Genomic DNA, 140,377 nt, shown 5'->3' on the forward strand with positions numbered 1-140,377 from the left:
ATCCCGCCACCGGTGTCTCCACCTCAACAAGCAGATAATTAGAGGTTTTACATTAAAGTTTGGCCTATATATTTATTCCTTTCATTTGTTATACTGATCTTGATATAAAAATAGAGAGCTGACCAACACGTTTTGCTGAATGATGTCACATACAAAGCAATGAAAAATACACAAGTGGAAAAGTTACAGATCCAACATTTGAAAGCATGCTAATAAAGCAAATGAATCAATATAAAAGTCGTAAGCTATACAAAGAGTGTAAACATGGCTTAAGCCTGATGAAATAAAACAAAAATATATACATTATAGTAAACAGAGAGAGAGACTATGCCTTGATATCACTGAGCGCTCTTTTTACTGGAGGAGAATAAAGTTAACATACAGTATTTCTCTCTGCTTTTCCCGTTCTCAGATCAAAACACTTCAGCCATTGTCTCCTCGCGGGATGGTTGTCTGCGTGTCCGCTGTGGTTGTAGTTTGTGTGGATGTGGTGGTTGGTTGTGTAGCTGGAGGAGGAAACAGGCCAGGAAACAGTTCCCACAAAGGGATGGAAGTCCATGGAGGAAGTGGCTGGGGCTGGATCACCTGGAGGAGGACGAAGTAAATTTAATAAAGCCTTTTTAGGAATGTGAAATAATTAATTTTCTATTCAAACTTTAGATGATAAAGAATAGGTTTACGTTAATGCTTACCTCCTTAGACTCACTGCTACTACTGCTGCCTGAGTCACTACTAGAATCACAGTTCTGCATCAAAACATCGAATCAAATGATTATTTTGTAAGTATAAGCTCTTAGTCAGAAAAATGCCTTGAAAAAAGGAAAAATAAAGTCTGTATTAATTATAGTGTACTTACAGCTACAGGAGAGCAGATCAAGAGGAACATCGTCAGCAGAAAAAACTTCATCCTGCACTTTCAACTGAAATTCAAATCTCTCAGTCGTCAGAGCTGAATGCGTTCCACAGTGGAGAACGGATGGAAACAGCTTACTTATAAATAACATTCACTGCGTTCACACTGGTCCCTTAAGAAAACTCCATTAGCTCTTAAATATTACAGGGCCTGTGTGTGCACACTCTCACACTTTAAAGGTGTGTGACTTCATTTCAGATGTGGTCAGTCTCATTGGCAACCTCCGGAGACAAAACCTCAAAATGCGTAAACGCGATTTCATTACCTGACTAGACAGACTATTTGTAACATTAAGGGCACATATCCTGTTTAATAATCCTGAAAGACTTAAAGTATGTTCTGACACATGCTGAGCTAAGTCAACCACTAAGCCCACTTTATACAGCTGATCACACACTTCCAGAGACACACACCTGACAGTGGATTACAGTTATATTTCAAAAAAGAGTGTCAAAGTTGAGGAGGACTGACGGGTTGTTGGAGTGTCTGAACTTGTGAAAAGGTTGCCAAGAGCTATGTTTGCCCCTGCGCAACAATCATCGCCCCATTCTTTCCCAAAACTGTAATCATCTTGTTTGCTCAAGGTGGACCTGTTTTATTTACTTTATAGCACTCGTTCAACTTTACAACCTGTTGCAATTTTTACACTGCAAACTTAACAGAGACTATGAACAGTCATAAAAGTGTTTATTTCTCAACGATGTGCAACAGGATGACAATGAATGTGAAACTTTGATAGATTAAAGCTGAAAAAGTACAGGAAATTCAGTGTGTTAAAAAAAATAATGTAAAAATGAATGTGAACGATATCCTATTGCTTGTAATTTCATTCTATTGCAGGTGAACGTTTTTAACATTTGATATTTTAATCAGGCAATAAGAGAAAATAACCTATTGTCCACAAAAAAAAACAAAAAACCCATTAAAATGCATCGTCCACTTTAGGAATACGGAGGATGACCACCCACTACTGCACATATATCCAGAGTGTGGATTTATGTCAGTGGCTCTAACACAGAAACGTCACAATAGCTGTTGGCATCCTTCTGGGGCTCCATTGAGAGTATACCAGTATGTTGACACACAAGATGCTGCTGTGGCATAAGGCAGCAGCTCTTTGGCTGACAGGTTAGTGCTGAAGAGGGTCATCCACACAGCTCAGAAAATCACAAACACATTTTCGCCTGCCCTGAATGACATCTACACCCACTACTGTCCGTGGAAGACATCCTCCATCCTCAAGGACTCATTTCACCCTGCATACCTGTTTGACCCCTGCCTTTAGGAAAGCGCTTCAGAGGCATCAAAGTCATACAAACAGGGTTAAGACCAAAGCCAACACCACACTAAACAATGCATGACAGAACAGTGCACCAAAGGAAAAATAGACACTTTGTGTACCATACTCTGAACTCCAAGTGCAATAACATGTTTTAATATGTATTATATAATTCCAGTATCCCATTTTTTAAAGTGCTACCTCATGCTGTAGTTTAAGTTGCTACTGTGTTGGACGTTTTGAATTGTGTGGATGTTTGAGTATGTGTGCCTGTGTGGAGGATTTTAATTAGTAAATGGACTTGAGCTTGAATAGCACTTTTCTAATCTTCTGACTAGAAGCGCTTTTAAACTGCAGGTCACACCTAATCCATTGACACACTGATGGCAGAGGCGACAATGAAAAGTGACCATCACAAGTAACTAATCCCACACAATCATACGCTGCCAACAAGGCAGAGGGAGCTGCTTTCGTACTTTCTGAACTTTTTTCACGTACAGGTGAATAGGCCTGTCTAGTAATTTATTATTCAATTCAATAACATAACCGAAATAATTCAATTGGAAATCACATTGTAATTATTGTTCTTGTTTCTTTTTTGTTGTTTTTTATAGTTAGTAACACCAGGTTCAATCAAACAGCACTATAAATTACCAATACAACATTTACATCCACAATAAGAGGTTTTTCGCAACTTTAGGGATGTTCTTTGGTGAGAAAAGTCTCAGAGATACTTCATCATATAACAGAGCAGTTTGCCTTCAGGGACAAAAGTGATGTGTATCATGAAAAAATCTGACATTTACCTGGAGACAAGCTGCTCATAAAAAAAGCATCTCAGTTTTATGTAGGTTTCACACATGCTACACGTTAAACTTTGCAGATGTTACGATATGTCTGACGTGATCATAAAACTGGGAATGTTGTTGTTTACAATCATGGTACGCAGCCAAGCTGTAAACTGACTGAGCTAGAATTTAAATTATTGTAAAAACACCAAAGGTTTGTCGATGTTTGTTATATCCAGTATATCTTTACTAAAACAGTGAAAATAAAAATTATGGGTTTTAAATTAATCCCATATGTAATGTTGAGGCACGATAATGTCCTTGTGGGGAACCCTAACTTATCAAAGGACACAAATCTCAACATAACACCAGACACAGCTGCTGTCAGAGAGCAGAGGAGCAATGTAGCATCAGAAAAGACATCATCCATTATCGATTGAAAATCTGAAATAAAATGTGGTTTTAAAATGCAGTGCATATATTGAAGAAATCCAAGAGATAAATAATATAGCATGTCTTAACCTGATAATTGTTATGGAGGTTTTATACATTTCTGATAATTGATGTTCCTGATGAAAAAATAAAAATAAAAACACTGACACTTACAGTAAAGGTTATACTGAGAAATTGCACATCTGTGATAGATGTTTATTTCCTGCAGAATGGTTGCGATAGAAATTCTCATCTTTGAGCCTTGGTGGGGTGCAGTTGCCTTTAGTGGATACATGGTGGCAGTGTTGTTTTCCTCATGCAGCTACGATGATCAGACTGATCACTCTGCAGAGTTTCAAAATGACAGAACATTACATAGAGGGTAAATTAAATATTTATATGAACATATGGTAATGTAAACTTACATGGCAGTAAAGTGTAGGTTTCTCCCATTTTGTATGTTAGACTGTATTTTTTAGGACAAAGTAACATCTTGTGTTAACAGTCTACTGAAGTGTTTGTAAAGTGTTTTTTTGTTTTTTTTTACTTCTGTTGCATTCTTCCCTTAAGCTCTGTTTTAATGTTTTTTTAATCTCTGTAAAGCACTGTGAATTGCCTTGTGTCTGAACAGCGCTATATAAATAAACTTGCCTAAAGCTCCTGTATGTTTACATAATTTTTGAAATTTTGTCAAAATAGTCAAAAAAATTGTGTCGCTTTTTCTGAACTAAACAAGAATTTGTTTGTTTATTATCTTACCTTGGGGCCTCAATCAAGCTCAACAGCAAACTGTCTGTTTCCTAGTTTTGTCTTCAGTGTTTTCTGTTTTATTTTTTCTAATTCCTTATCCTTGTGCTTCTCTGTTTTCCAGTCGAGTGGTTATTGCCACATTCTTGAGTTCTCTGTGTCTTCAGTGTTTCACGTTTTATTTTGGAGTTGTCCTCAGTGTTTCCTTCACTCCTCTTTGTGTTTCCCTTCAGTTTGATTTCCCTTATTGTCTTCACCTGTGTTTGATTACCCCAGATCTATGAGTGTTCCTTCCATCTCGTTGTCAGTTCATAGTCATTTTTTCCTCATGTTAGCTGTCTTCTTTCCAGGTGATAATTTTTAGTTAGGCTTTTTGAAAAGTCTTCAGTTTTTTCTTGAACGTGACACCAACACGTGCTCTTTGGGGAGGGTGTGAGGGAGTGATAAAAACAGTTGATGTGATTTTCACTTAAAGGTCCTTTGTTGAATTTGATTAAAATGCTCACATTGAAATATCAAAATTAATTACATTGACTAAAACAACGTTATATGTATTTAGTTTTGTACTCACATTAATTTAGGTATTTCCAAAAGAATTACTCCCACATTTCCTCACCAACCTCAACGTCATCTTTTCATATGGATTTGATTGAGATCTCTGTCAACGGAATCTACGTACTTTGCCTTTAAGTGAATAGACTTCTCTTGAGTATAGTACTCAAACAAAAAGTTATCCAATGTATTCTGTTGTGTTCATGGCTATTTGTACATTTAAAAAAGTGTGTCAGACCATTGCGTTTCAGCTCAACGTAGTCTTCATCAGGGTGTAAAGGTCATGGAAGTACGTCGTTAGAGTGACTTGAATCAACCGGAACATATTTAAACAATAGTGTTAAACAAAAGCACAGAATATGTGAAATTGTCCCTTGGAAGGGATTTAAATAAACAAAAAAATGTTTTGAAGGAAAATATGTATCCAATAAAAGAATGGAAGCAGTTACACAATGTGAACAATGATTGAAGAGAAGGATTTACAGGTGAGGTAACACATGCACTGTTGAAATGAGTCTCATGTGGCTCTCCAGTACTTTGAAAGGTGACAGGTCTAGGTGTATGTGACTCATTCAGTTTTAGAAAGGTTGTCTCTGACCATAATCCAGGCATCAATTTCCAAACCACCACAAGCTATTGTGAAAATCAGTTAATAACAAAAGACAGGATTGCTTGATTATTAAATCATTGAGACAGCTAAACGCCTTCTATTGTCCGTCAAGGAAATCTGGCATTACTGATGTGAAGCAGTGACAGCATCAGGCCAACTTTCAGAAATGTCACTCATTAGTTCAGAGAATTTATGATGCCAGTTTGAAAAAGAACATGTTGATAGATTAAAATATGTTACAGTTATAAAGAGAAACGTCACTCTTCTGTTAATGTTTGCAGTGTCTGAGGTGAAAGTGGTGTGTCCAATCTCTTTGCTGATATGTGCCTTTAATATGTAAGTATATTGTTCACAAACAAACAAGAAAAACATAAACATTCATTATCAAGCTAACAGCAGAACAGTTCCTTGGACATTTACAGTAACTGTTACTCATGTGAGTTAAATGTCGAATTGTAGAAAATAGAGAATTGGCACTCACCTCATCAGAGTCATGTTCAGAGGTCGACTCTGACCGAACAACACGACTATGCTCTGTTTAGAGAACAGAAGTGATAACATATTTTTGTTGCCATGGGGTCTAACAAGAATTTGCCAATGAGATTTTTGCATTGGATTTTGGATCATTGCAGGAAACAAGCACTGTGGCAAACAAGTTTCTGATGCGTAGACATGTTGTTCAACAGGATCATTTTACAAATGAACACCATTTATATGAAGTCTGATGTGTTAGTTCAGCCGAGACAAGCAAAAAGCTAACATTATGCTACATGCAAACTACACCACGGTCAGATGATTATGATGTCACAACCGTGATGCTCTATCGACCTATTCAGCAGTTTTGATGAGCTAGCAAAATCATAGATTAATAAGGTGTTTGTTAAACTACTATTTGTAAAAGCACTGAAAAACATGACTCGAGGCTGTAAGGGCAGACTACTGAGAGAGTTCCAGGACATTATGATTGTGTTTAATTTCCAGTGTTAGAGGTGAGTTTGAAAAGTTAGAATCAATTCAGCTCTCGTTAAGTTTAATTTAACTACAATATACAGTGGGGGTATTACCTTAAGTATTTTATCTCCTCTAAAAAAACGCCAACATCTCTTAAGCTTGTGTTAACCACAAACCTTATTTGAGGCCTCTAACCACATACCCATTCAAATGACCCATTGACTTTCAGAGGTTAGACACCATGGTGCTTAAATGCTAACTCACTTCCACTTTTAGAATTAATTCCGGCACCAATTAGATCACATTAGATAGCATTGACCTTTTCTTGATCTTCATTTTAACGTGTAATAATTTATGTGAAATATGAAGAGATCTCAGATAGAAAATAAGACAACGTTAAATCTATCTAACGACAGGTTTGCTTTCCTTGTGACGTTTGAAAGAATATTGCAATGACTGGCTCAGACATTATGGCAGTGGGTAAGAAACTAGGAGATATTTTTCCTTAAAGATGTCAAAGAAATGAATAAAACAAACACAGGCAGTTTTGCATATTTGATGTTTATTTGGCAGAAAGCATAGAGTTGAAGTGATTTTGGTGCATAGTTATGATTCATTTAAGTTGTTAAAAACAAGAATGTTTGTCATGACAAAGTCATAACAAAAGCAGAAATCAGTGTGACTCGAATCTGGATTTTATTTGCTGCTGATCTCTGGTTTTGATCCAGGGCTTCAAATTGTAGCAGAAGATGCTGTATTTGTAGTTGATGTTGGCTGTTATCCTAGTTGTGGAAACAATTGCTGAATCAAAGCTAGTAGTTGTTGAACTGACAGGGTGGTAGTGGCACCTGCAGCTGTGGTGGTGGTGGCGGCTGTGGTGGTGGTGGTGGTGGCGGTAGTAGCTGTGGTGGTAGTCTTCGATAAGAACAGAAACATTCATTGTCAAACTAACATTCCAACAGTTTCTGGAGAATTTACATTAAATGATGTCATTGAAGTGAGTGAAATGTTGAACTGTAGAGGAGAGAAATACTCACTTCATCCGAGTTAGAGTTAGAGCCAGAAGTAGACTCAGACCGAGCAATACGTCTCCGCTCCGTGTCCTGAATAAAATCCAAAAGGTTAAGATTTTATACAGTATCAAAGGAAAAATACATTTCACAGATATTCATATTGAGAATGAAATGACTTACAGGAAGAGCCAGAGCGAGGCTCAGGAGGCATCCCAGGACAAGTGCTAACTTCAGCATGGTTACAGTGATCACACCTGTTGAAAAAGGTAAAGAAAGAAAATGTGTTTGTTGTGTTTTTTATCTGATCAGCAAAATTTTCCCAAAGTCACCCAGAAAATAGAGGAGCAGATATGGTTAAATAATTACCTTCAAGTCTTCACAACTTCAGCAGACTGAGTCAGAGATGTTTGGAGGAGGTTGTTGTAGTGTTACTCTGAATGTGGAGCTTTCCTTATATACAGTTACAGCTGGAGAGGTTGTCCTGTCATTAGGAAATAGAATTGAGTTGCAATTATTAGGAAATGTCTACCTCCACATAAGGTTAGGAAACAGGTACTTACCTTTCACAGAGCCACACCTGGGCGAATGATTTGTAGAGATAATCTATTGATGCTCACTGGGTCTTTGTGAAATGTTAAACCTCTGTAGTACCAGCCCTTTTAATCATGCTCTCTTTGTAGTCCCTGTAATTCAATTTTAAAATCACTATATCCTATCTGTATCAAGACAAAACGCCCTCCGGTTATCCATAAGCAAGTAGGTGCTGTGATGTTGGCTAAATGTCTGAAATATGATTGTTTACATGTTTTATGTCATAATCCTAAAGACAGCATCATTCCACTATGATCTTCTGTCAGTCTGAGCCTAAGACCTCTCCTCACCTCAGTTCTTCTTACCTGCTGTATCAGAACTCATGGTGGAGATTGTCTTCCAGTGTGTTCACATGCAATTAGACAAATTGACTTCATTGTGTCAGTCCAACTATAACTGAACAATTAAAAGACATGGAAACATGTCAGTCTAACTGAAATGTACTAAGTAATTATTAAAAGTACCCTCGCTTGATCTTTTCCTGTACATTTGTCAGTTGCATTTTCTGATGAAAAACCTCCTTCATTTCAGTGGAAAATGGAAAAGACGTTTCTGCAGCGTGCTGTAACCCATTAACTCACCCAGCTGGTGGCAGGGGTAGCAGGTGGAGCATAAGTAAGTATTTTATTAAACCAATCGTTCGTAAACAATTGATCTCATTTTCTTGGTTGCAAGTTCTCAAATATATTGACAGTTTCTCATTTGAAAAGTAATATACAGCAACAACCATACCTTTGGGTATGAATTGAGACTTTTTATGAGTTTATTCTTGCATCGTTTAGATTCAGTGCACACAGTTTATGCATTGTAAAATTAACTAATTTCCGTTGTACTAATCTTTTTTTTTTTTTTTTTTTTGGAGTTACATGAGTTATTTTTTTGAAAGTTACATTTTTTGTTAGGGGAGTGAACATCTTGGTCTGACCAAAAGCCGTGGCCAAGGGCATGCAGCCCAAGATCTGTAGTGTCTTTTCCTGTAGAAATGTGCTCTGTAGATGTGCGTATCTATATTGTCATCATCAATACTTGTATTGTGTGGTCACAAGAAATCATATGTTGCCTAGTACAGTATGTCTTAATAAAACTTCACCCTTAGTGAAGACAGTGTGTACAGCACATTACAAACTGTTAGCATAATCCGCTGTGGTAAAGAAATGTAATCTGTGCCTGTGTGCACGTAATGAGCTGAGAGCCCTAAGAGCTTCAGCCTGTAGAGTCACAGGCCAAGATAACAGCAGCTCAGCCTGTAGAGTCACAGGCCAAGATAACAGCAGCTCAGCCTGTAGAGTCACAGGCCAAGATAACAGCAGCTCAGCCTGTAGAGTCACAGGCCAAGATAACAGCAGCTCAGCCTGTAGAGTCACAGGCCAAGATAACAGCAGCTCAGCCTGTAGAGTCACAGGCCAAGATAACAGCAGCTCAGCCTGTAGAGTCACAGGCCAAGATAACAGCAGCTCAGCCTGTAAAGTACCAGCTCTGTAAACATGAGCAGCAAGTGCATAAGATGACAGCTAGGCTGAAAGCACAAAAAAGACCCCGAGTAGGAAAGTGCAGACCGAGATAAGATAAGACTGTGATGAACAAAAATTTGAATCTGATGATAGACTGGATTGAGTTCAAAATGGGCATTAACAGTCACCGTAGGAAAAAAACTGAGCCAAATAGGTTCTAATAAAATAATGTCTTTGATCACCATTAACAATCATGCCAACCATTGAGATAAAGCAAAAAAGGCGTAGAAAAGTTTTTCTTCACGCCTCAATCAAAGGGTTTGAATATCAATGTTTTTGATGTTTGCGTCAGTTCCTTCAGTTGAGGGGCTCACTGCTTTTAGATTCTGTAAAAATGAAATAAAGCTTTCATGGTCACAGACTTTGCTGTCTTCTGGTTCTTTGAGGAACACTCTGCAAATGTTGAAGACTCTGATTCTACCTAGATGACAACTCAGAATTAGAGCAACAAAATGTTATTTTTATCCCAGCTTAAGCTACTTCTGGCCCAAACCTGAGTACAAGTCTCTACCAATTTGACACCACAGATCTTATGATGAAGCCATTTCATTGGAGCTGATCATGTGCTTTGATGTCATGGGGGCAGTTTAGGTTTGGTTGTTTTACCCTTGTTAGCAGTTAAGTTCCCCATTGTTTTAGGTAGGGTTTTTTTTTTTTTATTGGAGATATATAAGATTTTTTTTTTTAAATGTTTATTTGAAAAGGAATTGGGATTATTTACATAAATATGACACCTGGTTTTCTTACCACTACCAGAAGTTTGCAGAGACATCTTCATCTGAATGTTGTAGTTTGTTTTTCTGTACAAAAGAAACACACCAGGTATTTGTTAGATTGTTTGATGCTTTTTAACAGTACGTTGCTTTATGTTAAAGCACTGTACCAAAGCTTAAAAAAAATAGAAACATCAGCTCATCAATCATCCATTGCCAAAAGCTGCCATTGGCCAAAGACACATAGAACTGTCATAAATATGTTGGCATAATTTCCAGTTAATTTGTGCTGTTTAGACAGTGCGTAGGAGTTTGCTTAATCCCTTTAAGCAAACTCCTACGCACTGTACTTCACCCATTTGCATGAAGCTTTGTATCATTAGAAACATGATAGTAGTGTTGAATGGTCATGAATCCAACCCTCATTTTGACCTGAGACGAGTAAAATATGTTTTTCCATGCCTTGAAGTTTTCTTCATGTGATGCAATATGACGCTTTTTGCATCACATGAAGAAAACTTTCCAGCAAAGAAAAACACGTTTTTCTCATCTCAGGGCAAAATGAGGGCTGGATTCACGACCATTCAACACTGCTACCATGTTTCTAGTGATACACAGCTTCATGTAAATGGGTGAAGTATCCCTTTAACTGTTCAAGTAATTAGAAAACAGATTTCTTTCTAGGGTACCTTTAGACTTATGCTTTATTGTGTTGGTATCAATAGCTATCGATGAATGGAACTTAAAAGTCTAGTATTGTGAAAACGTTGATGATAAAAGCAAATACTCAAATAAATGTGTGACAGTCATGAAGGGATTTTAGTTCAAGATTTAGTTGTGCCCCTGTGCAGTTTGTAATCAATGAAATATCTGCCTTTAGTTATTACGTCAGTGGTGCTAGTTAATATATTTCCAGTCTGCTCTCCAGGTGTAAACATGTATAAAAATATATAAAATATTGCACACACAAGTACAGGGTCAATAATTTGACCTTGACTACGAAGAATTCAGCACTTTTTTTTCTTTTTGTAAACTGTATTAGGGCACCTTGGTGAGCATCTACCTTTACTTGATCTATATTTTAACATCTGATAATTTTATGGGGAATATCAAGAGATCTCAGATCGAGCATGAGACTTTAAATCTATTTAATGACAGGTTTGCTGTCCTTGTTATCTTTGAAAGAATATTAAAATGACTGGCTCAGACATATGGCAGTGTTAAGAAACTAGAAGCTGTGTTTCTTTTCCACCAAGGCTTTTTTAAAAGTGTCAAAGAAATGAATAAAACAAACAAAGTTGTAACTGTCAGTTTTGCACATTTGAAGTTTATTTGGCAGAAAGCATATAGTTGAAGTGATATTGATCCTAGTTGTGATCAATATTAGTGTTTAAAAACAACAATATGTGTCATGACAAATTCAGAAACAAAGCAAAAATCTGTGTCACTCAAATCTGGATTTTATTTGCTGTTGATCTCTGGTTTTGATCCAGGGCTTCAAATTGTAGCAGAATAGGCTGCATTTGTAGTTGATGTTGGCTGTTATCCTAGTAGTTGCTGAATCAAAGCTAGTAGTAGTTGTTGTTGAGCTGACAGGGTGGTAGTGGCACCAGCAGCTGTGGTGGTGGTGGCACCTGCAGCTGTGGTGGTGGTGGCGGCTGTGGTGGTGGTGGTGGTGGTAGCTGTGGTGGTAGTCTTCGATAAGAACAGAAACATTCATTGTCAAACTAACGTTCCAACAGTTTCTGGAGAATTTATTTAAATGTCATTAAAATGAGTGAAATTTTGAACTGTAGAGGAGAGAGATACTCACTTCATCCGAGTCAGAGTTAGAGTTAGAGCCAGAAGTAGACTCAGACCGAGCAATACGTCTCCGCTCCGTGTCCTGAATAAAATCCAAAAGGTTAAGATTGTATACAGTATCAATGAAAAAATACATTTCACAGATATTCATATTGAGAATGAAATGACTTACAGGAAGAGCCAGAGCTAGGCTCAGGAGGCATCCCAGAACAAGTGCTAACTTCAGCATGGTTACAGTGATCACACCTGTTGAATGGGAAATAAAGGATGTTTTTTATCTGATCAGCAAAGGCAAATTTCCCAAAGTCACCCAAAAAATAGAGAGGCAATATGGTTGAATAATTACCTTCAAGTCTTCACAACTTCAGCAGACTGAGTCAGAGATGTTTGGAGGAGGTTGTTGTAGTGTTGATATGAATGTGGAGCTTTCCTTATATACAGGTAGAGGAGAGGTTGTCCTCTCATTAGCAAATAGCATTGCTGGGAAAGGTAATGATTAGGAAACTTCTCATCTCCACATTCTAAGCTTAGGAAACACGTGTTTGCCTGTCACAGAGCCACACCTGGGCAAATTTTTGCTGCGCTAATGTACCGATGTCCACTTGGGTTTTGCGACATTTTAAACCTCTGTAGTCTCAGCCCATTTTAGTCATACACTCTTAATCTTTGTAATTCACATTTAAACCCCTTTCATCCCATCTGCATCAAGACAATAATGCACTCTGATAATCCATTAGGGAAGGAGGTGCTTGTGAGAAAAAGTCAGATTGTATTAAACTCTGCTGTGCAACAGTATGAAGCCACCATTAGATTTGCTCATCATGCCCTTCCTTATGGAAAGTACCTGATTGACAACAATCCCAAGCCCACTTCTGATGCATTGAAATCATGTGTAGAGAGGATAAACGTCCAGTTAAACACTGATGGTAATGGACTGGTCCTCACAGAGTCCAGACCTGAATGTAAAAGAAGCATTATAAGATTATATATGAAATTCTGCCTAAAACTGAAGAACTCAGAGAATAGCTGAAGACAACTAGTGTTATCAGAAGATTTCTTCGGAAAATGTCAAGACAACTTCTCCAAACAGTTCAAGCTGTGCTGCTAAAATACTGTGGTTTGCCTGTATGATGCGATACACTTTATTGTCTTGTTGGGGAAATTTGTCTTGGACTGAAACTCTGTAGAAGCCCCTTTAAATAATTGTTTTGCTTTTGTATTGCTTCAGTTTAGGGTTCAGATGTCTTTTATTGTTGGTTGTATTGAAGACAGGTCTATTAAAACTTAGCTAACATCACAAAATTAGTGTTGGTGTCAGACTTTTGTATAGAACTATATATTTGGATATAACATTTTAAAGACATCCTTGTTCAGCAGATTTAAAGACCTCTGCAAGGTTTGTGCCTGTCAGACAAGTAAACCTCTGCTTTTCAATTAAGCCATCCTATTCCTATCTACTGCATCACAAATCGTGATGCACAGGCTCTCAATCTCCACACATTGAATCAGTCATAGAATCTTTGTTCAACATGTCACATGTTGACTATTGGTAAAACTGAGGTTTCAGTTCTTTGACCACACACTCACTCTTCTTTCACACGCTGTGATATGGATGTGGAGCTGTCACTGTCTCAAGATAGTGACTATCAGATGTCTGGGTTTGGAAGAATAATTGGACGAAGTACCGTAAATTCCGGACTATAAGCCGCTACTTTTTTCTCACACTTCGAGCACTGCGGCTTCTACTCCGGTGCGGCTAATGCATGGATTTTTTATGGGGGACAATGAGCTTCAGCCGTAAAAACATTTGACTTCGTCACGTCGGATCTTAATATCAGTCATTTTGCGCTTCATTCACGCACCCTCATCATGGAAAACACACGGAGAAATACATATGATGCAGCTTTCAAGTTAAAGGCGATCGACCTGGCTGTCAAAGAAGCTAACAGAGCTGCTGCACGTTAAGATGACACTGACAGCGACAACAGAGACTGAGGAAGTGAGTAATGAAGTCATTCTGAGGCAGTGAATGGATGGACTTTTTCTTGTGAAATATATTACGGTCATCTTTTTCATCAGCCGTGTTACAGACACCGTCGGCTAGGCTTCGTATTGTAACGGTTCATGTTGTAAAATCAGTAGTTGATAATGTGTTCATAATTCCGATTATGTGGAGAGTCAGTGAATGCACCAGCGAGGACGTGTTGAGCAGTGTTGAGTGGCTGTATGAGAGAACGCTGGGGGAGAGAGTTGGATTGTTATGGCAAGTTATGTGTTGCTCTCGGCTGTAAACGGCGTGGTCACGGCCGACAGTGATCGGGTTATTAAAAGTTATTATTTGAACGCTCTCGTCGTCCTTTAACGTCCGTACGGACGCTACAGTATTTGCGGCTACTATATGCGGCTTATATATGTACAAATACATTTATTTACTTATTTTTAGCCGGTGCGGCTTATATCCAGGTGCGCTCAATAGTACGGAATTTACGGTATATAAAGACTCTTCAGGATCGAGTGGCCAACAAGGCTAACAGAATGATCAGCCATGGATGCTGACATATTAAAGATATTTTTCATTGTATTTTAGAATGATACATATGCCATTAGCATGTAAGTACACTGAACTTTAAATGAGTTTGACAATATCAGACTTACAGGATGAAACAGAGCAAGGCTCAGGAGACTTAACTATTGAACTGTTTGCTTGAAAAACAAGAGAAATAACATTTGTTCTGTTTCACATTTCATGAGTGTGGTGCCTGATTTATGTCAAAACTGTGGCTATACCTTTAGTTATCAACACCAATTCATAACATATGTCTCTGGAGACGCTTTACAAAAGAGAAGGTCAAATACCTTAATCTTTGTTATATTACAAAAGAAACATGGGATAGGGGGAGATGGGATGCAGGAAGTATTTCTCCTTTGTATTCCTCACGTTCCTGTTGTTCACTTTTTTTTTCTTGATGTATAACCCTAAGATGTTATATTTTTGTCTTTGTTGATGTCTAGTACATCAAAGCTGGAAGGGCGAGATTATGATATATTTGGAAAAAAAACACATTACATTTATATTCTGACATAATGCCCACATTTTAAAAAGGCAAAGTTACTGTTTTCTGTTCATGATACAGGTGTCAGCATACCTCCGTTTCAATTTACACTTGAACAGTAAAAGACATTAAACTTGTATGTGGTAGCTCAAATAATCATTTATGGCTTATTTATGTAATGAAGAAACTCAAAAATCAATGAAAAAACAGCATCACAGAAAAAAAGAATGTGCAGCTAACCGCTGCCACCAACAGTTGTACCACTTTTGCAAAGTATGTAATGTACCGTTTGCAACAGTATGCTGGTTTAAGTATCTCCAAATAATTTTGAGCTACCTGCACAATCTACACTAATCAGCTCCTAAACTGGACTGGGATTTTGTACTTTTAAAAACAGAGTGGTTAATATCATGAAACCATGTCATTGTGGGCTGCAACAGCATAAGAAACAGTGTTGAGAATAGTAAAAGACTAAGTGAATTCCATCAATCTGAATATTAATGCTACTGTTCACACTTTTAAAGCTTCATTTATTTTGTCATACAAATGTAGAACTAAAAAGATGAATAAAAAAACTTTATTTTGCAGATACCAAGACGGTTCGAGGGATTTTCTCCATATTTTTAATTAAACTTGAATGATAAGCGTTAAAAGAGACAACTAAGTATGGCAAACTGACACAAAACAAAGTGTGTGTTAACAAATCAGCATCACTCATTACTGTTTTTTATTCTCTATTGATCTCTGAATTAATTTAATATTATGATAAGTAGTAGCAGAGGCTACATTAGTAGTTGTTGGCTGTTATCTTAGGGAGTTTGCAACAATGATATAAGTTGGTCAGTAGACGGGGTGGTGTTGGCTGCGTTGGCGGTGGTAGTGGTGGTGGCTGCGGTGGTAGTGGTGGTGGTGGTGGCTGCGGTGGTGGTGGCCTGCAAGAAAATCAGAAACATTTATTGTAAAACCAACAGTGGATTTATTTCAAGAAATTAATTATAACTGCCGCTCACATGAGTGAAAAAATGTAGCTATACATATGTAGAGGATATAGAGCACTCACTTCATTAGAGTTAGAGCCAGAGTTAGAGCCAGAGTTAGAGCCAGAAGAAGAGTCAGAGCTAGACCGAGCAATACGTCTCCGCTCCTTGTCCTGCACAAAAGCCACATGTTTAAAATGTGATATTTTTTACATTGTATTTGACTAAAGTTGTCATGGCACGATCATTATAATACAATATATCAAACGACTCACAGGACCAGCCAGAGCGAGGCTCATAAGGCATCCAAGGACAAATGCTACCTTCAGCATGGTTACAGTGATCACACCTGTTAAATGGTGAGTATTTATCTGATCAGCAAAGTCATCAATTGCGAAACATTACACAAAAAACAAAAGGTTCATGTTATTACCTTCAAGTATTCACAACTTCAACAGAGTCTTCCAGATGGTTGGAGGAGAAGTTTTAGTGTGGCTCTGAATATGGAGTTTTTCTTTTAAACAGATACGGGAGAGGGCGTTATCACATTAACAAATAGCATTGTTGGGAAATGATTACGGTATATTTCATTTATCTGTTTTAAGATGATGAAAAAGCTAGGTAAGATTATAATCAGAGACACACATGGACATGTTGATGTGTACTTATTATTTCACAATTAATATCACAGAAAATCATTAGTCACTGGATTTGGTGTTTTTGTTCATTTGAGCATTTGGATTTCTTGGGTCGCACTGATTATTACTTTGGGTGTGTGTGTGGGGGGGGGGGGGGGGGGGGGCGCTTGTGTGTGTCAAAATGCATGTGTTTAATTACTTTTTAAAAAGTCACATTTGGTGTTGGGCACCCACCAGCATGAACATAAATCGGTGTCTATGTGACCGAAACAGAAACCCGAGCCCCACCTGAGCCCACGTCAAGTGATAAAGATTAAGACCAAACCAGGTCCTTTCGGGTTCGCCAAAGATCTTCAGCTCCAGGAAAGGCCCCCAGCTCCCTAGGCCTAATTTTGCTTTTAAATACCATTTCAAACAGTAGTCTGTGGTCTAAATGAAACATCTCTGCTTTGGTCAAAATACAAAATGAATCAAGCACCAGAATAGGTTTCTGACCCTGTAGAAACCTGCTCTCAGAACGCTCCGTTTTGGTGTGTGTGTCTCTTTAAATGCGATAAGATCCCTTCAGTTTTTCTAATAGACATCACTCCTCTGTTGCATGTATGTTGTAAGACTTAAGCAGATCACAAACAAAGGACTGGATGGATTTATTTTAACTTTTGTGGGTCAATAGACACTCAGGTTACCCAAATACCTGTTTAAATGTTTAAACATTGTCAACGTGTTCATTTTTACTGTGGGATTCTTTTATCGTCTGTTCACATTTGTGCAGAAAGGTACAACCTCAGACTCTTTGAGGGCCATAAAAAACCCTGTGACTGTGAGTCATCTCGGACCACATTCGGCTTTGAAGTCAGATAGAGGCGGTGTACTTTGACTAGCTTACTGCTTTAAATTCTTGGATTTAGTTGGGTTATCACAGATTTGTGGATTTATGAGTTTAATGACATCTGGGAAGGCTTCATTCATTCATTGTAAATTTTCTTTTCTCACTCTTTTAATTTGCGTTTCTATTTTGTAAGAACAATGCACCAAACAAGTATTGCTTCTATTTATTTTATCATGCATTAAGAAGCACCTTGGACCTTGACACAGTCTGGAGATAGGAAAATTTATTTTTGATACCTGATAGTACCAAACCTACCTGATGGAAAAACTATGCTCCTATCGGTAGTTAAAGTTAATTTTACGTCTTATTTCGTGTTTTTCAGGTGTTGACTAATGTTACACTAGACTTCTTTGGACAGACAGGGAAATACAACTGCTGCAGCTTAATTGTGGCTCAGTTGGTAGAGTCGTCGCCCCTCAATCGGAGGGTTGAGGGTTCGATCCCCAGCTCCTGCGAGCAACATGTCCGATGTGTCCTTGGGCAAGACACTTAACCCCAAATTGCTCCCCCTGCTGCGTCTGGGGCGTATGAATGTGGCATGAATGTATAGGTACTGGATGGGCCACATATCCAGCCCATCAGTGTGAATGGGTGTGAATGGGTAGGTTTGATGGGTAGGTGTAAAAGCGCTTTGAGTAATCGGAAGACTAGAAAAGCGCTATACAAGCTCAAGTCCATTTACCATTTAATTAAAAAATGGGAATCATTATAGTTTAGAAAGAACTTCTGGAGTAGAAATTGTTTATTCATATATTGCCGCAGGATGAAGCTCTGGTAAAATTCCTGGCTGCTACAGAAGTCCACACAGAAACAGCTGCTACATTGCTGATGACGCTCATTTAAAGACTTTTATATTCTTTAGTAGGTGTGAAGCACCTGATCTACCATCAAATGACTTCATTCTGTTTAATGAAGAGCATGCAGCCAACTTTTATTTACACTGTGTTGGTTTGATGTTCATTATGACTGGAAGTGATATTTGAGAATAATTTAGATCCACACAAACAAAGGAAAGTTCAAAGATGAACTCTTAAGGCCCTGAGACACCAAGATGGCCGACGGTAGGACAGCCAGCGAGCGGTCTGCACTCTAGTTTTGCGGTGTGTCCGGCTCCGTCACTACCCGGTGACGTGAGGTGACACCAGACGGACTTCGCTGCCACGAGTTCATTGTTGTTAGCTTGGTGTGTCAGGGCTTTTAAACTGAGCCGTGCTGATTGTAGAACATTTGGTTAAAGTTGAAGAGCTCCTGACAATGAAGGTGTTCAGTATGAATGTTTTGATTAAATTATTGAAAGTTAGCTAATTAAATAATGGTATTCTTAAAAGAAGATAATAGTACAAAATATTTTGTGCTATTGGTTTTTTAAAGGATTAAACAATGTGGTTACTCAGATAGACACAGGTGATTGGTGATGTGATTATTTCTTTGACAGACATATTTCTGCATCAACAAAGCTAAAACATTATTCTGTATATAAATGACAAAAATATAAAAACACACGGTTCGCTTTTGACAGGTTTATTCAGAAGAAAGACCTTTGATTCACATGTTTAACTTGAATGGAATGATCGTTGTTAAGGTGCAAATGACAAACTGAAATGAAACTAAACTGAATTTAAAAATAGATGCAATTTAGTACAGACTGCATTCAGTTGTTGATCATATGTTAAAGTTTGAAGGTTTAGCCAACAGGGGCCATGGTGGTGTTCATTGGAGCTGTAGTTGCTGCAGTGGTAGTAGTTGCTGCAGTTGTAGTAGTTTGCTGGAGCAATAAAAGAATGAGCTGCAACAACTGTTGTTGAGTCAGCCCAGTTGTGGCGGTGGTGGTGGCGGTGGTGGTGGTAGAAGCCTGGGTAATGAAGCCCACAGCAAAGTTACAAACATTTAGATAGTCTCATGTAGAGCAGAACAGATTCTTTAGAACTGAACAGTTACTGACTTTCAAATGTGATGAATACCTAATTGTGGAAGGTAGAAAGGGCACTCACCTCATCAGAGTCAGAGTCAGATTCTGAGCTAGATCTAGCAACACGCCTGTGTGCCAAGTCCTGGGACAAATTCAACAAGTTCCAAGTTAGATGTTTCCTGAATGTTTCCATTTCAACACAAGTTTTCTATAAATATACGAAAAACTTGTTTTTATATATATTTATATATTTTACACAATGAGGTTGTCACACTTACAGGATGAGTCAGAGCGAGGCTCAGGAGGCATCCAAGAAGAAACACTACCTTCAGCATGGCTACAGTGATTCTAACACCTGAAAAAAAAAAATAAAGACTTGCTCAAAATTCCCCCTCACCCCCACTACCACTCCGAAACGAGCAGCAAACTCACATTTTAAGGACACAGAAAACACTGAAACAAAACAATTCTGATAGTTACCTTGCAATAGTCACAGGTTCAGCAGACTGTCTGGATGATGATCGAAGAGGTTGTTGTGGTGTTGCTCTGAATGTGGAGCTTTCTTTTATACAGCTACAGCTTCTGTCGTCTCAGAAGCAAACAGCACGATTGGGAAATTATTAGGAAATCTTCCACCTCCTTTTAAGGGTGAGGCTGTAGTTATTGAGACAAAAACCCATCTTGACCAAATTATGAAGCAATTTGTGAACAGCTTCGATCGGAAACAACAAAGCATAGTGTTTTGGAAGGATATCAACTTTATTGAAGTTTGAATACAATGTTTCTAATTGTGATTATTTGCAGTCATTGTCTTTATTCATCTGTTAGTATTGGCAAATCAGAAAACAGATGACAAACATGGGAATATCTGGTTTTATGATTACACATCAAGCGACTTAGTGGCTTTAGCAGATTGCAGGCAACACCCAATTAAGCTTGCATTTACATCCGTTTGCCCGGTCTAGTTTTGCCTTTAATACCATGTACTGTATGTCTAGTCCCTTTCCTGAAAAGGTCTTAAGCGGTTTCACAATGCTGTATTAAAGTATAAGTTATTGTTGCATCATTGCTGTTGTTAAGAAAAGGGATTAGAGCAAACAATGTGTGAAGTAATTGCTGTTTCACAAATTATTAAGCTTGACCGATTCTTGTCATTTTGTGAAATCAGTGGTGTGTCTCAATATCAGATAGTTGTTATAAGTATCGATCAGGCACACACTACAAACACAGCTCAGCAGCTGAGTGAAGGTGCGTAGATGTTTTACAGTACATGACTCCCTATTTGAAATGGTTTAAACCAAATATTTATTGGGGTTCATTTTAAAGTTTCATCAATCGTGATAATGACATTTTCCCCTCCAGAATCGTCAGAAACAATGCAGCTCTTGTGTTTAGCCACTTTACTTTTGTCAGCAGTCACTGCTCAGGTAAGGATATTTTCTTCCTATGGTAAAATGTTTGTTAAAAAATAAAAACAAAACAACGACTCATGATCGATCGAATTTTTGAAAACTATATTTTTGCTGTTTTTGATTGTTCAGCCAGATTTCTTTGCTCCTGAGCAGGATGAAGGGTTTCCTCCTACAGATGAATTTGAGGTATGAAGGAATAGACACACAAGTCTGATGCTGTATTTGTCCTCTTTTGGTTCAGTTTTCTTTCTCCAAAGTTGTCCTTGAATTTCCTTTTACATGAGCAGGTGGTGACTGGAGTCCCTGAAGACGGCAAATGGACAAGTGGAGACTTGCCTGAATCCGCTGCAGTAAGGGTACATAGAATTACTACTACAGTTAGTTATTGATTATCATAACATGATATTTACTGATAATGATTGAGTCTTATCATCTGACACTGAGTGTTTTTGGTAGTTACATTCTTTTTTAATGAGGGGCAAAGGGCAGTTACAATCAGTTCGTATTTACTAGTTAGCAAATTTGCTATTTGCCTTTTAGTAAGCTAGTCTTGTTAGTGCAGAAATGTATGCTTAAAATAAAAACATGCCTTTTCTTTAAGTTCTCTTAACTGTTCCATTAATTTCAACAATTTTGATGAATAGAAAATGATAAATTGCAACTATTTAAATATCTTGTTGTCAGTGAGTTATCTGACAATAAGTAGAGAGATTACCTGTGTCATTTCAACATGTTCACACAATACTACTCCCTCTAAAACATTCGCATTTACAAATATATAATGTACTTGCAAATAACTTACACAAAAGGGTGTTAAGAAGCTAGAACACCTTTTTCCACTGCTCCCACTTCCTATTTAGTGTTTTGAAAATGTCACACATAATACACATACATATAATACTAACCACGTTTCAAGAAATGAGACAATCCTTAATGTCTTAGCTCACCGAACATTTTCCTACCGATGTAAGTGCTATAGTTTCACATTTCCATCAAAACAGTATGATGTTAGTTTTGTTCATTATGGCCATTTAAAGGGTTTAAAAAAAAGAGGAAATTAGGGCGTATTTTAAGGTATGGTCATCAGCAAACAATCACAGCAGCGTTTATCTTCTTAAACACACATTTTTCCCAAATTTTCAGTCTTTAACATTTGTTTCAGCTCGCAATAATAGATACTGGACATTAAGGCCTGCAACAACATATCCACTCTTAAATACACTACCACCTCATATTTTATGGGACAGTCTTTTCATGTACAGAGAACTAATCCCGTGCTTCTCACAGGCTTCTTTCCCACATGGCAGGCCTGGAGGCTTTCAGGGTCTGTTCGGCAGGCTTTTCCGTCAAACGGTAAGTTAACTATAATAAAAGAGACTAGAGCTGCACTCATGATGTAAGTGCAGTAAACTGTCTGTGTGTTATATCTGCATTGAACTAATGAAGGAGGGGGGACTTACCCTGTTAGTTCCAAAAGCATAGCTTGTACATTTTTTTTATTATATTTTTTTTCGTGTAATTGTTTGATGGTTGATTTTCATTTATGTACAACAAGTCAACATTTTAAATATGACACTTTTGTTATTTTATCATGTCTGATATCTGCTCTTTAAATGTTTCACATAAAGTAAAATAACAAAAAATTCTACTTTCTTCTTTAGGAGTGGGTTACTGTGTTCAAGGTAGGCGCTCTTACACTTCACATTTTATATATAAAACACTTAACATTTACGAGTTATTTTAATACATCTTTAATTACTTTCAGGCTGACAATGTGACATTTCAGGTAAGATCATGGATGATGGATGGAAGATGTTTTTAAAAAGCTTATGTTCGGCAAAACAAAGCACTGACTTTTAAAATGTGTCTTTCATCCACAGACTAACTCCACTGTGGACCTGCAGGAGGTTAACAATACGATTTAATTGATTCAATCTTTATAATGAATCAGATTCAATATGACAAATTACACCTGCTCATAAAATGAATGGATCCCACTGATCCTCTGTGTGAAACTGTTGCAGGGGGAGAACATATTCTTCGGGAAGAAGGTAGGTGATGGAAATTTAACATTAAACACTCCACATGTTGTAGTTGGTTTAATCTTTATAAAGAAGAACTCCAATTAATGCAGCATTTAATTCAATGGATTGGTAAACCCCGATCAGTATCACAAGAAAACAAATCAGAATACTGGGTGGGAAGGCTAGCTATCATAAGGCATTGTCATAGAGTGAAAAACAAAGTGCAGACTAAATGAAAGAATTTGAAACAACAAAAAAGGCAAAACATAAGCTTATGCTTTGAAGTCCAACAAAAAAAAGGACAAAAACTAATTTCAGAATGTGATGAGGATCAATACACGAGACACAAACATGGATAGGAAGAGAAGAAACCCAAATACTGCATTCATGTTCTCCTATGATGGTCCCAGTTTCCGAGTTTGGAAGCCGTTCTTTCTACTTCAGTGTATACCTGCTTTGAATTCACTCCCCGTGTGAGTGTTGTAACAACAACAAAGGTGGATGCTACCAAGAAGATGTGTGAAATCGTTACAAGTTCTGTTTCAGCAAAAAAGTTTATATGCAATACGTGAATTAATGAAAACATTTTGCCCACCATATAATGATATATATGACGTCAAGTTTGCAAGTCAGGCAGCTACAGGAAATCTTTTCTGAGTTTCTGACTTGTGTTTCCGACTTTAGCAGACGTTTAAGTGCATTTTCCATCTCAGAAACGTGTTTTTTCCATTGTGTCCGTCACTGTATGAAGACAGGGTTTATACGGGGTGCAATCAAACACAGTTGTGACAGACAAGACAGGAGTGATACTAATGAGTCCACAAAGGGAGGGAAACACACAAAGGAAGGAAGTGACACGATCAAAGACACGGGACAAGAACTACAAAATAAAACGGGAAACGCTGCAGAACAAAAGTGAACTCAAGAATAGGAATGGAAAACACAAATAGTCAAAAACATTTAGAATTTCACTATCCTATGTGGCGATGACAACACAAAGTCAAAGTGTATTCACACAGTTAATTTGCACGGTTGTTTCTTTGACAGGCGGGAAGAGGCAGACCTCTGTTGAAATTGGTAAATTCTTTACTGTCTGTGAAACTTCACTTTCACTCCAAAATGTTTATTTCTAAGTGTTTTCTACTCTTGCTTCAGGTGTGGTGTTTACAGATATTCTTTGATTGATTTTATTCTAAGAGTATGTTATAATTTCTGTTTGTTTTCCTTTTTTCTTTCTCACCTAAATTGAAGCAATTTGTGAAGCTTGTCTACCACGCCACAGAGCCGGTAATCTTCTCGCTCACTGCAGGATAAAGACAATGTCTGTTGAGTGTATTATATTTCACAAAGTGCCTCTTGAATAATAAAGTCTTTTTCTTTTCCATTGAAAGAGCAAAGTCTCGGTTGAGTATGGCGTTCTGAAGCCTGTAAGTACAGACAGATTGTAAATGTGTTTTGTGAGATCTGTAACATGTTAGATTATTGCTCTCTGTAAGTTCTCTTATAAAACATTTACTCAAGTCTTTGTATTTTTACATTGCCTATTGGTTCTCGAGTTAATAGGCCAGTCATAGCGCTTTCTTCATTTTTGGGAAATATATGCATATATGAACTTTTTTTAGAATCAGTTTAATAAAATGTTGATTTAGCACTTGAGTGGCATTTCCAAGACTTTACTTGTCTTTAATTTAATCTCCTTTCTTATTTTCCAATAGAAAGAGAGGGAAGGAAAGTAGGAAAATCAAATATAAGTTGATGAACAACTTTCAAAGGTGAGCAGGCTAATGGTGTCATGCATTGTGATGACATAAATAACACTTTTCTGACTTCTGTTGCTGACAGCCTTTTCTCATTTCACATTCTTTCAGGAAGAAACCAACATGTCTGAGTTTGATCAACAAATGAATCAATGACGATGTGGTAGAATTTTGGAAATCCTGAATGTGTAGCACAATAAAATCTTTCAACAAATAACTTTGTCAAATGTGTTTATTTGACATGATGAGAACAAAGCCAGTCAATTTCAGTGCAACATGAAAAATAACTAAGCACAAACAAATCAAATCAGGCAGAATATATGATATGGGATATATCAGAACATTTAGCAAAACAATGAGCAAGAAATATCTGTCAGCTTGAAACCCTTTGCTTGTTATTGCAGAGATGACTTCAGGGCTCAAACAGGAAGGGGAAGTTGGAGTGACCCTGAAGAGAACCAGAAAAAGAATTCAGGTGACGGAATCATTTAAAAGACACCTTCCCCACTTAAAGCACATTATTAATGTTACATGACTGAATGAAGGCCAGTTTGAGAGTCACTGAACAAAGTCATACATCGTCGATTCCAGGTCCAGATGTGTCACCACGAGGATCAGGAGGAACTGTAGTCGACTCCTTCTGTGTCCCCATTGGCCACGTCTGATGAAGTCAGAAAGTTACATGAAACACAAGTATTAGACATTAATGATGCACACTTTTCTTCTTGCTTGTTTTAACAGCAAGGCAGCTTTATTTGTAAAACACACCTCATACACTGAGCCTATTCAAAGTCTTTTGCAGACAACTAACCAGATAAACGGATAAAAACAGCAACTTAAAAAGACCAAAATGCAGTATTGAAAAAAAGCAAGAGAATAATATTTGAGTTCATTGCGATAGCTATAGTTTGTAGTCAAAAATAAATAAAAGTGATGTTGAACTGGTGAACTACTCACTTTTTCTGTTTGTACCTTCGGCTGGGAAGCCTGCTAAAAATGGGGAGAAGGAAAATGTAATTTAAAATAATTTAGTTATAAGTTTATGTTTATAGTATTTAAGTAGTTTTCACTGAATACTGATGTTTTAAAATCTGTTATAAATCCCTTAAAATTCAACACCTTTTATAACACAGAGAACCATAGACAAAATATGAAATCAAGATTAGGTCAAAAAACAACTATATCCATTTAAAACAAAAGAAAAATCCCATATGTACATCATCGAGAAAAACAAACACATTCTACTCTTTCTAACTAAAAGTGAATTCATTATTAAAGTATTCATGTGTCAAGTTTTCATATGAAAGTACAGATATTTTGGTTCCTATCTAACTGTTAAATGTGGCTGACATTATTTACCATAATCCAGACAGACCCTGCTGTCAATATGGCCGACAGACACTACATCACAGCTGCTGCACATGACTCAATATCTGCAGCTATGTTATTATCATTAAACCCGGTCTTTAGTCTGCTGCATCAGTCCAAACCTTATTCTAAAATGGTAAAGAAATTTGTGATTTCCAACTATATTCAGCCAGCCTATTATTTTTATAAGGAATTAAAATTAATAATATCTTTAATCCATAACCACACACAATCACAATTGGGGTTTTTTTTTAAAATTATAAAGTACATTTACATGTACAAGGAACCAAAATAAGGCTAAACTGACCCTTTCTATATTTGCCGTTTGTGCCATCCTTCATGTCTTACCTGCAGAGGGAGCTGTGGTCTGTGTGTAGTTCTCTCCAGGGTTGGCTGAGCGTTGTTGGGCTGTTGCACTGCAGTGTTCCTCATCTGGGGATAGCCGTAAGGATTCAAAAAGTACGGGAATCCCTTTTGATGATAGAGGGGTTTTTTTAATTAGCAATGGGCATCTGAATAAAAACAGCAAGTTTTTAGGACAGGCCAATATGTTTTACTTCTTATATACCTGCTGTCTGGGGTACTGAGGAAATCCATAAGATGGGTACTGGAAAGATGGAAACATCTAAAAGAAATTGAAAAACGTTATAAAACTCTGTGAATGTGAAGCAGCAGCTAAAGTGCAAACACAAAGCTACACTGTCACTGTATCTCCAAGCTGCTACTTGTTTTTACCTGAACAGGGTTTTGGGCCTGCTGGGGGAGGATAGGAGCGTTGGGGTCCTGTGGGACTAAGCCCTGCTCTTGCTGTCCATTAGGCATGAGCACAGGTGTAAACTGGTTGCCCTGAGAGGGGAGGAACAGCTGTGGCCCCTGGGGACCGAAGGGACTGCCCATTTGAGGATTCAGGTTCAGCACTTGTGGATTGAGCAGCACCTCGGGCTGCTGCTGCAGAACAAACTGTGGCAATATTGAACCCTGGAGAGAAAGGGTGGAGTTAGTGTAACATGTTGGGTTTCTTAATCTGAAAAAGAAAAGTGTTTAATGGAGGTGAAAATAAATATTTACTACCTGTGTTTGTCCAAGAGCTGCTAGAGTCAATCCATTCAGCCTAAGAATCTAGACACAAAACATTGGCATGAAAAATTAGGAGGATTGTTCCTACTTTACAAGGGATATTAACTTAAAAAAATAAATGTATTTACTGAATTTACCTCATTGCTGTTGCTAGCAATAATTCCAATCTGCACCTGTTAATGTAAGCGTTACAGATTTAGATTCTCAGTTCTCGTTCAGAAGATGTGAGAAGTATAACAAGACAGAGATGGAGCTTACTGGGAGAGCAAAGCTTGTCCTGAATAAACAGACCAACAGAAGGGCAGTCTGGGGCTTCATGGTGTCCACAGTCTGTCAAGAAATATAAGACATGTTCGAAATACTTCTCAGATAAACATACTTTCACTACATAAATCCTATGATACATTTTGTTGTGACAGAAGTCAAACTCTCACTAACAATGCAGAGTGGTCTCACCCTTTCTCTGGTCCTGCTTGCAGATTGTGAGTGCCTGCTTCCACACTTCGTCCTTGTCCCTTTTAAATTCTCCCCACCGGCCCTGCCAGACAACGTGCGGTCGATGTGGCGAACATTTCTCATGGCAACAGACTCAGACTCTTACAACACTGTACAGGTAAGTATGTAATTACATGTAAGTCATGTCTCTAAACACAGTGACACGGTCTTCGTCAGGTTGTTAACAAACCTCTGAAGAAACTGAATTTAAAGTTGTAATTACTTAATGATTTCATAGATTGTTTTGGGCCTTTTAGAGGCTATAATTCATTAACTATTTATTCGATGGACTTGTGCAGATAAGAGTCTACTGATATTTTGTCTAAGATAAAGCTTATGTGCTGTTGAAGAGTTTAAAGGGTGTAATTAAGGCTGATGGATTTCTGGTTTGTCATGAGAAAAAAACATAGAAAAGCAAGAGCCTGCAGGTTTATCATCAGACATTTGTCAGAAGTTTGTTCATGATATGCTGACTGATGTTGGTATATAATTGGTATATCATTGGGCATTTGAAGGTGACTGAGCTGGTTTTCATGTTGTGGGTACGCAGAAAAAAAAACTGCCAGTTGGGTGTTTTATATTTCTATTGCTGAGAGGACTTTATAAGAGAATACATTTCAATGCAGGACTATTATCCCTTCATCGGGCAAGTGACTATTTTTGGTAATTTCTGTACATATTACATATGGCCACCACTGATCTTGCTATTGTGGCATTTGAATTAAATATGGAAACTTTATCAATTGTTTTTCTCAGTGAAATTACAATTTTTTGAAAACTGCTTTAACAGAAATAAATTTCTGTCATGTCCCCCAATAACACTCTGAGGTTGAATGTTTGAATTTCAAAGTATTTTAATAAGTGCCCTATGAAGGGTTAACATAGTCAACTCCTGATTGATTTAGATTTGTCGTCTTTCAGCATCGTTTTAAATTACTAAAACCTAAAGTGTCTCCACCAGGTCTTTCGCATAAGATCATCTGACTTGCTGAAGCATTAAAAGCAGAAGTTTGACTTACAAAAAGCTCCATGTGGAGTTTTTAGCTGGTAATAAAACAGACTGAAATGAATACTTATACCTCTACTGTATATAACCAACAAACGTAAGATCATCAGAGAGCAGACAGAATATTTAGTCATTTCATTTGCCGGTCACCCCTGCCTGGGTAAAAGCCGTTTTAACCCTTAAAGCAAACACCCTCCTGTCTCTAAAAATATTTTAGTTAAAATCTACAATTGTAATTTTAGATATCCATAGCGTCACTTCTTGAGGGAAACTTTCACTGTCACTTGTGCCATTCATGTTTATTGGGTTTTAATTCTAGGTATGTACAAGTTCAGTTCTGAATGAACGATCAAGATATACAGCCGAGGGTCTTCGTGGGGAAGACTCCCATTTTAGATGCCTACAATCCTAGTGTCACTAGTTATAATTATAATTTAGTATTAATATTCAGAATTACATTACAGATATTATTCACATGCTTAATTTTAAATAATATGAAAGTAATTTTTTAATGCAGTAAAAAGCTCCTTGCTTGTAGATATCTGAAATTAGACTTTGTCCCAGCAATAATTCTGTCGCAGAATTTCTTATCATTCTGGATTTGGAGAAGTGTGTTGTAGATATTTGAAATAAACAGCCCAATGCATATGAATAACATGCAGTAAGTGATGTAATTATCTTTAGGAAGTATGATGTATGCTGTGACTATCTGTAAAGATAATCCTTGATAGAAAGAATGTCATTGTGGATATGTGAATTGTTCATAGGATAAGCATAGCTTTGATGCAGAAACAAAAATCTGGACACCCTGACCCTCGCAGAAGTGATACTGTATGTGTTGTTGGGGGGTCGTCCATTTAAAGCAACATAAAAAATGAAATATGCATCTGCATCAAGGTGATCCATTACAATGTCGATTTCAAAATTCAGGGATTAATCCAGCTGGATTAAGTGATCATTTGTAGCATAAACTGTGAAGTACATTTCTGTGTAACTTTAGTCTTAATTAATTATTAAAAGAATGAGACCCTGATTTCTAACCTTTTAAGTATTTTGCTTAAGCTGTAGTCAGTTAAACTCAGATTAGATACTCTTATTTTGAGTTTTGTTCAAATGTAAAGGATTTTATTTTTCTTGATGCCTCTCCCTCAGTTTTCTTTATAAAACACTCTGGTTTCATGTTCTGGTATTTTAAACTCATGTCCTTTAGATGGCAGCAGAGATCCACTGTGTTTTGTTGGTTTGGCTACAATGATCTCATTCATAAAATCAGATGATTACACAAAACGTGATTTAAAGCATGTTGTATTTGTTACCATGTGCAGTACATTCATCATTGTTGTGTAATCAGAGTTATTTATTTCAGAGTTATTTATAACACAAAAAACAGTAATGACAAAACCATTTCAGTTTTATTATTATTTAAGTGAAGTTCGCAAGTTTAATTAAAAACTGTCCTCTATAATGTCGTCTTCATGATGCCCTTTTTTGTTGCAGGGAGTTGGTTTTGCTGTTTTAGTGGGAGCTGGAATCTGAAATGAAAAGGGAACAATGAGTGAATGAACCAGACTGCACTCACATGTATCAGATACTTTGATGTTGTTTGTCATTTTAGCCTCTAAAATGTGATTCCTCATCCACAACGATCTTACCTGAGTATCCACTGTGGTCTCAAAGGGGTGTGCTTGATTCAAAATCTGACGCTGGAAAGTCAAATGACAACAATTAACCTGGACAGTCTTTGAGTATAGCTAATTTAGTAACAAGTCTCACCTTGAATCTTCTGAATGGATCAGGCTGCCGCTGCTGCTGTATGACACCTCCTGTAACCCCCTAAACAAAAACATCAACAAAGAAAGTATTCTGGATCAGCATCTACAATCAGCATGATTCCTGTTATACAACTTAATTGTGGACTAATAATCAGCTTAAGTGTTGTGAGATACCATCAGAGGCTGCTGCAAAGGATTCATTGGTGGTGTTTGAGGGATTCCCATGAATGGAAACTGCAGACGTATAAAAGGGCAGAAATCTTTAGTGGAGCTATAAAACCAGAAAATCAGATAAATGACATCACAACTGATGTGTGTAACTTACCGTATTGACTGCAGGACCAGTGTACACGTTAGAAACAGGAGCAGGAACAGCATAAGCAGGAACACCTGGAACAAACTTGTAGAGAGACAGAGAGAGTTTGTCATTTCACATTTGCTCATTGAAGTTAGGCCTGACAATATATGTTATATTGTTTGTATCAAAGATTAGATACATTTTTTACGATAGAGTTGTATAAAAGCAATCCAAGTGGGACTCACTAAACTCTCAATGAAGTTATTCAAAGTATTTTTCTTTCTGTCAATGATGAGGACATTAGAAGATTTAAAGTCACATCACAGAAGAGTGAAACCTTCTGGTGTTGTTGACACAGTATTGCAATGTATATTTTGTTGATTATCTGCACTCTTTTTCTTCACAATGTTACCCTTCAACACAAATCTATTTTTGATATATTTAGGAGAAAATCTAAACATAAAAGAACAAATACAAAGAAAAACTTTGTATTGGGATAAACTCTTGGCAGCTGAGTACTAACCTTTTTAAGAGTACATACATTGATGCTAAGTGATGTTTTCTTAATAGTTTGGTCCAAAAAAAAAAGAACTGAGGTATGAAAGATGAGGTCTGACAGACTGACCTGAACAAACTGTGGCTGCTGGACCAAACCTGTCCCACCGACAGCTACCACAGAGGGGTTCAGGCCCCCAGCCATCCTTATAGGTATCACTCCATTTGCCATTCCTCCATTCAAACCTGCAGTTATAGCTGCCAGCCTCCTGTGTGACTGTGTGAAGGAGGAAGACAGTATTTGTTTTTAACCATCAATCATTTGAAATGCATAATTGCATAAATCCCACTTAAATTATTTTAGTTAGTGTGTCTTACCTTGTCTGCATTGACCTGCAATAAGTAAAAAGATCAGAGGTTACATGATGATAGATAGATAGATAGATAGATAGATAGATAGATAGATAGATAGATAGATAGATAGATAGATAGATAGATAGATAGATAGATAGATAGATAGATAGATAGATAGATAGATAGATAGATAGATAGATAGATAGATAGATAGATAGATAGATAGATAGATAGATAGATAGATAGATAGATAGATAGATAGATGATACTCACAAAGCAGAAGGTTGATGTAAACATTACTAGGAGGAGAAGCTTCATTGTGCAAACCTTCAAAGTTGAAAATAGACACAATTGCCTCCTCAGAGTTCAAAGAAGGACTGTCGTTGCTTTCTGAACTTAAAACACTTTTATCAGTACCTTTTGTCATTATGAACCAATTAGAGAGGAGCGCACTGGTTTGTTCATGAATTATATTTGTCACCTGTGTGTCATGTGATATGACATCTTCTTTTACTACAAGATGTAAAGAAATGCAACTCAGCCAGATGCGTGACCCCATATGACCGGTGGACATTGTTCTCCATTACAGCAGAGTGACCACAGACAATAACAGAGTGACTCTGGGTCTCTGAGAGGATTTGTGAACTCTTCTGGAAACTTTGGCCAAAGAAACCTGCGTGAACCATGTCAAATGTTGTGGGCTTTAGTCAAAGGAGGCAAACATGTTCCATCATAATTAAGTGATTTCGTGGAGATCACATGTGCATGCTTAAATTGAGTTGAACATGAACCTTGCAAAAAGTTCCTTGTGTACGACACTGTTTTGCAACTCCAAGAAAAACATTAAAGTGAGAAAGATTTTTGTTTGTTTTATGTCTAGAAGTGTAAATTTCAGGTTTCCTGCTGCTGAAAATTAAAATACTAACATCTGCCATGTCTGAGTGCTTAACTATAATTTGCAATGAGTTTAAATTGGTCCAAAGCAGACTTTGAAATTACACCAGCCTTGAAATAACTGCCTTTGAACCTAGTGATGACCAAAACATGTCAGACATCCTTTTCATAATTATGTAAAATGTAAGAACATTTCTGATTTCCCATGAGATAGATACAGATATTTGGTTTTTTTTAATGCTTCATCTTGTAACCTTCACATGTTTAGAGCTATTACATTCATTCTCAGTGCGAATGGCTGGTTGTCAGACTGAGGCTTTTTTTCTGCTGACCGTGCAGCCTACAGCAGACCAGGTAAACACCCTCTGTGGTAGTCTGGTCTGAAGCTTTACAGTAATTACACTGCGTCATCCGGGTTGAATTATGCAACATCTTCTCCTGTTTTCAGTTTAATACCATAACATTTTCTTTTGTAATAATATTTCTTTTTCTCTATCTGTCTGATCGGCTAATTTACGGATATTTTTACTTTTTTTTGTCAGGTCTTGTCAATAATAAACTCTACCTTCATGAATACAGTAAGTGAGTAATGTGTTTAGCATTTAGTTTCATACTTAGAGACCTACGTCACCATGTTAGACTCAAAGGTGCACTGTAAATAGATGTTTGTGCAAATTTGTAGTAGTCTATAAAAAAATAATAACCATCAGGAAGCCACACCCATGATGTACGTAAGTTGTTGTTGTGCAGTGTTTTTCACTTATTTTTAGCATTGCATGTATTCTTTTGTTTAAATAAAGACTCAACAAAGATTCATCAGTTCATTTCAGTCATTTATTGATCATTATTTAAGATGGACATTTTTTATAATGGGTAATTTATAGCAAGAATAAGGGGCATTTAGAAATTAATCATGAGATATCTGTGATGTCAATCAGCTGTGTCTCTCAGTTGGCTTCATTCTCCTCTTTCTCCATTCCTGAGCATTCTTCATCATCTTCATCGCCCATCACCTTCTTCACCGGAGACTTCTGTGCTCTCCTGATTCGACCTGCCACAGACCGCAGAAACCTCACTCTGCCGGCTACCTGCCTCCCAGCAGCAGCACCTTGCTGCTGGTTGTTCAGCATGGACAACGGGATCAGCTTCACATGGCCAGGATTCAACAGCGCATTCTGCTGGTCCCTCCTCGAGTTCTTCTGCGGCAGAACAGCAAACAGTGTGACCGGCCCACCAGTCCCAGTCTGAGCCATCTGCCCGGGTGGATTCACACTGGCTCCGCCTGTCTGGCCCACAAGAACTATACCACCTTGTTGTAAGGGAAGAAGCTGCTGTACCGGTGCCTGACTGAGAGGCTGGATAAAAAGTGAGCCACCAAGTTGAAATAAGCGGGCCAAAAGAGGTTCAACATTTGGTTGGACCCCATTTTGACCCCCTTGGTTGGCAATGTTGCCAGCTGCGGCTGCTCCATTATTATTCATTCCCATTTTAGCAAGTGCCTCAGCACTCCCTGAAGTCACACCACCGTCCACCACAACACACATGATGTGAACAGTAACCAACAGTAGGCTTTTCATGTTTTATCTGAGTCAAAGCCGAGAGGAAAGGTGAAGGGCTCAGCCTTTCTTTGCTTATATAGAGAGCATTGGATACACAGATCTGAGAGGAAGGTCCAATCAGAGTCCAGCACTTTATGTCAAAACAACGAATCACTGTAATCATTCTGACCGTGCTGTAGGCTATTTTCTGCTTTGTTACCTGAAGAGGCTCATTATTCAAGATCATGTGGTAAACCTTAAGAGTGACTTGCATTCTCTGAAGCCATTGTTACAGTTGTCCTATTTCATGTAACATCGGCGTCAGGAGCACTAACCATCAATAAAACATCTTATAAGAGCAAGAGCTGATTATTTCCCATAGACTTGTGGGGTCAGTTGGCTAACACTTAAATAATGTGTTAACTTTATTTGAGGACTGAAGCAGAATACATCTTTATGAACAGTAAGCAATCAAATATTTCACGTAATGATACTTAATTTGAAGCTTTAATGAGAGTTACAATGAAACGCAGAATGCATGACAAACATTTACAGCACTAACATTACAATTTTACATTTCTTACTTAAATCATGTGATTAAGCTTTATTTATCCGACCCAACTAAACCACTCTAACTAATAAGCCACAGTTGTTTGGAAGCCTGTTATATTTACAAAACGTATTCTTCTAGGTGATGTAAACGTCCCCTCGGTTTGGAATGCATTAGAAAACAGTTTGTGGATTACACCATCTAAGAACAACTGTCTTATATTAAAGTTAAAACATTTAGTCTACATCACAGAAAAAAAAAAGATCTGTCCAAGCTTAGCCTGAGACAGATTTAAAATAGCAAACATTGCCCTCTATAGTAAGGGGTCAAATAAGCTCATTTCATTTAAATGTGTCAGAGATGCTTACATTACAGAGGTTCATGGAGGTTTCTGTCTGAAGCTGAGCTGTTGGAGCTTCAAAAAGCTTGACCAGTAGATGTGGAGCACAATGACGCTCAAAATAACAGGTTGGTATCCATATCCTCTGTGGAAAAAATAGATAAAATCATTAATAGAATTAAAAAAAAAACCATGACAGTAGCAGTTGTAGTAGTAGTAGAAATGCATGAAAATTATAGCATTCAAGTGTCAATTAATCAGCTCAGGTTATTGTTCTGTATTTATTACATTGGTTATAGGTCTTGTGTCTGCTTAAAATAAAAATAAAAAACATATATGAGTTGGAAATTCATTATTTACATTGTGTCTATGAAAGTTGGTTAAAACAAAAAGTTGACTAATTTAAAACTTCTTTTTCATGTATCAAGAAATTCATCAGAAGTATTTGTGTTATGCTGAATCGTTTTATATAAGAGGTTTTTCACATTAAGATGATAGCAACGTCAAAGCATGAAGTGACAAAGTACAGAAAAAGATTGTGTGGTTAAAGTTATAACACTGTATGCTGATGACATGATGTTGCTCCTACCGCTCTTAATGCCAAAACAGGAAGTCCACTCTTTAAAGGACACCTGCTTGTCCTTGTCAGCATCACACTCTTGGAAGAAACGGGAGGTGCAGTGCTCCATCGGTACCAGAGGGACTCGTAGAGGGGCGAGCTCTGAGTGGGACAAGACTCTGCACAGGGCAGAAAAACAATAATATATACTCAGTGCGACTATCTCATTTGTTTACAGTTTGGTATGGTGGCTTAAAAATCAGACACTGTAGTACGTTTTTGTTATTCTTTTTGACAATTACCCTTTCTCAGTCTTAATCAATCAATTTTTATTTGTATAGCGTCACTTCAAAACAAGTGTTATCTCAAGACACTTTACAATAAGCAGATAAAGGACCTTACTCTTTGTCTGTTTACATTACAAACAAGCAGGTCAAAAGACCATCTAAACATCTAAATACTGATGAGATGGGGCTAAATTAAAAAAAGAGATAAGCATTGCATTCAATTGTCGTTATTATATTATAATATATTATAATATTGCCAGTTCAACACAGAGACATTTTCAATGCCTCGTCTGCAATGTGTGATACACGGACGTGAGATGGAAGTGCTCAGTTGTTCATCCTCTAATGTTGTTGGTACATGACAAACTATTTAACATTATGTCAGCTTGCTTTTTCTCTTTCAGTGTATTTGATATTATAGAGTTCCTGGGAGTTAATACTTTTTCCTGATCTCTTCAAAGTTCATAATGTGAAGATGAAATACTGCAAGGTTTATATTTCAAAAGGTTACTGACTGAATGTGTAAAAATAGAAGCAGTTCATTTGAGAGTGTTACCCTGTTACTATTAAAACTATTCCTTGGACACAAGGCACTAAAAAGGCAAAATAAAAGAATGGTTTTCATGGTATAATAGCCTGTCCCAAACCCATATGATAAATATCTTTAACAACTGCACTTTGAGAATGTTTGGGTGAAATCTAAAATTTAAGGGGGAGAAAAGTTCAAACCAACAGTATACTGCACCTGTCAGAGGGATGTTGGTCCAGTTGGGCAAACTGCCAGTGCACTGGGTAGATATACATGTTGTAGTTTTTCTCAAAGTCCTGAGCGAGCAACTCGACAGAGTGATCACCAGCATGAAGACGCCTCTCACTCTCAAAGATCTTCTTCACCTACAGCATTAAGAATACCAGTTGGATTCATCTTGATAAAGTACATCTTCTTCCTTTTTCATTTCATGATTAGATCACATTGAAAAACTCAAAAAGTTGCGGAATAATAATATTGCGTTTACATGCATTAATTATCTGTTTTAGATTAGTCGTCCGAAGAGTTGTAGTTTTAATCTGAATCTTTTTCATGAATCTTACTCTGAAACGCTGTTTGGGCGTGAGGAAGCCAGGGGACATGGAGTCGTGTTCGTAGAGCTGCAGAAGCACATTCTTCAGCCAGTCCCTCATTCGCAAAGGAAACTGGATCAGCTCAGTGTCCACACATGCAGGTATTACTGAGACAGAAACAGAGAGAAGATTTCAGGGTCATTTAAATATTCCCAGCACTGCATCATACTCTAATTAAACTATTTGAAAACCATTTGTAAACTAACATTTGCATGGGCCCGTGTAGTCCAGATGAAGTCTGTGTCCTCTCTTGGTGCCCTCCAGGTTGCATTTCGTCGCAAAGAGCTCACAGGATGTATCATATGTTTTGTTATCCGTCCCACAAACCTAAGTTTATTGAAAGACAACAAGAAATCAACAAAAACGTGAAAATACAACACCATTTGAAAACCATTCCAAATTAGCAATCTGCAGATCATCCATTATTTACATGATCGAACTCGTTCACACTGGGAGGACATGCTGACGGCTCCTGACACACACAGCCTGGTTTGTTGTCGGCATCAAGTTTACAGGTCTTTCCACGCTTGCAGGGAAAGTTGTCACAAGGATCTAGGAGAAAGGACGAGCACAGCAAAGACTTTTAATAAAATCAAAATGCATCAATGATCGTTTTCATGAATACCTCGGTTTGTTTTTGTATTTTTGATAACTGGACACAGAAAGCAACATCCACTTTAACCCTCCCCTACATTCCTCTGCTGTTGGAGTTTGCACAGTGATTAAATTCCACTTGATCTCTATCATTCACGTCTTAAGCCCACAGAGCTGTGTTTCGATAGTGACCGTGAAGCCGTGTGACACTATTCATGCAGAAGTTGGAACAAAATGCTTCAGGCTGCAAATTCCCCCGTAAGCTGTTGGGACAGAGCATTAGTCAGTGAAGACAAACCTGCAGGGGCTTCTGGGTGATGAACTCCCCCACCATGAGAGGCTCTGGAACTGGGGTAGAGATCCACAGTGGCTCTTATCTGCACTGGATTCATTCCTACCAAAGGACCCTGGCAGAGTGAATGGGAAACAAGAAGAGGCGGTTTCTTTTAAAAGCCACTCATACTCGTAGCCACATCAAGGTCAATATTATTCATCTAGGACTTTAAAAAAAACCTCTAGTTTTGCGCCAAAGTGCTATACAACTAGCACAAGTGACTGAAAAGTCAATCATAAAATACATAGCCTTGATCTGTGGATCAAGTATTGTCACTCTCAAAACAGCTAATAAATTGATAATTTCCAAATTACCCATTTTCCCGCCCTCCTCCTCTTGGCCTTTTGGGCTGTGTTGTCAGTGTTTTCGCTCTCAGACTCTGGAGCATCCTGTTGCTCCTGTCCCGTCTGTGTTTCGTCACTCTGTGGAGAGTGCTTCCTCGCCCTGTGGTTCTTCTTCTGCTTCCTTGTCTTTGCCTTGGTGTGACCACCACTGTCGTTCTTACTGTTCTCGTCCTCCGTCAGAGCCAGTCGAGACTCTGATTCAGTCTCTGTGCCACTCTTTGGATTTTGAGGGTTCACATTTGCTTCAGTTTCTTTCTCATCAACATCTACTTCTTTGGATTTGGCCTGTGGATGTTTGTTCATATCTTCAGCAGACACTTCCTTACTTCCTGCTGCCTCAGTGTTTTGGACCTTGTGTTCAAGTTCATCTGCAGTGGTGGTTTCTGTTTCTTTATCATCTGTTTTTGGGAGTGGATGGGTGTCATCCAACTGGAGTTGCAATTTTGCAGATATAATCTTTAGAGGTTGTAAGATGCCACCATCAGCAGCATAGTCAAGATCAACTGGGAGCTCTGACTCTGTGCTACCATCAGTTTCTTCCTGCTCACTGTCCTTCAGTGGCATCTTATCTGACTCCACCTTTTTATCTTTGTCTACTTTATCTTCACCTTCCCAACTCTCGCCCTCTTCTTCTACTTCCACATCAGTCAGCTCTGTGGCATCGTCCTCCATATTTAGTTTTTCTTCCAACTTCTTGTCCTCCGCTTCTTCATCTTCACCTGTCTCCACCTTGCTCTGCTCTGTTTCCACTTCCTCTTCCTCGAGCTCTCTTTCCTCTGCTCCCTGCTCTTCTTCTGCTTCTTTCTTCAGGAGGTCCACCAGCTCCTCCTCACTCAACAAGACTGCAGTGCTTTTGTCGCTCCCCTCAGTCGCCCCAATTTCTCCTTCCTCCTTGTTAGCATTAGCATTGTCTTCAGAGCTCAATTCTTCGTCTTCCTGCTCCTGGCTGCTGGCCTCAATTGGTACTAAAGTGGCTAATATCTGTGGCTTGTTGGCCTCCTCCGTGATTGACTCCTTTATTTTTGAAAAAGGAAGACATTTTTATTGAACAACGATGAAAAGATTGCGTGTTTCAATAACATTTTTGAAATTGATTCTTGCTCTACCTTTTCTTTGGCTGAATGAGAATTCTTACGCAGTCCATGACGTTTTCCATGAGGTTTACTGTTTACCTGGATTAAATGAGGAAATTAATTCAGTGAATGCCAAAACTGCATACCAAAAAATAGTATGACAAAGATGGCAAAGTATGGCAAAGATCAAAAAAAGAAAAAATTAACAAACGGGTACTCACAGACAGGGCAAAAGTTACTGCCAGGAAGCAAATGAATACAAGGCAGACCCTCATACCTGAAACATTGGGATGAATAGTTTAACCATTGGACAGAATCAAAATAAAATTGTAATAAATAAACTTGAATTCAGATTTATAAAAAAAAAAATCAAATATAAGCAATCAATTCATGATTATGGGACTTCTATGCTAACAACAAAGATGTGAACTTGGCAAATCCTTCAAACTTCCAGGGCTGCCAACTCTCTCATTACAAACAGAGATGCAGGATTGGTCCTCTTCTGTTGTCAAGGCCCCAGGCCTGGGAGATGCGCCTCTCTCTCAAAGTCACATTCAGAGCCTAAGTAAACATCAGAAGCTACCAGACTGGAAAAAAGTTGACTGAGTCCACAAGGTTTTTGTCCCTGGACGGAAACAAAACAGACACTACAGGGACTGTCCTGAGGAACAAAAGCTTACTGGATCAAACCAGTAAACACAGATATGTGCAGACGAGGGAGCGTGTCCATGAAAATATACCTAAAACAATTTATCACACAATTGTATTTGCTCTTTGATAAACAATACTGCAAAAAAACCATAGAGAATATTAGATATCTTGTACAATAACTCATGCTATTTAATTTATATTAATGTATATTTCCTACAATTATATTCAAACACATTATTTATTTGAAGACATTTTACAACAATGAAAATTGTGCTTATAAAGATTTTACACATCTGTGGGCAATATTTAAATGTGTCTATTCTAAATAATTACATCACAAAATCATTATGAAAACAAAATATTCATACATATCATTTGATATTTACAAACATATCACTACAGGGCCACTAGGTTCAGTTTTGGCTTCAATAAAACTCAAAATGTCATCACTACCATCAATTCATCAAGTTGATCAAACTAATGAATAAACAAGCTGTATTTTTACATCTCCTTTTGTATCATTAATTATTTATTCTTCAGGATTTCAGATGAGTGAGTGATTCATAGTTTACCTGAGGTTCGCTGTTGCAAAAGAAAAGAGAATCCTGCTAAAAACACCAGTAAACGCCTGTGTTCGACCTGTGGAGATCTCCTTTTGTATTCCAGACAGCGTTCACACTGTCCACACTAACTGGCATGCTGCACAAACACATACGCACCGTTTTTTAGTCCATGGTGCCAACACTTTTTTCAAACATTGGGAGGGTCTCTTGGCTACAGAGACACAGAGAGGGGGCAGAGTATGAACTTTAGTTGGATCTTTTTTTTCTTCCACGTTTTTACTCCTGACTCGGTTAAGGGAATCTGACAAAATGAAAAAAATAAAATATAGTTTCAGTATAAATCCAAAGTCAGGGAAATTAAATTAAATTCAGTTTTATCACTGTTTAACACCTCTATAAGCGTTGTCTCCTGTCATGAAATCATCACATCTCTCGTCGGATCTCATTTGTAGATTTTTAAAACGGTCGTTTGTCGTCTGCTTCCTCCTTATTTTCATGTGAATTGGAAGCCACATGTAAAGTGTAGATTGTTTATGGTAAGATTTAATTGATTTCAACCACTGGAAGCACATAAAGGGCAGAAATGCAGACTCTGGGCCACAAGATGTCACTCTGTTATCTACAGCTGCTTTCAGATTCACCCAATTTCTCTCTTGACTATTAATCATACATCTACCCCCCGACAAAAAGTCCAAAACAGTTGTTTACTTCAGCAAAAATTATCCATGTCTGCATTTGGATATAAATGTATCAAAGTTAGTCATGTTTAGTAACAGAAAGCAGCAGTGGTGTGAAGCCCACTGCCTGAGAGTAGAGCGATGACGTCCATAACATCTAGTAAATAACTCAGTCTGATAAATTAACACATCCTGCTAACTTGACAGTTCCGTAGCTCTATTTTAAAGTATGTTACGACTGAAACAAAGACTTAGACTCAAATTTTCACTGAGACTTCACCCAGAGTTTCCCTTGTTAGTACTCTCTGAGTGAGATGATGTGAAGATGCTGCAGGTTATTATCCGAAGACTTCACCCTCAGCGAGTGGGAAGGGGAGGTGACGTTTATCTCATGTGACCAGTGCCCGACGTAGACTGCATGAACGAGACCACTGTGACCTCTGTGCGTGTAATTTAAACGGCTTCATTATTTTTTCTCTTTTCCATTTTGTTCTTCTCTTCATTTTCATTGATATTACATGTTGAACAACACGTATCACTGATTTCAAGACAAATTAGGGAAATTCTATACTTACTTTCTTACATACTTTCTTACTGACTGACTTTCTGACCATCTGTTATATTATTTTATTTATTTATTTAACATTTATTTAACCAGGAAGAAAAAACTCCTTGAGATTAAAAGATCTCTTTTTTAAGAGTGTCCTGGACAAAACAAGCAGCAACACAAGTAACAGTTTCAGACAAACAACGAGCAGCCAACAATACAAACACAAAAATACATCATACATCACAAAAAAAACTCATCACTCCTCTTCAGGCTTCCTTCTCGCCGTTTCCCTTTTTTCGTGTCTGGAGGAGCACTTTGAGAACCATATTACATTTACTTGCTTACTCTTACTTTACTTTCTCACAAACTTACTCGCTTACTTGCTTATAGCATGGGGTGACAAAGTTCCTTCTCGCTACAGCTATCTCTTCCTCCTTGAACAGTTGATTAGTATTGAACATGGGGAACATTAAAATAAGATTTTGACGATCCTTTGGGAATATATACCCAAAAAATGTATGTGACTTTAGAGCCGACATTGTTGACTGTTACTCTGTGTCATAACAAGCATCAATCGTAGTGTCCTCACTCCTCCCCTTCTTTCCTAAAGCAGGAGACCTTACAACCGCTGTTAGCTGTGGTTTTGGCAAACAGCTCCAGACTGCTGAACATCCAGTCTAATTACACGTTTCTGCTGCACGGCTGAAATCCAATGTGAGGTTAAACAAGGAATTCTGTCATCTCATTTTTAGGCCTGACCATGTATGGACATCCAGGAAACAATCATGAGCCTTAGGGAGGGAAACATGCAAGTCTTTATTTAGCTTTTCTACTGTACATGCCCTCTTTCCAAGAACACATCCTATTTCCAAAATCATCATGTTATACTGGGGACAAAGGTTACAAAACATGGTTTGGGTTTTCAATAAGATAGACGAAGAGTTTATTTACAGTGTCTGCTTGTTTGTCACACATTGGAGCCTCCTTATTAGACAGATCGGTTCCTGTTTTTGTCTTCTTTCATGTATTTTGAATCTGCACTTAAAGGATTGGCTTCTCACCTGCTCTTTTTTTGTTATTAAAGAGCATTGAAAATCCAATTATAGCTAGTTAGAGCAATTACCAAAAACTGAGGAATAAAATGTTACCGGAAACAAGCATGACCCCGTCTAGCCCTCCTTTCCTCTCTGCGTGGGTGCGTTTGTTTTTTCAACATGCCACAAACCCTATGGTTGAGTACACTAAACTGTATTTCACTGACGACTTCAAAAAGGGGGTGGAGGAAACTTAGAGACTAAATGAAACTTCTGTGTGTGTGTGTGTGTGTGTGTGTGTGTGTGTGTGTGTGTGAGTGTGTGTGTGCAGCTATTATCATGCCTCCAGGGTGTGTTTTCTTTTTTAAGCTTTCTTGGTGGAAGAAAATACACCTTCGATGTGCCGACATCCGGAAGGAAGTGATGCAATTATTTCAATCAAGGTTTACATATAAACAGTGGAGTTTGGCGTTTCCTTCAGCATTTCCACTCATCGAGCTTCTACTGTTTCCATACGTGGCTCAGAAATAGGCTCAGATTGGATTCTGCTGTTTGCTGCTTAAATACACTGAACCAGGACTACTGCAACACTATTCACATCAGCTCTCAAGCTTACAGAAAGGTAAGAAAGGTATTTCACTGAATGACTGATTGATTCTGGCCTATATCATTTTTTTTCATTCTTATAAGTTAACTCCAAATTTGTTAAACATGTAATTCTTCGATGCATATTAGAAGTGTAAGAATTATATATACTGGTTGTTTTTCATCACATCTTTAAAATCTTTCTGTTGAAGCACCAACCTTATGTTTAATCTGTTTTAATCATTTAACATGTTTTTTTCTGAAATTACTCTGTATTGTAATTAGTTACAATGTGACTCACATCCTCTATCTCTATCACAGAATGAAGGTTACCATCATCATCTTTTTCCTTATTGGAACCATTTTTGCCAACCCAGTAAGTCTGACAATGAGAGCGTACAACTTCCTATAAAGTGGAAATATTCTGCACTTATATACACATTTTACGTCATTTAGAAAACATACCTGATTCTACAGATGTGTTTACAGAACATGCCTTTTGTATGTTTTATTTCAATGAAATTTTAAATATGTTTTGTGAGCTTTCCTCACCACAGTAGGAAAATCTGTTACAGCAAAGCAGGAAGGATACATGTTAAAGAGTCCATCTGATAGAGTGCACAATGTGCATCATTATTAAGACGATGTTCATATCTTTATTTTGTCATAATAATGATCTGTGATTCCCCCCTGACAGATTTCATTCAGTGCTGTTTCGTTATCAAGTGAGCTTGACTCAAACTCGGTAAGTGCTGATAAACATCAGTTATTTCATATACTGTAAGATTTAACTCTTGGTGTTACAATGCATGAACTAGACACTGTTTACACTTTACATTAATTACTGAACTGCAGTCAGGTTGTGTTTGCTTGTCAAAGACAATAAGTGTGGTTACCCAGTGATTCTTCAAGACCATTCTCCTCCGAGCAGACTATTGTTTACTGAGCTGACTGTGTGGGCTCAGTTATGCAGCTTATTCAGGGTGGAATCAATGGATCTTGAATGAATACGATGATTGTTGTTGCTGTAGTTATAATGTATAATTAAATAAACTGGGGTTGTTTGTGTAATTAAATTTACTGTGGCTTGTGTTAACTTGTTGTTTTTCTCTCCTAGACTGAAAGTTTGTCTGTTTCACAATCCTCTGAAAATGACACCTCAGAGCTGATGGTAAATAGCTGATGATGACAGCAAAGAATAAATTGTCATTGTGTGATGAAGATGACTTTAGGCACGTTTTTTATATATATATAATTCTCATATTCATCCTGTTGGTGTTTCTATTGCAGAGCTCTGAAGAAAGTATCTCAAGTCAGGTACGTTATTTTAAGTGTTTTGGGTTTTGCATTACTTGAGAGGCATACTTAAAAAAGTCTCACTTTGTGCTGTAAATGTTTACCAAGTTTATATTGTTATATTGTTTTCTCTTTTCAGAGTCAGAGTTCAGAGTCACAATCAGTAGAATCCACATCGGAGGACACGGTGGGTTAAATCAACTTTATTCTCAACTAAGTATCCATTAAGAGACATTACTTTGCAAATTTAACTCATTTAGCATGTTATTACTAAGTTCATAAGTTGCTTATGTGTTGTTGCACACTCTAATAACACTCAAATAAATATGAATATAAAATAAAATAGACTATAAAGAAAAAGCAATGTTCTGTGAGCATGTACATGCTATAAATACAAATGTATAGCATAATTACCTTATAATTTACCAAGATGATGTATTTCTTTTCCACAAACAGACTTCAGAGGAGAGTAACAGTCTGTCAGAGAGTAACAGTGATGAGGTAAGATCAGATCAATTAAGTATTTTGTTGGACTTAAAATCTTCACCAATGTTAATATATGACACAACATTATTCTGGTCTGCTTTTAGCTCATTTGATCAAATCTGTTTTCACAGACAGACTCTCTGGCTGATACCAGGGATGACAGCATGGGCAGTGAGGAAAACATTCGAAAGGTAGGATACTCTCACTCAGTTTTTAAATGTTGTCCTTCTTCTGCAGAGTTGAAAGATTTATGATCATTTTCTTCACTTGTGTTTGCATCAGAGCTGGGTCCGAGTGTTCGCAAGTGTGATCAAAATACTGAGTGCAGAGGACAACAGCAGCACAGAAGCCAAGTCTATCGACCTCACCGAGAAGCAGCCCACTCACACATCCACTGGCACCACTTTCAAACAGAGGACCGACATGGCTCAGGGTCACACAGACCTACAGATTACCACAGACAGCAGTGACACAACCAGCGACAGCACAGACACCAGCAACGAAACGGGGGAAACAGCTGTCACCAGTGACAGCAGTGAGAGCAACAGCAAGGAAAGCAATGAGACCAATGAGACCAGTGAGGACAGTGACAGCAGTGATGCCAGCAAAAGTTCAGAAGAGAGTAATGCCAGTGACAGCACAGAGCTGAAACAAATCAAGGACTGTGTGAATGGGACACAGAGCTGTGAAAGTGAAAGCGAAGAGTATTTCTTCCAGGACATCGGAGATGATGCCCATTACTCAGTGGACAATCTGATGGTGCCAGATGACGGTGAAAGGGAGTTCATTTTAAGGAGATGATGACATGCGTGTTTTGTATGATTCCAACTATGAACTGCAACACCCTTAAATGACCTGCCTAAAGACTTCAAGATGACATATTTGCTCATACCCATCGCTTCTGAATGTTTTATTTTTTTCATATAATGTTACTTTCAGCTGATTGATTATTTTTATTATCATTATTGCGGGAATCATTTTGTAGCCTATGCATTTACCATTTTAAAGTATTAATAAACTAATAATATAACCATTGTAGTGGGCGCTTGCATGTTTTAAGTTAAAGTTATGTAGACATAGTGCTTTTTAGTTGTAGTTAACTAATTACTTTTAATTGTTGTACATTACAGAAGAAACTTGGTCCTTTAAAAATATTCATACATTTAATATATAAATACTTTGCAGAGAATCCCAAGGCTATATTTTGATTTGCCATAAACAATTCATACCAATGAAGTGGCTAATGCAGTTCCAAATAAACGTGTCATTTTAGTTGTAAGTAGCCTATATAACAAAAATGAAACGTAAATATAGTAAGCCTATAAAGGCTAATGTCGGCTATATTTATATATCTATATCTATATCTATATATATATGTGTGTGTGTATATATATATATAGATATATAGATATATATTTTTAAAAAACAGCAAAAGTGAATGCTGGAGAGAACTGATAGTTCTGAGATTTTCTGCCTCCACATGTAATTTTTAAAACGATAAAAAAAAGAAATTGATTCACGAGTTTATACCCTATAGGTTGATAGTAATGATATTGATGACGATAATTAATGTTTGCTGATGTTGCAATCTTCATATTGATAATAAGATTGATGTGAAAGCTTTTAGCGTTGTTGTTGTTAATAAAAAAAATGATGATTAAAATAATAAAAAGGAAAAATGCATTTAGTTAACCTTTTTTATTGTCTCTGTATGCTGCCTGTCAACACCTGTCCAAAGCTTTTTGAAAATTAGATAAGATATTTATTGCCATTTGCAAAGGAATAGTAGGCCTACAGGTATAGGCTATTGGAATTGTTGAGCATTTCTCCCAGAGTCAGCTCTACAAACAAGTTTAAAGTAGTCTATAATTCATAAAATAGCACTATAAAGATGAGGGTTGATTAAACAATTTGTAGTAGTGTAAATGAATAATTTGCAGTCACGGCAGCATTGATTTTAAATAACAACCCGGTTAGTATCTCCTCCTGTCCACGTCCTAATAGCCTACATTTTGATGTAGACTATCTTCTAGACAATAATTACATTACATTCTACTGTAACACTATGACCTGATGCTAGCTACATTAGCTAGTTAGGCCACTCTAGTTATAGTAAGTTAATAGGCTTGTAATGTTGAACTCATACATAGAAAATGGAGTTAATGTTCGTAGATGGTAAATCAAGATTTAATCCACGACTAACAGGAAACAGAAATGCTATTACTGTAAATTGTGCTCGTGGAGCAGCATGGCCGGTTAGCTCAGTTGGTTAGAGCGTGGTGCTAATAACGCCAAGGTCGCGGGTTCGATCCCCGTACGGGCCACAGCCGTTTTTTCGAATTGTACTTGAAAAAAATCGACAGTGTACTTGGCTTGGCCAAATCTTTAAGTGAGTACTCCAAATTAAAAAATATGTCGAAATTATTTTGTTTATGTGGCCTGGTTCTATCAAAACATGCACTAGATGGCGACAGAGTCCATCTACTCCACATGAGCACAGACAAACGGTTTATTATCAAATCAATACAACAAAGGTGGACGTTGTCCAATTCTAACTATAAGTCCATTAAAAAATGGAATGGGTGGTGAAAAAAATTGTCAATCAAATACTTTGGACAATGAATAAATAAATACAGTTTTTTTTTAATTGAATTGTCTGATAGTAAAGTGTATGGGCTATGATTATACTTTGGCTGACCTTTTAAGTACCTTTTATTCTTTAAGACACGTTTTAGTTCTGAGAGTAGGCTACATTATGGGAAATAACCCAGTATTCAGTTCAGTGGACAAATATTCATTACAACATGTTTAAACATGTATGAAAGTATAAGAAAATAATTGTGGTATTCCTAATTATAAAATAAGAAAGGAAAAAACAACCTACTAATGAAATCAAACATAAGATGCATCCATCTTTAAAATGACTGTAATTTAACTTACTGGAAAAATAACAGGATGGAAAAAAAAACTTTACTATTGATGGACATCTCGGTTCTGTCCCATTATTGCATTTTTTTTATTGAAAAAGTCAAACAAACCACAATCAGAATTAACAGGCAGAACATATGCCCAACAAACTCCAGTCCAATGACTGAACCAATGAACGTCTGCAGCATTATCATCTCGTTGAGTTGGCTGTCCTAACTGGGAAAGTGAGACTTCAGGTGTTCCTTCAGAGCTGGTATAGTGGCAAGCTCTTTTTGGCACATATGACAGCGGAGAGGTAGTTTCAGCAACTCACTGGTTCCTTCTTTCACAGCAACCTTTCCATCTGTTTCAAGCATCTCAATCACATCTGCAGATTAAAGACACATGAAGGCTGTAAATGCAAATGTACTGTAACTAATATGATGAACAACTTGCACTTTATTTGCTCTTACCATGTGACTCAATGAAATAGTCAGTTGTGAAAGAATTCCAGTGTTTTTTATTCTTTAAACACGGAGAGTCAAAGTCTTGGCTGATCACATGGAGATGTACATGACTGTAAAAGACAACAGGGGGGGGGGGGGGGGGTGAGAGAGGTTGGATTATCTGAAATAAGTAAGTATTCTGGTTAATCGACAAGTGGAAAAAGTGTTTCACAAAAGTACCTGAGTTTGATATATTAAAATGACAACAGCCATAATATAGCTGAACCTGGTAGTGAAGGGTAAGATAAAAAGCTGTGACATACGACCAACCTTGGTTTCAAGACTTAAATCTTAATTTGCCTGTTAACCTTCAGCGTTTTACTGTGTAAGACAGATTCAGGCCAGCGTGAATGTAAAAACACACCTCAATACACATTGACAATTTAAAGTGATTTATGTATTTGTTTTAAATAAAAGAGAAAAAAAGAAAACGTAAACCATCGGAACAAACATTTAATTATATGAACCATTGAGTTTACGTTTCTAATACACAATATTAAAATGGAAATAGAAAAAGCTACACTGCTTCCAAATGTGAAGCCTATATCCAAATTATAATTTCTCACCTCATACTGGGGATGGCATGGTACCCTTTGCGGAAGCGTAGTGAGCTTTTATGTGGACATTGCTTAATCATCTCCTCAGCAACCTGTTGCATGTGTTTCAACAGATCAGTGTGTTCCCCTCGTAACGCCTTCAGACTAGAGATGGATTGCCATGGCAGGACCAGCCAGTGGTAGCGAGCTTTGGGGTATTTATCTTTGATGACCACTACTTTATCATCCTTATACACCTGGAAAAAGGAAAATGTGATTCAGTCACTGTCAGCCAGACTTCCAATTTGTAGTGCTGTTACAAACACATCAGCATCAACTTATTGTTTTTGACTGTTAGATTGTTTGTTTATTGAAAATAGTTACCTGCATCTTTGGGTCCTGCATTGATGTCTTCAGACCTTGGCTCCAATGTCCAAAACTTTCCTGTGAGGTAGTCAATTTTTTTTATGATGTAACACAGTCAGCTGAACATTTATAGAAAATCCATTCAGAACCCCCCCCCCCCCCCCTAAACAAATACACACCATATAATGCATTTTTAAATACATCTGTCTTACACTGCTTTTTGTGGCTTCTTCATTTTGGAGTGGCACAGATTGCTTTTCTGTTTGTTTCGCTACTTTTGGACTCAGAGTCTCTCTGTCACACTTTCTGTCCTCTAAAGGCTCTCGTGGTCTTTTGAAGCTGCCGTGATCTCCAGTAGGATCCTCCCTGAACTGAACAGTGTACGGGAAGAGCTGATTGACAATATGAAGCCGCTGTCCAGGCCTCATTTTGACCTCATTGCCTTTACCAACCACCGCAGAGTCGATGGATGTAGGATTCAAGCCCAGCTGTAGAGTAAAGAGGGAGGAAAGTGGTAGCATTAGTACGATCAGGGATCATAGTAACATAGCAGATTACAGTTATGAAATTAGGTTCAGCCTAACAATTGCTTTATTGTTTCACTCTGATAAAAATCAATGTTTCCCTTACCTGTTTAACTTTGACATATCCTTTGTTGCATTCTGCTTTTAATTCAACTGGTGAGGGGACAACATTGGCACAACTTTGAGTTGGTTTGAAGTTCTTTTAGGAAAAATACATGGACATATATAAAACAAAAAATATATATCTGCTAAATACATGAAACTACAATAACCTTCAATAAATTAGTAACAAGGGAAGTGATAAACAGACAATACATAACTTGGGTGGGATTTTGTCAGCGTGTAATTCATGAGCAATATATATATATATATATATATATATATATATATATATATATATATAAAGACCCATTCCTTATGTTACTGTAAAGGAATATTGAATTACTTAAATTGAATAATAATAATAAATAAATAAATAGTAATTTTCTTATTATTGCAAGGCAGCAGATTAATGTCACATACATCTTCTTTGTATTACCTTGATGCCTGGAGCACTTTTTGTCTTTAATAGTCGTTTCTGGACCTCGACCCAGCACGACCGTCTGCATGTGTGGCAGTTTAATGGGTTCATGAGCGCTTTCATCGCTGACGAGCCAGCAAATAGGCATGTTATCATCGCACGTAGCTCTTTCTTAATCGCAATTTAAGACGAGCCCACGTTATGTTTTGGTGTTTTGGTGTGTTGTCTTGTCGCTGTCGCGGGAACCTGACGTCACTGCATCATGATGAGAGGCGGGTGAGAAGCTTCTGGAAAGAGGGTCGCTGTGTGTGTGAAGTGTGCTCTGATTATTATAGTGAGGATTCACACAACTGGTGTCTTCGTAAAAGGTTGGAAAGTCTTCTATTTACTGTGTATTTATTCTGTGCTAATACAATGAGTGTTAAGAGGTGTAAGCGTTAGCATGAGAAACAGTTCAACGTCGTGTTAGCATTAGCCACATTAGCCAGATGTTAGCTCTGCTGCTATCGTTAGCCAAAGTGCGTAGGGCCTGATAGATAAGAAATCTCATGATTTCACCATGACTGAGCAACAGGTAGACTGCTCATTTATAAACAGTGATTACTATTAAGATGAACTACAACATACGTACAAACCTAAACAATAGCAACTCACTCAACTGTACTAAAAAGGCTTATTTATTAAATAGCTGCTTTCCTCCTTTTCTTATATTTGTCTACCATTTTATCAACTCTTCACGTCAGGCTTTAGGTCCAAATATTAACCATAACGTTACAGCCTGGATTAAACCTGAACCATGAAACCATGAATAACCTGAGGTCCAATAACAGCACTTGGATCAGCAGATTGATTTAAATTGTTTGAGTATTCACATGTTGTTCTGCTTTATCATTTTACTACACAACCTTTAAGATTTGAGCTGTTGAATATTAGAAAAGATAAACCCCTACCCTAACAAATGTGATCCTGCTAACACGCTAATGAATCCTAAATATTTGTAATAATAATTGTCACTCTTTAAATGAGGTTATTCTCTTCTTCTTTTGTTGCTGATTTTGTTACATTTGTTATCTGAGTAAGTCTGCTACCACTGACAGTATTTTTATAATGTAATAAATGTAATACTTATTATCTCACATTGCTTGACTTTACTCTTTTTTAAATGAACTTCACTGTTATAATTACACTCAATGATTGTCTCCTATACAACCTGTTCATCTTCTTTGGTCAGGTTTTTTTTCCATTAATTTACATAACACTGAGAAGCAGGCACTCCCCTTCAGTTCATAAAGGGTTGCACATTATAACCTTATTCATAGCAATGTTAATAGAGATTCAGCACAATGTAGAGTTCTACATGTTTCATTGAGGGAAGAATTATTTTCTTGCTGATGTCTTTGAGTGTGATGATACATGACGTGACACAGAATCATGTAATTCTTATAATTGTCTTTTGATAAATAATAAATTGAAAAAGCTACTCACATTAAGTTAAACCGCATAGAGCTAGTTTTTATTTAGTACAGTATTCTGTGTCTCTACCTAATATTTGCATAAGTGACAACAGAATGACCTCTCTTAGAGATCAGCTTCGTGAATACCTGCTTTGAGTTTGTCTTTTACAACAGAAATGCATGTTGCAGATGTATTTTAACTGGCAAACAAATTCAGTGTCTAATTCTTACTTTGTTATTCAACAGCTGCTAAGAGACTTCATTTTAATCGGGGTGGTTTTCTGGTAGGAGTTGTGGTAGGTTTGAGAGCTCAACTGTAATATCAACTTACTGATTGTGTTTTGATGATTTTTTTTAGGTTATCAATTATAGACAATCATGGTCAAAGAAACGGGCTTCTACGACACCTTGGGTGTGAAACCAAATGCCACTCCTGATGAACTTAAAAGAGCCTATCGCAAGCTAGCTTTGAAGTATCACCCCGACAAAAACCCTACAGAAGGAGAGAAGGTGAGTACCCCATGTTACACGCACTAATAGTTCAAGTAGAAACTGCAGTTTGTCATGAAAAAGGAAAAGTTTTGTGATTTAAAAAAAAAAAAAAAAAGTGGAAAATAGCTTCTTTGTTAATGTAGTTTTTTTCATAATGAAATGTGTAAAGCCTAATGTTATCAGAATGTTAGGTGCGACAGCAGTAGCTCAGTTTGTAGGGACTTGGGTTTGGAACCGGAGGGTTGCTGGTTCAAGTCCCAGGACCAAAAATCCAAAAGTTATTCTAGTATCTGGATTGGAGCCAGAGCACTGCTGAGGTGACCTTGAGCAAGGCGTTAAACCCTAAAACTGCTCTAGTGCGCTCACTACATGGCAAAGCTATTTTTTTACTTAAAATCATGGGATTGTTCGGATGAAACAAAGCACATTATTTGTTGTTCAGATTGATTGAAAGGTCATATAAAGGTCATATAAGTCGTGTTAAAATAACACATTAACAGACAGTTATTTATTCTTTGTGCAGAATTGGAGAAGCATGGACATTTTTCAAGCCGATGTGCCTGCTAGAAGTGTTTTCTACTCTTCTTTAAAGATGACATATGTTTGTTTATTATTTTTTTAGTTCAAGCAGATCTCACAGGCCTATGAGGTGTTGTCAGATGCCAAGAAGAGAGAGCTGTATGACCGCGGAGGTGAAAAAGCCATAAAGGAAGGGGGGACGGGTGGGGGTGGGGGTGGCAGCTTTGCATCGCCCATGGACATCTTTGACCTGTTTTTTGGTGGAGGCAGTCGGATGCACCGAGAGCGAAAAGGTTAGTTAATGTTTGTTATCACTCAGTGTGTTGTTTTTTTTAATTATTATTTTAAATTTCAAAGTTATCTTTTTCTGGTTTGAAAGCAGGAGACAAAAGAGAATGAAGAACCTGCAGCATTTAAGAACATTCGAGCAAAATGTATAATTTTGACTAAGAATGGATGAGTTACTTCTGATGGACGTTGAGTCTGAGCTATTAGTCTTGGCTAAAAAAAAAGAAGTTTCCCCTGGGTGATCTAGCAACATAGTTTCTGTCATGTTAGAGCTGTCTGGCGCTAGAATATACAATGGCATAATTAAGATTCTATTTTATATAAGATCAAATATGAAAACAAATAGATCTCCAGGAATCCAGCAGAAAACTTTGTGAAGCTGATGAAATGGTGCCATTTGTCTCATTCCAGGAAAAAACATTGTTCATCAGATTACAGTGACGCTGGAAGATCTTTATAACGGAGCGACAAGAAAACTTGCTCTCCAGAAGAACACCATTTGTGAGCGATGTGAAGGTACGTCTTTTAACTATGAGTCCCGCTCTGTGCTCTTGTTTGGTTCAATCATTGGACTTGTTCAGTAATCCTGTAAGGCTTTTCAGCACACGCTGGTCCAAGCAGGACATGAAAAGGCCCTTTGTCCACTAACCAAACACATCCTTCTTGTAAATGTAACCCAGACATTCCTCAGCAGGTCACCAGAGTTCATCCATGTAAACAAAAGATGAAATCAAAATAGCCTTCGCCTTTGCTTTCCTGTCGCTGACTGCGTTTGTTTGTTCCCGGTAGGTCGTGGGAGTCGGAAAGGGGCCGCGCAGATGTGCATGACTTGTCACGGCACAGGCATGCAGGTCCGCATGCACCAACTCATACCTGGGATGGTCCAGCAGATGTCCACAGTGTGCAACAGCTGCCAGGGCCAAGGGCAGAGAATCAGCCACAAAGACCGCTGCAAAGCATGTGCAGGGCGAAAGATCCTGCGCCAGAAGAAGATCCTGGAGGTCCACATTGACAAAGGTGAGAGTGAAGGGAGGCTCGCTGTTTAAACACTGATCCAAAAGAAGAACACTGCTTTAAACTGCATAGCATCACATACATGTGCACTTGACCTGCCACAGGAATGAGAGATGGCCAGAAGATCGTTTTCCACGGAGAGGGCGACCAGGAGCCAGGAATCGAGCCAGGTGACATCATCGTCGTTTTGGACCTGCGGGAACATCCAGTTTTTACTCGGTAATATATTAACAGTTATCAAGTGTCTTTGTTTTCTGGTGTAATCTGTGCAGACGCATATATAGGGATGATTTGATTCCCTCAAATAAAAGTAGAACAGTTGAGTATACACAATCCTAAATGTGTGGATTATTTCAAAGAGTATCCCTGTTTCTGGCCAGTAGAGGTCAGTACAGACTAGATCATTACTGTAAGCCCTATTAGAGTGTTTTTTACCCAGTCAAAATAATCAAATTGTTAACCAAAATAATCCAAGTTTGTTAAATGTACACATCTTAGAGCCTCAGTAAATTTGACTCGCATTTTTCCAATTCACCATTGCCTTCAGGAAAGGAGAGAACCTGGTCATGTCGATGGAGTTACAGCTGGTTGAAGCTTTGTGTGGATTCAAGAAACCTGTTCAGACACTAGACAACAGAACTCTCCTCATCACTTCACCTCCAGGTAAGCAGAAACATTTCACGCACAGACATGAAGTGACATCACCTACGCCAGAGAATTACAGTTGGTTAAACAAATAATTTTTACCCCCCCTTTAGATAGGGTGGTTTGAATTTAAGTTTCCTTTAAATTACCCTTGTTCTTTTTTTTGTTTTGTTTGTTTTTTTCTTCAGGAGAGTTGATCAAGCCTGGAGACACTAAGTGCGTCGTGAATGAGGGGATGCCGATGCATCGCAGACCGTTTGAGAAGGGACGCCTAATCATTCACTTCTCGGTGAGACACTTTTTAAAATCCGCTCCTTTACTACATTGTGTTGCTGTTTTAAAAATCAAATAACTCGCGTCTGGACTTTATCTTACAGCACTAAACTGAAAAGGTTGTGAATTGAACACGTCACGCTGCAGAACAGTTTTCACATGTTTTTTTTGTTTTTTCCTTCAGGTGGTGTTTCCACAAGCCAACTTTCTTCCCAACAACAAGCTGAAGGAGCTGGAGGACTACCTCCCAGAGAAGCTGGACCCGGAGCAGCCGGAGAGCATGGACGACGACCTCTACATCTACGCCGACCTCGAGGACTGTGACTTTGAGAACAGAAAGAGACACAACCATCAGCACTACTACATGGACGAAGACGACTACGCCAGCACCGGAGGCGTCCAGTGCCAGACGTCTTAAAATATCAGCCGGGCTCTTCTCATTCCAGAAGCCCTCCTCATCATCTCTTAGCAAAGCACCTTTCTGGAAGTTTGTTGCACATTTCTTTTTTTTTTCTTTTTTATTTAATGACTTAAAATCATAACTGTTTACGTGTTTAAGTTAACTCTAAGGCAGAGTAATAGAACTGGGTCCTACCACCCTTCTAATTTATCATAACCGCTCGAGGATAGACTGGAGTAAGAGACTCCCGTTCATCTCTGGGACAATATCTTCTTTTCTTTTTTTGTTTTTCCAATCACACTGTGATTAGAGACGAGGGCTGCAGGGACTTCAGAAGAGAGAAAGAAAAGACTGTCTGCTTTTTATACAGTTACACTGAAGACGATGCCAATATTAATGTAAGAATAACGTTTTTATTTTATTGTTCGGTAATAAGCTGTTTAGTGAACCACTTGTTGAATCTGTTGTCTGTGAGAACTCGACCTGTACATGGTGGCTGAGGCAGATGTGCATTCAGGCTTCAGTTAATCGTTGAAGCTGCGTAACCCTTTAAAGGGCTATTTTGTAGACGTTTCTATAGAATCTTGTCAATGTGATCCGGAGGTCAAAGGTCATAATGACTCAAGAGGAGGCAGAGTGAAGGTTCAAGCCACCAAAGAGAGGATTATTCTAACACATATTCAAGTGTTTCTACTTCGAAGCTCCAATCAGCTGACCGGTAATGTTTGGGCTGCTTTGACAGTAGAACACTTCGTGTGTACGTATGACACAGTTTGCTAGCCAAATATGTATGCAACTAACTGCTGGCTATGTATTTAGAAGCAAAAGGTAGAATAGGTAAGAAAAAAAATGTAGAATCAGCAGGATTGAGGGGGTGTCAAAGATTTCACGTTTTAACTGGGAGTCGTTGCCTTGCATTATTCTGTGTTCCAGATTTGAGGTGTTTTTATTTTTTTAGTGGTTTGTGTGATTCAGCAAACAAACAAAAAAAGTCCTCCAGGAACGTGTCAAGTTGCTCCCAAGTTTAACAGGAAAAAAAAAGTGGCTTATGTCCTTGTAATGGTTTTGAGGTCTATTGTTTTAAAAATGATTTTAAAATCTTTGAAGGATTAAGAGTTCACTTGTTTCTCTGGCCTGTTGAAACCTAAATCCAACTTCAAAACATCAACCTGTGGGCAGGATTGTTGGCTCCTGTCACATTTGGAGTCCTTATTGTAAATGCCAAATGCATCAATGAGAGGTTATGCAGGACTTCAAGAAACCATAGCTGATACCTCAGTGAAGAGTCTCTGTTCGAAAGCCTTATCATATCACTTGAAACTTCTGATGATGCAGTTTTTTTTTTTATTTACAGATTTTGTTTGCCTTGGATGTTTTAAAACGACTATGCTCATCAGAATGGAGAGTCCTTTATTTCTTTCACAGTGCTCTTGAAGCAGATGCAAAAGGACGAGTCTCGACTCTTATTAAGTGTTGTCAAGTTCTTTATTGACTGTATTCATGTAAGGACCAATCGTCATCTACTTGTTTTTGTTTTCTAATTAAATACGGTTTGATGGTCTTGAAGAAATTGTTCTACTCTGTACTTCTTTTTTTTTTTCTTTTTTTTTATCAGAGGCTCTGCTGATGATTGAAATACTGTCTAGTAGAAAGTACGAGAACATTTAATAGTTTCTTGCTTTTCTGTTGCTCCTGATGATGAAAGCCTCAACAGTTCAAACAAAAGCAACACGTCATCTATTCGAGGTTTGGAGGAAATACACGTATTTAAAGGTCAGAAAGTTCTGTTATCTGATTGGATAACAAGCTCTCCAGGAGTGACGCAATAGGAGAACTTCACCTGGACTTTTCACACCATATGTATCACTCCGCCCAACCAGGAGTTCAGAATACTTACCCTCCCAATCACACAATGAAACATTAGTCAATGTTAATACTACAAAGTAGAGCTGTGGTAACCATGGATACGAACAGAGAAGCAGGAGTCGCGTTGCTCAGCAACGGTCTCGTTTCACTTAAACTGTCAAACTTGTTGAGTTGGTAAAGTTGAAATGATCTGTTGTTGATTTTTAGTCGATTCCTTTTCTCTGCTCGGTGGACGCGGGGTTGTTTCAAAACAAAATGACAGTCGAGATAGAAGTGTCGTACTGTAGTGCTGCTGTGATCATCATCTACGACCAAATCACAGCTGAGCTGATATTTAGAAGACCGCGGTAAAGCTTCATTATTTAGATCCAAGAACACAACTTTCATATCAAAAACTGGCTTCAATTTCTGACGTGGCCGTGCCTCATGATATTAGACCTGCTGTAACAATGGGTAGATTCATTGGTTAAAAAAATATTAGGGGGAGTGTTCTGGGAATCAGTTCATCAATTCATTATTTTTGTCTTTTTTTCTAAAATATATTTTGGACCATGTTTGCTTTTATTAAAAATATGGCGATGAGAGAGAGGAAATGTGTGGAGGAGGGAGATGTAAACGACATGCAGGGAGGGGCTGAGGTCAGATTTGAACCACTAGGCTACCAGCACCTTTATTCACCCAAAGCAATTCATAATGAAAAGTAACAGTGGAGTGGTTCCAACCTGTTCATGTGAGTACTGAGAGGTTTTTTGTTTTTTTTGAGTCATCTGTGAAAACTGAAGTGAAGATCTAAAAAAAGGGTCTCTGAGGTATCCAAGTCAAATCTAACCTGTTTCCGTTTGTTCCTATAATACATATTTGACAAGCAGAATAAAAATGTGTATTATCCCAGATGAATCCTTCAGAAATACATATTAGTCATAGACCTAGTTGATCGCACAGAATAAAAAAGCTTGGTAACAAAGATTACTATCAGACGATTTAGTTTAAATTGAATAGTTAATTAAAAAAAAATTCTGGGGTTGATTTATTCAATCATCTTGTTGATGATGAAACAAGCTCTGTTCCCTTTTGTCTTCCAGAGTTCAATATTTTGGATTCCCTGAAGTTTTTGGATCGAGAATTTAAAGCTACAGAAATGTTTCAAATGTGGCACATAAACACAAACATTTAGTTTTTGAATTTTATTGATAATCATTTCAACATCTTGCGGTGTTATATACAACTTGATGAATATATAAAATATATTGTAATGAATGAACATTTTTACAGTGATGATGGAGGCACAACAGCACAGATAGATGATAGTTTGTACCGTACACAAAAGAAAGGGCAGTAGCTCCGTTTCTTGCAGGCCTACTGATGCACAGGGACACATATAAGAGTCAACACAACACACTGACAGGAATATGACGCCTTTAAATACATTGTACATTGACAGGAAGCTCAATAGAGATTCATAATCCGTCATGCATATTGTTAAAGAATACTCAAATTATTGTAGTCACACTGAAACTGCACTGAGGTAGCATGCAGGGAACACAGAGGACAAAACAAGATCATTACATCGGAATCATTGCTCAATCATTGTTACAAAAGTCATCATATAAAACCAAAGCTGGCAATTCAAATACCTGATATTGTTTGTTTATGCCCAAACAAGAAGCACATTATAAATATATTCACGACAGTTCACCATCATGCATTTTCATGTCTAATAAAGACACAAGAGATGAAAATGGGGATTCAAACTGCACCGGTGAAGTTGGATCCATGAGGAAGAGTGTGGACAGTTTGGAGAACCGAGATAGCACTGCTAAAGTTTTTAAACCAAAGACCCAGTAAAAGATGAGCAAAAATACCTATATGAATAAAATATGTTCAATAAAATGTATAAAAAAGTGAAAAAGAATGTGTATAAAAACTGAAATGCGTGCTCAAAGGAATTTAAAAGTATGCTTTGACATATCTAATTGTGAGCTTCATATCTTCATGCTTGTGTAGTATGTTTGTTATTTTCATTGGACTTACGAAATTATTGAACATTGGTAGCCTTAATAATGTTAAGAGGCTGTAAATATGACTTAACGTAGTTGTCTGCTTTACTTTTTGATTTACAAATCACAATCACAGAGTTTGATCATTTGCCAAGAAGTGTATGGTTTCTTATGCTACTCTCTCCAAGGACAAAAACTAATGTGACACCTCAGACTTTGAGCCAACGCGAACCAGAAGCCCTTCATGTGCTTGGAAAACTCAAAAAAAGTTCAAAACTATCACGTCATCCATCCATCCAGCCAACCATTATTTTCTTTTTACTCCCGTTCTGGAGGCTGGAGCAGATCCCAGCTGTAGTCGAGCGATAGGCAGTGTACACCCTCGACTGTTCGCCAGTCCATCACAGTGCTGACACGTTCGCGCCTACGCGCAATTAACCAATCAGCACTGACCTAACGAGCATGTCGTTGGACTGTGGGAGGAAGCCAGAGTAGCCGGAGAAAACCCACGCATGCACTGGGAGTATTTAAAAACAGGAACTTTCTCACTGTGAGGCACTCACGCTAACTGTGCTGCTGCTATAATTCAATAACAGAATCAATCTATCTACTGATAGAGATGATGTGAAATGACCCCAAGCTCCAGAAAAGCTAACTCATGGCCTTAAAGGAGAATTTGTTTTCTCAGTGAGCACGTTTATAATGTACTCATGGATAATGTATCCATCTGCATGTACTGTATTTGCCTTTCATTATATCACACAGAAATGACTGAGCTGCTCTATAACTGTATGCAGTGCTCTCTGGGTCCTCCACGCCAGGTTTGCAGGTGACAGTTTAAGGTTTCCATAGCCTCAGGAGGCCGTCCTCGCTGTATGTGGCGATCAGATTCTCGTGTGGGTGGTGAGCGATGCCAATTACTTCTTTCTCGTGAACCTGTAGGTGCACAGAAACACAGATGAAGCACACATCCAATTATTCTCCGTTTTCTTCGCAGTGCTCAGGAGGATCGTTATGCAGCAGCGCCAGGCAAGGAAAAAAAAAAACAGAGGCTGCACCTTTTTTTTTTCTTTTCAATAAATCACGTTTCATAAGTGTGGACTGATAGTGTGCAGCGTAGCTTACGGTCAGCGTTTTCTGCATCCTTCCTGTCTTATAGTTGAAGCAGTACAGCACTAAGTCCTCTCCCACACAGTAAATCCACTCCCCGCGGGGTGACAGGGTGCAACAAACAAAGTCGGATCCCTCCTTTCTGTTGGAGGTGAAGGTCTTCACAATCTGAGGAGGAAGAGGAGCGGGCATTTAGCTCGGACATGATACATGTGGCAGATTTCTCGAAAACTTGAAAACAGTCAAGCATAACACGAAACCCTCTTTGGTTTGTGGTTGATGTCAGAGAGCTCTCACCTGACCCTGCATGTCCATGATGACCACCGTGTTGGAGTGGTTACAGATGACAAAGTGCTCGGGGTTTTGAGGGAGAGGGATCACGTTGTTGACAGGGACTTCAGAGGCCAGAGGTTTAAAAGTGTTGATGCATTCGCAGGAGCTCGTGTCCCAAATCTAAAAAAACAAGCACAGAAAATGAAATCCGCTGAGTGACATATTTCATCGTGTTACAACATCTTCAGCTCCATATGGGTGCAGCACAGCACATTCATCATGTGCTCGTCGTACCTTCACCGTGCCATCAGACGACGCACTGATGATGTGTAATCCGTCTTGAGTGAAAGATGCATCATTTACAAACGATGAATGGCCGTTTAACTCCTTCAGTGTCTTCCCTGACCTCAGTTCATGGATTCTGAAAAGACATTTCAACATTCAAATATTGTTTCAGAAAAAAAATAAAAATCACTGTATCTGATTCAGAAAATCCCTTTTTATTCAACTCAAACACAAAACGTGTTGCTCCGCTGTGGATTTGGTTTATTTTTAGCTCCAGCATCGAGCGACTGGGTGCAGATTATCATAACCATGACAAAACGTCTAATGCGCAGTGATTCAGTCTGTCTCCGGGAGGAGGAGGCTTTGGTGAATGTAAATAATTTGGTCTGCGCACTCGTGGAATTGTAAGTGGAGAAACACGTTGCAGCCCTGTGCCTCAGCACATGGTCGGTGAGTTACACCCACACAGCACATGTGCTTCCGTCAGGCTGCGGAGCCGTGAGGCTCGGCCCACGCACCCCTGCAGGCAGAAATAGATGTTCAACTCCTCGACTCTGAAGGAGACTCAGGTTGAGTTTGTGCGTGCGTGTGTTTGAGACGGAGAGAAGAAGAAGAAAGGATAGACGTCCTCGCCCCAGCTTGTTTACATTCAGATGCTCAGCACGTGTGCAACATGTGATGCAGCGAGCCACTGCGAACATTATAATGGATCTTTTGAAAGGGTTAAAAATGTTTGAACTGGCTTCACTGCTGGCTAAGTTAACAATCCACAATTAATAATAATAATCAATACATTTGATTATGAAGCTCATAATTACCCTTTATTTCTCTGTTTTTTGGACACTCTACACTTTTACTTTCATTCCCATTAAAATGTTTGATTCTGATTTTTGTTTCTTACAGAATAAGACTAATTTAAGATAAACAAGTCCCAGGAATTACACTAATATATAACGTCAAACAATTATAGAATGCAACAATTTGAATTTGGATCATCCTGCGAAACACAAACAATTCATTGCCTTGTGTTCAGGTATAACCTGGAATATTGCACATTTATGTTTCAGTCCTTCGGTTCAGGACCAACTACTCACACTTTTTAGGAATCAAAGTTAACACCAAGGATTTCATTGCCAAGTTAATGGAGGAAATCAGATTATCAATTATTAAAATGTCTATTTCTTTTTTTTCCCCCATCTACTTCCCTCTTTGTAACTTCTGTTAGGATTTATATGGCTTATTGGAGCAACATGTTTCTAATACAGCGTGGGATGTAAAAAGCCGTTTTCTGCCAGCCGGCTGAACTCACAAACATGTTTACACCTTTGAAACATTTGTGAATCATTTCTGAGGTCAGTGTGAGCTCTCGCTTCATTCCACAGCAGACAAACAAAGATGTGTTTGGCTGCAGACTTTAAAAAAAAAAGAAATAAAAAGGATCTCATTTCAAAGCGTTTTACTGTCGTTTCTGTTTTGAACGACTGGTCAAGAACCTCAGAATTTATTAACTGAACTTGAAATCCTTTTTAGACGTTAACTGAAAGTGACAGAGTTTTCTCATGAGACCGTTCTGAGTACACTCGGCCCGATGGATGCCTGGTGTGTCTGGTGCATGTTGTTAACAGCTGCATTGTGTTCACCTGATGGTCGGGTTAAAGGAGGCGCTGAGGATCTGGTTGTTGTCCTTGGAAAAGCTCAGACAGGTCACGCCTTTGTCGTGAGCATGCTCGAACCTGCGCAGACACAAGCCACTCTGGATCTTCCATACCTTCCCCCCCCCAAAAAAAACAAAGATGCAATTAAACAACCATTTGGATAAAAGTTGAAATGAAAGTGTTTCAATATTTAGACATCTTTTTTTTTTTATGTAGTCCCTTCAGACGAAATGAAAACACTCCTTAAGGGAGCTCACCTTTATTTTGCCATTTTGAGCTCCAGTTGCCAGAAGATCTGAGTCCTGACTGAAGCAAATACACAGCACGGCGTCGTCCATCATCATGAAGCTATCCTGGGCCTGATAGTTCAAATCCTGGGTCACCCATACAAACACACAGAGCCGAAAAATGAATGAAACATATCAAATTAACAAAAGAATAATATTTATGTAACTTTTCAAAAATACTTGGAAGCATAATGATGATGATTACTTATTTCCAACTAAATCTGAAATGAAGTTGAAAACAACAATCTTGAAAAGTACTTTAAAGTGCATTGATAGAACACAGACTGACCTTGGTGATTTTTCCCGTGCTATGGTTCCACACCTCGATGAACCCGTCCACTGATCCGGTGAACAGGTACTTGCCATCAGGAGAGAAACGTGCACACTCCACATGTGACCGACGTCCAAACTGCAGGTTACAACAACACACAGGGTAACGCCTCATCAACAGCCCCTCACAGAATGTGCAACTAAACATACCTAGCTATGTTACGTTTGCTCCCTGAGAGTCTGATATACCAATAGATGAAAACACCAGTTCATATCTGATAACCTCAGGGGAGCTTTAAGGTTGTCCAGCATGCTGCAGTCTGAAGTTGTGTGAGCTGCCTGTTTTCTCGTATCACCTTGGTAAGAGGAGAGCAAGGACGAGCAAGTCATGCGGCTCCATCTGGACGCCAGTAATGAAGGCACAGCCAGAGACTGAGACAAGTGCCTTCAGGGGTGTCAAACAGTAAGTGTGTGTGTGTGTGTGTGTTCATCTTTGGAGATGACTCATCAATAATAAAGTCTTGGTTTCAGTAAATGTATTGATGTTTTTTTGTCCAAAGAGTCTCACATTTACCGTATACTGTTTAAAGGCTGTAGTATGTAGTAAAGTATAGTTTAGTTTCTGATTGTGGGAGAAAAACGTTTTTAGGTAGATCAGCGCGCGTGGTGCTCTACCTTGATGTGTCGGTACAGCTTGGTTGGATAGCTCTCCTTCTCCTTTTTTCCGTGCGAGTCGATGGTGGAGTCGGGGGAGCTGTCGGGAGACTGCTGCAGTCTCAAAGTCTGTGAGGAAGAGGAAGGACACAAAACTTAACAACAGATGCTGCCGTTTTCCTCCGTCGGCGTCAGCATCAGCATCCAAGGTTGTCCCAACGTGCAATGCATGATGGGAACGAAGGAACGCTTCGCAGCGTGAAAACGTCAGAATCTGAACTGTGAATGGCGACGCTGCTTTTCTCATTAGTCCTTGAGAAACGTTGAACCGGAACATTTTCTTAGTGAGTTTACAAAATCAAATATGACTGAAGGTTCTGTTGAAATGTGAATGGTAGCATAAACATGCTGTTATGCTGCTTATCTTATTCAGTAAACTGAGAGAAGACTTTTGTATATAGAGGTAGATTAACAGGTTCATCGGCTTGCCTTGTTATATAATTATCTTCAGCACGTATGGAGCTATCCATCATAATCACATTACTCACTCCGATTTGGTCGAGGAGTCCCACGAGGCGAGAAGGAGGCACCACACTGACCTCCCCCACCAGAGCCTCGGCTATCGCCCTGCGCCGCTTCTCCTTGCTGCTGCCTTTAGGGTAGGCCTGTGGAGACAGAAAGAGCGTGCTACTTGTACTCGTACAAGTCGTGGAAACGTTCTGTATAAGCGTTAACATTTACCGTCTTACCTCCCGGGGGTCAAAGTAGGAGCTTTTGAGCAGGTTCTCCAGGTGGAGGTACCTCTCCGGTTGCGTCTGCTTCAACATGATCATGGGGTCGGTTTGTTTGAGGAGCGAGCGAGCCGCACCCACTTCCCTCATCTCGATCAGCTCCATCACGACCTGTTGAAACGACAGGCGTGTTTCGTAAACTCCTTTCAAAGATTAGAGAGCGGGAAAGTATCGGCCGATCGATCGCGGAGCTCACCTGCTCATAGAGGTCAATCAGAGTGTTGTCGGGTAACCTGAGGGACTCGATGGCCAGCAGCACTGAGTCCCAGTGACCGCTCTGTATGTCTGCGATGAAACTGTCGATGCTCTCCACCGTGTTCAGAGACACGGTGGTCTCCTCCTGCAACGTGTTCAGCGTTCTGTAGAGGTTGTTCTCCTTCAGGTACTGCATGATCAGACGGATCACGCTGGAAGACAAAGATTCATGTTACATCCAAACGTCACTTTCTCTGTCAAAGCTATTCTGCGTTCGCACAGGATTCTTTTCTTGTGCATCTTGTTTTTCTACTTCTGTCACATTGCAGAACTGAACGCCGAAGCGCTGTTTTATGTTCTCAGACGCTTTCACACATTTAGACATCGATGCTCTGACTCAACTTGTCAACAGAAAAAAAAAAAAACGTGTGAGCTGTTCCTGTCAAAACACGACGTGAGCGAGGACACCGCTGCATGTGGAGTTTTGTCACGCTTGAAAGCCATCTGAGCGTTTTCACAGCTTTCCCTTTCATCCCATCCTGTCCTGCTGCTGTTGCTACTTTGTCAGCATCATGATGCGGGGAGTTGTGTGCACCTTCACGTGCGCTTTTCTGCAGAGACATGCTTCAGTGGCATTGTCTGGATTTTAGATTAACACAGCCCACCAATGCCATAAGAAAGTTTGAATGCCAAATTCCCTCCCTTTTTTCCCTCCCTATATCCTAGTTTGAGTTAAAATGTACGTCAATGCACTTAATCCCCACCATCACATAAAGTCTAATTACTGGCCAATAAGAAAAGCACAGCCACGTTTTGCCAGGGGGGTGGAGAGCATATTAGCTCAACAGGCACATGTGGATGAAACGCACACAATGTACTGAGTCTGGACCCGCCCCTCTCTCAGCATCATGAGCAAGGACACCAGATCAAACGGCTCTATAAGTGAGTATTGCAGCAGGCAACACGGGGGAAATGCTCAACATGCAGTCTACATAATATCTTTAAAGAAAAAAAGCGTTTTCTGTGACTGGATGGGATTTTAAACAGAATCGATTCAACAAACATCACATAGATGCGCAGTGCACTCCGAGTCTCCAGCAATAAACAGACAGCGTCATAGAAAATGGCAGAATAAGACATATGTCTTTGTTGTATAGTATGTATTTAATAAAACGTAAAAGATACACGTGAAAATTTCAAATATTTCAAATCACATTGTAGGCTATAAAAAAAAAAAAGAAAGTTTAGAAAAATCCCAAGCTTTGAGAAACTAACAGCGGCTTTAATCTTACAGATGGATGCATCTTTTAAAACTTACACACGTGAGCTTTTTCTTGGGCTATTCAATAAAGGATTTCGTTTTCTTAAATGAAGACCCACGTGTTGTTTCAGTATGATAACAAATAACGTTATCATCACTAAACTATGACTTAAACACTTCATTATTAGCGTTGAAACCCCCCCCCCAAAATGAAAGCCAACTTACTCCGAGGGCTCCATATCTGCTGCCATGGTGATGTTGTCTCCTGATGTTGCTGCACCGGACTGACGGATCCGAGGTTTGGTTCGAGCTCTAAACTCGCTAGAGCCACGTGAAAGGAGTCTGTCGAGGACCACCCACTACACGTGCTTCTCTTGTGTCTTTTTTTTTACGTCGGGAAGCAGTCCCAAACCCTGTGACTGCCGCTGCCACACAAAAAGTCTTAGAGCTGACGTCACTGACGCATGCCGATACATCCAAGTCAAAACGTTTTGGTGGGCACGTTGTGTGCAGGAGGACGGGGCTGCAGTCAGACACGACAACAGCAGCAGCATCAGCACCACGGACAGAGCCCGTCCTCGTGGCTCAGAGCGTGTTCTTAGCCTTGTGTTGTGTGCAGGAGCTTTAACCACCCTCTCTATAACGGAAAATCACCTCCGAGCTCATCAATATGCAGACCCTGATCTGGGTGCGTCTGTGTCTTGTTATTTCACGAACTTAATCCCTGCCCACATAGACCTACTGATTACAGCACTCAGTGCTCCCTGTAATTGCACAATGCAAGTGCAATGCAGCTGTAGTGAGCTGTGGGTGTTAATCATCATTGAGAGTGTTTATCGGATCCACACGCCTCCGTCTGCCTGTAGATCCACATCAGCATATTAGACCTGTTGGTAAACAAGAGCCTCGTTAATCTATGATACAGGCTCCATAACTATTCTGCAGAGCAAAAGAGCAGAAAAAAACGACAACCCAGCTCATGATGGCCAGATCACATACACAAAAAAAGACACTTAAGGCAGTTGAAAACTAAAGCAGACTTTACATTGAGCCTATCTGATTAAAATATGGCCTGTTTCAGATTGAACAGGACTTTGTCCCAGGGAACATGCTGTGATGTTTTGCTGTAACTTGGTGATGTTGTGGCAGCTCATCTGTGGAGCTTCATATTCAAGGCCTTCTTTCCAGTAAACCTACAGACAGGTTTAAGAATCGGTGCTGTAATGAAGTCGCCTATGTAGAAACACAGCCTGTTGGTGTATAGGCATGCAGACCATTGCTGGTGTCATCAGTAGCAGTAATGCAACACAATAAAGACTAAGCTATTTGATTTTTCTCTCAGGACTCCAGCATACTCAAATATGAGCATGACTACAGACTCTACTTCATGTTGTTGGAGCTGAAATAGATCACTATAGATCTCTTAGTGACAATAACGTGATTGGAAAGGCTTTAACAATCTGTTTGCTCTGCTCTGTAAACAGACTATATACTTATATGAACAGAGCTGTGATGGCCGAGTGGTTAAGGCGTTGGATTCGAAATCCAATGGGATGTTCCCGCGCAGGTTCAAATCCTGCTCACAGCGTCACCAACATTCATTTGATTGATTGGACCAATTCAAGCTGACATTTAAAACCTTGCACTGCAACAAAATCATCATTGAAGTTAACTGTCTGTCTCTCTAAATCATGATAACAAAGCATATGAACTATGTAGCCTACATCAAAGCTAATTCACTCAGCTTCTAGCAGACTGTCAGTGTTGTACATTGACACTGAATGCAGCCACCCTCAGCTGAGGTGTGTGATGTGCTGAAGAGCTGTGTGTCAGCTGAGCCGCCTGTGACAGAGTGATGCCTGTCACCATTAAACTGGAGCCACTGACTGAACTGGGGATTGAAGGCTGCAGATGACTTTACAGTATATTGCAAACACAATATCAGTTAATCATTTCTATTTGGAGATTTTAAGAAAAATGGAACTGACACAATGTGACGTCCAAGACTAATATTTATTTCTTTTTTCAACAACAAATGATAAATAATAACATTCATAATTGTAGAAAAGGAAAGGAAGTAGCACGTTTATACATTTATGACGTTAGAAAGCATATATTTTTTAAAGAATAAAATACTTGATGAAAGTGGCTTCAAAATATCATCCTGATGTATTTTTTCAATCGCTTTTTTATTAGCCATTGTACTAGAAAATGTAAGTGGTGGTGGAAGTTTTTAAAATCATCCACACCCACGATGGAGGGCTGCAGGAGGTCAGAGGTCGCAGCGACTGCAAAGAACTTTGATGTTACATCAACGTATCACAGTTTACAATAGATAGGCACTATAGATAATAAAATAACTAAATTCAGCATTTAAAAAAATTATAATAACAGTGCAACTCAGAATACAACTTCATTTTTCTGTGGGCTACACACAACTGCCTAAAATATGCTTTAATGTGATATAGAAAATAAGCCATACAAACTTATAAATGATTGAAATAAAGTTATTTGTAAGGGCAAAGTCAACATGAATGCTGCTACTGTCAAATTGAAACAACAAATAAACAAACTGTAAGATGGAACTGGAAGACCCAAAGATTCAAGCTCAAAAGGTTTTGAGTAGTAGAGTCTTCTTTAAACTATGTAAATTGTGCAACAAATGTAATTTCTTAAATCAATTTTGAGTAACTGGACCTTGGCTGTCTTTATCTCTTTGAGTACACAAACCAACATGACATACCACACTACTGATCGCGCTCCAAGTTCTCAAGGCAACACCCTCTTTCTAAAAAAATAAATGTAATTTAATTTAAAACAATTATACCATTTATGTCCTTTGTCAGTTTGCTTCAGGGTGAGCATCCCATGATGCATTGCCAACTACAGTTCTTTAGATCAAAACAGTATTTCAGTGTTAAAAATTGGCCGTAGATTAACCCCAATTTCTTACAATGTAACTTTCAAAATAAAGCGTAGTATTTTCTTAGTACAAATACTCGATATCTGATATCGTGGTGTTAAACCATCACACTATAGCCTACATTAACATAACTTATTTTTTTAAGTTTGAGTTTTAAGAAACTATTTATCCCTCTGGGGCAATTAGCGCACCAAGCGTTCGACCCCAGGAACAGCGAACTGCATACACACTGACAGAGCAGGGGGAGCGATTCAGGGTTAAGTGTCTTACCCAAGTACACATCGAACATGTTACTCTCAGGATTACTTTGCTTGCTGATTTCGTTTTGTAATGTACCATCATCAGCCACAGGTTGTCATCAACACCATAGATATGTTTTTCTACATCTATGATCAACACTACAGTATAAATAAACCTTGTCAACCAAAATTGTTAAGTTAAATCATCCGAACTGTCTTGTGACCAGACGATAGCTGCTGAAATCAGAAAGCAGAGAGAAGGCATAAAATAAAAGGGAGCGCTTGACAAAAAAAAGCTAATTCTGTTGAATTCATTAAAAAAAAAAAAAAATCTTAGTTTAGAATTACATAGAGATTTAATGCAACCAAAATAGGCAGATTTTGGTTTGAAAGTTACTTAAATTGCCACAAAATCAAGGATGCATTTATATTGAATACATTTTATCAGCTAATAAGCTAAGTGCATCTGATCTCCTGTTAATCAGCTGTGAATGGAGGCTGCCATCATGACTGATGACCCTGGAGCAGATCCCTCTTCTGCTCGGTTCCTCACAGAACTGATGACACCCGGAGACCGAGAAGGAGCTACGTCTAGCCGAGTTAAATGTACATGACTACAGAATTGTGTATTACAGTGTAGAAGGGTAAATGGTAGAACTGCAATGACACTATTGTACCAAGAAGCACACAACACTGGGGATTTTTTTTTCAGCAAAACATGAATTTATTTGAGTTTTTGATTTCACTTTTGGCTGGACTCTGACTTGGATGTGGATGCCCTCAGAGAAGAAAGGCGGCGCCTCTTGGCGATCTGTTCCTGGCGCTTCTCCTTGGCCTCCTGTTTGTGAAAGGAAACCAGTATCAATCAAGTGTTTCAGCTTGTACAGAAAGCAGCCATTTACCCACATACCAAGCACTATCTCATCACTTTAAAACTTATGTAAAGGCAAACTGTACATATAGGACTGTTTATTATCTTCAAATAAATAATATCTATATATTCGGCTAGGTTACAAGTACACATTACAGCTTTCATATAACATGAAGCCATTTCAGATCAGTGGATCCCTTTGTCCTTTTAAAACCACAATAAATAAAACTAGACGGTTACCTTCATCCTCTTGGCGAGCAGCTTGGCATACTCAGAGGCCTCCTCTTTGTTCTTCTGGGTGCGGTGTCTCTTGAGGGCGATGCGGCGGCGTTTGTGCTGCAGCACACGAGGCGTCACCAGTCTCTGGATCCTGGGAGCCTTGGTTCTGGGCTTCTTGCCTGCGGGGGGGGGGGGGGGGGGGACACACAGTTTATAATAGTACAACCAGTGCCAGCTTTGGTGTGAGGTCTTGGTGGTGCACGGTGTCCCTCTGTTGACCTTGACTCCTGCAGATTAACTATCTTTAAGCATTCAGCAGATGTAACAGAATGAAACTTTGCCACGTTAGACGTCATTTCAATCAGAGTCCAATTTTTTTTTTAAAAACCCACTATTAAGTCTGAGGGATGTTTCCCCCCCATCCAATAACAGTCAATCAATTTGTACAAGACAATATTACCATTAGCTCCCAACACTAAGCTCCTGAGAGAGTAAAAATGTAATCTGCAGAATATCGATTAAAAGACTGCTCATCTGAAACTGTATGAATATTGATGAGAAATTTAAACTAAACTATCAGAAAACAAAACAACACCTACCATGGTGTCACACTGCCCACCTGCAGCAGGTGGGATGCTTTAAACAATGGAACATGTCCCAAATCAACTGATTTTTTTCTGGCCACTCACATATGAACACCTGCCAAAGTACACTTCAGTCCATGTGAGCTTTAATATCTAGATTCCATCCAAGATCACACAGCCTTCTGTATCTCCCCTTGAGTACCTCAGAATGCTACTTAACATCACATGCACAGACTGAGGGACACTTTGCTTCTCTCTTTTGTAAACACACTTGTTAAGCATTCAAAACATACCTACTTCAGTAATTGTTTTGTAAAGCTAGAAGTGCCATGTTGGTTTTTGTTCATAGGCAACATCATTTATAAGATTTGTGTCACACAAATCACCGGCTACTGCAAAAGCAGAATTACCAAAACACATCTTTAGTGACTTAACAAAACACAGGCCATTTAGTCAACAGATCAAACACATATGGCAAAAAGAAAAAAGGTCAGAGCGAGGCAGGTTGCTGTTTGCACTAAGACACAAGGTGTTAGTGTGTCGGGGGAAAGACGACTCAAGAATATCGACCGTGTACGTTTTTTTATTTTTTTCCAAATAAAAAACGTGCGAGACATTTTATTTTGATCCTGTGCTCATGTCCCTGCTCTAAGCTCTACCCTTATAACATTCCTTTGTTCCTTAGTTTGCAGAGTACACTGTTGATAGAGTTTGGTGATAAAAGCTGCAAACAGCTCTGTTCATACCTTCTTTAGACAGGGGTCTCCTCACAACGTACTGCCTAACATCATCCTCCTTAGCCAGGTTGAAGAGCTTGCGGATCTTGCTGGCTCTCTTGGGGCCAAGACGGCGAGGGACAGTGCTGTCGGTCAGGCCGGGGATTTCCTTCTCACCTGGAGACAGTCAGGTAAGACAAACAGCCAATGGCATTAGCGCCATGTTCACTTCAGAAATGTCCTGCTTATGTCTTAAACATATCCAATAAAACCAGACAAATACAGAAAGCAGAGATTTAGTGTCACTCTGATCTTAATCTTAATATCATTTGAGAGAGCATTGCAGTTCAACCATCCACTGGACCTGGACCTGGTTGCATCTGGTAAGCAGCTCCACTGTTGCTCTGGCAACACACTGTCCCACCTTAATAACTACAAGTCAGTCAGAAAGGGTCTACTGGTGTGCCACAAACATCTTTTCAAAGTGACTTTACAATACACTCATCGTTTCAGTCATTACTAATAAAACCACTCTGTGCTGTAGACTATAAATTAAACCCTTTACATTAACTTTTAGAATACTTTACCTTTCTTGACAATGACCAAGTTCAGAACGCTGAGATTGGCGTCAACGATGCAACCACGGACAGACTTGCGCTTGCGCTCACCAGTCCTGCGGGGACGGTAACAAGAGTGACCCTTGCTGAGCAGCAGGCGCACACGGCCGTGGGTAAGAACACCCTGCTTCATGGGGAAGCCCTGCTTGTCGTTGCCTCCGCTAATGCGCACCACATAACCCTGCAGAAAAGAGAAACCAGCGGTTACATCACTTTTATTTGAGAGGACAAGTATGGTTAGACAATTGGGTGTTGCGGATAAATCAGATGAATCCCATGCCTGATTGATACACATGAAGAAACTGTTTAAATTCACAGATACATGTGTGATACTGTGCACAATGGGAGAGCAACGCAGTGACAACCATCCAAATGAGCTGGACCTGGTTGTATCTGGTAAGCAGCTCCACAGTTACTTTAGCACTACACTGTCCCCCCTTAATGACTACGGATCAGTCAGAAAGGGTCTACTGGTGTGCCACATTGGTCTGCTACAACAAGGCACCTTATGGAGACTAGAACACCATTTCATTACCTTCCACTCATCTCCCAGAGGGTCAGCAGCCACCTCTGTGGCCATACGCTTCTCATAGAAAGTACGCAACTTGCGCTCATCATCGACTTCTATCAGCTTCTGGCAGCCAGTAGCGGGGAATGAAATGTTCAGCTGGAGACAAGAGAAAAAAAAAAGACAAATGTTAGAAATCGACTTAATGATTACTTTCACATAGCTAGTGAAAGGTTAGCACCAGTCCCCCTTATGCAAGACCCGGATTAGTTAAAATGAGTGTGAATAATTCCTAAAAGACCTGATATACATGTTGAACAAGCACGTATTCATTAAAAATGTTTAAACTTTGAGTTTAGTCTATTGCGTTCAGATTAAAAATGAGGGAAGTTGACTAAATGGGCCTGTTAGCTTCTTAGCTCTAAAGCTAGGACTATCCACACAAGCATTAATAATAAACCGAATTCACTGGTAAAGTGGCTTACTTGTCACTCTTTCACATAATAACTCATAACAATTCAGCTATTAAAGCTTTAAAGCTATTTTTAAATCATTGACAGAGACCTTAAGTAGGTGCACATTTCTCCCAGTGTGCCGCCATGTTTCTATCTATCTGCCGACAGGATCGTCGGTGCTAACTTTCTATCACAATCATAACTCATCCTCAGAGCCACAGGTACCACGTTAACAATAGACCGGTCCGCTCAATAACTTATATTCGTGGCAACAAAAATGTATGACTATTTTAAAATTATAAACATCTGAACGTGAAGAAATAGTTTGCGAAACATTGTACCTTCATTTTGCTAAACCGGCCGTACGACGGTCCGCCAGGGAAAAGAGACCGGATATCCTCCGCGTGATCTCACATAGACCTGATATGTCATCGCGAGAACTGACTCAGTCCCACTTCATCGTTAGCCTCAAGCTGTTGCAGGTTATTAATCAAGTCAGCGTCCAAAAGCAAAATAACTTATTCGCGCAATATCATTAGATTAACAGATTTTATAGATTAAATATGCTGTTGATAAATTGATATTTATAGGTTAAAAATGTTTCAAATAACTGCAGAACTGCTTAATAACTTATTTTTATCTCAAACTACGGTTTGTGTGAATGGATAGGACACATAAAGGAGATTACAATGATAATTTTAACAGAGATTAATAATTAGGGCGATGTAACATCAACATTATGTCTTTTGACGTCTGCTGTTAAGCCATAATGATCAAGTGTCTGCAGAGGGAGCCAGAGAGTTGAAAAGCTCTGTCACGTAAAGACATTAACCTTCACACTTCAGACAAATGTGGAACATAGTCATGACTAATCTTTCTCATACAGCAAGGCTGATGTCATCAAAGGCTACTTAAAATGCATCAGAGCAACTGTTTATCTAATTTTCTCAACACACGGTAAAAAAAACAACAAAAACAAAGACATGTTTGTAAACTTTATTAACAGCGATTCCAAACACACAGGCTAGAATAAAAACGTGCCATACAGAGATAAGAGTAGCAAAGGATCAGAACCATAGACTGTAAATACATGTGAAAAAACAAACAAAAACAACCTAACAATTAATACATTTTCATTATTTAATAGTATTTAATAATTTTGTTTCATACAACAAACTGTACTAAACTCTTGTACTAAATATGAGTTAAAGCTCACAATCTCATATTTACAAAATCTTTTCTAGTTCAGATACAGATCTCACAATTATGAGATCAGGATGTTATAATTATGAGATTAAGATTATGTTATTATGAGATCACGATGATGTAATTATGAATCCTGAGTTGGCACAGACGAACATTTTAATCAATGCGCTTTAAAAAAAGTATATGTAAATTAAAAAAAATAACAACATTATGATAAGCGGTTTTATGGGATGTATCTGGAGAAGTGGGTTACTGTGTAGCACACACCACAGACTATAAATAAATTGATAGTGTTCAATCCGACTACATGTCTGATCATCAAACGTCTGATCTGTTAAACAGGGCAACATGTTTTTTTTTCCAACAAAAAGAGGGGCCAAGAAGAATTTGGATAAGTAAGCACTAATCTTTCTAGCAATCCTACGATAGGTAAAACTATTTATATAACTTATAAACCAGTCAAAGGAGGAAACAGAGCAACATGTGATCATAGATAATGAAAAAAAAGTGCACTTCCTGTTTCAAGGCCAACTGTGGGCACATTTTACCGAAGAAGGAGGCAGATAGGAGTGAACCCTCTCGCTCTGCTTGAACAGTCTTTGGCTACATACCCAAGCTGCAGCTGTCAATGCACGGCAGCGCTGAGCGTCACGGTCACGACGAGGAGCCGAGGAGGCTTTTGTGGAGAGACGGAGAGAGCTTTTTAAACATGCAGCTCAGCGACGGCTTTTATAGTGTAGCACGTTGTTGCGCGTACAGTACGTGCAAGGTCTCAGACGTACAAATCTAGTATTTGTTAAACGAGCCGAGGAGGGGTGCTTGACTTTCCTCTGGTGTTTTTGTTTTTGTCTGTCTCGCTGCTGCGTGCACGGTCCATCCGACAGGACTAGTCCAGACATGAGTAACGTTAATCTGATTTTTTGGGACCAGTTGCAGGCCGGCAGCTCCGAGGTGGACTGGTGTGAGGGCAATTACCTGATATACCCCACCATCGCAGAATTTTACAACACGGTCGGTTTTGACTTGCAGCTGATGATGTTTACTCGTTTTTTTTTTCTTTCTCCTTTTTACATAATACAGCTTTTTATGTACAGTCATAGCTAGCTTTTTCTGGCACTGTTTCCTTTGTATTGCACTGCTTTTTTGTTATAGCTATTAATGTTATTTGAGGTTAGATGTAGCAGTAAATTACACTGACTTTTAGCTTATTGGCTGCTTTTCAGCTTCAGCATCATGATGTTTACATGATAGCATCAGGTTACAATTTTTTCCCTTTTCTGCATTTCCACTGCCTGACAGTTTTACAAAAAAAAAATACCCAACAACCTCTGACCTGCACGTTGTCATTAAGCTGCAGTTCAACTGTGATGCATTTCTTTGCTCATAGCTTCCTTTTGTTTATCATTTCAGATCAGCAACATTTTGTTTTTTGTTTTGCCGCCCATATTAATGTGCTTGTTCCGCCAATATGCAACACATTTCAACAGTGGGATTTACCTCATATGGAGTCTTCTGGTTGTGGTTGGTAAGTTGGCTGGTTGGCATTAATATTGTGTGCGTGCGTGTGCGTGTGTGCGCGTGCGCGTGCGTGTTGTGGTTTTTCTTCAGAGCTTTGACTTCCACTTCATACAGGAGACAGGCCTACAATGTACACCAGTTTATCAACTCATTGTTATGAAAGCTATAACTTGTGTTGTGTTTATATGGCATGTTAGGTCTTATACAAATAAACCAATGGAATATAAACACATGCTTGTCATGCTAATTAAGCCAGAAATAGCTATACAACAATTAGGCATGACTAAATACATCAGACTAAAGATTAGTACGCAACATTTCCTCAATTCATTCTGAAGCAACAAGTCGCTGTTCCAGCTGCTGAAATGAGAATATTTGATGTTTTTAATATTATTTTCTGAAACCATTAAAATATCTTTTAAACTATGACCAATCGCTTCATAGGAGGTTAAGGTGTTTTTAATTCTCTGACATGTTAAACGCATTTCTTAGGCAAGAAATGGATATTGGCAAATGTTTTTGATGAATGATTGATTTGGTCCAGTTTTGTTTGTGTGCGTGTAAACATGTAAATGTGCGGGTCCTCTTTGACAGTAAATAATAGTTTTTGGGTGATCTGGACTGCACAAGAAAAATGATCACATCATATTGTTATCATTTGTTGAGAACTGAATCTGCAGATGATTAAAAAACAAACAGGTAACATTAGTGATAGAGACCACACAGACTGAGCTGAAAAGTACAGGATGTCCGTTTGAGTCGTATAGATGCTGACGCTTGCAGGCTGACATTTAAAAAAACCCCAAAACAAAACACAACAAACCCTGTTCGGGTGTAGGTTTTCTTCAGCCGTGGCCTTAGTTATAGCTTTTTCTTTCCCTGAATCATTTGAGCCTCTTTATGATATGACTGGGCTCATTCATTCACTGGGTGAATAAGCCTATTGCCTCAATTTCTTTAGATTTGAAACAGTGTCCAGTTCTTAAATGGTGCTTCTGTACAGTACAGTACGAGAAAACGTAAAAAAAAAAAAAAACATATATGGTGCAGGGTTTCCTCACTGCTGCTATGAACACAGTTGTGTCAGATCCTCCGTCGACGCCTGATGGATGACCTTTCTGCTTGATGCAAAACAACTGTAGCTCTTTGAAAGGATTTGCATGTCCGGGACTCAGACACCTAGAAGTCAGATGTAAAGCGTGTCATCTGTTCTCATTATGTGACTTTGTGTTAATCTTGTCTCATTCCGAGTAGTCCTGCGTTTCCAGCGATCAAATGGACTTTTAACAATTCATTCGCACATTTCTTGTTTCATTTTATGCTGCTGAGGAGCTCGGATTGTTTCTCCGCAATCTGGAAGCTGTTAAAAAACCCCACAGCTGACAAAGGGTTACATGGTTTCATCTCTCGTCCACTGACGCCATAGTTGAGGTGACATTTGACCTTGAGCAGAAAAACAACCCCTTCGGTGCTAAACACAAAACGACTTCCAGCTGCTTTTCTCCTGGTTGTGGCCTCAGCTGTGCAGGAGTTCTAGCCTAGCCTAGCGTATTCTCTTCTTTGTAAAAGCCGAAGTAAACAATAGGACTCAAGCAGATTATTTAAGTTAAGGACTAATGTGTCAACGCACTTCGTCCTCAGAGTCAAAAAGAAGAAGGTATCCACTGAACTCTATTTCTTGATCTTTCTTTTCTTTGATAGATGACAAGAAATTGCAATTTGCAAATTTGAGTGTTTTGTAAATTGTCGTCTGTCTACCTTTGTGTTTCAGTCGATGACTTTATGATTTTGCTGCTGACTGTCTTGAAAAGAGGTTCTTAATGTCAGTGATACCAAGCTGGTGGAATTAAAAAAAAACCAAAAAAACAACAAAATAATGTAAATGTAAATTTGAAAGTCGGAACACAGTCATGTTTTCCAGGCATTTTTCACTTGATGCTAATGGCTCGAACAGTTCATCTGCGTTCAGAATAGTTCAAAGAATTAGTCGACCAAAGATTTGTGTTGGTGCTCTGTTTCCATGAGAACCTTTCAGCTGAGTCATTTCATGTTTTGTCTGGACTTCCTGTGTTATTTGAGTCCGCTGACAGGTCGTCGGGCTCGCTCGTAATGTCTTGACTGAGAGCGGTGGCGACTTCTGCACAAGACGTTAGTTGAGAATGTGGGAATCTCTCCTGTAGCGCCTCTTATCAACACAGATTGTGCTGATAGTAGGACGCTCTGTTGGAGCGCGATAACAAACGGGAACTGACTGAACCGTCCTTCCAGCTGCATTCTTCACAAACTCCACCTCCTGCTGCGCTGACACCACTCTCAAACAAACTCTTTAATATCCACGTGTTTATTATATTGGGGTTGTTAGTTCAGCAATGGAGACAAATTGGTGTTATCCGAGAAGCTTGTTTTTGGGACAAAGTAACATACATTGGTGATCATTGGAACTGTAAGTGATCTTGTGTTTGCATCTTTAAATTGTTTTGGTTACTTTAACACAAGATTACAGAAAATGCAGAAGTGCTGCTCGTAATAGAAGCTGTTTTTTTTTGTTTTTTTTGCTGTCATCTCTCGACTCATTTATCTTTGACTTTTACCCTTCTTTTTCTTTTTCTTTTTTCTAATAGACATTTTATAATCCATCACGACAGACTTAATCCAGTCTGTTAACACCCTGAGCCAAACGCACACCCTCTGCTCATCGACGCTTTTTGGCGTCTCTGTCTTTCAGGTATCGGCTCCACGTATTTCCATGCCACCCTCAGCTTCCTCGGCCAGATGCTGGATGAATTGGCCATCTTATGGGTGCTCATGTGTGCCATTGCCATGTGGTTCCCCAAGAGATATCTACCCAGGATGTTCAGGAGGGATCGGTACGTTTGACAGTATAACTCTGCACCAAGTTCATTGGATGGACGACATGGGAGCATGAGCTTTATTTATGCAAATCTCCAGCACAGCCAACTCCTCCTCAACTGATCAGTGAACTGAGAGGGAACTTGAATCTACATCTCTAAATTTAGATTTTGGATGGACTGAAGCTTTGAGCACACAAATTAGTAGAAGGAGGGATATTGGAAGGAAGAAAGATGTACCAATAAACAAAGTCAAATGTGTCTGTCCTGCAGTATAACTGGCAGGCAGGAGTGCGCTTCATGTGTTGAGCTAACAGCTGTCCACTCTTTTGTCATGTGATGTGTCCACAGCTATGACCCCGTTGTTTAATAATAGGCCGGTCCAAGATAGCTGACACTGGGAAAAAAAATCTGCATCACATGTCTTGACTTCTCTTTTCATTGTCACAGAGTTTAAGGATTCTTGTTATACGTGTCTATTTTTAGCGCGTCCCTTCGCACATTTCACCACCCTGTTCACATTGTGCACTTGTTTTTGCTTCATAATTTAGGTCAAGGTTCAAAGTGGTCATCGGCATCTTGTCGGGGATCACCACCGGCCTGGCTTTCGTCAAACCTGTTGTCAACTCGTTGTCGCTGATGACACTGGGCATACCCTGCACCGTGCTCCTCATCACGGAGCTGAAAAGGTTTGTGAAAAAGGGCTTTTTATTGCAGCCGATGAGTGGTGGGCAGGTGAATGTAGTAGACCCTACTACTACAACATGACTGTGATCATTTACTGTCAGTAAGGGGGTTTAAAAGCAAGAGAAACTAAAACCTGAACAGGATGCTTTCACACAGCTTAGGAGAACTGAAAAGAAAAAAGAAAAAGAAGCCGAGTCACCTTTGGTTTTACGTTGCGCCTCAAGAAACCCTACATGTAATAAGAGCAGATTGATGTGGAGCAACACTCAACGTGTTGTTGTTCTGACGTTTAGACGGAGGCCACTCAAGTAAGGGTGACGGTTTGTAGACAAGACGATTCACAATGAAGCCAGCAAATTCTGGAGTTGATAACTGGCAGGAGGGGGAGGGGGGAAGTTAAAGGGCTCTGTGGTGTACTCGCAGTTAGGCTGTGTGTCGTACATTTCATCCAAAAAATGTAAGATGACCAGGGAATTCTGACAGCTGTAAATCTAGAGCAAGAGTTGCATGTATTAATCAACTGTTCAGACTGAGCTCATGAAAAATGTAACAGATTCAAGTCGTGTCTGAGTGGAAAACGAGCTGGTTTGTTCTACTGTTGCCCGTAGTGCAAAAGCAGGCTATCAAGGTCTGGTATTTATAACAGGAATTCTGTTGAAAAAACAGACTCCCCTGACGCTGACAAGTCTCTGTAGGTGCAAAAAGCTCCAGAAACCCGTGTCCTTTTTGAAGATCAACTTTGTTCACAAATGAGACCCATGTGTTTAGGCTTGTGTCTTTCCTCAGGGACATGCAAACCAGGGAAGTGTAGAAAACATCTTTCACCTTAGAAGTTATCTTACATTACCTTCAATACAGTCACAAGGAACACATTGTGTTCCCACTCTGAGTGCAAGTCATTTGTCTCTTCATTTATTTGATCAGGTGAGTATGCCGGTCCTGGATCAAGGTTAGGGAATGTGTGTTGTTTGATCATCTGTTTGTGCCAGCAGCAGCAGCAGCACAGTTTATTCAACACAAACTGTTATCTAGACATCCAGTTCAGTTTGAGTTAGTGATACAAATCTTGACAGGAAGTGTAAACTGGAAATGACTCCAAAGTAGAGTAACCAGTGTCAAACTACTTATGATTGACTGAATCTTCACTGACTGTTAAATAAACTTGAGGATCTCCTCTGAATTTCTTGCTGCTCCATTTAGGCATTTTCCTGAGTGAAAGAGTTAGCCTCAGCACCTCTAATACAAGATGTTTAATCACTTTGGGTTAAATACCCCGCTCCTTCAAAGTAGAGATTTGATTCTGTCGTCAAGTTTCAATGCCTAAATGAAATAATTAGATGTGTTGAGTATATTTAATTAGTTCCATCTGATAAACAGAGGTTAGTTTTGTCTTTTGGTTTGGTTTGACTTTCAGGACTTAACTATGGCTCTCAGCAAGTAAAATATGTCTTCATAATAAGAACATCATCGAATGTAATAATCCTGCTCTAAGGAAGTAGTGTGTACACTTAAAGTAGAAGCCTCAGATCAGTGACCGAGTCTGTGGTCTTAATCTGATCAGAGATTTAAAACAGCTGCTCTTATCATGAGCCTTTGACCGACCTAAAGGGAGAGACCAGTGTTAAGATGTACTTTCTGTAGACTGCAGTACGTTCACATGTCTCCTTTGACCCCTTGTCCACGCTTTGTCTGATGACACGTTGTGTGTTTCAGGGTAATTACAGTCTGTGAAAGAATGTTCCTGAAAACACACAACAAGCAGCTCGCGCTCGTTTATCTGCGAAGCTTTTCCTCCGTCACAGTAAAAGGAAACTTCCCTGTTGTTTCCGTTTCCCACATCCCTTACTCACCACCGTCAGTCTTTCAACCTTCAGTCATCCATTGTTCAACGTTTAAGTAACTCTTGACATTACTTACTGTGCTCGTCATTTACTGGGGCCGCTTGTTTTTGGACCGCTAAGTGGGAGAGAATTCCTGTGGCTCTGGCTGATGGACTTTTGCCCTCAAACACGACAGACTTTTGTGTTGATGTTTGCGTTTATCTACTGTACCCTCGCAGCCTCTATTCAAGCCACTTCCAGTTGGAGATAAAACTACATGTCTGGTATATCCATTAACGATGACGGATTACACAACAGAGAGGTTGAAGCAATGATAGCATTCATAGTTGTTCTATAACAACAAGTTAAAATGTTCATTTAAAACAGAATAAATACAACTTTTTAATAACAGGAATAGTCCTTTACTTTCATTAACTTCTGTTGTCTGTGTGACTTTGAAAAGAAAACAGCCCTACAGAAAAAAATAGATTCACATATCCAGACAACAAGACTGACACATACACATCCATACCTTCATGTGTGCATATTAGCAAATCAAAATGCCATCGATTACATTATCATTAGTTTAATCTTCCTCGATATGAAAAATATCTGTGGAAAAAGAACATTTACAGATTTATCAGAGCTTAAAGCATGTTGACAGATTTTAGTTTTCTAGTTTGAGCCATCCTGTCTCCGTCTGATTAACAACAGTTTACTCAACATGTTCTTTAACCACGTCTTAGACTGTCTTAGCTGCAGAACCAGCTCGAAAATCATCATCGATTTATTCAGCAAGAAAAATGTTTTGTATTACTTTAGAGTGTATGTAATCTCCCTCCCATCGCCATGGTTACTGCCGGTTCTGTTACCAATAGATAGTTAGCTCAAAGAAAAGGGTAACAGGGGCGCCGGATGGTCTAGTGGTTGTGTCGCACGCTCCATGTTCCCGAGGCTGTGGTCCTCGCCGCAGCGGCTGTGGGTTTTGGGTCCGGCCCCGGCTTCTTTGCTGCATGTCGTCCCAGAGTCTCTCCTCACGGCATTTCCTGTCTCTCTTCGGCTGTCTTATCTGCTGAAGGCAAAAATGGCCAAAAGAAAAAGAAAAGAATAACGAAAGCAAAAACAAGTAACTAAGTTTAAAGATACAATTGATACCCCTTATTGTCTATTGTGCTATGTGTGTACAGTTTATCAAATCTACAGACCGACTCCCTGTTTAAACATTGTTTTTATTACTACAGAGTGAGGAATTATTGTGGATGTTAGCTCGATTTACTTAATCTGCTTTGTTTACAAGTGGGGAGATCAGTGCTTCCTGTCTTGTCAGACTTGTTTGCGTTTTCCCAGATCACATAAAATCCATGAAAAGAGGATTTGATTTGTAACAAACGTTTATCTATTCTGATAGCTTCTGATTTGTTTAAATCATAACAGAAAAAAAAAACATTCACAATCTCAACAGAAATACAAACACATCTGCGTATAATGTCTTCGCACTAATCCAGTTTGATATGATTTAGTATTTGACAGTTGAACCCTTACAAGGAGCACTCTGCTGTCCTTGATATGCATCAGGCCGTGTGGAGCCTCTTCCTCTCTTTTCCCAGGAGTGACAGAAGCTTCTAACGATGCTTCTCCCCAGATGCACAGACCGGCCTTGCCTCCACTTATCTCTGCCTTCAACAGTCAAACTTCCCGACACTCTGGTCTGCTGCTCCGTCTGCATGGAGAAGACCTGGCTTCATGTCATGTTTCTTATCTCACATAGGGATAGGCTCAGCACCCCTGCAGACATCCGGCTGTATGGCTGTATGTAGGAAAGGGGATTGGTTGTATCCAACTGTTGTATCCTATAAGGTTGGTTAGCGAGCATTTAGCCTGATTACTGCTGTACCTGATGAGTCACTGTCAAGATGTTCTCCCATGTGAAAATAATAGACAAACACTGCTATACTATAGTGCTATACAATATTGATTACAGACTGTTCATTGTCATTGTCAGATCATTGTCTGTTACTGTGCTTTCTATCGTCATGACACTTTGTCTGTTTGAGTTTTAAATCATCTAAATAAAAGAAAGCCTGTTAAGTTTTGAATAGAAATCCTTCTCCTAAAATGTTAGTCTGTTCTCGAGACCATTTTTTGTTTTCTTCCTCTCACTCGTACTCTTTTAGTATTTGCTCTGAATTCTGACAACAAATCTCTGCCATCTTGACTCTCTCTACCAGTGCTACTGTTGCACGACATTTTAGCCTCACGGCTACGTTAATCAATACTTTCCAACAACTGATCAATAGCCAACATGAATGTGGATGTGCTCATTTGTCAGGGCTTCACTTTAAACCATCACTCAGTATTTTTTTTTTTTTTTTAGGACTTGGCTGTTGTTTGTTGTTTACTTCAAACTTACTGCCTCGTCGTGCTTTCTGGAAAAATGTCCGTCCAAACATTCCTGTCTCTTGAAAACACGATGCTTACGCAAATGAAAGCTTCAGGAACTAGCATGACCTTATCAAAAGCTCTGTCTTTAGGGACGGTGACAAACAATATGGCAGTGACTAAACAGTTGCATCACAGTTGAGTCAGGCTTCCATGTCCCTTGTCTCTGTTTGCCTCAGTCTGCAGCAGGGCTGAGACTGGTCTGTCGAAACGAGGACAAGACTAAGAATAGTTGAGCAGCGGTCTGAATTTAGGAAGTGGCTCTGTAGGTCACTGCTGGGCAGACTAGAAGTATATTTTTGCAGAGAAGTTCTCTAGAATACTTTGAATTTGGTTGCCAGGTCTTATAAAGAGAAGGTTCTCCCCTTTCATGAAAGATAAATGTGAAAAATAAATGTGGAAATCTCCATCGTAATACAAAATCACTCTGGCTAAAGTGGACACCATAGTCAGTAAAATCATGATAGAACATCAGAGCCAGCTGAATGATACTCCCACCAATACAAAGTCCAGTGCTTCCATCAGATATAGACGGTGCACGTCCTGCATGCTCAGCATGGATAACTGGATGAGATATGGCCCCGTGGGAGATGTCTTATTGTGCAAACACAGTGTCTGATACTGCAATGGTGTTACGTTGTGCAATATTTTCAGGAATATGAGAGTGTGCACATTAGCTGTGACGTCGTCTGCTGTTTCCCTCTCTCCTGAATCCAAATTCACAGCAAGCTCTTTATCGCCCACATTTCGCTCTCCTCCACCTTCCACTGCCGTCATGCTCGATAGCTTTGCAGTGGTTACAAAATTGACATGAGCTGTTCCGATGGTTGCCGGGAAAGAGCTGGGTCTTCATCTGACCTGCCACACGGTGCGAACGAGTGGCGCTCAGACTGAGAGGTTAAATCTGTGCTTTGTGCTGTGAATGCCAAACTTGTGTTACATGAAATGTTTTTATCATTGCATTTTTGGCCGAGTGTTTAATGCACATTTTTCACATGACAATGTAAATGATTTATTGTGTTGCCCTGAAAACAATGTCATTAAGATGTCTTGTGTTTTGAGCCCTATGTAAGCGTGAACAGCATGGTGGGTCAGACGCCAGCTTGGGTTCACTCGTGGTGTTCCTGTAGTGCTGCACACATTTCTCACTGCTCTCGTTCGGCCTGCAGGTGTGAAAACCCTCGAGTGTTTAAGCTGGGTGTGGTCTCAGGGTTCTGGTGGGCACTCGCTCTGCTCTGCTGGATCAGCGACAGAATATTCTGTGAAATGTGGTCTTCCTTCAACTTCCCCTACCTGCACTGTGCATGGTGAGTTTAACCACAACTCAGAAGAGTCCGGATTATCTCCAAACTTCTGCTCTTACCTGATCTCCTCCAATCTTTTTTTGTTGTTGTTGTTGTTTAAAATGAAGTTTTATTTGAATAAGGAAAATCTATCCTCTAAAGAAATCAACTTGTAAAAAAGAACGAACAGGGACTGCTGCACAAGAAGCAAGAATAATTCAACTCATTAAAGGATTCTTTACACAATACCAGAAAAACACTTTGATTTCAATAAAAAAATAAAAACAGGTTGTTTTGAGTTAAGCTAAAAGAAACGGACTGTTACTGAACTGCCGACACTGTTCATCTCCCTCTTTTGATGACTGCATTATTACTCTACCACATCTGTAAGCACTTTGATATATTGATTGGACTGTGTCTGAGGTGTTTAATTCTCCCTCTTCTTGGTCTCACAGGCACATCCTCATTTGTCTGGCTTCCTACTTGGGGTGCGTTTGCTTCGCCTACTTTGACGTGGCGACCGAGGCCCCAGAGCGAGGACCCGTCATCATGTTCTGGCCCAACGAGAAATGGGCTTTTATTGGCGTGCCCTACGTTTCCTTCCTCTGCGTCCACAAAAAGTCTACAATCAAGGTGACTTAATGGTGACGTAAGCCGAGTCCGTGCTATAAAACGTCCCGTCAGGATTGTATCAAACAACGAGATACAGCTGCAGTGAGTCGGGTAGCATCTCTCCCCCCCCCCCCCCGGTGCTCTCCTTCAGTGTTTGGGTGGCGTATGTGACGCACATTTTAGCCAACCGTGTATCCTCTGTGAACTGTTTCAACTACACAGCAGTGTGTATTCAACTCTGGCAAACAATAGAACAGGTCACACACGATTCTCACGTAAAGGAAGGTGACGCTCAAATCCAAAACGGTGTCAAAGCCAAGAAACCTTTACAGTGTTACAGACCTCTCCTCAGGCTTTCTATAGGCGATAATGTAGGTGTTAGTTTGAAACAACAGGTTTTTTTTGGATATTTTAAAGTAATTTAGAAAAGCTCTTTATAAAGCGATGTAATGCTTTTATCAACGGGAGTATAGCATCTTATAGGTGCAGTTAGGCCATCATGTAGACATGTAAAAGCACTGGATCATAAACTGTGATTTTCTTATTGTTTCTCTTCGTCAACATAGCTATACCCAGTGATCCAACAAGCATATCATGTGCTAAGGTCTTTTTCTTCTTTTCTTTTCTTTTTTTTCCTTCTTCACATAAAGCCATATGTGATTTAAATCCATATTTCAAGCAGGCTGTTAAAGCGACCCTCATTGACGACACATTTTAATTTAAGATGTCAGGAACTATGGTGTCTTTCTGTTTTTGGTGCGCTCTCTTTTATTTCCCAGCATGCCGTTGGTGATTGTTCAAGATAGTGTTTTAGAAATGTCTTTAATATATTCCTGTATATAGTTTATGTACTAACAGTGTTATATGCAATTATTCTTCATTTTATAGTATAAAGTTTAATGTGTTCAATGAATAGGTACACTCTGATATTGGCCAAAACCCAAAGTATAGCAAAAGAACAGAATGTGAAATCAACCGCAGTGAATCGTGATTGACTATTCAAGGACAAAATGATGTATATTTTGCACAAAATGAACTTAAGTTCTCAAAACCTTTGGCTAAACAAACGGTGTAGCATTTCAGAATGTAACTACGACTACGTGCTGAAGTATTGACTTGTTTTTGTTTTGGAGCTTTTAAGGACCAGTGTGAACGATTTAGGGGGAATCTATAGGCAGAAATGTAATGTTCACTTCCAAAGTGTGTTTTCATTTGTGTACATTTCCTGAAAATAACCTTCTTTTTTTTTTAAGTTGCCTCAGACTAAGCTCTTAATTACGGTGGTTCAGACTGGATAAATCAGCCCCCTGGCTCTATTTTTTGTGTTGCTTTGCGGCAGCTTTAGATTCGGTTTCAGGAGGGGCGAAGTTTCGTGTCGTTTGAAATCTGCCGCCTCACAGCTCGATGCTGCTTAAACCGGCACACTGGTCCTTTTTAAAGCTGTTTTTTTTTTTTTTCTCACATCATATTCAGTCATAACTTATAAATGTGTCTTCAGGGTTATTTATTCCAGGCTCAGTATTCTAGACCCGTGTGTGCTTAAGATCATGAATTTATGAAAACTGTGCAAAAAGCCTTAATCAAACAACGTGCAAAAGTAGGTGCTTAGTGTTCTCGTGTGACGTGTCAAAAGTAAAAAGGGGAAATGCTGTGTAATGGTAGCACTAGATATGATGAGACTGGGGTTAAGTTAAAGTGGTTTTAAATGGTAGGACAGATGAGGTCTTCAAACCTGGTCTCATTTGACAGAAATAGAAAATCTGTATGTGGAATAACAAAAAGGGAAACATGCGGTGTGTTGAAAAGCTGAACACTGACCCTTATAAACAAGGATCACCAAAGCTTTTTTTTTTTTTCCAACACAAACCATTGTTTGAAATGTTTTTGAAAACTGCCTCAAGCTGTTGAACTAATATTATTTAAAGGCTGTGCTCCTGCAGAGGCTTCTGGGAACTCCAACAGATAAAAGAACTCAAGCGCCCATGAAGGGTCCAACGAAGGATCATGACATACGCATATTTTTGTGACAGAATGAAGTGATATTTTTTTAGGAACATTAAGTATTTTATAAATCCAAAAAAGTGTATATTTTTATAAGAGACTGAAGCCAAAAGTGAAAGTTGAATTATTTTCGACGTTGCATGATTACTAGCTTTGTATAGTCAAACATTGTTGATTGTTGATCATAGTTTGTTTTTTCTGGACAAACTTTACGAACAGTATTGAGGGATGTGAACAAAGCTATTGTAATGCCCAAAAACTATTAACAAAGTGCGACACATTGCGTTAAAGCATACATCTGTTGGTGGATTGTATTCACAAAGAATCAGAGAGGCAGTCTGCCTATTGTGTGAACAGGACAGCATTGTATAATGGCCTGTTGTGTAATTATGACCTGATATAAATGAGTTGTCTTTTTATTAAAAAAGAAATAAAAAAATATGTGCATATCAATTTTTTACAATACAAAAAAAAGTGCACAGAAACATTTATTTTCATAATTCTATCGCTTTTGTTAACACATATTTGTAATAATTTTGAACTTTAGAGACCTATTTTGTTTAATGGAAATAAAACCCCTCATACTCCGAGTGATCACTGTTTTTTTACACACATAATGAGGTTTGGATAGTGCAGTTACGGTTAATTGTTTGAGTGCTTTCTGTGTCTTTGTCTTAACTGAGACTCTAAGGGATGTAGTTCGCACTTTTGGCCACCAGGGTGCACTGGATTCCACATTTACCTTCCAGGGCACAACAACAAAAAAACATACAGTACGTGCTTTGAGTTGTTGTGTTTTAAGTTTACTTCACGGAGGTGAAAGGTTTCTGTGAGAATTAAAGAAAAAAATGTTACGTTTTAGTTAAATATCACAAGTCAAGTTTATACTTACACATATTCCCTTTCAAATGAGTCCTGATTGACAGACAATGATTTTGAAATGTATGAAATGAACTACAGTTTTAAAAAAGTAATTGTGCAAAAATACAAGAAAGAAACACACCATGTTACTTTGCAATCAGGAAGCATGACAAATCAGTCTAATACTAAACATTAATTGATACTTTAAATTAATTTATGTCACCTGTTTTGCTTAGATTTTTTGTGTATTCATATTAATTTATTCCATAGTTTGCTCAATTGAATATTATATGACTTGGGTCTCCGGAGCCTAATATATCTGATGGGGTTATATTTCCTAGTATAAACCAAATTAATTGCATAGTGATGAACAAATTAGTCTTTAAGTGATTAAATATCATTGTATTAAATGCATTTCATGGTCATATAAGGGCAGTGACACCCACTCCTGGAGGAAGTCCCGCCTCTTTTGACCACTAAGAAGCTTCATTGGTTCCCACTCACGTCAGTCAAACTACAGCCATGTCGAGATAATGGGTCAGATAGATAGCGGACCATCGGTTATAATCTGGTTGACTTGTGTGGATCTATTTCATTCTTGCGCGTTTGGAGAATCTCTCCAGGGATAATTGGATATTTGGACAGACAGTGGCAGACTTTGCGCTTCAGTGCGGACTCGTCTGTCACCATTAACACACGACCATGTTTACAATGAGACGGTGAATCCAACTAACAGATACAACGTTTAAGGAGCCTGGACATAAAAAAAAAAGAAAGAAAAGAAGGTGTTTCCAGCACCGACAACTGGGCTGTCAACCAGAAGAGGAGCGTAGATGTGATTCCTTCTCTCTGCGTCTGAACAGAAACCTCAAAGATGATGTCAGGAAAGCATTTCAAGGCTCATGAAGTCAGCTGCTGCATCAAGTATTTCATTTTCGGGTTCAACATCATATTCTGGGTAAGTCCTCTGTTTGCAGATATCCAGGCCTCCGATGAATGCTCTGACATAACATGTTTTTGTTCCCCATCAACATCACCTCTGCTTTTCTAGTTCAGCGAGGGCTGTTTCCTTTACATTGTCCTTCCTGTTGGTTTTTCCTCGGGAGACACGATGATTTCATCCCCGTGAGCTCACTGTGCTGCTGTGCACTTGTTCTCACTGTCACCTATCAGCTGCACGCTTTTGTTGTTGCGTGCACAGCATCAGTGAGAGTGGGAGCACTTTGTTTACATGATGATATACCATACAGAAACATTTGATTGTCAGTGTCAGACATGTCTGAGGACACTGTGATAATCAGAGGAGTCATTATCATCCATCATCCTCCTGCACCGATTGTTGTCACGAGGAAAAACAAACATAGCCTATCTCTCCTTTTGTTATCTGGAGTCATCACCAGTGACACCAGACAGGACTTCTGGGTGTCCTTCTCGCCTCCAGTTACCAGTTTAAGATTGGTTGGTGCTATTAGTATTTCTTGTGGAGGAGAAGAAGAAAGGTTAAGGCATGGTTAATTTAGGTCATCTGTTCATAGATTAAAGCTGTCTTTCTTTCCTCAATTAGTCGTTCAAATAACAATAACGAAAAAGTATTTGTATGCCCAGGTCAAGAACCCTTGAATAGATTTTGTCATCATAAATGAAAAATCAGAGCAGACCATTCTTACATTCTTAAAAGCTGAATAGTAGAGCTTTCAGATTTTGGGGAAAAATTATCATAGTAATTACTTGACTATCATAGATGAAATTCATTTTTATTTTTTTTTTAACTGACAAAACGATGAATTTTGACAGTGAACTTTATAGATCTATTGCCAAAGCGGAAATATAAAACATTAGGCCTACAGCTTTATCAAGGCTATCTTAGTTCATGTTATTGGATAAAATATTTAGCTAATACTGTTAAACTTAGACTATAATGCAGTGGATTCAGCTCCTGAAATGATCGTTATTTTGTATTGTCATCATCATCATCATCATCATCATCATTATTATTATTTTCCATAAATCTCTTAAGAATTCAACTTGACTGAACAGCTATCCTGATCTTTCACTTCCCACCTTTTTCACAGCAGACATTTTGACTGCTCGTTGTAAAAAACACAGCTGTTATAATGATCAATGTTGTTTGTAACTATTTTAGTATTGGTACGTTTGGACAGCCTGTCAGTTTATAAACAGTTCCAGGACTGACTGCGACAGCTACATCACATTCAGCTTTTTTTGACTTTCGTAGCTCACATCCATTCCTATGCAATATCTGATCTGTGGAAACAATCAGCTTTATTATAGGTCCAGTCACATTAAAATATGTTTTACAGATTTTGACGCTCTCATGGTATCCTTTCGCCCGCCGTCTTAAAACAAGAGGAGCACATAAATATGGAGCTCAGAGTGATGAAGACGAGGGTCACCTGTCAGGCCTCGCTGAGGCTCTCAGTCAACCAGGCTGTCAGTGACCCTGTGATCCCGTCGACGTCTCTATATGAAGAGAGGAAGTGAACTGTGTCAGGAGCATCTGCTCCTCTGGCCTCTTAATCTGCAGAGTGTTTTATATTTATGAAGAGGAGAAAATCCTAAAGCAGGATCAGTCTGTAAACAGGCAAGAGGTCTAAAAATAGTTCTTTAAAACCATCATATCTTTTTATCATAGCATCACTGGCTGTAGGATATAGGAGGCTGTAGATGTGTTTTATTCTTGAATCGTATTCATTTGATTTGACACTTTTTTTTTATGAAGATGAGGAAATAATTACATTGAATGTAAAACAAGATTAGTAGTACTACATTATGAAATTCAGACTATATCCTATAAATACAAAAACTAAAAGAAATTCTAGACCAGAGGTTTTCATCGCTATTCCTTGAGGCCCCAAGGACCCACACATGAAAAAAGTTATACAGTCATGTCAAAATGTAACATCGATTTGAATTGCTTCAATTGATAATATTCAGAATCAGAATAGGTCCACACACTTGTTCTTACCGATAAACGTTTGGGCTTCCCACCAAGTGTTTTACCAGGATTGCAGTGAGATCTTGTTTTGACAACCTCAGGGCAGATGGAGCCTCTAAAATGCATCCAGTGCTCTACCTCAGTTATAAGGAAGAGTCGTTGTGTAAATCTTTACTCTCATCCTACTATTTCAGAAAACAAAACTTCACTATAAAATGTTTTACGTATTACATACGTGTCAAAGAGCTTCAGTCGAATTTGATCCCAGTCTCTGTGGCTGCTTAAACACCTATTACAATGAGAAAACAAATGAGAAAATCCTCCTTAGTGTGGCTAAAGTGAAATCTCAAAGTCACTGCACATCTGATCATATTGAAAAAAGATTTAAATGATTATGAAAACCAAATCCAATCTTAGCACTCAATAGCAGCCCGTTGAAAAGAGGCTGTGATTTTCTTGGTTACTCAGTTTTTAAACTATTCTTGTGTTGTTTTCAACCTTTACACTGCTGTTGAAAACGTGTGTACAAGCTGTTACAAGATGCCTTCTAATGTGGGATTATCTCGCTGATCGTGCAGACTGAGATCAGAGATATTTAGAAATGGACGTCTGCCAGGAAAATCTCAGTGTGGTTCTTCTCTGCGCTTCTGTGGGATGACTACATGTTGCATTCACAGAGAAATAACCCTTTTTCCTCTTTTCCCTCTTTGTTAGTTCCTTGGAGTTGCGTTTCTCGGCATTGGGCTGTGGGCATGGAGCGAGAAGGTGAGCTTCTTATTGAATATGAAACAGTTTTATTATGTGATTCTTTTTGCATATGGAGACGTTGAAATAGTGAGCGGATCGTTTGTGTTAAGGTCCTGTTGCTGCATGTGGCTTTACTGAATCAGAAAGGAATGTCATGCTTTCCGGTGGGACGCCTTCTGAACAATGGACAGCACAGACAAATCTGATGCATTTCACAGATTCATTCATTGTGTATTATGGACCAGGGGTGTAAAAGGGGGGCAGAGAGCTTGGTGAGGTGTCTTCACCAGGAGCGCTTCTAGGGTCTGTTGGGGCCCTAGGCAAACATTCATTAGGGTCCTCTCCAACCAGAGTCCATTATTATTTTCACAGCAATAATGCACGACACAGAAGCTGTCAGATGGGCCCCGTTAAGAAGGTTTCAGCCATTTGGGGGAGGGGGGGGAGCATCCTCGGTCTTCACTTTCACTGAATAACCTGATCAGGTTTCGCAAATCTTAAAAATGATTTTGGCTTTATTCTAAAATCTGCCAGCATGTCAAAGATGTATATTTTTCCTGAACTGAGTAATTACTGTGTGTGTTACTTCAGCCATTGTTTAGTCAATGAAGTATTAGAAGGTAGCAATACTTGTCAGTTATAATTTCCTTAAGCCCAGAATTAGAGTTTCTTTGTCTCTTTTTGACCTGTAGTCCTCAACCCAGTTTGTTTCAGTTTACATGATAACAAACAGAGAAAGTGCAGAGTTACTGTTTTTAAATTGCCGAACAAATCAAATGATCGTTATGGACATATTTTGGGAAATAGGCTGATAATCTAGAGATATTAAAGAGATTACATTAAAGGGTCTCAGCCTCTCAAGTCAAATCTTCATGTAAATGCTAGAACCAGGAGAGCATTAGCTTAGCTTGGCACAAGAAGGTGAAACAGATAGCTAGCCCCCTCTCTTTGAAACTATCCCGTTAGCTCCTCTAAATCTCAATATTTAACGTGTTCACACTCAGGGGAAGTGTCAAACAATAGTTTGCTGTTGTTTATAGGGATTTATGACCTGGGGGTTTTCCTAGTGAGAAATTTTGTCAGTTAACTAGCCATGACTCAAGTAATCTCTCGTAACCTACATGTCTTTGTTATTGTTTTATCTTTTCGCATTAAAAAGTCAGGTTGTAACATGTTAAAAACTGAGGATCTGTAGTTACTAGCTGGACAGTTTTGTTCCCTTTTGAGAGTTTAAGGCTCTCCTTAGATTTAAGATAAGCTAACTGGGTCTTGACTCCAGCTTCATATTTAATTGGCAGACATACAGCAACACAGTAGTGTCAGTCTTCTTATCTGACTCTATACATTAATTAATACAAATATAAACTGGATATCAATGTCAGACATTTCCTTTAAACAATCATCAAACTAGTCAGTAAAGAATGTCTCCTTCTTTTAGCCCTGCACTTTATTCTAAATTAGGCTTTGAAAGGAAGAAGAGTAGCTTGAAAACTTGCTAATCACATTCACATCCATAAGGCTGAGTGGTTTCACCTGCTTTGATTAGAGCGCCGGATAAAGTGGATCCACCAACTGGATTTGAAACGATTTCTTTTGCACTGGAACACCTTTAAGCCTGTAACCCCGCTGTCTGTTTTCAGGGTGTACTCTCCAACATCTCGTCCATCACAGACCTGGGTGGGTTTGATCCCGTCTGGCTCTTCTTGGTGGTCGGTGGTGTGATGTTCATCCTTGGATTCGCTGGATGCATCGGAGCGCTGCGAGAAAACTCTTTCCTGCTCAAATTTGTATGTTTCTTCATTAAACAATAACAGCTTCTAGATGATCTTTAACTTCACTCTGTCTCAGGATGATATTTGTTGAATCAATAAGATGTGAATGTGTTGGGCTTTCAGTTCTCCGTGTTCCTGGGTATCATCTTCTTCCTGGAGCTGACAGCAGGAGTCCTGGCGTTTGTCTTCAAAGATTGGATAAAGGACCAGCTCAACTTTTTTATTAACAACAACATTCGGGCCTACAGAGATGACATCGATCTACAGAATCTGATAGACTTCACTCAGGAATACGTGAGCACAGTGTTTACTGTCCTGACTTCACCCCAGTGTTGCTTTTCCTGCAGCTTTTGCGTAGCTCTTTATTTCTGTGAGACATTGTTTATATAAATCTCAGATGTTTCATGTCGGTTTGACCTTGTAGTGGGAGTGCTGTGGAGCTTTTGGAGCTGACGACTGGAATTTGAACATCTACTTCAACTGCACAGATACAAATCCGAGTCGCGAGAAATGTGGAGTTCCCTTTTCCTGCTGCACCAAAGATCCAGCGGTATGTCCTCCCAAAATCTCCCCACTCCTCTGACTTTGCAATTTATGGTCAAACAAAACAAGCCTGTGAGTAATATGGGCGTTTTAATGTGAGTACAGATTGAGTAGGTCCTTCTCTAACATGCTGAAACCTTTAAGAGCTGGTTTGGGGGAGCGGAAATTGTGCAGGTTTTTCTCTGTGACAGATAGCGTGGTTATCTGTGTCCTCCAGAAGGCCGCCTCAGGCAGTCGACTGTCATGGCTGACTTCCAACAGGACGTCCAGGCTGCAGTGTTTAGTCCTCTCTGACTCTGCCAGCACTGCAAAAGTCTGCGAGCAGCTGGGAGGAGCAATCTTGACCTCGGCCAGAAAAATGCTCTCACTGCTGCTCTCTGTGCAGAGCAGTGACAGAGCTCTGCTTCAGCAAAAAGCAGAAAGGCTTTACTGTCAGGAAAGTTGCACAAGATTGTTTTATTTTATCTGCTGACCTCAGGACATCTGTTATACCAAGGTCATCCTCTTTAAGAGCAACATTTTACATTAAAAAAAAAAAGATTGTTAGATTATAAAGGAGTTAAAGAGCACATGATGTTCTCAGAGGACAGAAATAGAACTGTTAAAAAAAGAGTTCAATACAGAAATGTTAAGTCTCGCTGTGGACTGAAAGTAACGTAAGATGTAGATAATATGGCTAGAATTGACTTATACTATCATCAAATCCCATTAAAAAAAAAAAGAGTTAAAATACATTTAAACTAAAAAAATCCAATAACGAGATCCTCAGATTCACAGTGGCACAAAGACTTACCGGGTCTTAACTAAGATAAAAAAGAAAACAAGGTAAAACAAGAAAAGTTCATCCTTCAAAAGGGGACATTTCATTATGATTTGTGGTATATAGTTCTCAGCTGACTTGACTCGAAGGAAGGAAAATGTGAATGTATCTGTTATAATCTTTGTGGCGAAGAGGTGAAGGATAAATCAGGTTTTTATCTTGTTGATGGTAATGATCTTTTAAAGGTGTGGAAAGTTGGGGTTATAGTGTTTTTGACAGAGACTCTGCGATTTGAGGTCTAACCCTGATGCAAGTCAAATCCAAAAGCATTCAAGATCAAGTCCGGTCTTAATCCCACATTTGAATGACTTAAGTCTGGACTGCCTTCAGTGCAGGTCTGTTTTAACAGGTTTAAGTTCACTGGGTTCATTCCGGTCAACATCTGGAGGCCAAACACACTCCAATAATGTTCTGGACAGCAGCTCTTTGTACTTGTGTGGATTAACTTTTTCATTTTCAGCAAAAATGAAAATAAAGTTAAGAAACAAGCAATATACTTTATTACATCCTCCAAGAATATTTCAATGTCTTCATAATTATAATCAGATGTACTTGATGATCTCACAGGGAGAGTATATATTTCACAAGAATGTACCTTTTTGAAAACTGTGAACAACTGTAAACCAATTAGTTTCTCTTTGCAGGAGGATGTCATCAACACTCAGTGTGGCTACGACATCCGTGCGAAAACGGTAAGCGGCTCACAGAAATGTACACCAACAAAAGGAGATTGAGATTCTCATCTGGAAGTGTTAAACAGTATGAGGAGCAGACATTGCGTTTCCCTTTTTAGCCTCTGGCAGGTTCATTTGGCTGCATGATGTCATGAGGTACTCCACCCTGAGTACAATATTCCTCTTTCAGTGTTTCCCAACTTCACAGTCTCCAAAATACAGCAGCTGGCTCCTCATCAGCACTTTGGGCTGTTTGGTATTACTCATGCTGCAGAAATGCAGCAGGAATTGAACCCCCTCCCCCATCGTTAGCTTTGGCCTTACTCCAGGGTAGCATAATGTAAGGAAAAGGCTGTGTTTGTTTCTTTGACCTAAAATTGTGAGGAAAAGCCAGAGTAAACCAGTTTTAACAAGAGTCAGAGCAGAAAAACTGTGTCCCGAGTGTGTGTTTACAAGCAGGCAACATGAACTCAGAAGGATCTTATTATGAAGGGTTTATATGGAGGCCGCAGGATGTAAAAGAGAATCATATGCTGCCATTAAAAAACACAATGTTGTGGTCTTAAGTAAATCCACAAAGGATTGAATCCAATTACCGTGAGATCTCCAACTTTGAAAAAGAAGAAGGAAGTAAAAGCCAGAACATTTCATCTGGTCAACATGGTAAGGCCATTATAAAAGTTTGTGTTGACTTGAATATGTTATGACAGGACTCTGAGCAGCGGACCTTCATCTATATCAAAGGCTGCGTTCCTCAGTTTGAAAAGTGGCTTCAAGACAACCTGACGGTGGTGGCAGGCATCTTTATTGGGATTGCATTGCTACAGGTGAGAAACGTGAAAAAGTTTTAGTCTGGTTTTTTTTTTTATCTCTTCCAAGCGTGACGTATGTGTGTTACATGTTGTGTTTCCTGTTTTAGATTTTTGGCATCTGTTTAGCACAGAACCTGGTGAGCGACATTGAAGCAGTGAGAGAGAGTTGGTAAGTGACAACAATGTCTTCAGTTGAGCAACATTTGACTTGGAACTTGTGCTTATTGTTTGTCACCAGTCTTAGTTTCACATGCTCAGCACAAAGAGAAACTGTCAACACAGGGCATTAAACTTTCAGGACACAAGTCTAAACAGGGACACATTCTTGTCATACGTTTTCAATAGATGAACTAGTTTTACCTTGGCTGGAATATGTTTTGTTGCCAGAGTGAAACAGATGGAAGAGATCCCAGACCTTTGATCTAAACATTAATGTCCGCAGCATTGACAGCAACACTCAGAAGTCACAATTACTTCATTGTAAAATGGATGCAATTTACAATGTCTTTTGGTAATGCTGCATCAGTTTTAAAATCTTTTTCTGTCCCGGTCCAGCTTATTTACCTAAAACCATGACAGAATCTCCAAAGGCAAGAAGGATGTATCAGGTAAGAAAGATTACAAGTCATCGCTCATGTTGAAGCTTATAAATACGTATATGTATATCCATTAATTCTATTGATTCTTCTTTTCCCCTCTCGTAGGACTCCACAGTTTGGACACCCGCAATGAAGGGAAACAAATGAATCAAGTGTCCATGCACAGAGTCTCATATGTAAATAGTAAATTTAGAGTTATTTTTAGAGTGATTTGTGGACCTATTTCGGACAAAAGCACTACCTCTGAAATGTAATGTAGCTCCCGTACAGTACACATTAAACAAACACTGTAAAAACCTAAAAGAGGGGCGTCTGACTTGAAGATGGGACGATTTATCGAAGATTAATCTTTATCAGACGAAGTGCTTTTGTTAGAAATGGGGCTTTGATTTTATATGTCTCACAGCTGCAGTTTTGAACACTGCATGTAAGGGTCGTGTACAAAGATAAGAGTGACGCTTGAAATGCACTGCATGCCTTTTGTCTACTGGTAGGACATTGGCTCTCCTAAACGTATTTCATTAATGTTGAGTATTTCAAAACATTTATAAAAAAAAAAAAAAAGTCTCTAGGTTAGAGGGAATCGGCTGGTTAGCACTTTGTTGAATGTTGATTTTGAATCTACGAAAAGCTACAGGAGTTTACTTTAGATTTTTTTTCCATCTGTGATATCGTGTAGTATCATAAACGGTGGGTGTTGTAAGCTTTTTTGGGACGCAGTTCTTGGGAGTGACATTTAAAAAAGACAAAGTCCAGATAAAGTGAAGTAAACCAGAGGGGCAGCCTTAAGCACTTTAATCTTCATTAAGACTGATGAAGCTCATTGCAGCCTCTCAGTATCAGTCATGACAGACTGTTATGTTAGTCTCACAGCGGCCACTAGAGGGGGCACTTTTCCTATGAAAAAAAAACAAACAAACGCTATGATGCTCCATAGCAGCAGATCGTTTGTCAAAAAGCAGATTAATAGAAAATGTGCTCCAGGACATTTCAGTGTTGTACTGTCACTTGCACATGACTTTTTCTTCATGTCGGTGCTCATAATTTTTCTTCTGTTTTTGAAGTATTCTTTAGTGTTTCAATGAGAAAATGCTCCAAATCGATGGCATACTTTTGATGGATGTGTTTTCTGATCTGTAAGTTTTCACTGGAAAAATGAAGATAGAAGGTAGAAGAATGGCATGCTGGGACTGCTTGGTGGCACTAAACTGAACAGAGAAAGGATTTATAGCCTTCATAAACACATGTACACGCATTACTTGAAAGCAGAGCACTCAGGCTCTCTTACCAGCATCATTTTTATAGCATACTTTATGAGACACATCTTATAGATCTTTCTTTTCGTGACATGACCTAAACGCATCATATTTACTTTATAACCTTTAATAGACCTGCATGAAAGTACAAGAAGCCGTTAAATGTAAATGCAGTGTGAACCTGCAGCAGGTTATTTGCATACATGTTGCAGTTAAAGTCAAAGGCTCTGCAGCAGCATTTGACTGAAGTGAACATCCTCATCATTCCACTTTAAGCTTCATATGATTGTTTTTGACTGATTACACTTTGTCTTACCACTCAGTGCCATATTCGTACCCCTGATCATTACTTTATGTTTTTTTTGTGTACCCCTGATCCTTGTAAATAACTGAATTGTGACAAGTTGTAAATATATATATATGAATAAATGTTTTTCTTTGTAAACCTTTGTTTGTTTATGCTGTATAAAAGCCATGACTTCCGAGAGTCAGTTAGCTGACTTTGATTTAATTAGATAAACTTAAAAAACTCCTGACTCATTCTCAGAGTAAGTGATGTGTGGTTATTACATCTAATTTGCAAAAAGAAAATTAAATCCTTTTAAATTGCTGTTACTACAAATGTTATTTTGTTCCTAAACGTGTAAACTGACCTTTACCTCACTGCCAAAATGCTCTTCAGTGAAGCAGTTATTGAGAAGGTAATCTCTTGACGTCACTGCAGATGAGTTTGTGACGCCTTTACTCAACAGCGACATCTAGTGTTACAGGAGAGAAACACCCATACTCAGTGAAGCCCCTGCAGGGAAATGCCCTGTCGTTGGCAACAAAACAGCTCTGTACTTCAGGTTATCTTCACAAGTTAATGTACTTTATTCTAACATTTATATGTTCTGGTATTTGATATATTAAATAAAGACACATCTTCAATTAATATGTTTTTATTTTACATATGTTCCTATATCGTAACATAATTTGCCGTTTTCGGTATCTGTTACCCCAGAAGAAAAATTAGGCAATTTTTTTTTTTTTAACTGAAGTGCAGGACACAAATGATGGGATTTATTTTCTCTGAGATTTTGTTGTCTATCACAAAATCATCTAATGCATTATGAGTTGGGCTGTTCAAAGCAAAAAGTGAATGCACACTACCACATCTCTGGTCCAGATGGCCAGAAGCAGTCTTTCAAACCAATGCATAAAACACACACAAAATAAAAACATGTGTTTTGTGTCCAGTTGTCATGTCTGTAAAATCTCTAGATGGACACACATATCATCTGTGGTGCTACATAGAAAACTGTCACATAAATCGTGCCAGAACTAATAAGACAACACATCAATTCACAAGGAATGATCAGTGAAATGTCCACAAAGAATTTGCATCCACTTTTTAGATTGTAAAACAAAAAAAGTTGGTAAATAAAGGAATGTCTTTTTTCCTGTGTTGTCTCAGATTGTTTTAGTTTCCTGATGGTCATTGTTGATTAGACTGAGATGGAGTGAGTATGCCCATGTCAAAGATAACAAAACCCCCCCACTAGATTTTCTTTCAAACAAACTAGCTCCACAGCAAGAACAACAAAGATCAGTGTGCTACACTCACATTCACATCATGTTGTTTAACATACCCCTCTGAGATAAGAGGATGTGTTTGCTGTGTTTATCGGGGATTGATTGCAGACCTATGATGTGACCTTTGGCCAGATGCCAGTGTTACTTCCGGCCAGAGGACAACGACAAATCTGTTTCTACTGATGCAATCACTTTTCACTTCAAACTGCTTCCATTTACTGGATACATGTGTTTTTAATAACTGATGTGTAATATGGATTATTAGAGTGTTTCCTGTTTTTCCATTTGTGTGAAACTGTCAACTCAGCATCCCTCCTCTGGCTATTTAAATAGCAGGACAGATGTGTCTTATAGTATTTATGTTTACTTTCTATTAAATAAGTATTTTTTAACAGATTCCCTGTATAGATGGGGTTTTTTCAGAGTTACTGTAATTTAAAGTAGTAAGGATAACCTAATCTCAAATTTCTCAGATTTTTTTTTTTAATAATCATCTGTGAAAAAGTCCAGCGGGAAGCAGAGCAGCGGCTCCTGACTGTTGGCTGAAGCTTTTATCTCCTGACAGAGCAGCTTCCCAACTGATGGAGATGTTGTCTAGTTTCAGGAAAGAAAGGCGATCATCATGTGATTAGAGCTGAGAAGATGTCTGTGTGCTGAAGAGGAGGTATCATAACCTCTAAATGCAGATATAAACAATCTAAGAAGACACAGTTTGGATGCTGTTTGACAATCAGAAACTGACCTCCATGTTTAAGAGGTAGCACATACATGTAGGCCTACTCATAGTACTGCTGTTCACAGTTTAATGTGTGTTCTTTAGAACTTGAATATTTGGCAGCAACATCTTACAAACAATATGTTTTTCTTGTAAAAGTTAAGTTCGCACCAACATGCCAGTGAATAAAGATCAACTACAATATCACACTGCCACTCTCAATGTAGCATATTGAGAAAATGCACCTTTGATTCTTTGGGTTTACTTTGCACCTCGTTGAAATTACTTTTAAATTAGTTATAACATTTGAAATTTTCTTATGAACTTATTATATGCTGTTGAATTTAATATTTTGTGAAACATGTATGACACTTTATCTTTGGTTACATTTTAGCATACTTGCACTGTCATTCATTTACTGCTCTGTGTGTCTTTGAATTGCCTGGAGGACAATTTTTTTTTTCTTTTTTAATTGAATTGACAAAGTGAGAATAGATGAAGGAACGTTTTCTCCCTCTTACAGTCTAACATTGTTGTGGGAGCTATTCACAAAGTTATGTAGGCGATCCTTCAATACATCCAAAACTTGATCCCCTGAGAGTCTTAATTGAACTTACTTACCTTTATTTGAGATGTAGGTTATGTAGCTGGGTTTATATTGTTCTATTACACTACTTGTGCTTCATCTATAATAGTGCTGTGCTTATTTTAATAATTTGTCGCCAAGAGTTTCTTACTCTACACCTACACTGATAGCCTTTTGGCGATAAAGGACCAGTTTACCTGGATTGTAGCTGTAATTAGTGCATCACATTACAAGCCCTATGGCACTTCTGCTTTCATTTTGTATCTCCTTCATGACCCCACTCATGACCCAGAGGACGGCCAAAACTGAAGTGATCTAAACAAAGGATGGGTTTAATGTAAAAACAAACAATGCAGGCTATAGGCACTGTTGCTGATGTAAAGGAACACTTCTTTAGGATGGTAGGTTTAACATAAGAGAGTTAAAGTACCCCTGACAGTCCCCCCCCCCCCCCCCTTACCCATCCAAACAGTGTGTAGATATCTTTAAGTAGGTAAAGTGATCATACAGACTAAGGTTGGGAAAGTTGCACTACAAACACTAATTAATAGAGCCTATGAACTTAAAAAGAAAAAAATCACCAGTATGCCAAACCCAATAGCCAAAGGCATAGGCTACATTTGCTTAAATCGAAAGTAAGATTTATCAGGGTTTTCCTATCGACAAAGTATCCTATTTGCTTTAAACAAAATGTGCCAGACTTGATGACTCCCCTGAGAGTCTGTAACTTGAGCTCGAGGGCTGGATTGACTACAGACTGCCCATTTCCTCCAACAACCACCCAAGACACACCGACAAAGAAGCAACTATTCATCCCCAAAATGAAACTAGGTGAAAGATGCCTCATGAGGACGTCTCTTCGCCGCCTCTCGGTAAATTTCAAACGCTATTTAAATTCTAAATTCGATAGGTTAGATAGGTTAATTTCATTAGGCTACATTTTTCATCTTTCTTCAATGATTAGTCGGGGCATGATGCAGCCTTCCTAAACTCAAACTGACGAGTCTCACTTGTGTTTTGATCAAACGAATCAATCACACAATCCCATTTCATTGATCAATCAATGTCATGGTCGCGCGCAGACGCACGCGCTGTCACCTGTATAAAGGTGAAGCCTGGTCGCGTCTCTCTCATTATACTAAGCCTCGTAGTTGCTGTCAAATCAGTGCTCTTCCGGTTAATGATTGACGAGTTATCTCGTACTTAGTACTTGAGCGTGGAGTTTGGAGTCTGCCCTCCCTTTCGATAAACATCATAGGAGAAGCTCGGTCCTGCTTTACCTTTCTTTTTGGCCTTCAGAGCCTCTTCGGCACCTGACTCTTGTTTCTGTGTCGGTTCTTCTGGCTGCAGAGAGAGAGGACGCACAATGTTCACTCTGCTTGTGTTGCTGCTTTGTGTGGCCTCATCCGTCTCTGTCAAAGGTGAGTTAGTGGGGGACTGTTGATAGTATGATGAAGGGGCATATTTGTTTTAGTAAACATTTTCAAATTGCAGATAGTGTAATAAATTCAAAGTCAATGTATTTCAGAATACAACGAACATAGCTACCTTTTCAAGTTAGATAACTTGTAATGATATTGAAAGTGAAAGGCCTCTTTTATTTTGCCCCAGGGACTAACTAATGAATGAAAATGGTAGTAAATCATGCTAGTTGATGCTACAAAGTCCACAATGTCAGGGTCCAATTCATTGTCAATGGTATAACTTCACATAGATTGATAGTGTTAGACATAAATACCTTATTGTATTGTTTATGTCTCTGGTAAGCTCCATGAATCTCAAAAAGCTAAAGTGATCAGGAGCAGAACCGTTACATTTGTTGAACACTGGTGTTTGACCGGTGATGAAATCAAATACTGACACGTCAGTCTGTCCTCCCTTATGGCCTACTGTCATATCTAACAGAGCTTAGCTTGTCACAAATAGAGCAGAGCAGAGATTTGTATCTTCTTTAACTCATAAGCAACCTTGTTAAAAGGTGATTGAATCACCTTAACACTATCCACAGACTATCCTCAGTCTGTTTTTTCTGTAGACAACACAAAACAGAAAATGAAAGAAAAGAAAGCTTTGCATATTAACAATATGTTCTTCTTTGGGGGAACAAGTAAATCAATACTTGAACTGTTGGAATTCTGAGGCCATCTGACCAGAGGTTGTCAACTCCTGGCTTAACAGACTCTGGTTTGACTCGTCCAAAAATCCTGAAAATAGGTCCATTTGTCCCATGAAAACTTAGATTTTGAATGTCACTCATGAAAATGGAAATATGAAAATGCTTGTCTTGTCGTAGTCAAGTACAACAGTGTGTCTGATCTCCCGTGTTTTTCAATGTCTTTGGTAGATTACTAATGATAAGACCTTTTTAACTCACCACCACTTAAAAATGGTCTAAATTTAAATTTCCATGTCTGCTTGTTTGTGCTCCATAATCACACTGATGTTATCACTGATTCCAAGGTATTTAAAAATGTGCACTGAGTTTAAAGGTATTCTGTGTTGTGCAGCCATTTGCTTATCACAAGCTTTGACATCTGAGATTTTGAAAGTTTGCTCCTAAACACAAATAAATTAAAAATTCAGAAGCAAACCAAATGTCCACTTTGTCTTTGAAGACATGCCGGTTTTCTCATCACTTGTTCCTTAGGACAACACGGCTGACTCTTAAAACTCAAATCTCAGTTTAACACTGACTAACATTAGGACAAGTAAATATTCACTGGGATGGATGACGGTATCATGTTTCAGGTTTATATTAGCAGATATTTAAAAGGCAAACACTTATAATTAAGGCTGTGGTGTAATCAGTGGAAAATAAAGGCATATTATCGAGGAACAGATGGACAGAATATTCACTCTGCAGTATGGTAACAGTCACATCACTTGCTCCGCTCTTGTTTGCTAACCAGCTGTGTCTTGTGTTTTCTCAGGTGCTGCTGGACCCCGACTGAACAACAACCAGCTGTACAAATTCAGCTACACCACCGAGGTGCTGGTGGAGAGAGCCAGGGGATCAAACAAGGGAAGCGCCGGCTACAGAATCTCAAGCGATGTGGATGTCAACCTAGTGTGGAGAGATCCCAGCAGCGACGATGACCAACTCATTCAACTGGCGGTACGTCAGCGAAATGATCTATACTATATTTCTCATGATAAATGTTTTTGCGCTTTCTGTTCTTTAGTGTTTTGTTGACAATGAATGAAACACTTGTAGCCACAAGAAGTGCATGCTTTTTGCTTACATAACGTGTCGTCTCTTCCTTAGATCTCAAATGTGAGGTTCGAGCCTGCGTCGCGTAGATCACAGAAGAAGAACGTCCTCCATGGATCCACAACAGAAAGTGTTTTGGGGAAGACCAATCTAGCAGCTCTGACCAAACCTTTCTTGGTGCATCTAAGAAATGGAAAGGTAGGAACTTAAGCACTGACACTTTTAAAACTTTTATTGTGCAGTGAAATATGTTCAGATCATTGGTAGTAAAGAGGAATTATGAGGAGAGAGGGCTCCTAATAAGTGACAACAACCCTATCTGTAGATTTAGGCCAATGTGTTATCTTGTGCTCATGAGAGAGTCTTACATAAGTATTGTTAGAAAGTCAGTTGTGTGCTACTAGCCGTCCCTGTTGTCTTCAAAGGATTAGTTGGCTAACCTTCATAGTGGAGGACTGATGATGCTGGCAGCGGAAATACCGTCAAATATGTTCGTGTACAAAGGTCACCAGGTTCAGAGGGTCAAACAATGAGGACTCATGTTAAAGATAACAGTCATGTTTTCTGCTTACTGCCTGGGAGATGTTTGACTTAAAGCCAATCTTATATTATCTTATCAATCTTATTATATCATCAGTAATGTATGATCGCCACCCACATAATATCAAGTTGTTTATTGTATATTTCATTTCAAAAGAAGGCGAATATGGCACTGATTTGTATCTATACAGGGGTGATGGCTACTGCTAGTAGGAGTAAAGACCTTAGCACCATTTCTTTTGTTTTGGATCATTTGTTGATCCAGTAATGCTGTAAATGCTCTGACATGTTTTATAAAGAGATGTAACTTGTTGCTTTAACAGCGGTTTTGGTCTTCAAATTAGGTAAGGACTGCAGTAGTTAATGGTTATAATTCAAAAGTAACTTTATCTCGTGTACATCACCTGAAAAAAAGAAGCATGATTAATAAATGATTTAGTGCAGGGTTCAAAGTTGGAAAAGGAGCCTTTGGATGGTGAAACAGGACAGATGAGTGACTCCTACTAATACCAAAAGTAGCTCTGGATAGTCTATTTATGGTGGTTGTATCTGCTATTATGGCTGAGCGCCTAAATAAATAACAAGGGGTTGAAGACACAGTAAGATGACGTAATAGGCTGTTTTCTGCACTCAGGGGCAAGACAGAGACTGTTGAGCCAAATTACAATCCCATTAGGAAAACTGTTTGGTGCACAGTGACATGGTGTTTCCCCATATGATGTGACCTAATTTCCATAATTTAATATGATAACATAAACATATGTAAACTCAAGACTGACTCATCTGTTATGCTGGTCGGTGCAGTGTACTAATGTGTACTCTGGATATTTTAAAAGGTGACATCATTTAGCCAGGTTGAGAAAGACACACTTACATTTTTTTTTTAAAGTGCTAATACCAAAGTATTCTGGTTTGTTCTTGATCTGCACTTCAAAGCATATATAATGAAAATAGTGTGTGATGTCATCAGCAAGCGAGCACACATGTTTGTGTGTCATGGAAAGTGGAAACACTGAAGGGCTTTGTGAGCGGCAGCACGTACGACGCTGTGCTCCGCTTGCCTTGCAATCAGTTTTATCTGCTGCGTTGGTATGTATTACTGCACAGCATTGGCCTGACAGCATCATACAAGTGTGGATACAACTGTAAACGCTCAGTTCATCACTAACAGGTGCAAAGTAAAAGCCTCTGGATGGTGCACCAAATTAGAGCGTGTCAGTAGGCTGCGTGGTTAAACAGCTAAGACTGACAAACTACTTATATTGATTCCAGTGAAACATAACATGTTTGTTTGTCATGAAAAGGGTTTGTAAATAATAATACATACAATTCTAAGCCAATGACAGCCACCGTGGCTGTTTACACACATGCCTCAATGGTGCTTAGACCCGCCTCATATTGGATAAACGTTTGTGATTGGCCTGACCTCAGTCAGGTCGGATAGAAATCTGTCAAAAAAGGGACGAGGTATTAAAGGCAGTATTCTACTCGAGCTCCCAGATCTGCCTTATTCCAGGTACAAGAGTATGGGATTCATTTTGACATGTTTTTTTTGTTTTTTTCTTGTTACAAATCTGTTTCAGACTAAAGCATTTTATAGCTACTGGTCTGAACCTGCAACCATCAAGAACCTTAAAAGAGGGCTGGCCAGCTTAATGCAAGTACAGCTCAACACTGGGAAGGTTATCGAGGTAAATCTTTTGATAATACTCTGAAAAAATTCCTGAAGTATTTCAAAACACGTTGCTGATGTGAATGTGTTTGGATCAGAATGACGTGTCAGGAAGGTGCACAGTCGAGTACAGGGCAGTCAAAGGTCAAGTGACGAGAACCAAGATCCTGGAGACATGCAAGACCGCAGAGACAGGATTCACCACACACAGCCAGGTATGTCCACGTTCAGACAGACTAACACGAGTGAAATCTGAACTTTACAGCGCCAATTAAACACACCTAAACCGGTTTCTGTTTTCAGGTCTTGGGTGTGAATCGGAAATCCAGCTCTGTTACAACATTCACTCTTCAAGATGGTTTCATCCGCTCAGCCTCCGCTGAAGAAACACATTCACTAGCTGTGAACTCTCGCAGATCTGCAGCAGCCAAAGTCATGTCCCGGTAAAGGCTTCAACTAACACTTCATGTGTGCCTCCATGTGGAAGTATAGACACACTTTAAACTGTTTATGTCTCACTTCACAGGCAAACCCTGACATTGGTAGGCGTTGAGGGTGGACCGCTGGAGGCTGCAGGAAAAGACGTGTCTGGTGTTGTGAAGTCAATCGACCCCAAACTGGCAGCTGTTGGCATCATTGCTGAAAAGGTCAAATCACAGTGCAAGGGCTGCCCATCAGTGAGTACCTGTACACCTTTAAGATAACATGTTATACACAAACACACTCCAGCCAAGCTCTATGGATGGTGGTGTTGGTCCAGCTTTTGGTTGATTGCAGTACAGTATGTAAATGTTTAACCAGGAGGTTTGGAAGTGTGTTTGTATTAAAAAACACAAAACAAATATTTCCACTGCAGGTGCATAATAATCCTCCAACACTGTCTATATTCAGTCACAAGTCATATTTGAGGGCCTACTGGTTGTGTTCAGAGTGTAAAGGTCTAAGTTGTATGTGTCAATATTTTAAGAAGAGCCCGAAATAACTATGTTATTGCTGAATTGATACTGTATATTTGTATGCTCGCAATGTTAACTGAAAATGATATGTCCTCTAATCCCCTCTCCCCTGTGTTCTTCCTCTTAGCTTTTTGAACATTGGCAGGCTCAACAGAAGCAGCTGGAGCCGGCGAGCCTGTCCAGAGCCACGGCTCCTCGCAGCTTCCTGGCTCTCATCCAAAGCATTAGGAAGGCGTCCAAGGACGAGATCCTCCAAGTGCTGAAGAGTGCCAGCAAGACATCTCTGTAAGCAGGCTCCTCATTTACCCTCTGACTCCATCACTCGCCAGTGTCTTTAAATATGTCTGAACTTGAGAGAATGCCGGTGTACAACAAGGTTAACCGACCATCGGTGGGTGTTTCTTTCTTCCGGTCGGTATCAGACCTCAGGTGGTGGATGCAGTGACCTCCTCACAGACTGTTGCATCTCTAGATGCCATGCTTCAGTTCCTTAACTTCACCGATGCCAAAGGTTTGGTTCTGCAGGAGAGGTTTCTCTACGCATGTGGCTTTGCTTCGCATCCCAATGAGAGGATGCTCCGTGCTCTGCTGGTAAGTGTCATCTCGTTAAAAAACTAGAATTGGTGAAATGTAACCAAAATGGTCCCAAGACATGGTGTATGATTTTTAACGAGCAAAGCATAGCCTTTATCCTGAATCGGTTAAATTGCACATTAATTAATATATAGATTTCTGCCTTAAATTAAAGATTTGAAATACGTCTTATTATTCAGAAACTTAACTCCTAAATATAAGTCTCCTAAACAAAGTTGTATGATATTTTAATTACATGCAATCACTGAATGGTAACAGAGTTATGTTTATTTTAGGACATTTCCAAAGGAAAGATTGGCAGCACTGACATCAAAGAGTCAGTGATAATCATTATGGGAGCCCTGGTCCATAAGCTGTGTCAGAAAGGAGGCTGCAACTTACCGGTGAGCTTTCAACAAGATGCTAAATGAATCAAAGAAAGAAAATGACTGTGAAGTTGCACAAAAACGTAGTGGCCACTTTAGAGTAAAGCATAATGCTCTGTGAAAGAGCTGACTGATGACACTACCTTTCAGACGGTGGAGCAAGTGAAGGAGCTGATTTTAGTTGGTCCTGAGAGCACCCAGGTGGAGTCTGAAGTTCAGATGTATCTTCTGGCTCTGAAGAACTCCATGCTTCCTGAGGCCATTCCCATCTTCACCAAATATGCTGAGTCAGAGATTGGAGCTTACAGCACCATCGCCCTCACTGCCCTCGAGAGATACAACTCAGACCTCATGACCGAAGAGGTAAACTGTGGTGTACACGATCACATCACCTGAACTGACTGTTTGTGTAGAGAAGTAGTGCACAAGTGAAACCAATATTCATGTCTTTTGTAGGTTAAAAAGACAGTGAACAGGGTTTACCACCAGAACCGACGGATCTATGAGAAAAATGTGAGAGCTGCAGCTGCTGATGTCATCCTCAGCAGCAACCCTTCATACATCGAGGTCAAGAATCTCCTATTGTCTATCGGAAACCTGCCTCATGAAATGAACAAATACATGCTGTCCAAGATCCAGGACATCCTCCGTTTCCAGCTGCCCGCAAGGTGTGTTATCAGATGACAGACCAAAAGACAAGACATCTTTTTGTTCATAAAGAACTTCACGTAGCAGAAAAAAATATGTGAAGATGTTGGCAATACATATTTTTATCATCTTTGTAATTTCAATTTCTGTTTTCCTTTTTCAGCAAAGTTATAACACAAGCTATGAAGGATATGATTTCCCATAATTACGACCGCTTTTCAAAGGTTGGATCATCGTCTGCATACTCTGGATTCATGGCACGTAAGTAATCAACCCTCATCTCATATCTTCAGTAAAATCATGCAACATATTTTTCAGATTTAGATTTTAAAATGGAAAAAAGAAAGAAAAAAAAAAGCATTAATTTTAGGTAGTTTGTCACATTTCGGCTGGACTTTAAAGCCATCATTGTGCGTCATCGATGTATCATCACCATTAAAGCATTTATTGTAAATGAATTACATTACAAGTTAGATGCATGCTGATTGAGTGGTTTGAAACTCTTCCCTACAGAATCTGCTGATGTGACCTCTACATACAGTTTGGACATCCTGTACTCAGGCTCTGGGATCCTGAGGAGAAGCAACATGAATATTTATGGTGCTAGTAAAGGAGCGATGCTACATGGATTGCAGGTTAAAAAAAAAAAAGCAACACGCACAAAATAAAAGTGAAATAACTAAGTAATGTGTACTAAACATAAACTTTATTTCAAGCTTTGAAGTTGTTTGATTCAGTTTAAAAACACAAATTGTCTTCAAATGTGATATATGCCTCACCATTAGTTATTAAAAGTAATGACTTAAGGATTCCTCCTTTCTCCCAGGTTGCCATTGAGGCTCAGGGTCTGGAGTCCCTGATTGCTGCCACGCCTGATGAGGGAGAGGAAGACTTGGAATCATTCGCTGGGATGTCTGCTCTACTTTTTGACGTCCAGCTTCGACCGGTCACTTTCTTCAAAGGTTACAGTGACCTCATGTCCAAAATGTTCTCCATGACGGGGGAACCCATGAATGTAGTGAAGGGTCTCATCCTGCTGACTGATCACTCGGAGGTAAGCAGCGTCTACTCCGTACAGCTTAACACCTAAGATAACAGATCTTTGTGATGTCATGAGGGTAAAACTCCAAACAGCCTGTTTGAGCACACAATTTCTGAAAATTGGAGCCAAGAAAAGGAAGAGATGATCAACTTTTCTCGTAATTAAGGGGTTTGCACTTAAACAGGCTAGAGACACACATTAGTGTTATAAAACATGGTAGCCTAAATGTTGTATTTTACATTATGTGTGACCTGAAAGGAAGCAAGTGTGAACATGGTTTAAAGATGTACAACTGATACAAGGACGTGACGTATCATTTGTCTATAGCTGTAGCTGAAGTATTTAGACACTTGTGCTTAGAAATAAAGAAATAGAATAAAATGTAGCTCATTAATCAGAGGGTCAAGCAAAACCAAGTCTTTCATTTCTCAACCATATCTTTTTTGTTTTGTTTCCACCAGGTGATCCAGCTGCAGTCTGGGCTAAAGGCAAGTGCAGAGTTCCAAGGAGGGTTGGCCATTGATATCTCTGGTGGCATGGAGATCAGTCTGTGGTACAGGGAGTCCAAGACCAGCGTCAACAACAGGTACATGGGAGAGACAGTAATTAAACAGCCCCCACAGATGTTATTGGTACATAGCCAGATTGTGGCCATAGCAAATCTTTGATGTAACATCATATGTACATGAATATAGGTCACAGCCTTGAGCGCAAACCATGAAAGGTTCAATTAGCTCAGTGTATACTTGTACTGTATGTACTTTATGTACAGTATGACGTAACAAACCGACAGGGCAAAGGTCACTGTGATAGCGAAGAAGGGGTTTTAGAAGTTTCGAAGCGATGTCACCACACTGCAAATAGCTCCCTCTGATGTTACATTCATGTGATCTTTAGATGGTCTATAAGTGTTGTCTGATTCATTTGTTCCACCAGTATGTTGGACCCACTTCAGTATTGTGCTTTACGCCTGTCTCATTTGTAGGTTTGTGTGGATATGACGTCAGTTCTGTCTGGTTCTCTATTTTAAAAACATGACAGTCAATACACAACAGTAGCGGCTGAAAATGGAGCACATCATCCTCATGCATGTGTTGGCGGACTCGTGGCATCTGGTGATGAAACAGGCTTTAGATGAGCAAGGCCACAGATCTTTGGTACATTTAAATTCAGTGTGTTTTCAGGGTAACGGGTCAGGGCTACTGCAAAACTGGACACTGAAATGAACACAGCTCATCAACTTGGCTCATATCTTTTCTGACCTTGATACATTGCATAACAACATTTTTTTAACCATCATAGCAAAGTAAATGTGTTGGGATTAAGACTTAAATGAAGTTGTAAGCCCTACAACAAACAGTTCCGAAGTGCCTTAAAATTACTCAATAATTAGGCAGACATTTTTCTGTGCAGTTTATATTCCCACGTTGCCTCAAAAAAATGTTATTTCTGTGTTGCATTTAATCAGGACCTCTACAATTGATGCTGTACTGTTATTTCAATTTTTTTTGGAACAGCATCATGGCAAACTGGAATATATACAGTTTAAACAGAGATGAAAAATATTTCAAATTTGTAGTTTTATTTTCCCCTTCCTAATCACTGTTAGACTACAGGGCGATGTGATCCATGTGTGGAGGGGGAATGGCAGAGGCAGGTGAATGGATCAGCATAGTTGTACCTCTTCCACTCTGATAATAGACTGGCAGGCTATCTATAGAAGCAGAACAAACCACGCTGGCATGTTTGCCAAGCCATGTTTCTGCAGGCAAAATGAAAGATGTTGGATTTTTAAAGTGGCTGGCACCAACTTCGGTTTGAAACATAAAAAAAGTTATGTTTCTCTGTCTAAAAATGCTTTATAGGCACTGATAAACACTGTGTAGCTCAAATTCTTAGTCAGAAAAAACCCCACATTGGGACAATAGACATGAAAGACTAACAAAACATGGATTTTCATTGGCTAAAAGCTGTGTGTTCACCTCAGAAAAAGGGATAATCAAATGCATGTAACACGACTGGTTTGTTGAAGGGTAAGGATCAAAGAATCAGTAAATAAATACACATTTTTGGATATTGGCGTACATAATGCCATTTTGATATGAGCAATAAATAGAAGTCACTAATCGTAAATGGAAAAACACTACTGATTTAAAATATTCGTTTTACTTGCTTTTGTCTTCAGGGGCGCATTAGTGGTTACTGGCAACGTTACAGTGGACATGGACTTTATGAGAGCCGGTGTGGAGGTCAGCTTTGAAACAGAGGCATCGCTGGACTTCATCACCACTGTCCAGTTTTCTGAATATCCCTTCCTGGTTTGCATGCAGATGGACAAAACAACGTTCCCTGTCAGGTACTGCAAGGCCATCCTTCAGATTACAGTCTGGTAATAAGATAATAGTGGGGAATGAAGTCTCATTGTTTTTTGATGTTCTGTTTTCAGTGAATACCTGAGCAAGTATGAGAGCTTGTCATCAGGGAAGAGCATTGTGTCACGCAAGAGCAAGAAGCAGCTTGTCCCGGGTTCTGAATTCCCTCTTCACCAGGAGAACTCAAACATGTGCAAGAAGGTTTTTGACTCCAGCTGGTAAAGGAGTGATCATGGACTACCCAGGAGCAAACCTGTCATTCCACTGAGCAGAGTAGTACCACTAAGAGGATCTAGTGCATTCAGGGATGGCTCATGCAGTGAAAACCATAAGAGAGAAAGTGGTTAACCTTTTTTTCAAAAAGAAAAACACAATGTTTACATTCCTGTGAGTATTTAAGACATTATAATTGGACCATTTGTTTGAAATCAGGAATTTTTACATAGTCTTTTTATGGGGTTTCCTTTAAAATGTATTTATGATGGGCTCATACAGGGTGTGGTGTGTTTCACTTGATGGGTAACACTCATCCATACTGTAGTATTGCAAATACGGTTACAGTAAAGATGCAAATTTCCAAGGGAGACAGTGGATTAATGTGTCCCAATGAATGAAAACGCTCCTTACAGTCACAATTCCTTTGTTTTATAATTATATGTGTCACTAAGAAGGAGAAATGTATTATTTGTATGTCACTGCATCACTGTGCTCACACTTGAAATAACTTATTACTTATTATGCAGGGTAAAACCAATGTATTCCTTTTTTAATAATCTGTCTTTATTTTTCAGCCCGATTTGAAGTGAAAATTGAATCTCGAAAAATTAATAAATCAACACTTGAATTTTTTTTTTTTGTACAGGCCTGTAATCACAGTATGTCTGAAAGAGGGGGGCTAGGTTAAGATGTCTGAACTTCTCTGAACTTGTGTTTCCATATAAGGGATTACTTTGTTAGATCTGTAATGGAAATAAATGTACACTGGAAACACTTTTCACTTATGTTTGCCTTGTGGTTTTTGATTTAATAACAATGCAGTGTATTTTACCATGACATGTTGCCATTGTTTTTTATTTCTCTGCTAGTGCGGCCATTTGTAACTAGAATCTGTAGACATTTAGAGCTGGTTGCATGACATTACCCCAAAACACTCACACACACACACACACACACACACACACAGTTTTATATTTATTAATTCATTTTAAAATATTCAAATAAAATTGTCAAACGCATACAAAAGTGAAAACACCTCAACCATTGACAATCACAATGAGCACATTCACCACAACAGTATCAGTGGATTCACAGTTAGCCTACTATGGAAACAGCTACATTCTTCAGCTAGCTAGTACTTACCTGTAAACTGTAGTAGCTAACCGTAGCACACACAAATAGCACCTTCAGCTCACAAACACAAACAACCAGTATGTAGATTGAATAGATAGTCCTTTTATTCTACTTCTCGTCTGCCCTTATGGCACGTGTAGCAGTAGGCCTATAGCCTATTTGGCTGTCACCTCACACGTCATCCACCCTTACTCATTGATTAAAGACGTTTACAAAAGGGGCTCTAATTTTTGTTCAGTGTTGGTGAGCTCCCTGCTAGCTACAGAGGACTGTGTAAGGGCTTAAATTGTGACCATGCAAACTGGGGAAATTGTTACAAACAATAAACATTGTTACTGACAAATAAACAGGTAGGAAACACGAGGGCAGGAAGTGCCTGAAAGGAGAGAAGAGACAAGCTGAATAGGCTACCTGAAAGGTAAATGACAACACATGACCTAATAAACAAGCTGTCACTTGATGGTATTTTGATGCTAATATTTTGGTACTCTTAGTCAAATAAATGAGTTTTATTTGTTAGTTTCATAGTTAGAAAAAAATATTCTATCCAAATTTTTATGATTTAATTTCCATTAGGCCTTTGTTAGTCTGATGACCATACATTCTGCTGAAAAGCTCACATTGACAATAGAAATGTTTTCTTTCTTGTCTTTGCTGTGTTGGTTGTGTCCACTTTAATTTTTAACACATTTGACTATTAGACCTTATTTGTATTGATAGTTATAAATCAAAGGAGACTAAATGTATTTTGAGGCCCACATGTAACAAATACTTGTTGATCCAGGTGAGGCCATAAATCATGACTTTTCTTGTGTCACAGCTGTGACATCAGAGCCCCACACTGGCATCTAAATCCAACAACTGGGCCTTAATGTAGATTCTTTAGAAACCACCGAGAGCAGCTGGGGGCAAACCAGTGTCTGCCAGTCTCGCTGCATCTATGGCAACCAAGTAAACACAGCAGCAAACTGTCAGGTTAAACTTAAGCCTCAGCCGGGTGATGTTTCAGTGTCACCAGAAAGCTAACCTTGCACGCTGGCAGATGCCAAATGTGTTTGCTTGTTGGTATAAATCTGTTCGATTCCCTTTGATCCTTGTTCTTTATTTTGTATCTTTTTAGTGTTGAATTGGTATTAACTTTATTAAACTTCAAACTACAATAGTTATATTTAAGGAGATAAGAGGGAAACAAGTATCAATATATAATATCACAAAATGTAAATGTTTAAAGGATCAAATAGTCCCTGTCAAAGCTGTTAAATGAGTATGTAAATGATGTGGGACACACTGTACATTTAGTTTTTCTGAATCTGTGAGTTGTGCATCCCAGCTTATGTTATCATGTGCATGTCATTTTTTTTCTAGGGGCAAAGGTTTTCAATTAATGTCCTTTAAAAACTTTTTTTTATTTTATTTTACAATTTATATTAAATTGTACATTTCTATCATAATGGTTCTACTCAAGATAAATGAACATATTACTACATCTGCAAAAACCATTACAAACAATAATATAAACCTTTACAAATCATTTTTTGAATAAAGCACCTTCATAAAGTTGTCTATTTGAACCTACCTTTTGAAAAATCTGTATATCAACAAATTTGTATTCAATAATATGTTCTTATTATTTGTAAGCCATAAGCTTTGAGAAACATTTCAAAGGGTATCTCTTAAATATAGTTTTTTATAACTTTGACATTCATATCCTAATAATAATTTCATTAAACAAAAAATAATTATTTTCTTTTATAAGTCTCAAAGTCTTACATTTATAATTTGGAAGTCACATGGAACAAAAAATAGTGAACATTTTAAAAATGCTTGCAACAAAACTAGATATTAAAGTGATTTAAATACATTGACACAAACATGTTTAACAGCTTGCATTTGAATTTATTGCAAACATATGCAGACGTGTCAGTGCACATAACACTCATTCATCATTTTCATTACTTTCAAGCTTGTAAGTGCAGACACAGCACTTACTTCTCCTTCGAACATATCCATCTGCTGTCATCCTGACCTCTCTCTTTTTCGGGGGCTGCCACACAACACCGCTGACATCGGGCATAAAAAGGATACATTTCTATGATATGTCAGTACAACCATGAATGCGTTGAATTGACACTTTCCCCCATTTTTCTTCATACAATCATACACGTATCTCATACCATCTCACCTTCTGTTAATCCCTTTTCTTTACGTAAAAGCAAACTCTGATCACATCAGTTTCCCATTTTCAACCTTAAAGTATTTTAAAGGACAATTGGACGAATATTATGTATGTATTTAAATATGTAAGTCCATAAAGTGCTCCTCCTAGCACATTCATTTTACAGCCATTCATTTCTGTAAGTGTTGCCAATAAGATAGTAAAAATCCAAGTGCATTTAGTACATTATTATTCAAAGATAATGTCATACAAAACATCGATAAAATGCATGGTTCAGGGGGAACTTTTTGAAGGTTATCTTAATGAAAACATTAAAATAGCTGGTTTACATTTAACATTTAAATTATAAAACATTTCTTATAACATTATTCTCCGAAAGGTTTCCAAATGATATGTAAATATGCATTTTTGAATGATCTGAAAGTGTAGCAAGATCCCTTGACAGATTCCCTCTGTGACTTCCTCAAAGCCTGAACGTTTTTGAAAATAATTTCTGAGCAAGAGATTTATTATTTGTAATTTTTTGTTTAACTTCATGATAACACATGATCCAAAAGAATTACAATGTATTCTGACTTAAATATACACTTTTAAGTTACATTTCCCACCAAAATGTATTCAGTTTTCAGGATGAGCAAATTGTGTACAATCTACTGCACAATTAACAAACCTTTCAAATCACTGCAATGTATTCTTATGACTTTTGATTAAATCAGCTCATAGGGAAGTTGTGTGATAACATGTATTTAACAAAAGGTACATAGACTGACCAGCAGCTCCAAACACCTTTTTAAAATGGATTGAAATTTATAACATGCTAAATTTAGCTATCTACAATTTTCAGCAGTTCTACATGGGCTGCAGACAAAACTTAGTCAAGTATAGACCTACAATTTGGTGGTCAGAAGGAAACAGATCAGAAAAATAAAATTAATCTTAAAACTTTGCTGTACAGAAAACAGTGATATCAGTATTTCTTTTTAGAGGTCATCAGTCTATGCGCCATTCTAAAGGAAAACCACAGTAGATACACATTATAGGTAAAGAGGTCAAGGCATTTAAAGAAGATTAACTGGCATTGCTGTGTGTAAAGTGTAAAGATACACCCAACACATGTACAGTAGACGCTCCTGTCTACAGTGCAGTAACATGACTCTTGGTTGTATGCTCACGGAATACCAAAATGCCATCCATAACTTACAGCCACACACACAAACACATTCAGATAGCACACGCCAACTCCCATTACGTTACACAAAAGTGTAAAATAACAAAAAAACACACACACACACACAAAACAGCATAGAGGAAGTTATCCTCTAAATATTATCGCTGGATCGGACTCATTAGGCCCTTAAAGTCTAAAGGAGAGCTTGACATAAGCTCACTATTAAACCACTCTCCCAGCTATACTTTATCTTGGCAACACACCTTATGTGTTTGTCTTTAATTCAAACCTCTTCTACTTTGGCATGTACTTTTAAATAAACAAGAATTCATTAATCCTTTCAAATGCACAGTTAGTAGCAGCATTTTGTGAGTCATTAAAAAGGTGACAAATACTCAAGGAGGAATATGAGCCACCAAGTCCTAAAAAAATCAAATGTATGTTATGCATACAATTTGTGTTGGAGAGTAGTAGTATAACATAGCAATGCCAGCCATCTTTACTTAATCTTATCCTTGGGACATCTTTGAAATTAGAATTGAAAACACAATCATTTCTTTTGTTCCATTGATGGAGCTTGCTGTAAAGAATGTTGTCTATAAATCTGTTTAGGGTTTTTTCTTCAATTAAGTGCACACCAATGGTCCCTGTCCCTAGAAATAAGTGTGAAATACACATTACAGTGTGTTTTTGCCATGGTGAACCTATTGTTGGATTAAAGCAAGACTATGCAAGTTTTATTTGCCATTGTGATCCAAAGCAGCTGTGAATGGCAGAATAGTGATAAATTTACTTCCTCCTATTTGCGAGAGTGTAAATAACTTGCGTACATAGGTTCATCAGTTCTACCATCAACTCACCACTTCTCCCTGTTCCTGAGGGATCCTGGAGCATTCCCAAGCCAACCCAGGATTTGTAATCCCCCCCCTATATATTTTTGGATCATGGCCTTTTACCTAATGCATCTCTCTGGAATACTTCAGAAAATGTCCAAGTCAGTTGCCCAAACCAAGTTCTTCTAATCTAAGATTCTCCATCTGTCTGTACGCTATACTTTCTTTTACAAAGAATTCATATGGCCATTTGTTTTCATTGTCTCTTTTTGCCATCACCTAAGGTCAATGACTATATGGGAGGGTTGGTACATTGATCGTCTGATAAATCAAGTGTTGCCTTCAGGCTCCATTATCTCTTTACCAAACTAGTACAGCATCCACATAATTGGAGACCTGGCATCTAAATGCAGATAAAGCTTTCCCCGGGTGGTTGAGTGACTCCCATTAAATAGAGTAAATCTGCTGTTTATCCTCAGTCTGCTCGTCTATATATTCACTGTCTCTGACATTACATGAAATTGACGAGGCATCCCCACAATCACCAGAGCCTTCAGCATCTAAGCGCAAGTCTCATCCTCGCCAGGTGCATTGTGACTACCAAGTTACCGCTACTAAAATGAACAAGGCTTGCCCAAAGCCTCCAAGCTCTCCCCCTTCTGTAAATTATGTCAGTCAGGTCCCAAAGTGTCCTTTCTACTGTCCAGCGACACTGTTGGTGCTGGCTAACAGCTCTAATCCTGTAAGCGTCATGGACTGAGCCTTACCTCCAGTCATCTGACAGTTTGGCAGAACCTCTGGCAGTCATTTTCCATTGCTTCCTTGAATACTCCCCTCATCCTGTTTTTTTTTATCAAAGCATTGGCACTTATTACCTACTGCTATGTATCTTCTGCTTTATGCATCATTCAGGGCAAAGGACCCTTTTCACAGTCTGACGACCTCCTCCACCACTGATGTGTACCAGTGGGTTCTTTGGTTGTCATCAGCACAAGGACAGGTGACCCTAATATCATATGATTCAAGGCCCCAAGCTTTTCCTGGCATGCAGGGGGAAAAGGGAATTCTATCAAATGTCCGCCTGTATAATGGCAGCGTTTGGGGAGAATTCTTTTGCACTGCAAGAATATGTTTTGTATTTCTATATATCGCAACAAGGGAATACTTGAGAGAGCCCTGACTAGCCAGAACATATCCAGCTGTTCTTGAGACATCAGTACTTATAACATGATTAGATCACATGAAGGAGTCATCAATAACCTCACTTCAGATGGAATTTAAAGGGGTAGTTCTTATTTTATTTAAAGGACAATCATTGAAAGACTTGTCTGTTAAATCCTACAACAGATGAAACACAAGCACAACAAGAGACATCATGTTACCATACTGTCATACTGTCAGTTTGTTACAGTAATATGGTAACATGTTCCAATCAGGATCTGTTTTTTTTCCTGCATAGTCTTGCTTTAAACACACAGTAACATATAACTCAAAATAATAAAATAGTGGCTTGGCTGCTGACACAACTGTAATAGAAAACCTGCCTCGTTTCCTTTTAAATTGTCATGTTGCAGGGCTCAAACAGCATTTCAAGAGTGTTATAGACAGCAGCTAAATGGAAAGTAATACAAAGCAGATTCATAAAACAATGGCACAGCAATAGCCTGAGGATGTGGCTCGATGCCTATATCCTGCAAAGTGCTACAATGCATACAGATAATGGAAGGGTCTGCTTAAGAGATAAGTAACAGGGAAAAGTGGGGTTACAAATTTGTTGGCTGAAGTTATCCTGGGGAGTAAATCACTGGTAGGGTGGCGGGATGAGGAAGAAACCAGCACTGCCGCTGAATGTAGGCAGATTCTTCAGAAGAGATATCTAGAGATGATAGAGGAGATACAACGGGTGTTAAAATCAGATTCAATGAAAACATGTGTTTAGAGTAGAAAACAGTATTTAGTTTTTGGGTTCATCACAGATCCTGAATCCGTGACAGCCAGCCTACACCCTTAATGGAGGCATGCTTTTTGATTTGTTTACGGAGGAGTGTTGGAGGACGACAGTGCACCCCTCCCTCCTCCTCCCCATTAAGGGAAAAGCAGAGGGGGAGGGGGCTATAAAAAGTTGACCCCATCTCAGCCCCTACAGACTCGCTTCCAAGCTGGAGCTGCAGTAGCATCTGATCTCTCCGAGCAGCTGTCCTCTCCCTGCATCAGCACAACAAATACTTTACATTGCCTGACCTTTTCCTCCTGCCTCACTATCCCAGCCATGCCCCCTCCTCCGCCGCACAGCACACACCCCCACCACAGACACACACACACACACACACACACACTAACACGCACACACACACACACACACACACACACACACACACACACTATGTTCCTCTTCAAACCACTACTCGACCCCGTGCTAGGCCTATCCTTCATGCTTATGCAGTTGTATTACTCCTCTGAGACATTAACTAAGAATGTTGTAACATGTTTCTAAGTGTGTTTATACTGTACATAATTTTAGGACTTTTTGTATTTTCGAGTTACCAAAGTAAATTGACTGTGTATTAGTCAACAAGTTCACCCATTTGTTTTCTTGCTTCAGTCAGTACATGTTCACTATTTTCGAATCCAACTTTTTCAAAACTTTGTCAGAAATGTCCTCTGGATGATAAACTGAACAAAACATTTCTATGTGGACTTGATAATAATTTGACATACGCACATTTGTTAGCACACAAACAGTATGCAAAGGAGGGAGCATGAATCACAAAACCAAAGCTGGGATGGACTTGATTCTGGTTGTACTTTGAAAATGACAATGTAAAATCACAATGTTGCATACTTGACTTGTATATAGCATAATGATGCAAGAAGAGGAAGGTGGAGATGTTCAGGAAGTGTCACGAACAAAGATCCAACACATTAATGAAATGAAATGTTATCTTCGTAATTAACACATTTATAAGAATAACTTGATGTAAGGTGTCACTCGCTTGAATAGTTTCCTGTGACACCTAACCCCGAGAATAAACCATGTAAACAAACTCGTCTCACACTATTAAAATAGCCCGACGATGTGTAATGCAGAGAAAAGGGAACTCACTTGCAGGCCGCCGCTGAAAATCCAATCTCCCAGCATGCCTGGCGGCAGCTCAGAGGAGTCAAGTTACCTGTCATGAAGCTAGTGCATGTCTATTAACACTGACATGCCACTGCTGAAGCAGCCGAGCCGGACTGCTGATTTTTCATCATTAACATAAAAGCTATGTGAAATCCCATGGGGTACATCAGGACCTTTACTATGATGTTTGAGTGTTGGCAGTGAGACACCACCATAAGCATCATTTATTAACAACTATTAAGAGAGTCTAATTATATTGTTAATTAGCTTGGTAATTTTATTTATCAGTAGCAGTATCTTAAATGTATTAATAAATTGTTAGCGTTGTCATGTGTTTGTTTTGTCAATCCTAAACAGCAGTCTTAGAATCAATGTTTTGTTTACTTCTTCCACATTTAAATGTTGAAAAAAAAGGATATTTTCTGTTCTAAAATTCTAAGTTTGAGTTCAAAATATTTTAAAATATGTTTATTTGCAAAAACACCCCAAGCATTTTAAAGCTAATCTGCAACATACTAACCATCTTCCTCTGATGATCAATAAATATGCTCCTTGAATTAAGATGATTTCATTCATATGACACAGGTCTTAAATGTCCCCTGGTGAATGTATGTTTTAACTTGACAGAATAAAGGACTTCCTCGCTAGCTCAAACTTTGTTTCCTTGAATGTATAAAGTAAATGTGGTTTACATTTACATTTCAACTGTTCTTAATTATAGTAACATTTGGATATGCAACCGATGAGTCACTAAGTTCTTCATTAAATGGGATTCTAAACTACGAGTAGTTTCAGAAGTCAATTCAACCGATTCAATCCATTTCAAATCACTATTAAATAAATGATGTTTAATTTGAAATAACCCACGACTCATGTACTTTATTCATCCCTCCCTTTATGACGAATTTGCCGAAGCTGAATCAAATTGCTAAACATTAGGATGTCATACAACTGTTTTCAGTGTAACTTCAATTCAACAGTGAGGAATGCACGTACTGTAACATTTCTAGTCATGTTGTTATGTGCTATAGCTATATAGAAATAGGTTTCTATATAGCTAATTGAGACGTATTAAAATGTTTAATAAAATATCATGCCTTTCACATCTGGGGAGTGGGTGGGGAAGGGCAGCACTGTCCAACCTTTACACAAACTCTGATTTAAAAGTTGTAAAATGAGAGCTCACTCACATGGATGAAGAGATGTTTTCTTGGTCACCGATGCTCCACTACAAAGCTCATTGTTGTTCCATCAAAGGAGGGTGGGGCGATGATTCTTGGACCTTGTTGCGTAGTGATGCTGATAACTGGTTTCCTGTCAGAGCTTACTGCACTTCCAGTGGTGGTCACATGTCCCAAGCTCACAGGCAGTTTTAACGGAGCATCACCTGTTGCGCTGTAGTATGCACTCTCTGGACCTGGTACATTAGCGTCCAGTCTGGGACTTCTTGTGTTGTTAACCTTCTCTACAGCTGCATCCTCAAAGAGACAGGGGGACTGTGTCAACACGGCCTGGGCCGGGAGAGTGGGCGAGGGGATGAAGCCGGGGTAGATCATGTAGGTGGGGCCGTATGCTCCTGGGCTCAGAGCCAGAGGGGAAGCAGAGAGGGGCACGGGGGTGATGGGGGCGACAGGGGTGATGGATGACACAGGAGAATGGGACATGGGTACATCCAAATACTGGCCTGTCTCCGGATCAAACAGTCTCTTAGTGGCGGTCTGAATGGGGGTGTCCACCAGGTAATAATGTCCTGTGGTGGGGTCCAGAAGCATCTTGCGCTGTGTTTGCAGAGCTGTCTGTCCGGCAGAAGGTGTAGGTGACACAGTGGGGATGGAGGGAGAGATACGCAACACCTGCTGTGCTGCTGGAGGCCCTCCCACGTGTGCCCTCCCATGATGGTAGATACTCGAGGCTGGGTACTCCATGATCATTGGAGGCGTTTTGCTGTCCCCGAAGGTGATTTGGCTAACATTTGAACTCTCCCCTCTCGAAACAGGCTCTGGATTCTGCCGTTTGATTTCATTCGTATAGCCGAGCCCCGGGATGGTTAAGTAGTTTTCAGAGTCTGCACAGGGCTGTGTGACAGCCGGATCAGTGGGAGTGATTCTGACCTTTCCCTGTTCTACCTGGCCGAGTTTTGGCGGCTCTATTTTAACTGAGAGCGGAGCCGCTGGTGTCTTAAAGCTTTTCATAGAGGAGGAAGTCTGCAGCTTCGAGTGTTGTGGAACGGAGTTATTAACGGAAGTGATGCAAACACGTGCCTTGTTGCCAAAATGAAGGACACTTTTATTACTGTAGGTTTGCTGTGATTGTGTTTTGAACGCTTCGTCGCTGTAGGGAACATGTATGATATTCTGAGCTCCTTTATCTTTCTGTGATTGGTTTGTTTCTGTGGTATGGGTCACAGACTGACTTGTTGTTTCAAGCTCCTCTGCTTCATGCTCCTCGCTGGCAATCAGTGACAAAACATGGCTTCCTGTGATTTGCTGTGGAGCCTGATTTTTGCGCTTCCATTCATTTCGATCAAAAACATAAAGCTGCTCCATTGTTTTGACAGCAGCTTTGAGCTTTTCCAAAGCAGCCTGTTTGGGGATTTTTGACTCACCTGCAAACTTCTCCTGCCTCTGCTTCGACAATTTGCTTTCAATATTCACCTGGCCGTCTGATTGGTCAGGATTTAGCTGCTTTGCTGCAACAGGTGGCCCCCTGCTTTGTGTAGTTTCCGCTTGAGGTGTTTCAGATATGACGCCTGCCTCTGTCTGTTTTTGTGACACCTCGGCTTCCTGTTGTTTAACATTGGTTTTAACAGAGTGACATTTGATCACAATAGGAGATGGTAATGAGAGCTTAACTGGCACCTTTGTGGCCTCAAGTTTATCAGCTGCTGGTGCGCTTTTATTCTCAGCGTTATCCAAAGAAACAACGCGGTATGAACTTTTGACCAGTTTACGCACATCTCTCACTCGATAGATTGGTGTTTGAAACTTGCATTTCGTGTCTCTAATGTCTCTCACAGTGAAGTTTGGAATTTTATCTGAGGCAGACCAAATGTGGCATTTAGCATCACCTGCAGCCCTGAATGTGTTAACAGCATTGTAACTTATTTTGGGGGTTAAAAGGTTGGCGATATTTAGTGTGCAGCCTTTATTTTCTTTCACACTTCTCAGGCATATTTTTATCTCTGGGGTTTTTCCGCCCTTTTCAGTTTCGCCTTCTTCATATTTCTGGCCAGCGGGAGCACCAGTGACAGATGCACCGCTTGGAAGGTCCTCTGTAAAATCTTTCTTTTTTGAATGGAGCTGGTAGCTTGGAACAAAAAGAAGTTTTGTGAGCATGCTGTTGGTGTCTAATGTTTCCTTTGCTGTGGTCTGTGGGTCATCAGGTGGGGATTCAGACTCTTTTGGAGCTTCCGTCTCACATTCTTTCAATTTATTAAATGCACTAGTTTGACTTTGGCAGATAAATGCTTTTGGAGCTGTGTTGTCTAACTCATCTGGTGCTTTGTTGCTCCTCTGCTCCTCTGCTGAATCACAGGAAGGAGGTCTGCTGCCCTCCTGGCACTGCTCATCAACAGAGTTAAATCCTGAGCCTGACTCTGAAGCATGTCTTCCTCTCTGTCTGTCTTTTAACACATTCTGGTCTTTGACTTGAAAATTTGGCGAGAGTGCAGGGTGTGAGTCACGGATTTCCCCCCTCTCCATTTTGAGCTCCTGTTCAAACTGCATCTTTTTAGAAATGACATTTTTTAGGAGGCTTGAAGCAAAAACGGCCCTTTTGTGAGTGTCCCCTGTATTGTCTGTCTGGTGATAATGCATTTCGCACCCTGATCTGGCCAACACAGTCCCCGTGATCTCATTAGATCGCGAATGCTTGGAGCATTTTGGACGTCTGGCACCTTCAGGCGCTTCAACATTGCAGTGGAAGTTCAGTGTGACCCCACGCTGCTGTGCCTGATCCGTCACTTCAACGTTTTTGCCAGAAGAGGAAGATTGTTGGGATGTGCTCTTGTTCAGTGTGCATATTTTGGTTTTTGGAGCTTTTACGCCGGCAACAGACTTACCATGTCTCTTACTGTCCACAGTCTTATTCATTTCCAATGTTGCGCTTGAAGACTTGTGCGTCATTACGCCGCGCTCTCCTCCTCGGGTTATGTTTCCATAGTTCCAGTCCACATAGGCTGACCATTTATTTAGCCCATATTCCGACATCGATGACTCACTAGAGGTGCTAAGATTAATAGCATCGAAGTATGGACATGCCAAGCTCCGGAAAGACTTTGCGGTTAAATTACGCACCTCTTTATCGGCGTCATCCAGCTCACTGATGGAGCTAGACGCGCCGCTGGAATACTCATTAATATCTTTCCTTCTCAGTTTGGTTGCAAGGTGTTGACGACCCGGCGCAGGGATGAAATACTGAGCTCTATCGCGCAGAGGCCCCGCACTGGCGCCAGAGCTCACAAAGGAGAATTGGCTCCTGTCTCCAAAGTGTTTTGTGTACCCACAGGTGCTTTTGTCAAAGATGTTCGCAGGCTCGTTCACCGCCCTGGAGGATGTTTTAATCGATAAATGAATTTTTCCCTTATTAGTGTCTCCACGTTGATTTTTACTCACGCTTTCATCTGAGCTGGCGCATTTATCCGAGTCACAGAGATCACTTTCGTCCTGCTCCGTGCTGACAACCGCTCCCCCGAGATTAGACTGCGCGTTCGCCTGGCTCCTGCCCTCCAGGATCAGAGTCCCCTCCTGCGTGTCGTCGCTCTCAAAAGACGCGTAATCCACAAAAGAGTAAACCAGGTTGTTGTCCTCGAAATCCCAGCAGGTTCCTCGGCCCAGGTCGTAATCTACATCGTGGTCGAGCTCGGTCAGCTGGATCTCATGCGTCGTGATATAGTGGGACTCGTCCTCCACGGTGTCGGAGTCGCAGTGGTCGGATAGAACCGCGCTGGTACCGTCGTCAGACTCGGTTTTACTGTTCAGATACATGTCTGTGTACTGGAGCTCCTCACTTTCACTGCAGTCACTCGGGTCTGGCTCGGTCCGGCACTGCTTCTCTTTCTCAAAGTCCGGATCCGTGTCAGGAAGTTCGATCAGAGTTTCCAGAGCAGGGTCACCTGAACCATGCCATGGATCGGTTGCCCGCTTGTCTTCTGACTCAAACAAATCCTCTGAAATGATTTTAACCTCCTTGTCATGCTCCTCTTTCTTTCCTTTTTCGCATTTCACAACAGACAGCTGGTTTCCCTCGCCAGTGAAAGTCACTTTCACTGTTTTTGCGCCGTCCGGTTTCATGTCCAGATCCACGTAGTTGGACATGTCGCTGTTCGTCTCTGCGGAGTGGCCTTTCTTTCTGTCCGTCGTTTCATTCTCTTTGTCCTCTGGGAGCAGCTTCCTGTAAAGTCCGGTGTCATCTCGGTAAGTGAGAGTTTCCTCTGCTGCTTCCATTTAGTCCGGTCTTACCGTCAGGTGGTCCGCGTTTACGATGTTATCCCGACACAGGACGGAAAACTCTGCGGGCTTCAGGGACAAGAGGACTGCGAGCGAGGAGGAGGGGGTGGGTGGGTGGGTGGGTGGGTGAGGGAGTGGGAGAGAGAGAGAGAGAGACGGGGGGAGTCCCAAATAAATCGTGATGGTTTTTCTGTGGTGTGAGTGTCGCAAGAGTTTAACGATCAAACTTTTACAACAAGCATGTGGCCTGCTCAAACCTGCCTCCAAAATGCGCAAAGATTCAGCACCTTTCTCAGGAGAACAGCTCCCCAAGTTTATTCACTTTTTCTGAGAATTGTTCTTTTTCTACCATTACTGCAACTTTTAACGTGTCCCCAATAATAACTTTTTATTGGCTCTGAAAAGCGAACTTCAATCCATTTTACAAGATTTTTACATTTTCAATTTTTCTTACACAGTTCCATGAGTTTGTCTGAGTAATAATGAGCTTCAGTTGCACTAAAAAAGTGAACTGCAGCTGAAGACAATTACTTTAGATGATTACTATAAAATGTTGTAAAGGAACGTTTTTAACAACATTATAGATCATAAAAGTAAAAAACATTTCAAGTTAAAGGAACAACAATCAGGAAGCCTTACCTTTAGTGATCAAATCTAAAGTTAATGGTTTATTAAGTAACATTTGTGTAGCAGTTTGTGAAGTTGGACTGCCATGTTTCCACTAATTAAAAAAAGCTGAATCTGTTTTCCCAAGTCCACAGTGTAAAACTGAAGATTATTGTGTCTTTAGTCATAAATGTTAACTTGGAAAATCGTCAAAATAAACTAAATTTTCAGCTCAAATTAGACTGTTATTCAAAGTAAAAATGCAAATATGTGTCATATTGTTGAATTGATAAGGGAGTAAGTTACTCAATAATTGCACTAATAGTATGTGTAAGGCCTAACCTGCCATCAGTGAGACCCTGTCTCTAAAACAGCTGCCTTTCCTTGACTGAGTGAAATATTCAACACCAGCTGGTGCCAGTCACTTAAGAGAATTTATAAATTCGGCTGTAGGCTTGGCTTGAGATTCATGTCAGCCATGTATTATCTCGTTCATCCATTAGGCCATGAGAGACTCGTGGGAGTTTGGACAAATTAAATGAAGGATTGGATAACAGCGTTGGGAACAATAGAGAAGAATGCTGTGTTGCGTGGTTGTGATCTCGTTATTAGGTCTCTGTCAAAGTGTTGGAGACACAAGTGTTGTTTCTGGACGGGGCCGCATTGATGGTATGTGGCAGGGAGGGGTCGGGCCAACAGTTGCTTCATGTTGAGGGCACACTGACAGTAATATCAAGGACAGAGGCCACCAGTATAAAGCCGTTGTCACCCTCAGCTCCGACTTTTACAATCAGTGGGAGTAAGGTGGTGTTAGCTCTTAGAAATAATCTGGATCTCAATCAGCAACGGAAACAAACTGAGAGCAATAACATAAGTAGATCTTTAGAGCAATTTTAAGGAAGTTGGCTTATTGTTAGTTTCCATGTTTACTTCAAGTAGACATCATACTTATCACTAAACTGCAAAGGAACAACATTTTATTTGAATAAAAAACAGAGGTTTCTGTTTAAGCTATGGAGTGTCTCATCGGTGCTTCTTGTAACACTTTGAACACATAAATCTGTTTTTCCACCCTACATCTGCAGAAAAGCACCTCAACTCAGACTCTTCTCGTTCCTGTCGGTCGACCTCAACATGTCGACCTGTGTGGTGTTTCCTCGGCTTCCTGTTTCCTCTCGGACTCGTCACTAGAGACGGGGGATGAAGCAGGTGACATGTGTGTACTTCTTGATCATCAGAGAGAAAGAGTTGTGTATAGACACTTTGGGTTTAGGTTCTCTGTGGCAGGAAGTTCTGATCCTGTTGAACAAACAATGGAGTGAAGGATTCGTAGCTCCGTCTACATGTCCCATGTCAGTGTGACAGGTACATGAGCTGATTTCTTATGAAAGGGGTTGGAAAGAAGAGGCTCTTTTTCTACCATTGAGCAAAAAAAAGAGCATTTAGGAGGACTGACTAATTATCTTCTTCAACATATAAACTGTATACAGACTGCTTGCTGCCCCTTCTCTTGGTCCTCAGGAGACCCCAATCACAGCAGAAAACAAGTCCACACACTTGCCTACTTAGCAATAAGCAGCACCAACACCATACCATGAAACTCTTCTCCTACAGTGTTTCTTTTTTCTGCACAGAAAGACTTGGCTTATGACACTTGTAATTTGCTGTTCAGAATGTCTTCTTCTGCTGTGACATATGATCTGTCTGCATTTGTAACTGTATCTGATTTGTAGGAACAAACAGTGAACTACTTAAGGCCATGACTTAATTTAATGAAGCATCAGTGCTTTTATACTGTGAAATGTTGTATTCAATCTGTAGCTTGGCATTATCAAATGATAGAACGATAATGTTGATGAAGCAAAGTAACTATAGACATGTCAAAAGCTATGATTTATCAGGACAGCATGTTCTTTTTACCTCATTAAGATAAATATACACGCCTAACAAACCTAATATGGACACATGTTGGCCTGTGATTTTTGCTTTCTCGAAAAACATTTGATTTTCTCTTTCCCTGTCAAAACATGATCACGCAGGTCGAACTGGCCTCTACAAAGGTGATAAATTTAGGCAGCTATTTAAAATGGGGACAGCGCTCACGCAAGCATAGTTGAGATCAGTTTCTTACAGTGGCTACATTAAAACAGCAGGTGTTAAATCATGAGCGCCATTAATCAACGCCACCCACAGTCCACGTGAGAACCTTTTCAACCCGGGCTCTGACCCCACCCACCATCATCAGATTTTGATTCAGAGCTGAGTCACCGCTGAGAATTCATACACAAAATGTACCGGCTCTAAAAATAACAGTTTGACTGTGAAGGTCAAGTTAAACAGTAACACAGCAAATCTTGTAGCGTTAACAAGTGTTGATTTTACAGTGACAGATTCTCCGAGTTGACAAGTGGTGGTCACACAGTTGTTCATCCCCTCAGAGCCAACATTCGAGACTTCAAAGCTCTTTACATACTCCGATGGGTGTGAACTTATGGGGAGCCTGAAGATTCATTCAAGTATTTTGAAGTATTTTAAAACATTATAAATGTGTCCAACCTGCTCTGACTACAACAAACTAACATCTGTCCTCATGGCACTTATTATCATTAAATCAAAGTGAGATTATGGAAAGAATACATTTTAAAATCGAGAATATCTGCAAATTTCTTGGGCAGAAGAATTGAATAAACTACAATGTACAACAATATTGCTTTGCATCTTTAAGAAATACATGCGTACACAGCTCCTGGTGCAGACTCTAATGATATCAAGCACTGACTATTACAACTCCCTTCTTGCAGGTCTTTCTGAATGCACTTTTAAACCCCTGCAGACGATACCAAGCACAGCAGCACGGCTGGTCTTAAACCTACCTAAAAGAGCACGTCACTCCACTGTGAATGATTTTCTTGTTCAAAACTCAATGAATTATTTTTGCATTTTATGTTAACATAAAATACTATACCCTTTGTAATGTTCTTATTAGCATACAACTAATGGGTTGTTTGTTGAAGAGATAACATGAAATACATTTTTGATTCTTACAGACAGTACAGACTTGTTAATGCATGCATAACACTTATTCTAATATCTTTGAGTTTCCTGCAAGATTGTGCTGTCTCGCAGCCCCTGTGAGTGTCTGCTACCGAGCACTGAGTCATCTGCAGCTCCTGGGAGGGAACAGGAGAAGTTTTAGAGCTTGAACACCTGCTGTGAAGCAGTCACCAGCAGCCAGACGCCGCACTTCTCCACGTTACCCCCCTCCTGACATGCAAAAGTTTCATGGTTCAAAGGGTCAAGGATCATCTTTGGATGTGAAAGTGTCAGAAGTGAGCTAGTTTAGTGGATGTAAGGGATTACAGTGTTACACTAAACCCCTGATAATGACAATTCACTTAAGGAGTAAAAAATGATCAGCGTCAGTCTTTAGTCTAAGGGTTCACAAGGTTGGACAACTTATGAATAACCTTTTTTAGAAGTAACTTGTCCATAAACTAATTGCTGTGCTAGTAGGACATTTCATCATGTTCTATGAAGTTCATTTAATTATACAACCCCCATAAAATTAAAAATACATTATTCCAGCCTTTAAAATCACAGGTTCGTCTGAAGCAGGTGTGGCCTGACATGAAGTTGGAGGTATTTCCCCTCTGTTTGTGAATCTATTTCAATAAGAAGTCAAGTCCCGACTGGTTGACTCCAAGAAAACAGTTCAGGACTGATTAAAAAAAAAAAAACAGAGGGATCTTTAAAACTTTTCCAACAGATGTAAGCACTTTTTTTATTCACTTTACGTGAATTTGACCATCAGTGTTTTTCTTCACAGCTTTCATATTGTTAATTTAAGAGCATTAATTTATTGTGTTAAAGTTACGCGGACAACACATGTCTTCATACAACTATCAGTAGCTGTATTGAGGTTCCAGCCCATCTCTTTTGACTCTTGCTGTTTTTGATATGTGCATATTTACAGGCAAGTTGGTTTTATTGTGTACATAAAGCTTTGCAGACTCCAAAACAGTAGGATAATATATTAGTATGGCACTCACTGTGTTAGTGAAAATGAGAAAAAAAATTTCATGTCTGAGAAACACAGACGGCTTGGCCTAAGCTGAGATGATGGTATTTTGCAGAGACGATGTGTTCTCAGTTCCTCAATCACACCTTGGTTGTCTAGAAAGAAATAGCAAAGAGATGTTTGCTGTGGCGTCATCTGGTTTCAGCTTGCACGTGTCCTGAGTTTTTCAGGGATACTGTAGCCTAAAAACAGCAATGCTAGATGCAGAGCTGTCTTAAATTATGCCAGCAATGGCAGTCATGTACGTTTGCTCCCTTCTGGCAATGGGTATTTGGTTTCACTAGTGCTCATAAAATACTGGTTCCCCAGCAAAGGTCAGCACCTTGTTAGGACCTGCTGCAACAACTAACAACCCTATTGTTCAGGGAAAACGTGCTATGAATAATGGTACATGTGGAATTCAACAAAATAAAAAGTCTTTGAATCAAAGTATACAATGGAAAGAACCCAACATTAAAGTGTTCACTTTGAAAAGAATAACAGATTAAACAGATAACTCACTAAAAACCTCACTAATAAAACCTTAAATATTGATGACTTGAGGTCAGATGTAGAAATCCAAATAGATTCTGTGCATTTTGGAGAAATAATGTGCTTTTGACCAAAGAATCCACCAAATGAAAGAAGTCTAATATCAACCTTTAATTTTTTTTAAAAAGGAGTCAAACTTAGAGACGGAGACCTGATGAAAATCTTTGTTGTCTACACCTTCAACACACAAAAATTTAGAAGAGCTCATTTGCAAAAGAAGTCAACTCCCTTCTGAAAAAAAAAATGTTATTAAAAAAGTGTTATTTCTTGTTTATTTCAGGTAATATCTCAGACTGGAGTTGTGTGAGAATTCCCCCTGCATTGTGTTTTTGCACCAGAACAGATTTTGTATCACTTACAGTTCTACATAAAGTGCTGATCAAAATTCTCAGGGCACTGTTTTTCAGAACGACTTCTATCAGTTTTTGCAAATCAACTCTTCTTACATTATGACTGTTACTGCTGCATTCTTCGAACCCTTTAATCATCATTTTAATTTTTAAGTAATGCATTTAGCGCAGGTTTTAATTATGCTATGACTTTGTGATATTAATGTTATACAGCATATATCTGATGTTAAATTATGTTCATTCAAGGATGTTCTTTATACATTAATGTAAGTTGTTAGAAAAAAGAAGAGAGAAAATGAATAGATGTTGCAGAGAGTAACAAAAGTGACGTTTAAAACTGATAAGAATTAATATCTTATCTAAAATGAAAATGCGCAGGTTTGTAAAATTAATTTTTCCTTTTGTAAACACTTCAACTTGTTGGTTATCAGCAGCTGCCCTCTAGTGGTAAATTCATGTCACAGCACGCATACAACTACAAGACACAGTTTGCTGAAAGCTGCAGACAGTCCACAGTTCATCCTTCTTATTTCCGGGAGAAAAAAAAGGTATCATATGTGATTTAACCAGCTTGACTGAGGGGGAAAATATGTGTTGAGAAGTTACTTCTACGTGTACGTTAATTCTACAGAGCAATGATGGCCTACACATACTGTAGGCCTGCAGTTTTCATGTTCTCATAGAAGTTTCTGGGCTAATAAAGTCAAAGTGCTTTACAGATTCCGTCACGAGATTAAGTGTGCGCGTGCTTTTAAGAACTGTCCGTGGTGCTGAATAACAACTTATCTAAATCAGGTTTGTTTTGGTCACCGTGTTATGTCCTTTAAATGAAAATACATAAATAAAACTGATTAAAAATTTAAAGTTATTTTTCTTAATGTAATATTTATTTTTGACGTGTTGTCGTTTCTTTTCTTTTCTTTTTTCTTTTTTTTTTTTTGCTCCTCCAATGTCCGAAACCGAAGCGGTCTTCCGGGACGCAGCTGCAGCCGTATCAGCCTGTGTCAGGGCTTTTTTACACTGTGCTGCTGCATTTTAGTGTCGCTCAGACTGGCGGGTAAAAGCTGCTGCCGTCTCTGTACACGGCCTCATCGCCTCTTTTTAATGAGCGAGAAGAAACATGACATCTCCTAAAGTGTTTCTACTGACCGGTGTGGCGTTTCTGTTCATTTGCGGAGCAGCTGAATGTAAACGGATTTACAAATGTCCTTCAGGATGCTCGTGCACCAAGGAGACGATCATCTGCGTCGGAACCTCACAGATCCCGAAGACTATACCGAGCGAGTTCAACTCACTGTCAGTAACTAATCCTACGTTTTCTATCAAAGTGAAGGATCTTTGTACTTAAAAACAAAGCAGTCCATGTTAAGGAGATAGTAACTGTCCTGCGCTTCCTGCCCTGCAGAGTTGGCTCTCCTTGTGTCTGGTACAGAGTGTAAAGATGTCCCAGTCTGACTCTGACTCTTTGATTGAATGTGTTTTTTCTAATAGGAGCATGGTGAATGGATCTATTTCTGAAGTCACCGAGGGAATGTTTTCACTCATGCCCTCTCTTCAGCTGCTGTAAGTGCACTGTTGTTTAACTGCAGACCAGTCACTGACATGCAGGGCTTTTGTTGTGCAGACAGTACAACACTAACATACATTAAAGTAAATTGATTATTGTTCATGCAAACATCCTCTGTCTCTCATGGTGATTAGAAGTAAGAAAGGAAACAACATGAGGGAGGTTTTCATGATCTGTTCATCTAATGAATTTGAATTTCCCTTGAGATCAATAAAGTATCTATCTATCTATCTATCTATCTATCTATCTATCTATCTATCTATCTATCTATCTATCTATCTATCTATCTATCTATCTAATGGGAGGGTTAACTTTTCTTTAACAGACTTCTAAATGCAAACTCTATGACCACAATCAAAGACGATGCTTTCTCTGGTCTTCCACATCTGGAATATTTGTGAGTATGATTATTTAATTGATTAATGATTATTAATCAATCTCTGTATTTAATGTTTAGATGACATCAGGTTATTTGTTTTATATTTTAAAAAAAATCGTCAATACCTGGAATACACTACATGTTATTAACTATCTTTATTTACTGCATGCTGTACCGAATCCCTTCAAACCTCCAAATATAACCACCTAACACCACTGATAGACAAGAATTAATGTTGATTAACTGTGCATTCTGAAATAAATTAATAGACTAATCCATACATAACTAAAAACACGTTAAAGACACATTATGTATCTCACTTTTTCATTGACTTATACTTTCTTTTACTCTTATGGAGCAGATTTATCGAAGGAAACAAGATTGAAACGATCACCAAAAAGGCCTTTCGTGGTCTGCGAGATTTGACTCATCTGTAAGTTTGCTGACGATCTCTCTCCATGCACTCAGCAGCCGTAGCCATTAATCACCAATGCAACAAAGTCAGACGGATTTATTTATTTAAAAAATACTAAGAAATGACGATGATAATCTAAATGCCTTTCTGTGCTTCTAACTTAGATCCCTTGCTAATAACAAAATGAGGTCCCTGCCAAGAGATCTGTTCTTTGACTTGGATTCATTACTGGAACTGTGAGTAAGCAGTTGTGTCAGCAGTGTGTGTGTGTGTGTGTGCACATTTATGTGTGTGTGGATTTGTGTGTGTGTGTGTGTGTCTTCCTTTTCTTTACTGCCTTTCAAAGTGAAGCTGACTCAGACTGTTTTATATTTTACTGCATTAAGAGGGCAGCAATATTGAGTTAGTTTTTCTGTCCACTTGTTTTGCGTCACAGATTCATCATGCCGTTTATATTTAGCCTACTTTGTACTATTAGCTTTTAAGGTACATTTTTTATCAACGTGTTTTAAAAATGAAAAAAAGTGATTGTCTATGATATATGGTTTGGTTGCAATCTTAGGAGCCGTCTTATAGTATTTTCAACTCAAACATAAACATGTATCATCCATGTAAATTGCAAAGTGTTTTGTATCTTGCAGCATTAATATTTTGTTTAGAATATTTTTAGGGATGAATTATTCCTAACGTCTGGATTGACGTACCTACTACAAATTTCAACCCTATTTATCTCTTTCTCTTGTCAAGTTATGAAAATCTTTTAATTATTAGTACCGGTAAATGTTTTTAACCAGTTTGGCAGATACTGATGATTCCTTTTGTTGGGCTTCAGGGATCTGCGAGGAAACTCGTTCCAGTGCAACTGCGACAACAAATGGCTGATGATGTGGCTGAAAAACACAAATGCCACAGTATCAGATGTCTTCTGTGCCGGGCCCAGTGACATGAAGGGCAAGCGGCTCAACGACCTCCCCATTCCACCGGGCGAGTGCATCTCCACAGGTAAAATGACAATGTACACTGTCTCAGGCAGTTATGGAGAGTCATGGATAAAATACTTCGAAAATAGAGAGGAACGACAGAAGAACCAGGAAGACACAAAATAGTAAATCAATAAAAGTGTTAAATTATTCAGCAGGACTCTACCATTCTATAATCCGCACTAAAAACAATGAAGCTGACTCTAAACCTGCTCACATGCATTAAACATCACATCATGTACACACACATGCAGAAACACACAGAAACAGCTAGATTGAAAAAGAAGTGCAGGCATGCTGTTTGAACTGCATGAATATGTGCTGTATCACAACACAGAGGTATGTCTTCCCTGTTTATCTCAACAAGAAGTAAATGTTTTTAAAGGGTTTTATTTATATTCCAGATCTTAACCTCCTGATGATTGTATGCAGTTTACCTTCATACCATGCAAACATTTGTAAATGTATATTTACAGGTATTTGACAGTACGGTAACAGTTTGTTAATTGTTATTTTCACAGTTGTTGGTCACATCAGTTTCATTTCTGTGTTTCTGAAATGATCACAGGCAGAGTATCAACGGACATGAAAAACAGAGAAGTCCAAGTGAAATCATGGCATACAACTGGCTTACTATGAGCACATTTACTATTCAGCTACAAGAATGATTTCAGGTTGTGACGTCAATAAATGCAAAAGTTGAAACAAAGTCAAGTAAGACTGTCATGACAACAAGAAGCTTTACACGGCACTGAAAATGTCATTTAATAAGCTGCTTGTTTTTTTTCACGTCAGCAGAATAACAGTTTCTGTATTTGTCTGCATTTCACAGACTTTGTGCATCATCAGTCGATTTCCATTCAGTCCATGTCAGCGGACATCTTCTCCTTCAAAGAGGATATCTATGTGGCGATGGCTGCCCCCAACTACAACAGCTGTGTGGTCATGGAGTGGGATCACGTCGAAATGAATTTCAGGAAGTTTGACAACATAACAGGTTTGACGAAATTGACCCCAGTTTTTTATGAAAAAAATTTGATAATTTGAGTCATTTTCTTAAATCAATAAATCTCTTGAAAAATCTGAAACCAATATCAGGCTGCTCCAACAAAGACATATTGTCAGCAAAGATTGATTCAGCTCATTCTTCTTTTTCATTGACAAAAACATGTAGTCTTACTTTTTATCCTTTTTATCTCTCAGGGCCATAGACTGTAAAAATAAAAAAAATCTCTCAGGGCTAACACAGACATTATAGTAGATTTGAATTCAACCCTTATTTTAAACAATACTTTGAAGCTAAAACAAAACAACAACTAATGAGCGATTTAAAGGATTTTAAGTCTGGGTCATAAAATTGTCATTAGCAAAGTCATAATTTACTCTCTATTGGAAATGTTCTCCAAGGTTTGGACCATCCCAGTGTTTGGTAATTATTGGTATTTGATGAAAGTAGAACACACATTTTCAACAGGGAACTGTGTGCATGTGATTGTAAACCACAAACAGTAGTATGAAGTATTTAGAGAAGGACATATTGGTGATGTCACAAGTCACTTTAAGAGGGAAAACGGTCGTCTTGCACATTCATGATGAATTCTACTGACATTTTGTGTCTTGTGTTACCAATGACATCCTCTTTATCTTTAAAGGGAAGTCCGTTGTTGGCTGCAGGTCGGTTGTGATCGACAACCATGTCTTGATAATTGTTACTCAGCTCTTTGGTGGCTCCCATATCTACAAGTTTGACGACCAGCAGAACAAGTTCACAAAGTTTCAAACTATTGAGGTCTTCAACATCTCGAAGCCGAACGACATCGAGGTCTTCCAGATGGATGGTGATTGGTACTTTGTGATCGTGGACAGTTCAAAGGCAGGTTTGTCTACTCTCTACAAATGGACTGACCAAGCAGACCGCAATGAAACTGGGTTTTATTCCTACCAGTTCCTACATGAGTGGTTTCGTGACACAGATGCTGAGTTTGTCGAGGTTGACGGGAAGTCTTATCTCATATTAGCCAGTCGATCTCAGGCCCCCGTAATGTACCTGTGGAACAAAAGCACCCTGAAATTCATCCTGCATGGTGAAATCCCAAATGTTGACGACGTAGTGGCGGTCAAAGCATTTAGGTTGGAGGGCGACTTGTTCCTGGCCATGACTTGCTACATCGGTGACTCCAAAGTCCTCAGGTGGACCAATAAGCAGTTCACTGAGGTGCAGGCGCTGCCGTCTCGAGGAGCTATGATCCTTCAGCCGTTCACTTTCTCAGACAGGCACTACCTTGCTCTCGGCAGTGATTATTCCTTCACACAGATTTACCTCTGGGACATGGATACCAAAACCTTTCATAAATTCAAAGACATTTACGTCCAGTCGCCTCGGTCCTTCATCGCAGTGACCACTGACCGCAGGAATTTTATCTTCTCCTCAAGCTTCAAGGGCAAGTCCATGGTTTTTGAGCATGTCATAGTCGATTTAAGCTTATAATACCTCATGAAATAATGATCGATCAAATTATGAGTCAATTAAATTAATAATAAACTTAATAATGCGTGTTTGCTACAAAAGATTATTATTGCATTCGATCTTCTTCATTCAACCTTTCTTGACTTGAGACAAAGATGTCAAGTTTCAAGTCAATGGAAGTACGATTGATGACAGACCACCAACAAATGAGGGGCCAGTAAAGGTTGACACAATTAAGAAACAAAACCCACATTTAAAATGTCGACATAGAAAAGACGTTTGTAGCATATTATAGATGAACTGAAAGGGTATTTACAATACTATTCAGCAAGCACTGGACAAGTCAAGGGATGTCCTTTCTGGCCATGTCAGCCCTCCACTGGAAACTGGAAAACCCAAACAGGTTTTACACCAATATGTTGAGCATAATATGACATTTAAATACTATTGCATATTATATTTAAAAGTGGACCTGTACACTTGGTGCTTATTTAGTTGCCCAAAGGAATGGAGTAAAAAGTAAGAGCCTGACATACGTCATAAAAACTGACCCAACATTGATTTATGCATGATCTATCTTCTAATGTGCTAAAGCAAACAGGTGTGTATGCCGTGATGTAGGACCAAATCTGAGAGTAAAAATATCTATAGATGCCATAAAGGCCATAATTATGGCAGGGTGAATCACCAGCTTTAGAGAGGGGTACGATGCAAAAATGATTAAAACATAGAGTAAATACCACTCAATACAGCACAAGCTGCACGTCCTTGTGGCTCTGTAGTTAGTGGGGTTTTTTTTGTCCTGTTATATCTAAACAGTGGTATTTTCAGACAGCCTCTCCTGGCTGGTATTCATGGTGTTACGCTTGGCCATACAAACAATAAGTGACATGTGTGCACATGCAGAAGAGCTCAAACCTTACTTTCGCATTTCATCTCTCTACATTGCTGAAGAGGCTGTTTTTTCTTATTATCAACTTTAAGAAATAACAGAAGTTGATTGATTTTGCTAATAAAAAAATGATTTTTTTATGCATTTATTTTCGTCATGCTCAGCAACTCAGAAAACTGTTTGGCTTTATCACTAAAACGGAAATGCCAAGTCAATATAAAATTATCTGCACTCGACAAGTGAAAGTTTTATGGGCAGCTTGAATTTTTGAGTTTCCAGAAAATATTTTGGAGGCGTATAACCAATAAGTGGACTAACTGATGATTATAATGTGCATGAAACAGGAGTGTCTATGAGCTGAATGTGTAAAAACAACATTATGAGCTTAAGCCTAAATGCATCTATACCTTTATGACTAACTACTGTATGAACACAGTGCCTGAAACGTGGCTTAACAAAATGTAATGTTCTTCTGATTTCTATGCAAAATTTATAATACTGAATGTTGCTCTGAATTACAATCACAGGTTAATTGTGTGCTGCTATATGACATTAAATGACATTCTCATATTGTATAAGACACACATGTGTCTTCTTTTCTTTACTGATCATTTCATATTTTTCATGAGGATACATTATTTTAACATATATTATAATGGAATAATGTGTAAATGAGGGCTTGTTATGAAATTCAAACAAGATCTAGCGTAAGCATTTTTTGTTGTGTTTGCATTCCAGATTTCATGAACATAATAAAAAGTGACTACGCTCCTGCACAATCTATCTTCTTACACAACATTTAGCCATGTAAGAAGGGCTTTGTGTGTATGCATTAAAGAACATTTAACCACATGTTGTTGTCTTTTTATCACTCTGTTGATCACGCTGACATGATCAAACGTGTCCATGAATAAAAACACAGTGCCTCAGACAGCATGTTTGAGATTGATAGCACCAACAGCAGCATTTTTAACTATTAACAGCAATAACATTTTTATAAAAGCTACAGCGGGTTTGAATTGAATATGTGCTTTAATATTCTCTTACAATTGTTTAATGCATTGTTATCAGATCCATTTGGTTTACATGACCTCTTTTTTTAAACAGCAAGAAAGATATATTTTCTATTTGGGGCATTCAAGAGTAGTCTACTGAACTCTAC

The 140,377-nt window shown here is 39.0% G+C and overlaps 13 protein-coding genes and 1 long non-coding RNA gene across 16 annotated transcripts; 7 read left to right on the top strand and 7 right to left on the bottom strand.

The window, feature by feature from the left end:
- Positions 1-7,100: 7,100 nt before the first annotated feature.
- LOC306817495 lies at positions 7,101-7,729 on the bottom strand. Its single transcript, XR_013778036.1, has 4 exons — positions 7,652-7,729; positions 7,466-7,539; positions 7,310-7,375; positions 7,101-7,187 (listed from the first exon to the last, which is right to left on the bottom strand). It is a non-coding gene; the product is annotated as an uncharacterized lncRNA (long non-coding RNA).
- Positions 7,730-21,934: 14,205 nt separating this feature from the next.
- LOC306817479 (uncharacterized protein) lies at positions 21,935-24,725 on the top strand. The gene is made up of 10 exons (XM_079334392.1): positions 21,935-22,134; positions 22,443-22,463; positions 22,547-22,567; positions 22,662-22,688; positions 22,806-22,832; positions 23,853-23,882; positions 24,057-24,092; positions 24,197-24,232; positions 24,521-24,577; positions 24,674-24,725. The coding sequence occupies exons 1-9, from the start codon at positions 22,036-22,038 to the stop codon at positions 24,539-24,541; spliced, it is 318 nt and encodes a 105-aa protein (XP_079190518.1). The 5' UTR covers positions 21,935-22,035; the 3' UTR covers positions 24,542-24,577; positions 24,674-24,725.
- Positions 24,726-24,776: 51 nt separating this feature from the next.
- odam (odontogenic, ameloblast associated) lies at positions 24,777-27,488 on the bottom strand. Its single transcript, XM_079337623.1, has 10 exons — positions 27,464-27,488; positions 27,266-27,337; positions 27,145-27,180; positions 27,002-27,049; positions 26,666-26,908; positions 26,499-26,555; positions 26,279-26,401; positions 25,520-25,552; positions 25,140-25,223; positions 24,777-25,010 (listed from the first exon to the last, which is right to left on the bottom strand). The coding sequence occupies exons 2-10, from the start codon at positions 27,323-27,325 to the stop codon at positions 24,975-24,977; spliced, it is 720 nt and encodes a 239-aa protein (XP_079193749.1). The 5' UTR covers positions 27,326-27,337; positions 27,464-27,488; the 3' UTR covers positions 24,777-24,974.
- A 6,849-nt stretch (positions 27,489-34,337) lies between these two features.
- Positions 34,338-40,422, bottom strand: sparcl1 (SPARC-like 1). Its single transcript, XM_079334203.1, has 11 exons — positions 40,286-40,422; positions 39,284-39,339; positions 39,096-39,161; positions 37,960-39,003; positions 37,610-37,718; positions 37,148-37,269; positions 36,924-37,044; positions 36,688-36,824; positions 36,341-36,489; positions 35,339-35,487; positions 34,338-34,894 (listed from the first exon to the last, which is right to left on the bottom strand). The coding sequence occupies exons 2-11, from the start codon at positions 39,335-39,337 to the stop codon at positions 34,866-34,868; spliced, it is 1,980 nt and encodes a 659-aa protein (XP_079190329.1). The 5' UTR covers positions 39,338-39,339; positions 40,286-40,422; the 3' UTR covers positions 34,338-34,865.
- A 2,522-nt stretch (positions 40,423-42,944) lies between these two features.
- scpp1 (secretory calcium-binding phosphoprotein 1) lies at positions 42,945-46,035 on the top strand. Its single transcript, XM_079334311.1, has 9 exons — positions 42,945-43,159; positions 43,444-43,498; positions 43,820-43,867; positions 44,240-44,293; positions 44,413-44,439; positions 44,558-44,605; positions 44,875-44,919; positions 45,036-45,095; positions 45,187-46,035. The coding sequence occupies exons 2-9, from the start codon at positions 43,445-43,447 to the stop codon at positions 45,703-45,705; spliced, it is 855 nt and encodes a 284-aa protein (XP_079190437.1). The 5' UTR covers positions 42,945-43,159; position 43,444; the 3' UTR covers positions 45,706-46,035.
- A 1,835-nt stretch (positions 46,036-47,870) lies between these two features.
- aptx (aprataxin) lies at positions 47,871-50,421 on the bottom strand. 2 transcript variants are annotated; one of them, XM_079334287.1, is made up of 7 exons: positions 50,282-50,421; positions 49,850-49,896; positions 49,432-49,707; positions 49,238-49,297; positions 48,884-49,110; positions 48,285-48,388; positions 47,871-48,199 (listed from the first exon to the last, which is right to left on the bottom strand). In XM_079334287.1, exons 1-7 carry the CDS (start codon positions 50,409-50,411, stop codon positions 48,045-48,047), a joined length of 999 nt encoding a protein of 332 aa, XP_079190413.1. In that variant the 5' UTR covers positions 50,412-50,421; the 3' UTR covers positions 47,871-48,044. The 2 variants fall into 2 exon arrangements, with proteins under 2 accessions (XP_079190413.1, XP_079190414.1); XM_079334288.1 differs by having other exon boundaries at positions 49,850-49,942; positions 50,282-50,384.
- A 91-nt stretch (positions 50,422-50,512) lies between these two features.
- Positions 50,513-56,918, top strand: dnaja1 (DnaJ heat shock protein family (Hsp40) member A1). Its single transcript, XM_079334282.1, has 9 exons — positions 50,513-50,631; positions 52,076-52,227; positions 52,832-53,021; positions 53,428-53,532; positions 53,806-54,033; positions 54,135-54,249; positions 54,578-54,693; positions 54,864-54,964; positions 55,133-56,918. Exons 2-9 carry the CDS (start codon positions 52,096-52,098, stop codon positions 55,364-55,366), a joined length of 1,221 nt encoding a protein of 406 aa, XP_079190408.1. The 5' UTR covers positions 50,513-50,631; positions 52,076-52,095; the 3' UTR covers positions 55,367-56,918.
- Positions 56,919-59,945: 3,027 nt separating this feature from the next.
- On the bottom strand, positions 59,946-66,518 carry LOC306817417 (WD40 repeat-containing protein SMU1-like). Its single transcript, XM_079334246.1, has 12 exons — positions 66,218-66,518; positions 64,733-64,943; positions 64,495-64,647; positions 64,294-64,410; positions 63,767-63,874; positions 63,111-63,230; positions 62,792-62,908; positions 62,520-62,647; positions 60,889-61,015; positions 60,619-60,774; positions 60,337-60,489; positions 59,946-60,147 (listed from the first exon to the last, which is right to left on the bottom strand). Exons 1-12 carry the CDS (start codon positions 66,241-66,243, stop codon positions 60,049-60,051), a joined length of 1,515 nt encoding a protein of 504 aa, XP_079190372.1. The 5' UTR covers positions 66,244-66,518; the 3' UTR covers positions 59,946-60,048.
- Positions 66,519-69,854: 3,336 nt separating this feature from the next.
- rps6 (ribosomal protein S6) lies at positions 69,855-73,561 on the bottom strand. The gene is made up of 6 exons (XM_079334349.1): positions 73,466-73,561; positions 72,697-72,828; positions 72,132-72,342; positions 71,575-71,721; positions 70,266-70,423; positions 69,855-69,992 (listed from the first exon to the last, which is right to left on the bottom strand). The coding sequence occupies exons 1-6, from the start codon at positions 73,469-73,471 to the stop codon at positions 69,897-69,899; spliced, it is 750 nt and encodes a 249-aa protein (XP_079190475.1). The 5' UTR covers positions 73,472-73,561; the 3' UTR covers positions 69,855-69,896.
- Positions 73,562-74,823: 1,262 nt separating this feature from the next.
- acer2 (alkaline ceramidase 2) lies at positions 74,824-88,127 on the top strand. Its single transcript, XM_079334325.1, has 6 exons — positions 74,824-75,341; positions 75,741-75,855; positions 78,574-78,715; positions 79,249-79,386; positions 84,813-84,950; positions 85,382-88,127. Exons 1-6 carry the CDS (start codon positions 75,228-75,230, stop codon positions 85,566-85,568), a joined length of 834 nt encoding a protein of 277 aa, XP_079190451.1. The 5' UTR covers positions 74,824-75,227; the 3' UTR covers positions 85,569-88,127.
- Positions 88,128-88,905: 778 nt separating this feature from the next.
- Positions 88,906-99,024, top strand: LOC306817453 (tetraspanin-5). The gene is made up of 10 exons (XM_079334337.1): positions 88,906-89,358; positions 92,071-92,121; positions 93,744-93,890; positions 93,999-94,169; positions 94,300-94,425; positions 95,883-95,930; positions 96,623-96,739; positions 96,832-96,893; positions 97,280-97,332; positions 97,429-99,024. The coding sequence occupies exons 1-9, from the start codon at positions 89,275-89,277 to the stop codon at positions 97,290-97,292; spliced, it is 819 nt and encodes a 272-aa protein (XP_079190463.1). The 5' UTR covers positions 88,906-89,274; the 3' UTR covers positions 97,293-97,332; positions 97,429-99,024.
- A 3,227-nt stretch (positions 99,025-102,251) lies between these two features.
- On the top strand, positions 102,252-113,852 carry mttp (microsomal triglyceride transfer protein). 2 transcript variants are annotated; one of them, XM_079334156.1, is made up of 18 exons: positions 102,252-102,327; positions 104,386-104,570; positions 104,721-104,864; positions 106,790-106,897; positions 106,977-107,093; positions 107,182-107,321; positions 107,405-107,555; positions 107,962-108,119; positions 108,257-108,425; positions 108,704-108,811; positions 108,944-109,156; positions 109,250-109,461; positions 109,605-109,702; positions 109,955-110,076; positions 110,268-110,495; positions 110,945-111,069; positions 112,669-112,839; positions 112,930-113,852. In XM_079334156.1, the coding sequence occupies exons 1-18, from the start codon at positions 102,294-102,296 to the stop codon at positions 113,075-113,077; spliced, it is 2,631 nt and encodes an 876-aa protein (XP_079190282.1). In that variant the 5' UTR covers positions 102,252-102,293; the 3' UTR covers positions 113,078-113,852. The 2 variants fall into 2 exon arrangements, with proteins under 2 accessions (XP_079190282.1, XP_079190281.1); XM_079334155.1 differs by lacking the exon at positions 102,252-102,327 and adding an exon at positions 102,373-102,876.
- Positions 113,853-119,653: 5,801 nt separating this feature from the next.
- Positions 119,654-127,021, bottom strand: LOC306817342 (uncharacterized protein C4orf54-like). Its single transcript, XM_079334142.1, has 2 exons — positions 122,694-127,021; positions 119,654-120,258 (listed from the first exon to the last, which is right to left on the bottom strand). The coding sequence occupies exon 1, from the start codon at positions 126,945-126,947 to the stop codon at positions 122,718-122,720; it is 4,230 nt and encodes a 1,409-aa protein (XP_079190268.1). The 5' UTR covers positions 126,948-127,021; the 3' UTR covers positions 119,654-120,258; positions 122,694-122,717.
- A 6,488-nt stretch (positions 127,022-133,509) lies between these two features.
- On the top strand, positions 133,510-138,484 carry LOC306817407 (leucine-rich repeat LGI family member 2-like). The gene is made up of 8 exons (XM_079334235.1): positions 133,510-133,811; positions 134,007-134,078; positions 134,408-134,479; positions 134,823-134,894; positions 135,041-135,112; positions 135,709-135,878; positions 136,689-136,853; positions 137,509-138,484. Exons 1-8 carry the CDS (start codon positions 133,636-133,638, stop codon positions 138,342-138,344), a joined length of 1,635 nt encoding a protein of 544 aa, XP_079190361.1. The 5' UTR covers positions 133,510-133,635; the 3' UTR covers positions 138,345-138,484.
- The last annotated feature ends 1,893 nt before the right edge of the window (positions 138,485-140,377 follow it).

This window comes from Symphodus melops, assembly GCF_947650265.1.
Source record: "Symphodus melops genome assembly, chromosome: 2".
Taxonomy (NCBI): domain Eukaryota; kingdom Metazoa; phylum Chordata; class Actinopteri; order Labriformes; family Labridae; genus Symphodus; species Symphodus melops.

Coding starts and splice junctions, on each gene's coding strand:
- LOC306817479 (XM_079334392.1), top strand. CDS start 22,036: ATGTACAGAGAACTAATCCCGTGCTTCTCACAGGCTTCTTTCCCACAT. Junction 22,135..22,442: donor GCAGGCTTTTCCGTCAAACG/GTAAGTTAACTA, acceptor TTTCTTCTTTAG/GAGTGGGTTACTGTGTTCAA. Junction 22,568..22,661: donor CTGACAATGTGACATTTCAG/GTAAGATCATGG, acceptor TTTCATCCACAG/ACTAACTCCACTGTGGACCT.
- odam (XM_079337623.1), bottom strand. CDS start 27,325: ATGAAGCCCCAGACTGCCCTTCTGTTGGTCTGTTTATTCAGGACAAGC. Junction 27,050..27,144: donor TTGCTAGCAACAGCAATGAG/GTAAATTCAGTA, acceptor TTTTGTGTCTAG/ATTCTTAGGCTGAATGGATT. Junction 25,224..25,519: donor CGAAGGTACAAACAGAAAAA/GTGAGTAGTTCA, acceptor TGACTTCATCAG/ACGTGGCCAATGGGGACACA.
- sparcl1 (XM_079334203.1), bottom strand. CDS start 39,337: ATGAGGGTCTGCCTTGTATTCATTTGCTTCCTGGCAGTAACTTTTGCC. Junction 39,162..39,283: donor CAGTAACTTTTGCCCTGTCT/GTGAGTACCCGT, acceptor CATTTAATCCAG/GTAAACAGTAAACCTCATGG. Junction 36,825..36,923: donor CTACACGGGCCCATGCAAAT/GTTAGTTTACAA, acceptor TTTCTGTCTCAG/TAATACCTGCATGTGTGGAC.
- scpp1 (XM_079334311.1), top strand. CDS start 43,445: ATGAAGGTTACCATCATCATCTTTTTCCTTATTGGAACCATTTTTGCC. Junction 43,499..43,819: donor GAACCATTTTTGCCAACCCA/GTAAGTCTGACA, acceptor CCCCCCTGACAG/ATTTCATTCAGTGCTGTTTC. Junction 44,440..44,557: donor AAGAAAGTATCTCAAGTCAG/GTACGTTATTTT, acceptor TTCTCTTTTCAG/AGTCAGAGTTCAGAGTCACA.
- aptx (XM_079334288.1), bottom strand. CDS start 50,374: ATGAACCCATTAAACTGCCACACATGCAGACGGTCGTGCTGGGTCGAG. Junction 49,298..49,431: donor AAGAAGCCACAAAAAGCAGT/GTAAGACAGATG, acceptor ACTACCTCACAG/GAAAGTTTTGGACATTGGAG. Junction 48,200..48,284: donor CTATTTCATTGAGTCACATG/GTAAGAGCAAAT, acceptor TTTAATCTGCAG/ATGTGATTGAGATGCTTGAA.
- dnaja1 (XM_079334282.1), top strand. CDS start 52,096: ATGGTCAAAGAAACGGGCTTCTACGACACCTTGGGTGTGAAACCAAAT. Junction 54,250..54,577: donor GAACATCCAGTTTTTACTCG/GTAATATATTAA, acceptor CATTGCCTTCAG/GAAAGGAGAGAACCTGGTCA. Junction 54,694..54,863: donor CCTCATCACTTCACCTCCAG/GTAAGCAGAAAC, acceptor TTTTTTCTTCAG/GAGAGTTGATCAAGCCTGGA.
- LOC306817417 (XM_079334246.1), bottom strand. CDS start 66,243: ATGGCAGCAGATATGGAGCCCTCGGA. Junction 64,411..64,494: donor CCTACTTTGACCCCCGGGAG/GTAAGACGGTAA, acceptor CTGTCTCCACAG/GCCTACCCTAAAGGCAGCAG. Junction 60,490..60,618: donor TCATGGACATGCAGGGTCAG/GTGAGAGCTCTC, acceptor CTTCCTCCTCAG/ATTGTGAAGACCTTCACCTC.
- rps6 (XM_079334349.1), bottom strand. Junction 72,343..72,696: donor CTCTGGGAGATGAGTGGAAG/GTAATGAAATGG, acceptor TCTTTTCTGCAG/GGTTATGTGGTGCGCATTAG. Junction 71,722..72,131: donor CTTGGTCATTGTCAAGAAAG/GTAAAGTATTCT, acceptor GACTGTCTCCAG/GTGAGAAGGAAATCCCCGGC.
- acer2 (XM_079334325.1), top strand. CDS start 75,228: ATGAGTAACGTTAATCTGATTTTTTGGGACCAGTTGCAGGCCGGCAGC. Junction 75,342..75,740: donor TCGCAGAATTTTACAACACG/GTCGGTTTTGAC, acceptor TTATCATTTCAG/ATCAGCAACATTTTGTTTTT. Junction 84,951..85,381: donor CCCTACCTGCACTGTGCATG/GTGAGTTTAACC, acceptor TTGGTCTCACAG/GCACATCCTCATTTGTCTGG.
- LOC306817453 (XM_079334337.1), top strand. CDS start 89,275: ATGATGTCAGGAAAGCATTTCAAGGCTCATGAAGTCAGCTGCTGCATC. Junction 94,426..95,882: donor GCTGCACCAAAGATCCAGCG/GTATGTCCTCCC, acceptor TTCTCTTTGCAG/GAGGATGTCATCAACACTCA. Junction 96,740..96,831: donor TTGGGATTGCATTGCTACAG/GTGAGAAACGTG, acceptor TTCCTGTTTTAG/ATTTTTGGCATCTGTTTAGC.
- mttp (XM_079334155.1), top strand. CDS start 102,822: ATGTTCACTCTGCTTGTGTTGCTGCTTTGTGTGGCCTCATCCGTCTCT. Junction 108,812..108,943: donor AAGGAGGCTGCAACTTACCG/GTGAGCTTTCAA, acceptor ACTACCTTTCAG/ACGGTGGAGCAAGTGAAGGA. Junction 112,840..112,929: donor AAAACAACGTTCCCTGTCAG/GTACTGCAAGGC, acceptor TTCTGTTTTCAG/TGAATACCTGAGCAAGTATG.
- LOC306817342 (XM_079334142.1), bottom strand. CDS start 126,947: ATGGAAGCAGCAGAGGAAACTCTCACTTACCGAGATGACACCGGACTT.
- LOC306817407 (XM_079334235.1), top strand. CDS start 133,636: ATGACATCTCCTAAAGTGTTTCTACTGACCGGTGTGGCGTTTCTGTTC. Junction 134,079..134,407: donor ATGCCCTCTCTTCAGCTGCT/GTAAGTGCACTG, acceptor TTTCTTTAACAG/ACTTCTAAATGCAAACTCTA. Junction 135,113..135,708: donor TTGGATTCATTACTGGAACT/GTGAGTAAGCAG, acceptor GTTGGGCTTCAG/GGATCTGCGAGGAAACTCGT.